At 44.4% G+C, this 122,011-nt stretch overlaps 6 protein-coding genes across 16 annotated transcripts; 3 read left to right on the plus strand and 3 right to left on the minus strand.

Moving 5' to 3' along the window:
* Positions 1–1,988: 1,988 nt before the first annotated feature.
* Positions 1,989–27,334, plus strand: DMTF1 (cyclin D binding myb like transcription factor 1). 5 transcript variants are annotated; one of them, XM_058190316.1, is made up of 17 exons: positions 2,005–2,117; positions 8,883–8,999; positions 10,701–10,823; positions 11,508–11,602; positions 11,880–11,994; positions 12,679–12,755; positions 13,774–13,931; positions 15,764–15,796; positions 16,452–16,561; positions 16,974–17,202; positions 18,143–18,294; positions 19,064–19,279; positions 22,495–22,580; positions 23,238–23,396; positions 24,247–24,621; positions 25,327–25,471; positions 26,437–27,334. In XM_058190316.1, exons 2-17 carry the CDS (start codon positions 8,891–8,893, stop codon positions 26,544–26,546), a joined length of 2,292 nt encoding a protein of 763 aa, XP_058046299.1. In that variant the 5' UTR covers positions 2,005–2,117; positions 8,883–8,890; the 3' UTR covers positions 26,547–27,334. The 5 variants fall into 5 exon arrangements, with proteins under 5 accessions (XP_058046302.1, XP_058046299.1, XP_058046301.1 ...); XM_058190319.1 differs by lacking the exon at positions 8,883–8,999 and having other exon boundaries at positions 1,989–2,117; XM_058190317.1 differs by lacking the exons at positions 2,005–2,117; positions 26,437–27,334 and adding an exon at positions 25,571–25,718 and having other exon boundaries at positions 3,566–8,999.
* Positions 27,180–40,219, minus strand: TMEM243 (transmembrane protein 243). Of its 3 annotated transcripts, XM_058190322.1 has the most exons (5): positions 40,050–40,219; positions 37,672–37,973; positions 31,837–31,887; positions 28,573–28,677; positions 27,180–27,747 (listed from the first exon to the last, which is right to left on the minus strand). In XM_058190322.1, the coding sequence occupies exons 2-5, from the start codon at positions 37,747–37,749 to the stop codon at positions 27,625–27,627; spliced, it is 357 nt and encodes a 118-aa protein (XP_058046305.1). In that variant the 5' UTR covers positions 37,750–37,973; positions 40,050–40,219; the 3' UTR covers positions 27,180–27,624. The 3 variants fall into 3 exon arrangements, with proteins under 3 accessions (XP_058046305.1, XP_058046304.1, XP_058046303.1); XM_058190321.1 differs by lacking the exons at positions 37,672–37,973; positions 40,050–40,219 and adding an exon at positions 35,702–36,947; XM_058190320.1 differs by lacking the exons at positions 37,672–37,973; positions 40,050–40,219 and adding an exon at positions 34,941–35,230.
* A 7,502-nt stretch (positions 40,220–47,721) lies between these two features.
* MEIG1 (meiosis/spermiogenesis associated 1) lies at positions 47,722–55,016 on the minus strand. Of its 2 annotated transcripts, XM_058190324.1 has the most exons (5): positions 54,705–55,016; positions 53,740–53,789; positions 52,832–52,967; positions 51,990–52,155; positions 47,722–48,431 (listed from the first exon to the last, which is right to left on the minus strand). In XM_058190324.1, exons 2-5 carry the CDS (start codon positions 53,744–53,746, stop codon positions 48,303–48,305), a joined length of 438 nt encoding a protein of 145 aa, XP_058046307.1. In that variant the 5' UTR covers positions 53,747–53,789; positions 54,705–55,016; the 3' UTR covers positions 47,722–48,302. The 2 variants fall into 2 exon arrangements, with proteins under 2 accessions (XP_058046307.1, XP_058046308.1); XM_058190325.1 differs by lacking the exon at positions 53,740–53,789 and having other exon boundaries at positions 54,705–55,015.
* A 415-nt stretch (positions 55,017–55,431) lies between these two features.
* Positions 55,432–71,861, plus strand: DCLRE1C (DNA cross-link repair 1C). 2 transcript variants are annotated; one of them, XM_058191434.1, is made up of 14 exons: positions 55,434–55,610; positions 56,430–56,481; positions 57,018–57,102; positions 57,781–57,840; positions 59,133–59,188; positions 59,970–60,071; positions 61,526–61,598; positions 62,349–62,489; positions 64,334–64,435; positions 65,187–65,323; positions 66,473–66,527; positions 67,575–67,663; positions 68,419–68,519; positions 70,680–71,860. In XM_058191434.1, exons 1-14 carry the CDS (start codon positions 55,502–55,504, stop codon positions 71,669–71,671), a joined length of 2,154 nt encoding a protein of 717 aa, XP_058047417.1. In that variant the 5' UTR covers positions 55,434–55,501; the 3' UTR covers positions 71,672–71,860. The 2 variants fall into 2 exon arrangements, with proteins under 2 accessions (XP_058047418.1, XP_058047417.1); XM_058191435.1 differs by lacking the exons at positions 64,334–64,435; positions 65,187–65,323; positions 66,473–66,527 and having other exon boundaries at positions 55,432–55,610; positions 70,680–71,861.
* Positions 71,862–73,398: 1,537 nt separating this feature from the next.
* Positions 73,399–89,493, minus strand: HSPA14 (heat shock protein family A (Hsp70) member 14). 3 transcript variants are annotated; one of them, XM_058191356.1, is made up of 14 exons: positions 88,675–88,925; positions 87,391–87,471; positions 87,217–87,299; positions 86,672–86,720; positions 85,644–85,737; positions 85,452–85,542; positions 84,373–84,477; positions 83,204–83,365; positions 81,231–81,386; positions 80,402–80,504; positions 77,254–77,469; positions 76,205–76,378; positions 74,893–74,923; positions 73,399–73,715 (listed from the first exon to the last, which is right to left on the minus strand). In XM_058191356.1, the coding sequence occupies exons 1-14, from the start codon at positions 88,831–88,833 to the stop codon at positions 73,696–73,698; spliced, it is 1,524 nt and encodes a 507-aa protein (XP_058047339.1). In that variant the 5' UTR covers positions 88,834–88,925; the 3' UTR covers positions 73,399–73,695. The 3 variants fall into 3 exon arrangements, with proteins under 3 accessions (XP_058047339.1, XP_058047338.1, XP_058047340.1); XM_058191355.1 differs by having other exon boundaries at positions 74,856–74,923; positions 88,675–88,922; XM_058191357.1 differs by lacking the exon at positions 88,675–88,925 and adding an exon at positions 89,402–89,493 and having other exon boundaries at positions 73,400–73,715; positions 74,856–74,923.
* Positions 89,494–89,601: 108 nt separating this feature from the next.
* CDNF (cerebral dopamine neurotrophic factor) lies at positions 89,602–96,537 on the plus strand. The gene is made up of 4 exons (XM_058190889.1): positions 89,602–89,794; positions 92,807–92,934; positions 93,318–93,459; positions 95,524–96,537. Exons 1-4 carry the CDS (start codon positions 89,680–89,682, stop codon positions 95,700–95,702), a joined length of 564 nt encoding a protein of 187 aa, XP_058046872.1. The 5' UTR covers positions 89,602–89,679; the 3' UTR covers positions 95,703–96,537.
* Positions 96,538–122,011: the final 25,474 nt, after the last annotated feature.

Here is a 122,011-nt window from a genome sequence, read left to right on the forward strand (position 1 = left end):
ACCAACCTGCCTTCCATTGAGGACCTGTATACTGCACGAATCAAGAAGAGGGCCGTGAAAATATTTGCAGATCCCTCGCATCCTGGACATAAACTGTTTCAACTCCTACCCTCAAAACGACGCTATAGAGCACTGCACACCAGAACAACTAGACACAAGAACAGTTTTTTCCCGAAGGCCATCACTCTGCTAAACAAATAATTCCCTCAACACTGTCAGACTGTTTACTGAATCTGCACTATTAATCGTCTCCTAGTTCCCATCACCAATGTCTTTCCACTTATGACTGTATGACTATAATTGTTGCTGGCAATCCTTATGATTTATATTGATATATTGACCATCAATTGTGTTGTAAATGTTGTACCTTGATGAACGTTTCTTTTCTTTTATGTACACTGAGAGCATCTGCACCATTCTATTCTATTCTATTTGATCAGGGTTAAAAGTAGGGAGGAGTCACATCTGTTTGCCCTTTGTCAAGTTCTGCTGACAAAGATTGATCGATCTACCATCTGGCTCTTGTTTTCCTTATCTACAAGTTGAGCTATGGGAGAAGTTATGTTTTATTTAAAGGGTGATAATCTATTAAAATTGTTTTTGTCTGCTGGAATGAAAGGAAAGGGGTTTTTTTGTCTCCCTCCCGTCTTCTTTATTTCACACCTGCACTTTTTTTCTTTTCTTTTTTGTATTTTCCTGTTTTGTATTATTTTTTGTTTCTAATTCTTAACAAAATGATTGGAAGAAATATGCGGAAGGCTCATCTGCTGTTTGCAGTTTATTAAAATTGTATTTATTTCTTACTTAACTGGGAACAAGATGATTTCATGTAACAGGCTTACTCTGCATAGATTTATAATCCGGAATCTAAACATATACTTTCTCACGATATAAAAGCAGCTCCACCCAAACATTTTGAACGAGTTTAAAATTCTGAGTTCTCTCTAATAAGACGCTCTGCCCGGTTTCAAAAGCGAAGCCAATTTTTAAAAAAAATATATATCAAAAAGTGACACATCCCTTCTCCAAACCAGAGCAGCTTTTTTTCTCCCACCGAGGAGTTTCCTAGCCTGGAGACTTAGTAGGAAAATGGGCAGCTATGCAAATTTAATCATTAAATGATTAAAGGCTGCTTACCAAGCCATGCCTGCCTCCTGGAGACCCCAGGCAGAGCATTATTATTTACTTTTATTCATTAAACATGAAACTCAAGTCAACTGAACATGCAAAAAGGCATCACAAATACCATTGACTGGTGCTAATGGTTGATACGGGTTGCTGCCAGCTTATTATCATTATTATTATTAATATATTGTTGTTGTTGTTGTTAATGTATGCCATCTACAGGGATTTAAATAAAGCGTCCAGGCATGGGTCTTCCTACAGGGGAGAGTCTCCACTGCCTTCTCCCAGGATACTTCTTTCCCCACTTTTCCCCCCTGGTGCCTGGGATCTCCTCGTGGTCTCCCATCCAAGCGCAGAGCAGACAGTACAGACCAGAGAGGGGACGTCCTTAAACGGCCAGGGGTCTCCAACCTTGGTCCCTTTAAGGCTTGTGGACTTCAACTCCCAGAGTCCCTCAGCCAGCAAAGCTGGCTGAGGGAACTCTGGGAGTTGAAGTCCACAAGCCTAAAGGGACCAAGGTTGAGACCCTGCCTTAAACGGCCAGGGGGGGGGGGAAAGCCAGGTTCAAATCCCTTTCAGGCTGAAGCCCACCCTGGGCCCTCTCCTCCACTCCCTTCCTCCCTCCCTCCCTCTCCCAGGAGAGGCTTCTCTGAACAACAACCACATAAGAAAAGGAAGGTTTTGAAAAGTGGGGGGGGGCGGCCATGGGAGCAGGCGAGGCGAGCGGGCGGGAGGGGGGCAGAGGGGAATAGGGAAGAAAGAAAAAAAAAAGTGCGAGAGGGAGCCGCTTCCGGTCCGCTCTGCCCGGGGCTCTCTGTGCCCGCTCCTCCGGCGCCGCCCCTTCCGCTCCGCGGCCTGCGCTGCCTGGGCTGCTGCTGGTGAGGGCGAGGGAGGCGGCGGCGGCGTGGCTGAGGCGGGCGGGCGCGCGCCTCCATCCTGGCATTTCGGAGCCTCCATCCTGGCCTCTCAAGTGCCCGGACCCAAAACAGGAAGTAAGTGCCTGGAAGCGCCCATCGGACGGGAGGGAGGGAGGGGGGAGGGGCCGCGCGGGGAAAGAGAGGCCAGGAATCGGCGAACCCTCCCGGGGAAATATTTCCTCCCCGAATAGATGGAGAGAGAGAGAGAGAGATCCATTCCTCTGCCTCCCCCACCCTCGTGGGCGCCTCTTTCGAACCCGCCTCCCTCCCTCCCTCCCTCGCTTCTCCCCCCGGGGGGGGTCTTTTCCAAAAGGGGCCCCCCCGAGGTCGGACGGACGGGCCTGCGGGAGGCCAGGCAGGGACCCTGGGAGGGGGCTGCCCCAAGCGCCACAGGCGGCCCAGGGGCTCAGAGGCGTCTGGGAGGGTCTGTGTGTGTGTGGGAGGGGTCCTTGGGAGGGGGGGGGTCTCTGAGGCCGCTTCTCCCCCCCCCTTCACTAGAGACCATCAGCAGGGCTAGTCCAGCGTCTCTCTGGGTATCTATGCATGTATGTATGTATGTGTGTGTATGTAGGTCTAAAACTTACAAAAACATGTAGATGTAGATGTATGTACGAAAACAAATATATATATACAGACACAAATTTAGATACTCTGTATATATATATATATGTGTGTATGTCTGTATATGCATATGCCACCTGTTATATAAATTTAGATATTGATATATATATGCAGAGGCAAACACATAGACACAGATATATATAAACCCTAACCTTGACTATCACTAAGTGTTCTATCTTTTTATTCTTGAGGAATGTATTTTATTTTTCTTCACTGAGAACTTATGCCCCAAAGATAAATTCCTTGTGTGTCCAATCACACTTGGCCAATAAAAAATTCTGTTCTATTCTACCTTTTATATTCTATTCATTCCTATTCCATTCTGTATAATCCATGTGTGCGTCTGTAAATCTATACATGCATATGTATATATATGAATTTAGATATGATTATGTGTGTGTCTGTGTTTTTGTACGTGTGTATGCATCTGCAGGTGTTTATGTGTGCATGTGTGTATGTATTTATATGTATGTGTATATTATTATATATATATATGTAGGTCTTTGGTTATTCAGGTTTTCTCCCGCGTAAAATTGGAAGTGTCTTGGCGATGTTTCGACGAAGTCTCATTCGTCATCTTCAGGCTTCAGCTTCGTGCTTCTGGGAGCAATGTGTGACTGCAGCTGTTTCTTCCTTTTTAACTGCTAGTGGGGGTTTGAACTGATTGGGTGGGAGCTTGGCTGTGCTCTGATTGGATGGGGGGTTTTTGTGCTCTGATTGGCTGGGGGTGTGTCCTGTTTGGGTGGGGGCTTACTTGTGCTCAGATTAGTCTGTGTTGCAGGGGGATTTGAGCTGGTGAGCTGCATTGCTGTTGTTTGGCTTCGTGTTTGTGGTCGTACATATATGTATATGTATGTATGTATGTATGTATGTATGTATATGTATGTATATAAATTTTGGTAAATGATAGATATATAGATGACAGATGGATGATATTAAAATTCTCAGGCCTTTGGTGAGGAAAGGCTTCTGGTTTCATTGCCACCTGTTATCTTTAGCTTTGATTTTTTAAAATATTATTTTATATTATTTCTTTGATTGTTCTCAGGTCGCCAGAGCCATTGGGAATTGGGAGGGTCACAAATCTAATAAACTGTTTTTGGTATAAAAGGGGTGTGTGTGTTTGTGTGTATGGGAAATAGAATTCTCTACTGGCCACGTGTGATTGGACACAAAGAATTTGTCTCCGGTGCATAAAATGTAAAATAGTAATTTTACAAACCATACCTACACTTACTTACCTTCCTTCCTTCCTTCCTTCCTTCCTTCCTTCCTTCCTTCCTTCCTTCCTTCCTTCCTTCCTTCCTTCCTTCCTTCCTTCTTTCTTTTTCTCCCACACACTATATAAGATTTCCTGCTATTGCAAAATCTTGGGGTATTGAATTATTGACATATGTGATTTGAGACTAAAAGATGTTCTAATATCATTTAATAGTTTACTTTTTTAGTATAAGTAACCGTTAGCCTCGTTATGCCAGTGGTAGTTTAACATAAATCTGCTCCGGAATTTGATTGTTTCAACATTCGTGTTGAAAGGTTTTGATTTATTATGGTTGCTGGGTGTTCTTGTGTAGGATTTTTCTATTTCATAGAAAGAATATTGGGATCTTGATAAAGAACAATCGACAAGCAAACGGTGACACTGTAAAATGAAAAGTAGATATATGGATATTTTACCACTAATGCTCTGAAATAAAGTCCCTCCATCTTTTCAGTTGGTATGTTTACATAAAGTATGCTACTTGCTTTAATGCTTCGACAAATAAAAACTGTTTCAAAATGTCTATTTTCTTCCACTGTATTTTCAGAAATGTTCTTTAACTTTACACCCGCACAAAATACATAATAATAGTATTTCAAAACATGTTTCAGCTCTCAGATAGATCAACTTTGCTCATCCAAACATGGCTTAGTGCTGAATTTCAAAGGTGCCATCCGCTGCAACAGCTTTTTGTGGGCTCTGAAAACAGATTTATGGAGAAGACTATTTGTCATAGTTTTTTTTATCTTCTGTTACATTTAAATATGTCGGTTGCAATGAGCATTGAAGTTAAGGCCAACCTGCTGGAACTGAGTTATAGGCAAGGGGGTAACTTAACAAGCAATGCAAGACAAAGAAAATCTCATTATCGGAACACTATGGATATTGCAGTGATATACAGGTAGTTCTCCACTTACGACAGTCCATTTAGTGACCATTCAAAGTTACAACGGCACTGAAAAAAGTGACTTATCTGAAAAAAGTGATTTATGACCATTTTTCACACGATCATTGTAGCACCTCCATGGTCACCCGATCAAAATCTTGGCAACTAACTCATATTTACGACGGTTGCAGTCTCCCAGGGGGTCACGTGATCCCCTTTTGTGACCTTCTGACAAGCAAAGTCAGTGGGGAAAGCCAGATTCACTTAACAACCGGGTTACTAATTTATCAACAGCAGTGATTCACTTAACAACTGAGACAAGAAAGGTTGTAAACTGGGGCAAAACTCACTTAACTGCTTCACTTAGCAACACAAATGCTGGGCTCACTTGTGGTCATAAGTCAAGGACTGCAAGACAAGATAACTTCAGTTTGCAAACCAAAACTTGTCTTGGTTTGCAGCTCACATTAAAACCGCGACAGGTCTGACTAACCCTGGAGCAAGAATGCTCTCCATGGGATCAGGCCAAGGAGACGGTTGAGTCAACAGGCAATGGGGATTAGTGGTAAATTTAGAAATTCTACCCCAGAGAGGTGGAAACAATTCTGCTGTGACCAAGGTCCAAGTAGTGATTACTAAACACAATTCAGTCCTCAACAAATTTATTTTATTTAAATTAAAATATTTTGTCCAAAACAAAATTCTTAATAACCAGTCCCTAGGCCTTATCACCAACCTTTGATGTCTTTGGCAACCTGTCAGAGGCTTTTCTTGGCAAAACCTCCACAAAGTTCAAGAAACGCTGACAAGAAGCACGGAAATCAATGTTGCTTTCCTACAAAGAACCCAACGGCTCGTTGCTGCTCTTTTAAGCCTTACGGGAGGGGCCAATCATCTCTTGTTCTTACTTCCGAGTCATCCTTTTTTCTTCAGCTGCTCTTGCCTTCTGGCAGCTCTTTTCATGCATGCACTAGGAACAGGCTCCTCCTGTTCCTCTGCCTCTCTGCGGTCCACCTCTGGAGGCTACAGAGTCCGCGCATCGCTCCCAGATGGCCCTGGCCCCATCTCTGCCTCTGACGCAGGGCCCTCGTCCGGGCCTTCCCCTGACTCCAGGACTGCCCCATGGTCCTCCCCAGCCTCCTCACTGTCCAGCTCCACAGGCTGCTGGTGGACCACAACAAATTCAGTCGCATTCTAAACAGTCGAGAAGGGTCCAATTTGGAAATTAAACCTTCCTGACCTCAGAATAGTTTCAGAATTCCACTACTTCCACACTAGGTTGTGCATCTAGTTTCAAGATCCAAACATCTGCAGGTCAGAATCTTCCGGGACGGCATCTTTTGTACATCCAAGATGTCTTCCTGTATCTCTCGGTGGTTCCACACCATGCAAAGGGCAGAAGAATGACCGGATAACGGAATTGGAAGGGGCCTTTGAGGGCTTCCGGTCCAAGAAAACGCAGCGGTTGGCAGCGTGGCCCAAACAGCCTGTAATGAGCCGTGGTCCTTCTCTCCTCCTGCCCTGAGTTTTGGCCGTCATCTTCACAGGAGCAACGACGGAGCAGGCATTAGCCATGCGCCATAGCTCAGGCTTGGGATGCTCAAGATCGTAGCATAGAGGCAATTTTCCCTCTTCCCCTATAGCTTCCTTTCTCTCTCAGTTGTTTTTTTTTTCCACTTCGTCTTCTCCTTCAGGAAAAGGCACCTGTTTAGGATCGCTCTTTCCAGCCCTCCTTTTTCACACCCCACACCCCCAAAACCATTCACTCGCTGGCCTGCTCTTATTTTTGTCAAAACTGCTGAGCCAGGCACCACCAGGAGCCTGGCGTGTGTCTCCCATGAGGGTTTTCAGGACACACACATTAATCATCTCTCTGGGTGGTTTCCGTTTTTTCGATCATTAAAGAGCTAAATTAAAACTTCTGGGTCTGTTGGGGGACTCCACAGTTTGGCTTATGGTCACGCAATCACACTCTCCCTGCCCGCTGAGAAAGTAACAGTAAAGCTCTTCTGTTCACATTGGCTGTTTCTCAGTTGCACACATCCGTCCGCACTCAGCCATGTCAAGAACGCAACGAATTTGCAGATGTCGCAAGGGCAGGGTAATGGTACGCGGGGATGCGTTTGGAAGAGCGAAGGGAGGCTCGTAGTCTGGATAACCAGCGTGTAAAAGATTTCTCGGGTCACGGAAGGAGAAGAGGCATGGGAAGCATGTCGGAAGGGACCCTCCGTAGCTTTCCGGAGAGAAAAAGGGGAGAGATACTTTCAGTCTTACAAGAGTCCATTAATGTACAATAAAGGTAGACCTGTGCTGCTGATGGTGCTTCGTGTCTGGACTACCCCGCAGGGCTGACATACAGGGAGGATCGCAAAAATAACAGAAGGCCTTAGAACACATTCATCAAGATTCTTGAGGACCTCAACTTGGCGAAACAAAACAATGGGCAGCCACCCACAAGGTGAATCTCAGCAGGATGAATTACAAAGCCTTTGATTTGAGTAATAAAAATCAAAAGTTATAAGATGTAGGGAGGGGAGGGGAAAACCCAGGAGCCATTTTCCAGAATCTGAATGTAGAAGAGGAGGGTAGAGAGCTGTTGAAAGTTGCTCCTGAAGACAAGACCAGAAGAACTTCGCAAGAAAGCAGATTGGTTGAACATCAGGAAAAGATCTTTGATGGTCGGTGAAGATTCTCGGTCATTCAGCGGAGTTGTCTGGAAGTTGAGTCAGCGCATCCGGAATTCTTTCCTTGCGGGTTCAAAACATTTCGCTGCTTTTCCGGGTTCCTTGTTCAACCTGAGCACATGGGTGAGGAGGGTCCCATATATGTCCTCCAGGCAGGGGTGAAATCTACTTACCTTCCTTACCGGTTCAGAAATGCATGCTTCGCTCGCACACACCCTCTGCACATGCACAAAAGCTTTCTGCGCATGCGCAGAGGGTACAAAACACAACATCCGGGTGGGTGGGCGGAGCCTCGCACGAAATTGCTACCGGTTCTCCAAACCACCAGCCAAGATTGCTACCGGATAGGGCGATCCGGTCAAAACTGGGAGCATTTCACCCCTGCCTCCAGGGAGATTTCATTTCTCCCCAAATCTTGTTAGAGTCTTGTTAGGTGAGTAGGCAGAGAGTCCTTGGGATGTTCCAACTCCTAAATCCTTTTTCCTAGGTAGGTCCTTAGGTGTGGCCCCCTTGGTGAACCTGGGAAATGGTCTTGGTCTCCCTGGGGATTGATGAAAAAGCAGCAAAAGAAACTGGGGACATATATAGATATATATGGGGTCCCCCTAACCAACTTCCTCAGACCGAAGGAGCTACTTGGATCAGCAGCGAAACGTTTTCAAGCCAACAAGACAAGAAGTCCAGTTGCCTTGACTCGGCCTCAAGACATTATGCCTTGATGGTAAGAGACCATCAGCAAGGGAACTGAACTGCCTCAGGAAGGTGCTTCAAGGGAGGCGGGAGAGCCCTCCTCTCTCATGGATGCCCTGGGATGGGGAACCAGAGGCTCTCCAGAATCCCAACCAGCCCTGGCATTTCTCTGAGTCTCTCCCTCAACTTCCTCTTCCTTGAAGACTCTGAGTTTCTTCTTGGTAATCATCGTCTTAAGGGACCAGCCAGCGCTCCTTTGGTCTTAGGAGAAGTGTTTGGTTTTGAAGTTACGCGTGAGAAGGTGCAAGAAATAAAAGGCCCCCCATTAACCCAACGAGGAGCAGGTGTTTTCGGTCTGGGTCAATAACATGAACGTTTCACTCGCTGTGCGTGAAGCACTGAGGGACACTTTAATTCTGAGTTAAATAAGTAGGTTGCAGGTTCAAAGTAAGTAACAACCAAGTTCTCGGTGCTCTCTGAGTGTGGTTGTTTTCTTGCAGACGTCTCATTACCTGGACTAGGTAACATCATCAGTGCTAGTAGACAACCTATCTTGGATAATGAAATGTCTGCAGGAGGACAACAACCCTGCTCAGAGGGCACCAAGGACCCCACAGTTCAACCCTGAGCTTCAGATATTCTCCTTTATCGGTAAATGATGGGCACCGCGTGGCTAATCTGGGATTGTTCTCTTGTAGATTTGATTATGACCACAGTTGAAGAGGAATCTGACACAGTGACAGTCGAAACCGTGAATTCCGTGACTCTGACCCAGGATCCTCAAGGCAACCTTATTCTTCACTGCCCTCAGGATGGTATAGAACACCTGTCCTTTGACTGTATGCCTTCTCCCTATTGTTTCAAGTCACAGTCACTCCTCCCACCAAGATCTTGGGCTTAACGGCACAGCCGGGGAGGAGGGGGGGGGGCGGGGGGCTTCGTTTAGTAATGACATTTGGGAGAGACAGTTTTCAGTGTCGCTGGGAATTTTAGTTTCCTGGAGGAATCTCAAGAACGTCCTTTAAAAATATATATATATCAAGGGTCTGCAATGGATGAGTTAAGACTTGCATTTCCTTAAGTCGCCCATTTATCCCACCCCTCAAAATAGACGGTGATCACACTGCTAAAGCATGGTTTTTTTAAAAAGGTAAAGCTTTCCTTGTCCAGTCGTGTCTCTGGGGACTGAAAAAAGGGGTTAAGTTCTGCGACATGGCGCCCATCTCCGTTTCTTGGCCGAAAGAGCCAGCCTTGTCCAAAGACAATTTCGGTGGTCGCATGGCTATGCGCCAAAGGTGCACAAAACACTGTTACCTTCCCACCAAAGTGGTACCTATTAATCCCGCATTTGCATGCTTTTGAACTGCTCAGTGGGTAGGAGCTGGAGCGAGGAACGGGAACTCGCCCTGTCATGGAGTGCTCTGGTCTCGAACCTGGGCTGCCAGCTCTCTCCAGCTGACAAGCTCAGCGCCTTTAACCTCTGAGCCATTGCGCCCATTCAGCCATTGCTGAAGCATGAGGATGCTGCATGACCCAGTCTGGCCATTTCCCTCTAAAAACATTTCTTTCCTTTTTCTTTTTTCTTTTGGTCTCCAGAAGGAGTTTTCCACCACTTTGCTCCTTACATTCCAGTTGTTTGAGACTGGAGTTGGATGTGGGAGGACGCGACCAGATCAATTACACTCAGTTGTAATTAATTGCACAATAGTTTTGATGACTTCTATTGGAATTGCTCAAACCAATGACATTAAAACAACAAGTGGTTCCTTATCATGGTTTGGTTATTGTAGCCATTAAATCTTAAACCATTAGATTTTAATGTGTATGAAAATTGGATGAAAGAAAACTCATTTTAATGATATTGTGGGCAAAGCATTAGAACTGGAAGTTGCACTTTTAAAAAAATATGGAAATTAGGCCGTTCGTTCTTTAGAGGGCATGATTTGGCACCAGAGAGCAGGTCAGGTGTTTTGAACTTTTTCTCCATTAAATGCATTTTTAATTATTATTTTCTTATAAGTTAAGAATCACACCACTAAATGTTAGCTGCTGGTCTCTGGGGATTGAAAAAAAGAGGTAAGGGCATAAATGGTGCGGTGACCTAAAAGTGAAGATGCTCTCCTACCACTCGGAAGATTGAGAGTTCAAACCTAGGTACTGGCAGATAGTTATCTCTCTGGGCGCAAAGAGAAAATATCTGCTGTGAACTCTGATTAGGCATCAGGAAGGGCATCTGGCCAGTAAACGCTAGCTCCCCCACTCCACTCTGAAAGAAAGGGACTAAACTCTTGTTTTCTTCATAACAAGAAAAAAAAAGGATATTACACCTTGGACCAAGAGCTAAAATGTGAATATTTTTCAGGAACTTGAACAAATGACTCCATTTCTCCCTAGGATGAGTGTCAGGCGGCGTCCTTAAACGATCTGCAGTAGGCAGTTGAGCAAGAGATCATGTCAGCTGCGATTCCCTTCTGAGTCTCATGGCTGTCCTTCTCCTTCTCTCCGTGGGCGTTTAGAGGCAGACGAAGTAGACTCGGAAGACAGCACCGAACCTCCCCATAAAAGGCTTTGCTTATCCTCAGAAGATGATGAGAGCATTGAAGGCAACCCTCCGTGCATCTCGGTCGTTGCGCTTCCACGTAAGGGGTCCTTCTGAAGGCTCTGCAGGGGCTGCTAAAGGGAGACCACACGGGGGGACCAGGAGGAGGGCTTGTGGAAATGGGGGGCAAGTCAGTTTTTGTTTGGCTGGTGAAGTGATCCTCTATTCCTTACCCCAGTCTGAAAATGTTCATTTATTCATCCACTCATCCATCCACCTTTCATTCATCCACCCACCCATCCATCCACTCATCCATTCACCATTCATTCATTTATTCATCCATTCATCCGCCATTCATTCATTCATTCATCCATCCATCCACTCATTCATTCATTCCTATATCACTTTAATTATTTTTATAAGCAACTCAAGGCAGCAAACATATCCAACACACATATTCCTCCTCCTCGAGGGCTAGGAGCAACCCTGTCAGGTTCCCTAAAACAACAGCAACCCTGTGAGGTAGGTTGGGCTGAGGGAGTAGGACTGGCCCAAAATCACCCAGCTAGCTTTCATGGCTAAAGCGGGACTAGAACTCCCCGTTTCCTGGTTTCTAGCCAAGTGCCTTCACCATTAGACCAAACTTCCCCTAAAGAAAACAGATGGCAAGACAGGAATAGCAAGGAGAAACATGCTCACCGAGGAGGGTAGCTGCTGTGCACACGTGAGAAAAATATCCACAACAATCGCACCACACAAGCTTAACCCTTGATGTGCTTTCCAGTTTCAGAAAGCGACCAGAGTTTTGAGGTGACCATGACTGCCACCACAGAAGTAGCTGACCATGAGGTTAACGAAGGAACGGTGACTCAGATTCAGGTATATGAAACACTCCTGGAAGTGTCCTGGAGCAGGGGTCTCCAACCTTGGTCCCTTTAAGACTTGTGGACTTCAACTCCCAGAGTCCCTTGAAGTCCACAAGTCTTAAAGGGACCAAGGTTGGAGACCCCTGTCCTGGAGGATATGAAACATCTAAGGTGGCCATCCAGAGTAATGGGTTTATTATTCTGAGGGTTAGAAGTCCACACACCTTGAAGTTGTTGACGTCGAAGGCGCCCTGGTTTAAAGGGTTTTCTCTCCTGTTGACCTCTCCCAGATCCTTCAGAATGAGCAACTGGATGAAATCTCGTCTCTAGCCAACGAAGAAGTCTCTGCCGTCAGTCAGGCCTGGTTTACAACCAAAGAAGACAAGGATTGTCTAACAAACAAAGGCAAGTTTATATTTTCTATTTGTGGAGGGCATCTCTGGGTCGAGGGAGGCCTGCGAGTATTTGGCGCATGACAGAAAAGTACCACATTGTTTTGAGAGGAACCAATTTGTTTTATTAAAATAACATGAGGACAATATTGCTTTTTTAGCGATGGGAGTTAATGAATATTTCATATTATTTTTTAGCATACATCTAAATTGTTATAACTTGGATTGGATTGGATTCCCTGCCATTCCGGCCTTAACATTTATTTATTTTTTTAGTCCAGAAATAATAGAAACTTCATTTCCAATTTGAGGCATTTATTATCAGTGCTAAACGCCAACGATTTTGTACATATGCTATTAAATTTGTTTTGTGTTTGAAAATAGACAAGTTCTTGTTGAATTGGGTGCGGAGATATAAAACTACTTTGCATGACTCGGGAAAGCATTGAAAAAAAAGATACTGTGATTTAATGATAATATCTTATTTACTATGTTTTAAGCCACCCAATAATTGCAATTTCTGTCAGCTTATGCTAAAAAAAATAATGCTGTAGTGGCTACGAACGATTACTAAAATTTATTTGCTGGATTAGGAGTGGATCTAAATAAACCTCCTCCCCTTCTCTGTGCTAATCATTCTCTAAGTTGAACTGCTCGTAGGGCTTCTGTGTGTGACAGCTTCTTCTCCATTTTTAAGGTCATAAGTGGAAACAGGGCATGTGGTCGAAGGAAGAAATTCAGATTTTGATGAGTAACATTGAGCGTTATTTGAAGGTTTGTGTTGCTCTCAATACGCTTCCTAGTTTCAGACGTTGGTCTCTTCCGTCTGATGGGTTTCAGAGTTCTTTATCAGCGGGATTCCATAGAGTTTTTCCATCTCTCTTACAGCCCCCAGTTTCCAGGAAAAACTCCCTTCTGAGTCCCTTTCGCTCCGTACCTGTAGAGACCATGCTCTTCACCTGAGCTTATAAAGCAATAGATCTGGTTAAGCAGCATACAGACTGTTTACTGACCCTTTTAACCGAATCATGAATGGTGCTTTTGTTTAAAGTGTGAGAAAGTCTTAAAGAAAGTCTGACCTTCTCATAGCCTTAAATCAAGGACTCAACAGTTGGCATAAAGCCAGTGAATGTCTTAAATTGGGACATCCTGAACTTCTGACTCTGACCCTGACTGACAATGATTCAACCTTTTCTTAAAAGTGCCCAAGAAGGCCCAATTCATCCCAATTCCTTTATCAGCCTGTCTCCCATAGAGAAGTTCTTACTATAAAGAACTTTTTAGCTGGATTTGTTTATAACAGATTTCATTTTGTAGTTATAAAACAAAGAAGATTAGGGACTCGAACGTCCTCCTTTCGATTTTAAAATCCATTAGAAATAACAGCTCATTTCTTCCATGTTGTTTTCCAGGGAAATGAATTTTGCACTTTTTCCTGGTTGCTAGTTATTTTTCAAAAGGAAAAAAAAACACATCGCTGCCGTCTCAGTTTAACCTCATATTAAACCTGTAGTTATTACAATCATTGTATATCCAGGCAATAGTGTAAGACCTGGGTTGTTCAACCACCGTCTTAAACCTGCAAAATCAAATCCTGGCTTATTTCTTTCCCCCCCCCTCCCATTTGTCAGCACGAGCAGGAAGTGGCTCAGATGGATTAGGGTTTGAATGGCTCTACCTATTTTGGGGAAGAAGGAAAAGAAAGAAAAGTGGGTGGGGGGAGGGGAAGCGACATCAGTTTTAACTTTCTGCCGAGGGAGGGAAACCTAAATTGTCCTCTTCGTGCGACCAGGCCCGTGGAATCAAAGATGCCACCGAGATCATTTTTGAGATGTCAAAAGACGAAAGGAAAGATTTCTACAGGACCATCGCCTGGGGTTTGAACCGGCCTCTCTTTGCGGTTTATAGACGCGTCCTGCGCATGTACGATGACCGGAACCACGTTGGCAAGTATGAACCTTCCTAAGGTTTGACCCGAAGGGGAGGACTGCTTGCTGGGAGCGGCTCCAGGGCCCCAGGTTCTAGGGGGAAGAGTGGAGGACAGGCTTGAAATGTTAGAAAGTCATCAGTGAAGGAACTGACTTAACAGCGGTTCATTTAGTGACCATTCAAAGTTAACAAGGACACTGTGAAAAGCAGTCAGTGGGGAAGCCAGATTCCCACGACAGCTGTGATACTATTAAACCACTCCAGGGGTTCAGCTAACAACTGTGCCAAGAAAGGACGTAAAATGGGGCAAAACCCACTTAACAACTGTCTTGCTTAGCAACAGAATTGTGGGGCTCAATTGTAGTCATAGGTTGAGGACTACCTGCAGGGTGAACTTCAGCCTCCGGAGGAAATCATCGTACTAGAGATAAGGCAAAACATTTGGGAATTGGAGATCTTTTCTTGTGTACCGGAAGATCTGGGAGTTTGATCCAAATTTAACTTCCTCCCATTCCTGGCAAATATCCTGCGTACCAATCCAAGCGAGGTGGAGGAGAGAGGTTCATTGGTGGCGTCTCCACAGGAATCATCATCGTCATCTTTTAATGACCCCATAATCCCTTGTGGGGTGCAATCTGGGCAACTGAACGGAGCTAGCAAGAGTGCTTTACTGGCCGGATGCCCTTCCTGTCACCAGTGTGGAGTTTTGTTCAGTAGATACATTCTCAATATGCCCAGAGAGAGAAATATTTGCCTCTACCTAGGATCAAACTCGGAGCATCCTGATTGTGAGCCGAGAGCTCCACCTCTAGGCCACTGCACCATTCTGGTGTCTCCACAGGGATGACGAGTACTTAATGTGAGGTCAGCCTCAACTCTCCTCCTCGCTCTGCCACTTGGCTTGGGACTCTGACGGAGGGGAATCACACTGGCGGCCATTGATGGATCAACAGCGGATCTCACCCCTCTCCTTCCTCATCCTACTCCCTCCCTCCCCATCTTTTTAGCTAGGAGGGTTTTTTAAATATATATATAAAATTGTGTTTGTAGGATTAGGTTTTGTATAGTTTTATCTTTTAATATTGTCAGCCGCTCAGAGTTATCCATGGGGTAAGATGGGCAACTAATAAGTTTTACAAATAAATAATAAATAAGCATACTTTAAGTAAGATTGTGTTTCTTCTAAAAGAAAACCTCCCAACATGTCATATTCTGAAATTCTGACAACTGTGGCTTGAATGTTGATGGAGATTCTCGGTCATCCAGGCCGCGGTTGTCCCAAAGGTGCTTTTTTCAAGAGGCAACTGGACTTTTTTTTTTTCTTTCTCTGAAGATGTTTTGCTTGTCTGTGCAAATTTGCACTACTCAAAAGTACACTGAGGACACAGATGAACCTCCAAGTGGCCTCCAGAGCTCTCTGGAAGGATGCAAATGACCAGCTGTCTGCAAGGAATATAAATCCTTCCATTCCCCACCATCCAGTCAGAGCTGAAGAAGCTTCTTGGGTGAGAAGCGAAACATCTTCAAAGAAAAACCAAAAAATCCAGTTGCCTCATGATGAAGCACCTTTGGGATATGGCTTGGATGACCACAAGGCGGTGAGGATTCCTAGTTTCATGCTATAGTGACCAGGAGAAAATTACCCCGCTTCCTTTCCTGATGATCCTCATTAAAATCACGATTGCCGACAATGGGAAACTAGCAAATTGTATGCAAGAGAGCGAAGGATTGGAGACCTGGCGACTTCCCTTTTGTCTCAAAGGTCTCCACAAGATAGCGGCCCAAGATGAATTTGTATAATGAGCGTATATTTACAGCTCCATTAAATATGCTGTTCCCATGTTTCCAAACAGGTATACTCCCGAAGAGATTGAAAAACTCAAAGAGTAAGTTTTATTTAAATCAGATTTTGCCAATCGTTCATATCCCATTCTAGAATCTTGGTTTCCTCTTAGATGGACAAGTCAAGACTCATGAATTGACATCCGAGAGAGAAAAGGAACTTCATCAAAATGGACTGTGTGAATTAAAATGTTCTGCATTTGCATAGGGAGGCCTTCCAGCTTTGTTTGGGGCGAATAACTTGGTTAGAAAGTCTTTGTTAATTCTGTGCTCTGTGTCATGCAGAATAACAGAGTTGGAAGGAACCGTGGAGGTCTTCTAGTCCAAGCCCTGATCAAGTAGAAGTTCACGCCCTGTTATAGCCAGCCTTAATGGCCGCAATGGTACAGAGCAGGGGTCTCCAACCATGTTCACTTTAAGACTTGTGGACTTCCAACTCCCAGAGTTCTTCAGCCAGCAAAGTCTTAAAGTGACCAAGGTTGGTGATCCCTGGTACAGAGAGACTAAGATATTCAGAGACCTGACTTGGCTGTATAAATGCCCCAAGAGCTGCATTAATGCATGTCAAGAATACAGCGACAAGCCACCGGCTCTTATATATATTGCAGCTATTCCCAGCCATGCACATTAGCCCCCTGTGCAGTAACTGATCTTCCCAGCCCTGATGATCAAAAGCTAACAGCTTTTCCCTCCCTTTAGATTAAGGATCAAGCACGGCAATGACTGGGCAACGATAGGAGCGGCTCTTGGACGGAGCGCTTCGTCCGTCAAAGACCGATGCCGGCTGATGAAGGACACTTGCAACACAGGTACGGCAAATAAAATACCTGCCAAGGAAACTCCATTTATCCTGGCTTTGCAGGCAGGGCATACACGTCGGCTTCAGGAGAGTAAACCTTCAACGCCAGGCCTTTCCAGTGGCTTTTTCATGGATATATTTATCGAGTCACTGGAAAAGCTTTTGAAAGAGGTGTCTGGCAATGCATGAGGAAAGCGCCCCTCTTCAGGTGCTTCAGTGGTTGGACTCTGCTCACTGCCAGCAATTCGATCCCGACCAGCTCAAGGGTGGCTCAGCCTTCCATCCTTTCATGGTCGGTAAAATGAGGACCCAGGTTGTTGGGGGCCGGAAGCTGACTCTGTAAACCGCTTAGTGAGGGCTGTAAAGTGGCAGATAAGTCTTAAGGGCGATTGCTATTCCTTTTTGGATTGTTTCCAATTCAGGCAAATGGACGGAGAAAGAAGAGAAGAGACTCGCAGAAGTGGTCCACGAATTAACGAGCACCGAGCCGGGGGACATCGTCACACAAGGGGTCTCCTGGGCCGCGGTGGCCGAGCGCGTGGGAACGCGGTCGGAGAAGCAGTGCCGCTCCAAATGGCTCAACTACCTCAACTGGAAGCAGAGCGGAGGCACCGAGTGGACCAAGGAGGACGAAATCAACCTCATTCTCAGGTTTGCACCGCTCGGCTTGGGTCGGAGAGAGAGGCCGCAGGTGTGGTTTCTGCCCAGAGGTCTCCTTTGGAAGCACCCGGGTGCGGGGGAAAGCTCTCCCAGCCACGTCTCCTCTGCTTGAGGCTCCCAGGTGTTTCTTATTTCAGTATTCAGGCTTCACGGCACCGGTAGTCCTTGAATTACGACCACAATTGAGGCCAAAATTCCAGTTGCTAAGTGAGACGTTTGCTAAGTGCCTTCTGCCCCATTTTATGACCTTTTCTGCCATACTTGTTAAGTGAACCACTGCAGTTTTTAAGCTAGGATCACAGTTGTTAAGTGAATCCGGCTTCCCCATTTCTCCACCAGAAAAATTGGGAAAAAGAAAAAAAAGATAGCGGAGGTTGGGAACCGTGAACCAATTGCTAGAAGCCGCCAATGAGAAGCCCTGCCTACATGCAGGAAGTCAATGTATCTATAACACAATTCTATACAAGAATGCCCAATATGGTTATACGAGAAAAAGGGATTATTTAGAAAGACTGAATTTAATAGCAAGGAAACTGTCGATGCAGAAAGTTGTAATATATTACATAATGTTGTTATATGTGTTTTGTATTTTGTAGTTTAATGTTTGATGTATCTGTATGTCGTCTTCTTTCCTTCTTTCTTTTCTTTTTTCATTTTTTGTGTTTTTTTATTATGTTTTTGGTTTTAAAAATGTAAAATACTCAATAAAAACTATTTAAAAAGAGAGAGAGAGAGAGAGAGAAGTCCTGCCTGCCTTCGTTCCAAGAAAGCTGCACAGATTCATCCAGATTGGCTTGAGAGATCAATTAATTTGAAGGCATTATCTGGGTGGTTTTTTTTGTTTTTGTTTTTAAATGAAAAAAAAAATGGATATCCCTGAAGGCTAATATTTGTAAAAGGAACCATTTTTTTCTCCGTGTGATGCTGTCAGAATAGCAGAGCTAGAGGTCGCGGATGAAAACGGCATCAATTGGGATTTGCTGGCTGAAGGCTGGAGCAGCGTCCGCTCACCCCAGTGGCTTCGGAGCAAATGGTGGACCATCAAGAGGCAGATCGCAAACCACAAAGAGGTGTCGTTTCCCGGTAAAGTCACCCCACCCTTTCCCTGCCTTGCTCTCGGGCCAAAGAAGCCAGGATCCACATGGGAAGAGTTCAGTTCTTTATTGCCCGTGCCTGTTTTACAGAAATCTTCCCCCCCCCCTCCCAGTCTGCACCTGGGCCTGACTAGATCAGGCTCAGTGGCTTTCAAATGGGGCTAGACTTTGCCCTCTTGCGCTTACGTAAGAATTCAAGACTATTTCCCCTCTTGACGCCTCCCTCTGACTCCGGCATCTGTCCCCATTTTAAAATTCTCCCACTGAAATCCACACTGAATTGTGTCCCACTCGGTTGAGGGATCGGAACCCAACCTTTCCCCCCAAAAAAGGACTCGTTTCAAACTCAAAGCCACTCTTGGGAACTTGAATCGAGACTTGTAAAATGTGGGAAAGTTGCCGTTGGACAGACCGATCCCAGCCTGGAGAGAAAGACCGCTCTTCCCTCTGGTAACCTGAAGATAACTGAATAAAATAACTGGTGTTTCCCAACCTTGGCAACCAGCGCAGGCTGGGGGGGATTCTGGGAGATGAAATCCGCTCATCCCAAAGTTGTCAAGGTTTGGAAATGCTAAAATAACGGATCAGGTGACGATGTGAGCGCTTCAGTGCGAGACCAGCCTGGGATCTCAGTCATTCTACTTCACTATCAATGAATATGTAAGTTAGGCTGAATTGCTCTTAGTGATTTTTTTCATTACAAATTTGGACTTCGGTTTTCAGTGTCCGACAACCTTGATTGGCTTTTTTGTTCCCAGTTCTCATAAAAGGTCTGAGGCAACTGCACGAAAGCCAAAAAAACGCCCCGGCACACCAACTTCCAGACGCGAAAGCTTTACCTGGGCTGCCAAATTCCCATCCTGGTTCCGGGGTTCAGCACGTCCAGATCCGCGTGGCCCGCTTGGAGGAAAGTTCCATCTGCTCTCCTGCTTCGGTGGCAGCCTTACAGATCCCCCTGCAGATCACCCATGTCTGTAAGTCACCCGCCAACGGCCTCGTCTTCCCTCAACAGCTTTTACTGGGTCCTCCTTGCTGCTTCTTCAGTTGGGGGCTCCTGTTCAGGAGGGGGCAACCCAGGGGTGAAATGCTCCCGGTTCGGACCGGATCACCCAGTCCGGTAGCGATGGCAGCAGGTGGTTCAGAGAACCAGTAGCAAAAATCCCTGCCCCCACCCGCCACCCTGGCTAGCTGAGCTGCGCGATCATCAGAGGTTGTTTTTTTTTTACTTTTAAAAGCATTTTTTCTTCAGCTGAAAAAATGCTTTTAAAAGTAAAAAAAAAAGTCTCTGATGATCTTGCGGCTCAGCTGGGACCGTCAGAGGCTTTTAAAATCATTTTTTCTACAAGCTCTTCGGCCGAAGAGGTTGTAGAAAAAAATGCTTTTAAAAGGCTCCTCTGGTGATCCCAGATGAGTTGACTGATCGTCAGAGGCTTTTTTTCTTTTAAAGGCAAAAAACAATGCTTTTAAAAGAAAAGAAAAGCCTCTGACGATCAGGCAACTCAGCTGGGATCATCAGAGGAGCCTTTTAAAACCATTTTTTTTACGACCTCTTCGGCCAAAGAGGTTGTAGAAAAAATGCTTTTAAAAGTTTTTTTAAAAAAAGTTGGCCACGCCCACCCAGTCACATTATGCCCACCACCCCCAAGCCACATCCACAGAACCGGTAGTAACAAATTTTACATTTCACCCCTGGGCAACCCGGCACTCTTTACAGGGTACAAATATGGCTGGTTTGTCTTGCATGGCGCTGACCGTGGTGGCAGTCCTGTTGATACGGAAAGTTGGATGAGCGTCGTTAATTTTATGAATTGCAAATTCACGAGAGCCAGCCAGGAGTTCGGGTGGGGGAGGGAATGGCTGGTCTTTGGCCGTGGGGGCTCCCTTCGGACAAGGGTCCGTTTTTTTTCAGGCCGATCTACTTTACGGGTTTCCTGGTGGAAGGGAACGGAGGAAATGCAGGCGATACAGCGAGTCCTTCGCTTAGAACAGCTTATTCAGTGACCGTTCAGAGATACAATGGCACTGAAGAAATGTGACTTAGGACCGTTTTCCACACTCAAAACTCTTGCAGCCGGCTTCCCATAGTCACGTGAGCAAAATCCAGATGCCTGGCAGCCGACTCATATTTATGACGGTCACAGTGTCCCATCTTCTGACAGGCAGGCAAAGTCAACGGGGAAACCGAATTCACTTAACAACCATGTTATTAAATGAACAACTGCAGGGATTCCCTTAATAAGTGTGGCAAGAAAGGCCACAAAATGAAGCAAAACTCACTTAAGTGTCTTGCTTAGCGATGGAAATTTTGGGCTCAGTTGTAGCAATAGCCCTTAGACTTCTATACCGCTTCACAGTGCTTTACAGCCCTCTCTAAGTGATTTACAGAGCCAGCCTCTTGCCCCTCAACAATCTGGGTCCCCATTTTATTGACCTCGGAAGGCTGGGTCAACCTTGAGCCAGTGAGATTCGAACTGCCAAACTGCAGGTAGCCAGCAGGCAGCAGAAGTAGCTTGCAGTACTTCACTCTAACCACTGCGCCACCGCTTACGTTGTAGTCGTAAGTTTTGGACTACCTGTAGATAAATCTACCAAATTTTCCTGTTTCCCCATTTATATAATGCTGGGAATACAAACATTCCCCACTTCCATTATCCTTCCTGCATTTTTCTCTCCAGCCGATGTGGTCCAAACATATATTCTTCTGTTAAAAATACTGTGTTGAATCAGCCAGCACCGTGTCTCCAGTTGCGTCTGTGCAAGCTTTTACAGTCTTGCATATTTTATATGGTGGCTTTTCAGATGCCCTGAGCCCCTGGCTGTTGTGACTCGTCCTCCCTCCTCTTCTCAGCCGGGCCCCTCCCGTCTCCAACCGGGCCTGTTATCAGACTCCGAGTCTGATAATGAAGATGAACGGCCTGTCATGCCCCCGGCCCTGGCCCCATGCCCGGAGAGGATTCCAGGAGTGAACGGACAAGCCCGATAAACTTCACTCTTACAGCGTGTGAGCAGGAAGCCAGCCAGGTGCTGGAATTAGTGACAGGAGATCCAGCTGAAGACAATTCAAAGTGGGTGGACCCTCGCTTCCAGAGATCTGAGAGGCGACGCCAGCAGAAGGAGGGGTGGGGCAGGCCTGGATAAATGCTGAGTCATGGAGCCACACCCCACAGCCTATATAAAGGACCTGCTTTTGGCATTCCAACCTTGAGTCAAGCAAAGTCTCATCTAGTTTGCTGATATCGGACCCTATCGCTGAAGTCACAACTTGGACTTCTGCCTGCCCTGATAAACCTCGAAGGCACTTGGCAAGCTGCAGAGGCTTCGTTGCCAAGTTTGCCACAGACTTCCTTGACTCGTTCGTCAGAGTGGGGGGTGGGACATGACACTGGCTCTCTCTCTCTGCAGAGCCATTCTTAGGTCGGCCTCCTTTTGTCCTTCGAATGCAGCTGCCACATGGACGTCAGCATGGGTTGATGATAAACCAGGATTGGGGTTAAGAACCCAGATAGTCCTACCAAGCGGGGATCAGAACGAAACACAAGCCTTGTGATGTTATGGACTGAATCTTTCTGGATCGCCCAGACTGAAAGAAGAGCAAGATTTGAATCAGTGGCACTTACGATCCTGGCAAATGTTTCTTCTTTTTTTAAAAATGCGATTCCATGGGGCGCCATGGCTAAGATTCGTAATATTCCATCTTGTCAAGAAGAATACACCAACACGGAGACGGAAGTTATTCAGAGGGGAGCTTGACTTCACAGAGGCTTTGACCTTTTATTGTGTCATTAATGAATTGATTTCAGCAGACCCTGAAGGTTTATTGAGTGGAGAATGGTGTTGTGCAGAGAAAGAATTGGGGGAAAACCATAGGCGGCACTCAAGATAACTTGGATGTTTCCATTAGCCAAGGCAGACTGCTGGGCCTTCTCTTAGGTGGACTGCAATTTCATTCTTCTTCTGAAGCTAACAAAATCTGGCCCAGGGAGGAACTTGTGATGGGGGGTCTTCCCAGAGACCCGGTTTAAACTCTTCCAAACTTTGGCCAACACTCGCTTCTTATTATACAAAGTTTTTTTCCTTATTCCTGCCTTGACCACCTGGGTGCATGTTCCGTTGCACGTTCTCTTGCAATTAAATATGCTCAGAACTTCTTTACCGATTTGAATCTGTTTTTTTTTTTCCCCTTATGTAGCTTCTGCTGATTCCCCTGCGGCTTCTGTCGACTCCGAAACCATAACGCTAAATAGTGGGACGTTACAGACTTTTGAGATTTTGCCGGCAAGTATTACAGAGTTGACTTGATTAGTCCGAGAGGGTATGCACCAAGAAAATTCCTTGTGTGTCCCATCACACTTGATCAATAAAGAATTCAATTCTACTCTACTCTGCTCTACTCTACTCTGTCCCATCTTATCCAATATTTTATTCTACTCTATTCTGCTCTACTCTACTCTACTCTATCCTGTCTTGTCCCATATTCTATTCTATTCTATCCTATTCTATCCTATTCTATTCTTTCTGTGGTTAAAAGGTTTTAACCGAGAGATTTAAAGCTGTAGTGCAGGGGTCTCCAACCTCATTCACTTGAAGACTTGTGGACTTCAACTCCCAGAATTCCCCAGCCAGCCATGTATGCAGCGTGCATGGCTGGCTGGGGAATTCTAGGAGTTGAAGCCCACAAGTCTTCAAGTGAATGAGGTTGGAGACCCCTGCTCTGGTGCAAAGCAGAACACGTGTCTAACATCAGCATCTCTCAGAATTCCTCCCCCCCAAATCCTCAACTACAGTGGCCCCAAATAGTAGACAGTGGAAATAATCTAGCTTGCTGTACCTTCTTTCGGTTATGGTTTTGTAACTTCTTCTCGGTTTCTCTTTGATGTCACACTTGGAAGGAGCTTCGTTGAGATGGCTTTCTCTTTTCCTCCCTCTTCCTAGTCTTTCCACCTGCAGCCAACTGGAACCCCTGGCACCTACCTGCTCCAGACCAGCTCAAGCCAGGGCCTGCCTCTGACCCTGACCACCAGCCCCACGGTCACCCTGACGGCTGCCGCGGCCCCGGCCTCCCCAGACCAGATCATAGTCCATGCCTTGTCCGTACGTATCGGAACAGTAAGACCCACGGGGTGGGGGGAGGTGGCCTGAAGGTGGGGGGGCTTCAGAGCTCTGGCTGGTGAGTGCGGGAAGCTGTTGACTGACTTTATCAATGCAGGGGATCCTTGGCTTATGACCACAGTTGAGCCCAACGTTTCCGTTGCTAAGTGAGACATTTGTCGAGTGAGTTTTGCCCCATTTTACGACCATTCTTGCCACAGTGAATCACTGCAATTGTTGAGCCAGCGATCTGTTGTGATGTTGGGAAAGAGGGAAGCCAAAAGAAGAGATAGGTAGGTAGGTAGGGTCATCGAAGCAATGGACGTGAATTGGGGCAAACTCTGGGAGAGAGTGGAAGATGGGGGGGAGTGGGGAGCTGGTGTGTTGTGGTCGTTCGGGTCGTAGAGTCAGACCTGACTTGGAGGCTGAACAACAGACACAATTCAGCCAGTGCGTGTGTGTTGCTGTGTGTGCTTTGCCTTTTTTATGTCTATGCATGTTGTTCCTGGCAGGTAAGTAGACACTCAGGTATGACCTGGGCATTAATGGAGGGGTGTGGATTCTCCGAGATCAGCTTCCTATGAAGTGGGCACCCCAAACCCACAAGGAGAAGAAGCTGCATTTGGCCCGCATTTCTTTTTCTCCATTCCTCCTTGGTGAACGGGGGATTGTCTTCCTTTTGGGCAAAGCTGAGAGATCAGGTTTCCACTTTCTCCTACAAATAGCCCTGCTTTGCCCCTTTGTTCTTTAAAAAAATAACTGCCTGGCGCCAAAGAGGATCAAGACAGCCTTGGTCTTTTCTTTGCCACCTTTGCCGAATTCCAAACCGCCCTCGTGTGGCCCTTTCCCGCAGCCCGAGCACCTGCTGAACGCGGGAGAGAACGTCACCGTGCAGTGCCACGCACCCAGCGTCATCATTCGCACCGTGGCAGCCGAAGACATTTCTCCGCCCGCCAGCCAGGCGGAACTGAGCGCCGATTCAGACATGCAGCGTGTCGATTTAGCGGGCACGCCCACCTCCCTGGAAACGGACTCTCTCCCGGAGGACATCCACCCCTCCAAACTCCCAGGAGGAGATCCCTCCGCTTTCAGCGCCGTCGGTTCCTCCAAATTTGGCAGCCGAAGCAGCCCGGAGCTCCTGGGAAGAGCAGGCGTCGACATTCTGAATTCAGATCTCAAGCAGGAAGATAATTGTCCGTCGGATTTGGCCGGCACTTACGTTTCCGAGGTAAGGGGTGGGTGGGAAATAAACCACTCGTAAACCTTCCTGAGCTGAGGTTTATGTGGCCCTAAGCCACAGTTCTCCAAATCTGGCAGAAATGTGAAATGGATTTAAATATTAGGAAAGTGAGAAAATCAAAGCACTCTCGTCTTTAAGTCCTTGATCTCCCCCGTGCACTTAAAAAGGCTTGTCTTGTGTTCCTACCCTAGAAGTTAAGAGTTCTTTGTAGAATTCTTTATCTGGCCAAGCGTGAGCGGACACGCAAGGAATTGGTCTCCGGTGCAGCAGCTCTCAGAGTACGTACAAGCAGCAAAGAGATAAGTCAAAGATCATCAATCCTAGTTAAAAAATCGTAAAGCCTAAAATACAAATGACAGGTGACAAATCATAAAGATCTCAATAGGAGACGGTATTAGGGAAACGAGGACGATGAGAAGGAGACTAGCAATACAGCCCTACTACACGGAGAAGGATCCTTAGGCATCGTAAGGCAATGCTGTGGGAGTCGGGGGTTATTAAGGCATTGACAGCCATCACCCTGTTCAGATTTTCATGCCTGGCCTCCAACACTTCTTGATTCACAGGAATTTTTGTCCGTAGCAGGAAATGCCGCTCAGCTTTTGTTCGGGGTGGTGGGTCTTTCCAAACGGCTTTTTAAAATTCTGTGGAAACGGCTCTGCACAGTTGTTGGTTGTTGTCGTCGTTGTGCAGGACCTGGGTTCTCCCACCGCCGAAGAAGAGGTGGAACCGTCCGCGCTGGACGGAGCCGTCCTCATCGTGCCTTCTCCCCGAGGCTTCATCCAGGCGTCCGAGGATATAGACGGCGAATCAGTGCTGCCTCTGGCCACCTTAACAGGTGAGGCTCCTTCTTTTTATTCTGCATCCTCCCTTGAGCGTTTTTCACAAATAACTCAAGGGCAGGAACGCCTCACAAGACACACCTTCCTCCTCCTAGTTTGCCCACCATTGGGCTCCTTCAGCGTTTAACGCAGCACTTCAGGGAGCTTCAGCGCTTGCTCCACTCCCGCCTGATGCCTGCATCATAGACCAGACTCGGTTCCTTCTGACTTTTCTGTGTCTTTCTGAACTCACTCCAGGTAGTTCTCGACTTAGGACCACAATTGAAATTTGAATTGAATCTTCCAATTGAAATTGAAAAATTTCTGTTGCTAAGCGAGAAATTTGTGAAGAGAGTTTGGTCCCATTTTGTGACCTTTCTCGTCACCTTTATTAAGCGAATCCCTGCACTTTTTAAGTTAGTAACATGGTCGTTAAGTGAATACGAGAGCCCCCTGCTGGCCCACTTTTTCTGCTTGCCGCCACTTGGATGCATCGCCCCGGCCTCCGTTTCGCCTGCAGATGCCTTCCGGCAGGCCTGGGCGATGCATGCGAGTGGCGGCAAGCGACCGCAGAAGAAGGCAAGGCAGGTGTCGGGATGTGCGAGGCCTGGTAAGTAGGGCAGCAGCTCCACACCCCCACCCCCACCCATCCTAGCTTATTTTTTACCAATGTGCTCGCCCCACACTCTGCACCCCAGGATGGGCGGGGTCTTAATTAGGGCTAATTTTGTGGGTGGGGCTTAATTTGACCGCATGCACTCAAAAACGTGACAGGACTTCTTTTCAAGGTGGGTCGTCTTTTTGGAGAAACCTGGCATGCTGAGCAGCCTTCCTCCCCCCCCCCCACGGTTCCCCCTCCTACCTATTTCAGGTGAAGGTTAAAAGAAGCCAGCCTTCAAAAGTGTTACAGGTCGCGCGCGCGTGCGTGCGTGTGTGAGGAGACCACCTGTGTAACCACCTGTTGTATCTTGGCTCTTCCTAGATCCCATCTTGCAACACCACGGAGAGAATTCTCACATCATCGGCTCCTCTTTGGACAGCCCTAATTCTGAAGACTCGAAGGCCATGGAGAACTTGGTCAGCTGCCACTGAGGATCTTCCCAGTCCGTAACTCCTGCGTTGGTCAAAGGCTGACCCAGAGGCCTCTTTGGCTCTCTTCTGATCTCAGACGGAGACCCTCCCGGCTGGCTCCCCTCCAGAGGGTCTGCATTCTTGGGATGGACAGTGAGGGAATCCAAGGCTCCAGGATACGAACCCAGCAGCAAATGAGCGTCTGGAATTGAGGTTACACCGTTTAGAATTTGCACCGGTCCTCCTGTTTCGGGGTAAGACTGTAGTTACCGTGTTGTAACTACCGAGGGAGCAAGAAGGTACGGGAGGAGAAAAGGTTTATTTTTCTAGGGGTTCCAGGCTGTTCAAGCAGCAGAAAAGCCGAATCGAGATCTTCCTTGAAACTGAAGAATCTGTTGCTGGCAACGGATGTCGCGCCCGAATGATCAGACGTAATTCTTTAAATGCTACAATTAGAAACACCCCCCACCCCCCAGTGTAGCATGGAGACTTTCAAGCTGCGCTAAATTGAGGAGTCCGTTTTCAATCCCTGAGGAGACCACCTGGTGTCGATTCAGAAATCAATTCACCTAACAATGAATTTGTAGCTCCACGCGACAAGTCGGTCGCCGTGGGAAGGAGCAGAAATTAACCAGCTTCATGCAAGCGAAACTCTTTTCTGTCATAGTAAACGCCTTTTTATTTATAATGTAGTATAGACATTTGCAGTGCTGCGGGTTTTTTTGTACAGTGTAATAATAAAAAAGGCCTGTTTTTTCCCCCCCTCACAATGAGGGGGGAAAAAGGGTGCGCCACTCTGAAAAACACAAGCGTCGTACAACTGGAATGTTCATTAAGTGCACTAATAGTGATTCTGTGGCTCACCCCATCCCCCCAAAGCAGATGCTCTTGTCGTATTGCACTACTTCGCCTCACTGTCAGGAAGGAAGGAAGGGCCGTTAAAATACACCTCTGTGAAGCATCCTCCAGGTCTTCCTTCCGACCTCTGTGCCGGTGATGCCTTGGCGTGTTTTTGGGGGGAAGCCCTCCTGGTCCTCTGTTCAGAAAGCACGGCCTGAAAAACGCTACCTCCGAGCACCTGGACGCGTTGCCACCTTCGTCATTTCCCCACTTCATGGAAGTAGAGGTTGGCACATATACAAAGCATGATGATCGAGAACAAAATGTAGTAGATGAGGTTCCTAAATTTAGGCTCCAGGTCGCCTTGTCGATACCAATAGATCTGGAAGGGGGAGAAAAAGGGGAACACAATGTTAAAGAGGAGACGGACGCCATCATTGTCTTAAAACAGGGGTCTTCAACTTTGGCAACTAGACTTGTAAACTTCAACTCCCAGAGTTAGGAACTCTGGGAGTTGAAGTCCACAAGTCTTAAAGTGGCCAAGGTTGGAGACCCATCTTAGAAGAACCCTTGACTGCCTCTGGGATAATTCTCCAAGAAGGTGGAGAAGGTTGCAGGGCACCTGAGCTACGTCGTGGTGGGAACTGAACCCAGCAAAGTGGAGGCTTTGCTTCTAAGGAGATGGTGCAGGGCTGTGATTTCAAAGACCCTACCACCACCACCAAAGGGTAGGCCACCTTTTCATCATCCCAATCCTTGAGGGCATCTGCTCTGATGTGTGTCGTTTCCTTGGGTGATGAAGTAGACCAGAGGTCCCACCCTGTGGAATGGCGGCCATGACTGGTTCAGCAGCCCACATTCCTCAAAGAGAGCCTGGCCAAGGGAAAATCCAAAATCTAATTAAAAGCTCAGTTGCAAATAACTCTGCATTTCATCATTTCACCCTGTGGGAAGGAAGGACATTTGGGGCTCTTACCCTACCACTAGACTCAGCGGCCATTGTAAATGTTCGTCTAAAACCGGATTCAGGGCCCATGCTTGCTACCGTAGCTAGTACAAATAATGAAGATATCCTTTGTGGACTTCAATCCTTATTTACTTTGGGCCTTGCAATATTTTTGCAACTCTCCATGGTAGCCATACACTATTGTTCCTCTAATCTGAGTAAGAGCTACTTAATCTTCACAAAAGTAAACACAACACTTACAAGAATGCCAGCCGAAACACAACTCAAGGAGATGCAGAAAGCAAAAAATATATTCACTGGTTTTGGAGGTAGGTGAGGAAAGACGAAAGCGCTGATTAAAGTGACCTGCAGAGAGAGAGAGAGAGAGAAGGGAAGGGAGGAAGGAAGAAGGAAAAGAGGGATAGAGAGAGAGAAAGAAAGAAAAAGAGAACGGAAGTTCAGTGTTATACTCCTAGAAAACAAACTTGTGTGGAATGTAATTATCCTTGAGGGTTTCAATCTAAGGTAAAACTAAATTAGTGAGAATAGAGTTTGATCAAGCTAACATAGCTGGTCTTTACAATTCCAGCTTGAGGAATCGGGGTTGACAGAAGTTCAGCATTTGGCCAGCTAACTGAAACTCAGATGAAGTTGAATGAAAAGAAAGAAATTTCTCGAGTGTCAGTTTTTCAGCGCCTGTTTTCCCAGCCCTGGCAATGGCCCTTCGTGCCTGGATTGCTCGCAGGTTCCCCTCCTTCCACGTAGCTTTTCCTGTGGGGGAGCCTTGACTTCCAGTAAGGCCACAACGGGGACAAAAAAATTCTGTTGCCAGTAAGGAAAGTCAGCCAGTTTTCGGACCCTTTCTGCTGTGGTTAAGCGAATCGTGTGGCCATTAAGTGAACCGGACTTCCCCCTTGATTTTGCCTGAACCCCATGGGGAAGGTTGCCGGTGGGGATCCTTAGAGCAGGGGTCTCCAACCTTGGTCCCTTTAAGACTTGTGGACTTCAACTCCCAGCAAAGCTGGCTGAGGAACTCTGGGAGTTGAAGTCCACAAGTCTTAAAGGGACCGAGGTTGGAGACCCCTGCCTTAGAAGCCTGGGATGCTAGAACCATCCTAAATACATGCTGGTTGCAAAACACCCAAATTTTGACGGGGTGACCCTGGGGACGCTGGAGCAATTTCTACTTTTGGGGACCAATTGTAAGGCACATTTTTCAATACCGCTGTTAACTTCGAATGCTTGCTTAACGAACGGTCATAAGCCAAGGACTATCTGTGGTAAACTCTTGTTCCTTACTAATACAACAGCTAGATAAGTGACGGTCAGTGGACCCCTCAACTCTCCACCTTGAAAGTCTATGGAGACCGTCTGGTTCCTTAGAGAGTGAAGATGTCCACAGCACAATTATCCTGTTGGCCACACAGGAGCTGAGCCCCCTGGATCTTAGGGGTGGGTGGTGGTGTTACATCTAGACCAGAGTTCGTTGCGTTTGACTCCTGAAGGTTTCATGGAGAGATCCCTATCATTCTCTTAGCAGAGGGAGACTGGAATAGTGATGGGGTGGCCTAGAGGTGGAGCTCTCGCCTCACATTAAAGGAGGCTGTGAGTTCGATCCTAGGTAGAGGCAGATATTTCTCTCTCTGGGCACAATGAGAATATCATCTGCTGAACACAACTCCGCATTGGCAACAGGAAGGGCATCCGGCCAGTAAAACAGTCTGCTAGCTCCATTAAATTGCCCACAAGGGATTATGGACCTGTTAAATGAGGAGGAGGATCATTCTCTTGATTTTTCATTTTTTCCTAGAGGACAAAGGAAATGTCTTCCATATTATTCCATATATTATGAAATGTCTTCCATAAAAGACATTTATGGATGTTACTTTTCAGTCTAGCCTACACTTCCAGAAGTCCCTCGTGTAAATATTAAGCCTAGTCTTGCCTTGGTTTCCAAGCTCAGCTCAGCCAGGTGCTCCCACCTGTTGAAGCCGAGGAAAAGGAATTCCAAATTAGAGGACACACCTTTGAGCAGTTCACGGGGGCTTTGAACTGCATTTGTTTGGAATTCCGCAATTTTAAAAGGAAACCTCATTCTCTTAATCCCGCGGGCCGACTCTCTGCAGGTATAATCTTTTCAGTGCTTAAAATAAAGAACGCTAAAAGTTCGGCTGTTACACAAGGCCCTTAAACCCCCTTTCCAGAGGGCGAATGTTAATTGATCTGCATTTTAGCAATGCTTACTTCTGGGGCTTTGTAAAATACAAGGGGAAACTAAAAATTAGCCAGGGCTTGAAACAAGTTACACCTTGAGAAAAATCTCACACCTTCCGAGGTTTAGGTTGGGGAGGGGAAAAAAAAATAACTCAGAGTGAGAAAAACGTGACAGTAAAACAGAATGGAGAACCAAATCATTCATCAAATAATGAAACTTTAGAAGTTTAACGTGGAGACTGGTAACAAAGCATTGCAAACTTAAAAAAAAAACACCTTTTACAGGAGGGCTGGAAAAGTCCACAGACCTGGAGATCTCATTCTGCCTTTCCTGGATTCAGAATTCGGACGGGACAGGGACATTATCCACATTAGAGTCCTTGTCTTACAACAGTTTGTTTAGTGACTGTCCAAAGTTACGATGACACTGAAAAAAAGTGACTGACGGCCGTTTTTCCCATTTAGGACCGAAGGAGCCTCCCCAGGGGTCACGTGATCAAAATTCAGCCGCTTGGCAACCGACTCGTATTTATGACGGTCATGGTGTCCCGGGATCACAGGATTCCCCTTTAGTGACCTTCCAACCAGCAAAGTCAATGGGGGAAGCCAGATTCACTTAACAACCATATTACTAACCTAACAACTGCAGTGATTCACTGAACAAATGCGGCAAGGAAAATCATAAAATGGGGGCAAGACTTACTTAACAGATGTCTCGCATAACAACAGAAATAAATGTTGGGCTCCATTGTGGTCATAAGTGGAGGACTGCCTGTATGTTCCTCATGATGGTGGCAAGAAGCCAGCAGCATATTTTATTTTATTTTTACCACGGAAAGTTAACTCTTCTCTAGCAACTCCGTCTGCAGCAGCCAAATTTGGGAACTTTGATGGCGTGGAGGCCGAGGTGGTGCATTTATTTGTTTTTCAAGCAGGTGTTAAGGTGGGGGCCGCCTTTTACTGGCCTTCCCCAGCCACTCCCTCTAGGAAAGTGCTCTGGTCTGGGTATTCAGCTGCAATACATAAATATTTATAAACAGCAGCTAAGGAAATGGAAGTATCGGCATTGGCAGAAAACAAATGGAAGGTTTTGAAAATAAACAAACAAACAAATGCCAAACTGTCCACATCCTTATAAAAGTTGTTGGAATGGACAGAATGAATATTTCGCTATACCTTGGGAGAAAAAATAATAATTAATGCCTCCTTACTAGCTGCTAGAAGAGAAATCCGATCTGAACCATTTTGGAACCGATTCAAACCTAACCTCCCTGCCCGAATTAATTTTGCAGGGCTAAGCGGGATACTTACTATAAGCAACAAGGAAACTACGATGCCAACGGCAAAATTGATTATTCTGTCCTGAAAGACAAGACAAGAAAAACAACAATAAACAAGGCGTATTCTGCCCAATACAGAATATTGAACCAGTTGCAAAAGAGCAGACAATTGCTGCCAGTTGTGTGACAGGGCAAAATAAATCCCACGCAGGCGTCTAAACCTTAAAAGAGTTTTCAAGATTTCAGCAAAGGAACGCGAGAAAACAATTGGGAGTCAGCCGTGAAGAGGCTCCCGTTGAAGTAAATTTCATCAATAAGAATGACTGTCTCTTCGCAATCAATGCAGCGTCAGGACAGTGAAGGGAGACATTGATTTAAGGGGTGAATGTTCCCCCCACCCACCCACTTTGGGAATGTGTCCTCCATTCAAACGCCACTGTATGTACAGGTAGTCCTTGACTTACAAACAGTTCATTTAGCGACAAAAGTTACAACGGCACGGAAGAAAGTGACTTATGACCATTTTTCCACACTTCACCACCACTGCAGCATCCTCAAGATCATGCAATCAAAATTCAAGTACTTGGCAACTGACTCGTAGTTATGACGGTTGCCGTGTCCCTGAGGGTCACAGGATCCTCTTTTGTGACCTTCTGAGAAAACGAGTCAACGGGGAACCCCCCATTCACTTAACAACCTTGTGACTTACTTAACAACTGCATGGGTTCGCTTAACAACTGTGGCAAGAAAGGTCATGAAATGGGGCAAAACTCACTTAATCAATGTCTCACTTAGTAACAGAAATGCTGGGTTCCATTATGGTCATAAATCGAGGACTACCTGTATTGGGGAAGTCCAACCTCATCCCACGGCCTTCCCCAACTGGATGCCTCTTCAAGTCTTTGAGGCTGGCATTGCCCAAGATCCAGTTGAATTGGGCACGTCTAGTTTCATGAAAAGACGGATTAGAGATGACGTGATAGCAGTCTTCCAATATCTCAGGGGTTGCCCCAAAGAAGAGGGAGTCAAAGCTATTCTTCCAAAGTCCCTGAAGGCAGGACAAGAAGCAATGGGTGGAAACTCATCAAGGAGAGAAGCAATTTAGAACTAAGGAGAAATTTCCTGACAGTGAGGACAATTAACCAATGGAACAACTTGCCACCAGAAGCTGTAAACGCTCCAACACTGGAAGTTTTTAAGAAGAGATTGGACAACCGTTTGTCTGAAATGGGGCTTCCTGCCTGAGTAGGGGGTTGGACTAGAAGACCTCCAAGGTGCCTTCCAGCTGTTATTCTGTTAAGAGTTCTGAATTAATCAAATCTTTAGAGGGGAGTCCTCAAGTTAGAACCATTTCTTTAGCAACCGTTACAACGGAGCTGAAAAAATGAGACTTGCAACCAATTCTGGCTCTTGCAACTTCTGCATCTACTCACTGCAGGACAAATTACTCCCCTCCTCATAAGGGAGGCTGACTTTGAGCTCACGTTTTCTTCCTTAATCAGTTTGACCCAGCTAGTCCTTTGCCCTGGAGTGGTGGCACTTCCAAAGGATGAGTTCCTCAACGTATCTTTTATCTCAGCAAGTCTAGATTAGGAAAGTCTAATGACCACTGAAATCAGGATTAAGAAACAAAATAATAATAATAATAACAACAACAACATCATATTTTCCAGAACAGAGGTGAGGCTTTAAATGCTTAAGAAGGCCCAGTTATGAAGATACTTAGAACTTCCTTTTTTCTCTTCTTTTTTTTATTTCTGCTTCTGTCCCGGATTTTTTTTTTCTTCTGTAGGTTGGGATTCCATATAATTTAGTCCCGTAATCCAATCGTCCCTACATTTCAATACCATCCTTGACTCAGCTGGAGACCTTCCTGATAGGTGCAACTACAGATCCATTAATTCAGAAGACTTAGTCACTCTGACCAAGTCGTCCCAACGTCACGCTGAACAAAAGATTGCCTAATTCTGTTTTTTTTTTCTTTTTTAGAAAAAGGCATTTTGAAAGTCAGAGATTATCCTAACCTATAATTACACCCTCGATTCCACATATATATATATATGGTGGTGTTGACACAACAGATGATTCTCAGCATGTGGCTTGCCCAAAGAGAAATGAAATCTCTCGCAATTTAAAAAGTACCGAAAAATATCAACTAAAAATGTTAAAAGGTACTAAAACTTCAAATTATTAGCTCACGGGTTGTGCACGAGGGGGTCCTTTGTGCTCTCTTGCGCTTGCTGGTTTTGTCGCCGACGTCTCATGACCCAGCTAGGTAACATCATCAGTGCTCGTGTGGAAATGGCAGCGGATACCAAGATACTGACCTCTCTGATCACACATAAAGTGAGCCTGTTGGCTCCATACTGTTAAGATTTACTCAAAGAAATAACCTTTAGAATATCTAACTAGGGTTCAGACCTGGAGTCGGTCTACTGCTCCCTGGGGATAGTTCACACGCAACACACACCCCTGAATGCTTCCAGTCTGAAAAAAGCCTTGCCCCCAACACACGGAAGGCCTCCTCGGTCTCCTAAAACAACCAAGCTGGTTGGGGGGCTTTGAGAAGCCTGTGGTCCAACTTCTTTGGAGGACGTCAACCAGCGGGAGAGAAAGTCTGTGTAGAGCTTGTAAGACCCATTCATGAGAAAATCCATCGCAACGAAGGATAAACGCTTCCTCTCACAAACTCCAAAACACAAAACTATTTATTGCAAACGTCAGATCACGTGAGAGGGAATCACAACGAAGCTGGTTGGTGCGACCAGAAAATAAACCCGCATCTCCATCACCAGGGAAGACCTCAAATCTCCTAAAACAAAAAATGGTGAACCTTTTTTTCCCTCGGGTGCCAAAAGTGGGCACATGCGCGCAATAGCACACGCATGTGCCCACACCCATAATGCAATGCCCCCCCCACACACACACATGCCCTGCCCACATGCGGGCACAATCCCCCCCCACGTGGCCCCACCCCACTGCGCAGGTGTGCATGACACACACAGACACACACACACCATTTTGGGCCTAGCAGGCCTCTCTGAAGCCTCTGGAGGCCAGAAATGGCCCGTTTCTGGACTTCCAGTAGGCCCGTTTTTCGCTCTCCCGGAGCCTCTGCGCGAGCCGTGTACTTACCTGGCATCCAAAAGACTCCTGAGAGGGGAGACTCCCGAGAGGGGCAGGGCAGCATGGGCGTGCGTGTGTGTCTCCCGCGTGCGCGGCAGAGACTCGAAAATCAGCTGGCGGGCGGGAGGCGCCCACGCATGTGCAGTGGAGCCGATCTAGAGCGATGGCTTGCGTGCCCGCAGAAATGGCTCTGTGGCACCCATGCATTACGTTCGCCATCACAGTCCTAAAACATACCAAGGCGGTTGGGGGGGCTTTGAAAACCGTGTGGTCCGACTTCTTTGAAGGACCTCAACTGAGGATAAAAACGTCATCTAGCAAACTCCAAAACACAAAACTATTTATTGCAAACGTCAGATCACGTGAGAGGGAATCACAACGAAGCTGGTTGGTGCGACCAGAAAATAAACCCGCATCTCCATCACCAGGGAAGACCTCAAATCTCCTAAAACAAAAAATGGTGAACCTTTTTTTCCCTCGGGTGCCAAAAGGGGCCACATGCGCGCAATAGCACCCGCATGTGCCCACACCCATAATGCAATGCCCCCCCACACACACACACACATGCCCTGCCCACATGCGGGCACAATCCCCCCCACGTGGCCCCACCCCACTGCGCAGGTGTGCATGACATACACACACACACACACACCATTTTGGGCCTAGCAGGCCTCTCTGAAGCCTCTGGAGGCCAGAAATGGCCCGTTTCTGGACTTCCAGTAGGCCCGTTTTTCGCTCTCCCGGAGCCTCTGCGCGAGCCGTGTACTTACCTGGCATCCAAAAGACTCCCGAGAGGGGAGACTCCCGAGGGGGGCAGGGCAGCATGGGCGTGCGTGTGTGTCTCCCGCATGCACGGCAGAGACTCGAAAATCAGCTGGCGGGCGGGAGGCGCCCACGCATGTGCAGTGGAGCCGATCTAGAGCGATGGCTTGCGTGCCCGCAGAAATGGCTCTGTGGCACCCATGCATTACGTTCGCCATCACAGTCCTAAAACATACCAAGGCGGTTGGGGGGGCTTTGAAAACCGTGTGGTCCGACTTCTTTGAAGGACCTCAACTGAGGATAAAAACGTCATCTAGCAAACTCCAAAACATAAGCTGTTTATTGCACAGCCCATAATCGAGCATGGCAAATTATAAGAAAACTCCACGTAAACTAAAGCCAAGAGTGTCATACTTGAATTTAAGCCAGAGGCTCCTGGCAAAAAAATAATAATAATAATCTTGGAAAGTTTGTTGAAATAATCCGGTTAAACCCAAGGAAATTCCACCCTTAATTCTGTCACAATTAAGATTGTGCAACACAAAGAGCTCTTTATACGAGAGGAGCCCAACGGAGTCAGCCAAGGGGTTTACAGGCTAAAGGCTAAAGGCCTGCCATTGTGCCTGAATTACACAATCACAGAATTGCTCCATCACACTCCAAGAAAGGATAACGCGCACACGTGTCTGCAGTCCCCAGCTGGTGGCGGGGGGCATTAGGGTGAAGGCTCACCCTGAACGCAACCTCTGTCGTCACAAAACGGAGCAGAGGCCGCCGTTTTGAAAAGGGGCGCACAGCCACCCCTGGGTGACCGGAGCCCTCTGCACGATGGAACCAAATGACTTACAACACTTCCTTTAGGGACCGTTCAAAGTTACAACGGCGCTGAAAAAAGTGACTTACGACCGTTTTTCACACTTACAACCGTTGCGGTATCCCCAGGGTCGCGTGATCAAAATTTGGACACTTGGCAAACTGGTTCATATCTATGACGTTGGCCTTGTCTGGGGGGGCAGGAGGGGGAGGGGTCACGTGGTCCCCTCAAGCAAAGTCAAGGCGGAAGCCAGATTCGATTAAGAACCATATTCATGCAATGATTCGCTTAACAACTGTGGCAAGAAAGGTCGTAAAACGGGGCAAAATTTACCCAACAAATATCTCCCTTAGTGACATAAATTTCAGGCTCAATTATGGTCATAACTCGGGGAACACCTGTAGATCCCAGATTGCACGCAGAGCCACGGAGAGCCTAAGGTTCTTTCCTTTCCATCTCACCTCGAGACGCCCAACTCAAGCACCCAACTCGGAGGTGTTTGTAGGCGGAGGAAGAATGACTGGCCGACTTCTCCCAGGAAGCCTTGGCGTCCGAGGTCACATTCGAACCCTGGTCTCTTCTCCAGCGCTGTCTTGTGCCAGCTCTGGAGCCCAGCTGCTCATGCCTGCAGTTCTGCCACCCTCTGGGGCAGAAACCTGCTGTGGGATGGACTTGGAGGGCAAAAGACACATTAAACCAGAGGTGTGAACCTCAAGGCCCGCGGGACAGATGTGGCCCATGGGGTGCTTGCATCCGGCCTGCAGGACCCCCCTGGAAACAGTGAAGGACCGGTCTGTGGTGCGTCTGCCAGCAAAAACCAAGGCGGCCCTCCAGAGCTCCGTTTTCAATGGCAGAGGGTTGCAGGAGGCCGTCGTAGCCGGAAACGGAGCTCGGGAGCCTGTTTTCGCTGGCAGAGCGCTCGGGCCGCCACAGGCACCCCGTGACACGAGTGGGGCTGAGCTGGCCGTGACCCTCCCCAGCCCCTCCCCCCTCGGTCAAACAGAAGCCTGAGGCGGCCCTCAATGAAATGAAGTCCGACAACCCTACATTTGACCTTGGCAACTTTCAGATGGGTGGACTTCAACGGCCAGACTTCCTAGGTGGGGGATTCTGGGAGTTGGGGAAAGCCTGCCTCGGACACCAAGAGAAGCTCTTTCCCGTTACCCTTGGCGACGTCTCTCCAAACAGAGGCCGGTTATCCAAGCCTCTGGTCCCGTATGTTCTGGTCGTGAAGTCCTCCATTCTGTCCCTCTCAAGTCCAGATCGGAAGAGCCGCGCTGGCCTCAAAAGAGAGTCATGCCTTGTTCCCAAGAGGGTTCCTGGAGCCCGGGGGGCAGGCGGGACATCGGGCGGGGCACAGCCGACCTCTAGGAGAAACGCATGTCTTCTGGAGTGCCGGTTGCAGTTCAAGGCCGGCGATCCGGGCCTCTCCTCCAAACCTCAACTTTGCTCCTCATGATCAGCAGCTGAGGAGAGAAAGAACAGAGAGGCACTCAGAAGGGGGACCGGCTCCCATCCCCGGAACTCCCCAGTCGGTTAAGGCGGCTGGTTTGGTCACGGCTGGAGCCGGGGCAGGCCGAGGGAGCTGCCACCCACATCATTCACCCTGGGAAGATTTCCCCTCCCCCTCCGAACCTCACAGCTGTGAGCTGAAGAGGAGGGACCCTTCCAAGGCCAGGAGAGACTGCGGCAGTGGTGAAATTTTTTTACTACTGGTTCTGTGGGCGTGGCTTGGTGGGCGTGGCAGGGGAAGGATACTGCAAAATCCCCATTCCCTCCCCACTCCAGGGGAAGGATACTGCAAAATCTCCATTCCCTCCCCACTCCTGGGGCCAGCCAGAGGTGATATTTGATATTTCTCTGAACTACTCAAAATTTCCACTACTGGTTCTCCAGAACCTGCTTTATTTTACCCCTGGATTGCCGGTCTGGGACCACTGCCTGGATTTCTCTCTCTTTCCTCCCCCCCCCAAATAATTTTACTAAAGGCTTGAATAAAACAATAGAAGATAGGATGCATGGATGGTTGGATGGATGGATGGGAGGGAGGGAGGAAGGGAAGGAGAGGAGAGGAGAGGGGAAGGAAAAGAAGGAAGAAAGGAAGGAAGGAAGGAAGGGGATGAGTAGGAGAAAGGAAACAGGAGGAGAAAAGGAAGGAAGAGAGAAAGAAAGAAAAAGACAGAAAGAAAGAAAGAAAGAGAGAGAGAGAGAGAGAGAGAGAGAGAAAGAAATTTGCCATTCCCTCTACCATTATCCACTGCCCACAAATAGCATGTCAATTTTCAGCTGATGAGAAATTTCCAAACAAGGCATAGTGACATCCTCACCATGGGTTGAAGTTTTAGTATTCTTTCTTCTAAATGCTAAACTTGGGGGGGGGGGCGGCAGTCGGTAATTAACCTCAGTTTGTTTGTTTCTGTGGTGCTTAGCCTGCTATAACTTCCAAGCCGGGAAAAGAAGACGAATCAGTAACCCTGTGTGGGAACGCAGCGGGTCTGTTGGGCAATTCCAGGACGAGCCTCAGAAGTTGCAACAAAGGTGTGATGCTAATCCTACAGATTGCACAGGGCTTCATCCCAGGCTGTTCTGCAGGGAAGGGGATCCGGCACAGGGAACCCCTTAAGCAGGCCGGCATCTGAGCGGTGAGTGGCAAGCCCAAGAAAGGCCTGGTTGCAGAAACCAGGTTACTTTCTGCGCCGAGAAGCTCCCCCCGCCGCCGCCCCGGGGAGTTTAAAGCGCCAAAACCTTCAAAGTGGGGAAAGCGCTTCTGAATTTGCACCAACTGGCACTAAGTGGCATCCTCAGAGAGAGACCAGGGGCTCAAAGAAGACGCCCCTCTTTCTTCCTCCTACCCGACTTGCTTAATGTTGGTTGGATGGCTTCGTTGGTCTCTTGGCTTCCTGCCCTGCCCCCCGCCCCATCCCCCGGCAATGCTTAGCTCCCCTTCCAAGCCCCCATCGCCTCCAGAGAGATTGGGAGATTCCGATTTTATTTCTCAAATCAACCCCCCCCCTCAACTTTCACTCTCCCCCTTCGCTCCTCTTCCTCTCGGGAAACAGCCCGACCAGAGTTGGAAGGGGCCTCGGAGGCCTTCTAGTCCAGCCCCTCTGCTCGGGGAGGATGCCCTGCGGTGCCACTTCGCACAGCCGCTCCTCAAAAGCCTCCAGGGTCGGAGCAGCCACAGCAAGAGCAAGAAGCGCAACCTGAAGGCGGGCAGGAAAAACGAAGCCCCGCAGGACCAAAAAGCCTCCGCGGCTCCCCGCTTTCCAGCGCCGGATCGTCCCCACCTGCAGAAAGTCGCTCCCGGCCGGCCGGCCGCCACCGCCACCACTCCCCGAAAGCCGAACCTGCCCGGGAAACTCGCCTCCGCAACGTTCCGAAAAGGAATCTCGGCGACCCTAACGTTCCAAGGAGGAACCCCGGGGATCCCAACGTTCCAAGGAGGAACCTTGGCGAGGCGAACGTTCCAAAAGGAACCTCGGAGAACACAACGTTCCGAGAAGGAACCCTGGCGCCGCCAACGTTCCAGCGCGCTTCCCCACCTCCTGCAGATGCCGGGCGCGCTCGGAGGCGGCGGCCCATGGAGCGCGGCTGCCGCCCGCTCCTGCTCTCGTCTGGGCTTGCCTTGCGGGCGCCGGCTCCGGCTCTGGCTCTGGCTCTGGGCCGCTGTCGCAAAGTCCCCCGCGCTGCCTCCGCCTCCGCAGCTCCTGCCTTCTTCCCCTGCCTGCCCGCCCGCTCATTGGCCCCGCTGCGCCAATCCCGGAGCAGGGAGCTCGGCACCTGGGCTGCCAACCTGGGATGGCTTCGCCTCCGCCCGGGAGGCGCTCGCTGCTTCGCCGCCGCTTTGGCAACCGGAGCGCCCGGCGGGCCGTTGGCGGTTCCCGGTGGGTCTCCCGAAGCCAGAGGGCAAGGCGGGTTTTCGGGTGAGGGAGCTCGGATTGTTGCCGCTTGGTCGACGAGGCTCGGTGAAGCCTCCAGGTCCGGGAGCAGTCTATCTGTGCGGGCCGGAGAGAGGGAGACTAGGGCCCCCGCGGGGATCCCGAGTAGTTTGCGCTTGGCTTTGGAGTTGGCGCTGCTCTTCCCGAGGCTGCTTCTGTGGGGGATGCGTCGGTCGGACAGTTCCAGAGATACCGGTAGTAGCTACACCACCAGGAGGAGGAGGAGGAGGAGGAGCTCCTGGCCAGAAGGGCTGCATCCATCCCAGCCCCGGTAAGGTGTCCTTTCTGCTGAAGGCCACTGGGGGCTCCTTGGCTTCTCAAGGGTTTGGCGACTGGCATGGTGACAGCAGGAGGGCTACAACCCAGAGACGGATCAGGTGCCTGGCAGCAAAATCCCGAACTGAGTTGGAAGGAAAATCCCAGATCGGGTTCAGTTCCAAGCTGGGAGAAAGAGGCTGGAAGCAACATGGAGGCTGATTGGAAAGGAGGTCCATGTACCAGGGTTGCTGGTTCTGGGGGTCTTTATACCTTCTGGATTCCTATGGGGGTCAAAAGGAGACATGGAGATCCCAGGTGTTGGTCTGGGCTAATCTTGTCAACCTTTTGTTTGCTGCTTATCTGGAGTTTCCTGGAGTTTCTGGCCCCACTTTCTGAATGGGTGACTGAATCTGCCTTTCTAAAAGCCGGCCGCCTCAGTTTCTGCTTGGGGCAAGGAATCGGGGGCTGCTTTCTGCCTCCCTTAAGGTTGCCTTTCTCCCCCCCCCCATTTCTCCTTTAGGGGGAATATTCTATCCTGACTTTTTAATATCCTCCCCCCAAAATATTTCACTCTTCGGGGAGGGGAAGCTTCTCACGCAACCAGTCGCTTGTTTCCTGTTTCACAGTCATCTGGATTTTTGGAGGTCACACAGGGTGTAAATCTATTTTTTTGAATATTTCTGCCGCTTTCTGCAGTGCATATACAGGTAGTCCTTGACTTATAACAGTTTGTTTAGTGACCGTTCAAAGTTAAAATGGCACTGAAAAAAAGTGACTGGGGACCATTTTTCACACTTACAACTGTTGCGGCATCCCCAGGGTCACGTGATCAAATTCTAACCCATGAGACAGGTAGTCCTCAGCTTTTGACCATAACTGAACCTATAATTTTGGTCGTATGTTGCGACACTTGGCAACCGTTTCATATTTATGACGGTTTCAGTGTCCTGGGGATCATGTGATCATTTTTTGCGACCTTCTGACCAGCAGCATCAATGGGGAAGCCAAATTCACTTAACGGCTATGTTACTAATTTAACGGCAGTGATTCAGTTAACAGACATGGCAAAGAAAGTTGTAAAATGGGGCAAAACTCACTTAACATAGTCTGCATAGCCCTGTCGGTGGAACAATTTCTGATTTAGGTCCCGTGTTAGCAACAAAAAATTCACCGTTTTGAAAAGTCGCTGAACTTGGAAACTCCTGGAGAGTTTGAGGGCCCAGATCCTCTTCCCGCCCAACTTCTCGTTGAGGAGAAACTCCTTGTCTTCTGGGCTTCTCAAGTGTTCTTTTCCTTGCGTGGAGAATATCATTCAGCCAAGTTATGGTTTTGAAATCTGACGGAGGGAGGAAGTGCTTTGGGTGCTTTCAGATTGATGGAGCCCCTGGAGAAAGAAACGTGCGGTCTTGGACGGGAAGGAAAACCAAAATATGAAAGGCTTTCCGGCTTCTTCAAATCAATCAAATGAAGAGCTGCGGTGTTTCCTGTGTTTAACCAGCACTTCAGAAAGTCTTGTTTGAGGGCCACTCAAGATTAGATCAAGTAATTGCTTTAAATTGTTAAGATATCTGGCCAGGAAAGAAACCAGTTTGGTAGGGAAAGAAACCAGTTTACGGGAAGTCTTCACTGAGCTCTGGAAAAATAGGAAACCCTTCATTTACCGGATTATAAAACTGCAGAATAAAATCATTTCGTAATAGGAACCTCCGCAGTATTGGTGTCCCGGTAATTCTCGGCATCCTTCTGTCCGTCTGCTACACTCCGACAGTGTAGCACATTTTTAAATCTTAAAAAAAGATTTCTCTTCTTTCCAATCCGATAGAACAGAGGAGAAAACGGATTTGAGGGCAACTTTTCCAAACCTGGCTGTTGTTATGGCAGAGAAGCCAAAAAGAGGGAGGGAGGGAGGGGATTGGAGGCCAACAATGCCGCCATTTCTTCTTTCTAAGCTTCCTTCTCTCCTGGTTGCAGAAAAAAAATGAAGAGAAGTGACCCTTTTGTATCAACACGAACCCTTGATCTGTTTTTGGCTGGCTCAGGAATTCTGGGAATTGAAGTCCGCAGGTCATAAAGGGGAACTATCTGCCCACCCTGGATTAGAGCCTCTTCTAGCACGGATGATGTTACCTAGTTGGGTCATTAAATGTCTGAGAGAAAACCACCCAGCTCAGAAACGCCACCGTTCAACCTGCAAATAATTCTCTTCTCTTGGAACCCTTTGTGGGTGTCAAATGCTTCAGACGTTTGCAGGCAAATGGGAGAAATTTGGCACGTGGGGAAACCTCAACTAAGGACCAACTGTTCTTTCTGTGAGGGCATGCCCCGCCCACTTGCGTCAGATATCCAATGTAGCTGGATGGAAAATAGCTCAAGAAAGTGAGCAAACCTCGGATTAAACAAATGCCAACACACCATATTGGAAAACGTCTAAGAGCAGCTAAAACAGACCGTGACAAGCTAGGATTGATGATATAATCTAGCTGGGTCATGAAAACCACCAAGCTCAGGGAGCACCAAAGACCCCTCATTTCAACCCCGAGCTAAAACTATTCATTTTTTTTGCTTCCATTCCTTAGCAGAAATATGTGGTGCAAGACCCCCCCCCACTCAAATCAGGCAAGATTAGCAGCCCTCACCGAAGCCACTAAAATAAGTTAGACGCCACTTCAATGGCAGGTAAGATTCACAGTAAGATGCAGAGGATCCAGAAGGAATCCAGGTTGATACGTGAATTTAAAACAAGCTCTCTTTGTTCAATCGGCTCTCTCTCAACAGTTCCTAAAGAAAGAAGCCAGTGTATAGAGTCAAGGACAAGCTGTTTCTACCCTGAACCAGCCAATGTTTCTTCCTCCTAACAAGGTGAGCAGGCAGAGGATGTAGCTGGTCTGTAACCAGCTTCATAAATGGCTTGCTTTCTCGCCTCGAAGAAAACCCCTCCATAAAAATCTCAAAGCTGCCTTCAGAGGTTAGCTTTTTGTAGTTAATGTGGGGAAAGGGGAAAATAGTTTATTATTAGTAGTCGTAATTTCATTCACATACATCAAAGGTACACAACAGAAAGCAGAAACAACCACACCCTTCCTTACCACAGTATCTTTGCAAAACAATTCTATTTATATTCACAGAAAAGTTTCCTTTGTACAGCTGCATCTAACCAGCTATTCACCAAAGGAGCTGGAGAATCTTTATGCGATGTGTAAAATAAAAACGAGGAAAAATAAACCAAAATAATTGTCTCCAAAGAGTATTTTCTACATTTTAAGTAACCCAACCCGGGTTCATTTCTAAAGCAGAAAATACAGGAATTAGAAACCACATTTCTAACCGGAGTTTGAATCCTTGAGAGAGAAAAATGGTGTTTCCAAAATAAGCTAGGTTAATGAAATAAAGTAGTTTAAACAGGTTTCCTTTTTCCTCTTAAAGGCCACTCAAATGAGTCTAGAGTGGCAATTTTTAAGTAGTGCCATTGATTTCAACATTATCCACTCTGGAACAAGCTGTTAGGATTTTGCTCTGTATGGATGGAAATGGCGTAACTGTCATGGAACTCCATAAACTGTAGTTTTATGAATTTTCTAAGTAAACCCATTCAAATTCTTCTCCCAGTTAGTGTTCCCAAGATTCCCTGGGGGTGAAGAAACCAGTTTTTGCGTCTCATTTTCTCATCTGAAATGTTCTTTTTGTGAGAATTTACGGTGGCTATGAAATTGATGGGTTTAAAAAAATGGTCTCTACCACTCACAGCCACAGAGCCCAAATCCTTTATTTTCCACTATTTATTGTCATAATTTTAAGTCATATTTTGAGGTGGCCGACATTTTGCTGTGTCTAATGTTGTTTTAGGAAACTCCAGTTGGGGAACATTAGTTGAACGAGTTTTGTAAATACATGGGATTTTAACTCGCATGTGGAAAAATAATTTAAAATCCATATGTAAAGCCAACCATACCTAAACCCAAAATATTAATTCTTTAAAAGAAATATTAAATCCTTCTTGCTCAAATTGTTGCACTGACTTGGTTTAACAAACAAACACCAGGGCCCTCTGTGCCAAGGGTTTATCTTTCTGTACTCAAGATTTTATTCTTAAGATTTTATTTTTATTTACTGATGGATACTCGTGGCAAAACCTGCCAACTCTACTTGGACCTCAAGTCTAGTGACAACCAACCAAATTTCAGGAACGCTCATGAGTCTACCTTTTGAGTAGCTACACAAAAACCACCAACCATACCTGGTTTAATCCTTTTGGGATGTTCTACACACAATTACCTTCGTTTTCCTTTTTTTTTACCCCCCTGAAAGATGCAGGAGGACCCGCAGTTTCCAGAATGCCGGAAGAATTTCAACTCACTGGAAAAGCTGCATCTTCAGGATGGAACTCCAGGTTATGATGATTCCATGGAGAAGCCATGACAGTTAAAAAAGATTTGAAAAGCGAGGAAGTCTCGTCTTTATCTATGGAGATTCTCCATCATCCAGGTCATGGTTGTCCCAGAAGTGGCTTTTTTCAAGAGGCAACTGGACTTTCTGTTTTTTTCTTCTTTTGAAGACATTTCGCTTTTCATCCAAGGAGCTTCTTCAGCCCTCGTCTTTCTCCTTTCGGCGATCACTTTCATTGTCTAGGCCAGCCTTTCCCAACATCTCAACTGAAAACTGGTCACTTAATGACTGTTCAGAGTTACAAGGAACACCTCAGAGTTACTCTTGACCCACTATCAAGGCTCCAATGGCTGAAACTCCCCCCTCCCCCCCCCCACAGCCAACGTAAGTCGTGTGATCACAATTGGTCTGTATTTACAGCCATTTGAACATGACTGCAACCTAAGCTGTTTAAACCGGTCTTTATTGCCGATTTCCAATAAAAAGGCCCTTTGGGTACAGTGGGTTCACTTAACGACTGCTGCAGCATTAATAACTGCATTTACTGACCCCTGCAGTAAAAGTTTTAAAATCAGGTTATCTACTTCATGACCGGCGTGACTTACGCCTGCAATTCTGGGCTCAATTACAGTTGTAAGACGAAAACTACCTGTCTCTGTGGGACTACCGGGATGGGAAAGCCAAGTCATAAGCCCCCCACCCCCAGGAGAAGAATCTGAGAGGAGGCACCTATCCATTCATGAACGAAGGCAAACGTGTATCCCTGAGGAGGGATCCAGACTGGATGCTGCCACAAATCGGCTCTTTCAGTTGGGGCTTTGCTGCTGCCAGCCGGGAAGGAGAAAACGAACACAGTGAAAGGGGGAGCAGGTTAAGAGCCCCCAGCCCCAAATAGAGGGAGGCCGCAGACTTTGACAGGGTCCTCCGTCCCGGCCTTTGCTGGCAGGGGAAAGTCCTGCAAGGGACGTGGAGGCTGCCCCTTCTGGGCAGGCGTAAGAAACTCATTTGGAATTGCCAAAATCTTCTGCAAGAGACGGACAATCCGGATTTGCTCCAAAATGGGGTAAAATGCATGTCTGACCCAGGACCCTTCCAAAGGCACACGCCGACTGACACCACCCTCGCTCCTTCTAAACCCTTCCCCCCCCCCGGCTTCCCTGCGACTGAGCACCCGCAAGGATGAAAGCGCAACGCCAAGCCAATCTGGGTTGAGATGAAGGATGCCAAGTGGGGTTAAGGGCGCCTCAGCCTGTGGGAGACCACGCCAGGGGCTGCAAGGCAGGATTGGAGCATAAAAAGGCAGCAGGGGTCTGTAGAAGCCACTCCCGTTTTATGGCCAAGAAAACCACAAAGACCACACAATTGGAGGAGGGAGCCTTCGCCTTCACTGGACGCCCCTTTGAAGGAATGGCATCCTTTCTCTGGGCGAACTGCCAGCGTTGGTTCCATCAGCCTGGATCTTTTATCAACATCCAGCAAAAGTGGAGCCAGATCCAGGGGTCACTGACCAGGACAAAAGAATAAGGGTTCCAAACTGTCCAAACCCAACAGCCCCACCCACAAAGGCTTCCTACTACTCAGCGTGCGTTTTGGACCAACTGGTTTCAGTTGGAATTATTTTCCTATTACCGCCTTTGGATTGTTAAGGCTGAAATTTCTTGAGTTGTGTGCTTGAGGCGGCCAAAGGACACATCTGCCTGCTCTCCATCCCCATAAAAGCTACGCGCCCGTCTATGTTGTTGTTCTGTTCTTCCAGCACAATGCAGGGTTGCCCCAGAAACCTCCAAACACTTGGAAGTTTGGCTCTGCTGTTTTATTGCTGTGGAATCGTACGTTACATTCGTTTTGTACTTTTTAATCTGATTATCGCTGAGGGAATTGCATTTCCTGCCCAACTCCCGCTGCTAAAGAGGTCACTGCCACCTTTAGCGAAAGCTGGATTTATTGGGCGCCAGAGTTTCATGGAGGCAAACCCCCTCCCTGACCGGTACCCTTCAGACAGACTGTCATGCACCATTCTCATGGAACCTTCTAGCAGATCTGGAAGAAGGTAGAGATTAAGGAAGCTGCTTGTATTAAAGAAGGAGCGTGAGGAATGCCAAACGTGGCCACCAGAAATGGCCTGCTGCCCTGATCCAAAGATCTCTTGCCCACTTGGGTACGTTCCTACCTCCTCTCGGCCCGACGTCTCCTGCCTTCATGATAGGAACAGCGAGGGAGGATTGGGAGGGTGAGGGAAGGGCCAACTTCACCTGTTGTTACTGACATGCCTGGGGGAGAGCAAAAGGAAGTCCAACACCTGGAGCCAGCCAATTCATTCTCCAGGACTTTCCTTTCTTAGTTCAGAGGAGGCCTCGATTTGTTCCCTGGTAAAATGCTGATGGAGAATATGGTCCTCCCATTTATGTATTTAAGGACCAAAGCTTACATTGTAGCATAAATCTCATAAACAGGAACTGTTGTCCTTCAAGGTAAGCAGTTATAAAGGCTCCACTTCAGAGTTTGAGCAAAGGAGACAATACACGTAACATACATGCATTTTCAGGAGAGCAGCTTTTGTCAGAGAGAAATGAATTGTGCATTAAAGACTTCCTAGGTACACACAGCCCTCACAAACACATCTGGTCACATTTGCTGCAGAGCAGCAGATCCTTTCCCTGTAGGGGCTCTGGTGCTCTTTGAACTGTGCACTGATGATGTTACCCAGTTGGGTCATGAAACGTCTGCAAGAAAACCACCCAGCTCAGCAAGCACCAGGGACCCCACAATGTCTTCCTTTTCCTTTTAAAGCATGAAAAGTAGCAATCTAGACTTGGTTATGGCTGAAGCTTCCTTACAAAATTCACCTACTGAAACAGAAGTAAAATGGAACTGGAGAGCCAGGGAGAAACTTCTAACCACTTTACACAGAAAATACATTATATGAAGTAGGTCAATCCAAGACCATAGCACAACGCACACACCTGAAGAAGTCCACTAAGTTCATCTCCAGGTTAACGGATGTACCTTCACAGCCTTCAGAACACCCCCAACTAATAGAAATCTCAAAATCAATTTATTTTTTACATTGCCCATTAGAAATATATTTACTTTTGTTTTTTCACAGAGTGGAGCCACATATAAAATCAGATCAAGTTACTCTTAAGAACTTTTTAATGGGTTCCATTCTATTCAAGACAAAAAAATCATTTCTAAAAACAGTGGATGAGACATAGATCAGTAGCCATACATTTTAACGTTATGGACTTCTTTGTCTTCACATTCTCTTTCCTTATCGTAATAGTAGAAAGTATTGTCCCTCCTCTGAAGCTTCTTCACAAATCCAGTTTCTGGCCACCTTTCCACCTGCATGCAAACAAGAAGGAAAGTGCCCATGTGTTCTTGGAATGGCTGAGCATAGTTATCTATAGGTTCTGCTTGTGAAACTTGAATAAGGGACGGAAAAAAGATTACATACTATATGCCATATATGGGACAAATATATGGGAGGAGACTAGGCATGCTGAGCACAGGATCCCAAACCTGATCCGAAGCTGACAATGCAGATAGGAAGAAATTCAGGAGATTTCACAATCTCCCCTTTTCAACATTCTCTCCAAAAAGAGTTGGTCAGCAGCATTGGGACTAATTCTATTGGTAGGGAATTCTGTGCCTTTTCATTCTGTTCAAACGGTTTGAGTTTTCAAGTTCAGTTCGTTTAAGCACAACTTCTCTTATCCCTTTAGTCTTGTAAAGATTCAAATGACTAAGTATCTTGTGTTGCTCATAGTTTATTGTTTTAATCAATAGCTTCCATTCAGAAAACTTGACCAAACGTCTCAGTAAGCAATACTTTTAATTTTCTTTAACTTTCAATAGTAAATATGAATGTTTTCTGTGCTCCCAAAATACATCTTATCAGAAAGAAAGAAAGAATCACAAAGTTTTGAGGATTCTATCAAATTTAATATCTTTGCAGATTTTGTTGAAGACTAGAACACAAGTTAGTGAAGTTTTCAGTATGGCTGAGAGGGGGCAAAAGGTTTTTTAGAGTAAGCAAACAAAGACCAACTCAGTCCTTTTATGCAGCATTAAAGGACTCCAGTGATTAGGGAAAGAGTTCCCACAGAGGGGCTGTTTTCAGAATGAAATGACCATCAGGGTGAATCCACATTTTCTGAGGCATTATCAGAAAGAGAAAACATTTTCATTCGCTCAGTCTGAAGGAGGTAACACAAACATAATCAATCTCAATAATCAAACATCACCAATCTCTTTCCACTTATGACTGTATGACTATAACTTGTTGCTGGCAATCCTTATGATTTATATTGATATATTGACCATCAATTGTGTTGTAAATGTTGTACCTTGATGAACGTATCTTTTCTTTTATGTACACTGAGAGCGTATGCACCAAGACAAATTCCTTGTGTGTCCAATCACACTTGGCCAATAAAAATTCTATTCTATTCTATTCTATTCTAATCTCGGGGGCCTCCTGACCAGCATCAAAACATCGTCATAATTGCCTCTTTGTAGGGGACTGCCACAGGACCCCTCTGCCAGCAATCTCTTGGCTCAAAGTCAGGTTGCGCTGATGCAGCCAGAGCACACAGGAGATGCAGCTGTAATCCCTAAATGCTCCTTTTTGTTATGTACGCAAGTCCTATTGATTAGTCAAGGGTGGCATAGCCCTCCATTTGTTCTGTCCATAAATGTGTTATTCAGTATTCTTTAAGAAGCCCGGAAAATCTATTTCTCGTGGATCCATTATACATCTGTGTGTTCTTCACAGAACGGCCGAGAACCAAATACTTGTTCCAAGATTTGGGCCTAATTTAGTGGGATTCACGGTGTCTTTGAACAGCTGATGGCCACGCAGCTCTGCCTGCCCACAATACTATATCACCAAGTGCCCCTGAGAGTTGAGAGAGATAAAAAAAACCAGACTTGTTATGAGGTAGGCGGCTGGCTGGGCTTCAGAAGCTCCTCTCCAATAGAGAAGCCTTCTGAATTAGCTTTTTGGATGCCAGCCAATGACTGTTATGTGTCATGCACTTTTTTCTTTTACCCAAGATTAAAAAACAATTTGGGTGGTCAGATGGATGCCTGCAGCCTGAAAATATTTTCTGCCCCTCCCTCCCTCCCTCCGCACATATCGAAGTGTGCTTAGGAAGTGCTTCTCCAAAACTCTCCAGCAACACCATGGCATATTTTCCCCAATTTCAACATTTTTCAATCCCTCGCTGATGGGTGTTTCTACGTAATGGAAATCCCACTTTCCACTCCCTGTTCCCACAAAATTCCTACTCTGAAGATCAGGGGACTAACCCACCTCTTCTCCTCCTTTGCTTCTCTCCTTAGTGACAGAGGGCCAAGAATAAACAAGAGAAAAGCTCTTTTGAAGCCAACATGCCAGGCCCCTGTAGTAACCATGGAGTTAAGATAGGGACTAGAAAGAAACAGCCAGGAATAAGAGTCAGCTCAACCCTTTCTTTCTAGTCCCCAAATGGAAACAAATAATTTCTCACATAGTCATGCACATGAAAGTAACTTACATTATTTTTTTCTGGACCTAATCAAAAGTTTAATGCCCTAAATAGCTTGGATTCCAACTAGACACATGACTGAACCAGCAGAAAAGCATTTGCCATGAGCAAATAAACTGGCTGCAGGGTCATCTAATTCAATATGAACGCAACTGGACATTAAAACCAAATATTTTTGATCGAACGAAAAACATCTTGTGCCATTCCCATGCTATTAAATGTGCTTAGCCAGTTTTCTGATTTTGGTTGATGAATTAAAATCTTTGTGTTTCACCAGCTCTTTTCATTGTGAATTCACTGACAGTGGTTTTAACGGTTTTTATTCAGATTTTGCCTTCTTGGCCATCTCAAAATCCCTCCAAGCTAAAAGACACCAGGTTAATTAAATAACCAGCCATTATCCCTTCTGGTGATTGACAGTAAAAAGGAAAGTGTAGGTAACATAATGCCTAATATATATTGCACTAGTTTTCAGTTGCTTATCAGACACAAATTCAGCTACTATTATTGTTAGCAAAATACCCTGGGAGAGCAAAGGGAAGCACATCACATTTTTAACATTTATATTTTATTGGGTTCTACTTATCTGGATGAAACGTTAATAGATATTGCTGGTCCATGTATGATATGCCATAGGTTAAATAAATAAATAAGCACATCCTGGACTCTACAACTAGCCATGGGTCAAGAGCCATTAGCCCGGCAGATTTCCAGAAGGACAGCAGGACAATAAGTGGAGAGGAAAAAGGACTGAACATTTATTTCCCAGCTATCCCAACCTCATTTAGCTCCAATAACCAGACTGAGGACTACAATCCTGTGTACATGTGAATTGTACAGCATTTGTGAATTTGGATTATTATTATTTTTAAGTCAATTTCTGTGCCCCTTTATAATTTTTTCAAAAAATCAAAGGCAGCTTATTTATGCATACACACAAACACATATTCACAAAATATAAACTAAAACATTAATTTAATACGGAAAACATATTGCAGGGCAGGTAAACGTATGTGAATGATAGCAGCTCTTCAGCAAATGTTAATACATGACCAGTAAATCTTTAAGAGAGGAATGCATTTGAAAGTTTCTCCACCCAAAGATAAATACCGGTGGCTGGGTAAATCCAGCCATCGGTATTTATAATCCATCTTTCATAGTTTGCCATATTGCACCAATTCAGTTACTTGTCATTTACTTGAGAAACCCTCACTGAACAAATTCTCTGATGCTGTTGGATTCTCTACCAACAGCAACAAATCACGGCCAGAGGAAATGATGAAAAAGTATCACAAATCTAAGGAGATTATTGTACGGAATAGTAAATTTTCATCTTTAAAATGCTCAATTCTTAAAATCTATCAAGTCTTACCACATCAACATGCTTTACTTGTTTATATTCATTTTCATCTCTATAGCCAGCTTGCTGAAATCTGTATAGATTTTCAACTTCATCCGACCATGTTTTGGCCCGCTGCATGAATTTTGGCTTGCGATCAATACTGGCTGTTGCCCCGGAAACATCACTGGCTAACTTGCTGATTTTTTTTTTTTAAATTGCAATGATATGCATAAAAAAGAGTAGAAGAAACATCATCAAAGTTTTTATGAAAAGACATTGTAACTAAATGTATGAACATAATTAATTAAAGCCATATCTGTATTATGAACTGCTTTGATACCACCCAAAAGACTTACCAATTTTTTTTGACAAAAAGCAGCTGTACTTTTGAAAAACAGAGTTACTATTGAAAGAAGGAATAAATAATCATGGCTTTAGACCCAGGTTTCCTCTCCTTTGGTTATTCTTTCCAGCCTAAAAATGCATATATTTAGAATATAAATCCTGATTTGTCTCTTTGCTTCCAAAAAGAAAGTAAGGCAGAAGAAAAACTCTTAGAAAGTAGAACCGCCTAGAGTATCCTCATGGCAAGATAGGCAGCAAAGAAGTTTAACAAGTAAATAATAACTACATCTGTAGATCTCCATTTTGCCTTCTCCCATATTTGCTTCTAGTTAGTAGCAGGCTCATTTAACTTGCGGCTTGATACCATGGAATGAATCAATCCTTCCTTCCCTCCCTCCCTCCCTCCTTTTCCCAACCTCTTGAGACATGATAGATTACAATCACTCCCAACGATTTACATCCTCAAATGAACAAAACCTTCTATCAATGGGATGTCACCCTGAAGACCCTGCATGATGGCCACTTACATGTCTTCAGGGCTATCTGCTCCTCTACTGAAGGACGTACCAGGCTTATCTGTCATATGTGCTTCTCCAGAGGAGAAAGATGCACAGGCCATATTCTTACTGTCCATAAACAAAGCTGAACTTTCCATAGGGGCGTCTGCAAAAAACAACAAGCATGATACCAGGAATATAAATAGCAACAGTGCTTAGACTTATCTACTGCTTCATACTGCTTTACAGCCCTCTCTGAGTGGGTTTACAGAGTAAGCCTATTGCCCCCCGACAATCTGGGTCCTCATTTTACTGACCTCAGAAGGCCAGAAGGCTGAGTCAACCTTGAGTGAGTCAGGGTCGAACTGCTGGCAGTGGGCAGACTCATACTGCGTTCTAACCCCTGGATCACAGAGCTCAATAAAAAGGCAGCCTAGCTAAAAAAGACCTTAAAATTATCATGGTTTTGCAGTTTGTACAATATGTTGTTTTTGTCATTCTGTTAAAGAAGAAGATACACAGATAAGTCGTCGACTTACAAGAGTTCGAAGTTAAAAAAAGGTGAAAAAAAGTGACTTATGACCTTATTTTTCACACTTACGACCATTGCAGCATCCCCGTGGTCACATTAAATGCCTGTCATACCATATTTATGATGGTTGCAGCATCCCTCAGATCACGTGAACACCTTTTGGGATCTTCTGACCAGGAAAGTCAATGGGGAAGCCAGATTCACTTAACAACCAGGTTAGTAACTGAACAACTGCAAGGATTCACTTAACCACTATGGCAAGAAAGAAAGGTCGTAAAATGGGGCAAAACTCACATCACAAATGTCTCACTTAGCAACATAAATTTTGGGCTCAACTGTGGTCGTAAGTCGAGGGCTACCTATCCATGGGCTTTGAGTATCAGTTGTGAATAGATATATACTGTACCCTGCATTTTCTGATTTATCAGGAAAATCTGCAATTTGAAGCCAGTTCAGCTAATTAGAGGAGACAAGTCACGTTTAGTAATCAAAATATTAATTTAGGAACAATCTTGAATATAAAAAAATAATCTGAAAAGTTTACATATTCCTTAGCACAGGAGAAAAATGTTCTAGGAAAATACAGTTTATTTTGAACTCTCTTATTTTAATGTAGCAATCCAATAGTTGAAAACTAAAGACAAGTGATAAAAGGAACGTAACAAACACACGGTTAAAAAAAACACATATAAAACAATTTTCTATTGATTAGGAGCCAAAACAGATTCAAGATAGCGATATTTATGAAACGTGAGAAGGAAAGCTCATAAATAGCTCAGCATATTTTTTTTAATTGAATGAGAAAATTGAGGATTTATTAATTATATCATCATTATTATTATTAGTTATCTGTAATTATTAGTTTAGTTACTAGTTGCTTTCTGGTATCCTGAATGTCAAGTGAGATGCCAAATCTTCAAGTGCCCGTTTTTTGATTGAAAATTCAGAAAATATTTTCATATATTTATAAATTCTGTGTTTTTGTAAATTGTAATTTTTTGTAGATTTTTATAATTCTGGGCCGTGTGCAGCTCAGTGTCCCAAATCTCCCTCCCGAGACGCGCACCGTTCGCCCCTCAAAAAGCTTCCCGCCAAAATGTGAACTAACGGCCCAAACACGTGCAGAGCCCTATTCCCGCCCTACCCGCCCAAATCTCGCGATGCTTCGTCCCGGGAGCTGAGTTGCCATCCAAAAGAGGAGGAGCCTTAGTCCCGACCAATCAAAAATGTTGTTTATGAGGGTGGAAAAATAAGAGTAGCTCTTCATTCCCTATTTTCTCTCCATGGCCGGGCTTCTCTCCTCTGACCGGGCCTGCAATGCTTATCCTTCGCCGACAGAAAGCCGGCCTCACCCCGCCGCCCCCGACTTACCTCAGGTGTGCTCTTCCACGCACGCCGACGACACGCCCCTCGCCCGCGGCGGTTACGCGGTTGCTTAGCAACCTACACGATCCGGGGTCCCAGCCAATTGGGGCTGCCGGGGAGGACCAATCAAATTCTACCGGGAGGCGGGCTTTTCGTTTCTTTGGGCCAATCCACGGGTTCTACTCGCCGCTAGCTCCTAAGCATACAATTCCCAGAAGCGCCGGCGAGCACGAGAGACGTGATGGAATTCTGGAAATCGTAGTCCAAAACAATCCGCACTGCCATCGTTTATTGGCTTATGATTGGTATCACCGAGAGGTTCAGACTAGGAAAGCTCCATATAGAAATTGTGTCTTGTACTTTCGCACTTTAGGCTGGGGCAACCTTCCCCTTCTCTATTTTTCAGAGTAAATATAATTTAGTCAGAATAATAAGGAGGACATAGAAGGACAACCACAGCACCCCGCCCCTAAACCATGCCGCACTTAGGACCCTGCAGGTCACAGATTCCCTTCCCCGCCCCCCACCCAGCACATGTGGGCGTTTCTGTGATAGGCTGAGGCGGCGCCAATCACAGAGAAGCCTCACCTGGACGCATGCGCAAATGGGAACTCGGAGGGCGGCTTTTTGATCTTTTTAAGATCAAGGAGACAAAGTAGGCTACGCCCTCCGAGTGCCTATATGCGCATGCGTCCGAGGAAGGCGTCCGTGTGATTGGGCGCCACCTCAGCCAATGAGAGGGCGGCGGGAAGAGCCTGGCGGAAGTGTGAAGCGGAAGAGGAGCCGGTGGCGGCGGCGGCAGCATGAGCAGCTTCGGCGGGGTGATGCGGGAGTATCCCCACCTCTCCATCGACCGCTTCGACCGGGAGAACCTGCGCGCCCGCGCCTATTTCCTCTCCCACTGCCATAAGGGTGAGCGGGGGGGGGGCGTTCTGGCAATAGGGCGGGAAAGGAGAGGGAAAGGAGACCACCAGGAGATCCCAGCGCTGCCTCTTTTGCTCTGGTTCAATCGCTGAGTCGCCTCTGAACACTTGCAGGATGACAAAACGAGCGCATGCAGGTCGTCCTCCACTGACGACCACGATGGAGCCCAAAATTTCTACTGTTAAGCAAGACGTCTTGAGTTTTTCCTGGTTTTATGGCCTTTCTTGCCCCGGTTGTTAAGTGAACCCCCTCGCACATACGTGCTAGTCGTTCCCGACTCTAGGGGGCGGTGCTCATCTCCGTTTCAAAGCCGAAGAGCCAACGCTGTCCGAAGACATCTCCATGATCATGTGGCCAGCATGACTCAACGCCAAAGGCGCACGGAACGCTGTTCCCTTCCCACCAAATGTGGTCCCGATTTTTTCTACTTGCATTTTTACATACTTTGGAAACTGCTAGGTTGGCAGAAGGTGGGACGAGGAACGGGAGCTCCAACCCCATTAGGCGGCACTAGGGATTCGAACTGCTGAACTGCCGACCTTTCGATCGACAAGCTCAGAGTCTTAGCCACTGAGCCACCATGTTCTATACATATACACACACACACACACACACACACACACACACACACACACACACGTTGCTAAAAGACCCAGCAGAGGCTGAACCCTGCTTTTCAGCCTGGGTATCGATATTTTACAAGTGGTGAAAACTTTTTGAACTTGTTGATGTATTTAACGTGATAACTTTTCTAATGATTTGTATGGAGACAATTTTAATTCCTATCACGTTGTTTTGTTTATTCAGATCACATGAAAGGCCTGAGAGCCCCTTCTATGAAAAGACGGCTGGCATGCAGGTAGAGAAACGCTTCTTTTAAATTTTGCTAGAATAACAGACTTTGTAGCATCTTACAGAGGAGCTTCCAAATTGCAATCACCTCTTTTCGAATTTCTTCGAAGAGCGAATTGCAATAGCGTTTCTTTGACTTGCCATCTTTCTTATCTCTATATTTTTCCCCCTTTCTACAAAGGAAGTCATATTAAGTGAAATAAAAAGTAATCAAAGTAGATTCTTGTAGGCCTGCGTTGCAGAATTTGACATACTGTACTTAGCAATTACACACAATTGTCAAACTTCCCTTGTGGAAGATATTGGCTTCCTTGCCTTATGAAATAAATAGTTTGGATAAGAGATCAAAATGCTGGAAGAAGACAGAAATGTCTCTTCATCTATGCAGTTCTGAATTGTTCACCAGCAGGAAATGGAGCTGCTCCCATTGTTGTTTCCTATTATTCTCAATCTTCGCAACTTTTAAGATGTGTGAACTTTAGCTCCCAACACTGAAATATTCATTGTATTGCATGTTTGTTTGTTTTGGTTCTATCTTACAAGCTTGAAACTCCTCCTGTATTGCTCTCCTGTGACAAAAGAATTGCTGCTCTCCAGCCCACGATACACATTCTGGGAAAATTACATTGTGAGTTGCCCATTTCTTGTGCCTGTTTACTACCTATAAACGCTACAATGGCAATAATCAACTCCGGTAATTTATAATATATACCAAAGTGTAAGAATAGTATTGTTAAGTAGTTAAGGCACCAGGCTAGAAAGTGGGAGACTGGGAGTTGTGACCTTGGACCAATCACCAAGAGACTACGAGCTCTAGTCCCGCCTTAGCATGGAAGCTAGCTGGATGACTTGGAACCAGCCTCTTTCAGCCTAACCCACCTAACAGGGTGGTTGTTGGGAAAGCAGGAGAAGGAAGGTGTTTAGAATACATTCGCTGCCCTGAATTATTTGTAAAAATAATAAAGGTGAGTTATAAATAACTCTTTTGTCTTCCGGGTTTTTTGCGCTGAATTTTCTTAAATATAGCATTGGGAATTATATGGCGAGGAACTCAAAGGCATGATTGGGAAAAGATAATTGCAGATAATAAAGATATTAACAAATATAGGAGTGGAACCTTCCTGGCTAATCAGCCACATCCGCTTTGTTCATTCTTTTACCAAACCAGAATGCTGCATTTTCACATTCATGGCATGACACACATATCCGTGTTCCCCCCCTACCTGTTATAAAAATACACTAGGAGTGCCATAAATATATCTCCTTTATTGACGTTGATTTGTCTGTTGTGGTTTCTATGATTTAGGTCACCCTGGAAGTTGAAACACCGACTCAAATTTCTCTAATTGAGGAAACATCAGGCGAGGTGAGATGCTCAGTTGAAACTCAATGCTTTATCTTTTTCATCAAAATATGTGCCTGCATTTAAAGTTTTCTAATGTGAAGCCACCCTCAATTCTTACTGTCTGTGGAGACTCTCAGTCATCCAGGTCATGGTTGTCCCAAAAATGCTTTTCTTAAGAGGCAACTGGACTGTCTGTTTTTTCTTTGAAGATGTTTCGCTTCTGATCCGAGAAGCTTCTTCAGCTCTGACTGGATGGTGGGGAATGGAAAGACTTATACTCCTTGCAGACAGCCGGTCATTTGCATCCTTTTTAGAGGGTCGTTGAGGACACTTGGAAGTTTGTCTGTGCAAATTTGCACTACTCAGATGACCCTGAGGACACAGACAAAAAAATTAAAAGCGCTTTTGGGATCTCAATTCTTACAAACCCCATGGACTGTCGTTTTGGGAGAATTTATTTATTTATTTGTTCTCGAGTTACAACCATAATGCAGCCTGCCCGTGTGACTGACCTATTTAAGCGAACATAGCAGTTGTAAGACAAATACTGCAGTCATTACACAAATCAATGCTTCAGTATAGGCACAATTTTGCTGAAAACCAGAAGTAGCTGCTGGTTTTTTTGCCTAACCCAGGGGTGTCCAAACTTGGCTCCTTGAAGAGTGGTGGACTTCAACTCCCAAAATTCCCCAGCCAGTATGAGCTACAAATATGAGCAAGTTGCTGGCTGGGGAATTCTGGGAGTTGAAGTCCTCCACTCTTCAAGGGGCCAGGTTTGAAAATCGTAAAATGCAAATGACGTGATGCAGGACTGAAAACAGCCACAAATGCAGCCACGTTGTTGAACGCCCAGAAGGGGTGGGATGGAGGTGTGGGGTAACCATTGAAATCCAAGCCTTAAGTCCCCTTTTTTGGGTTGCTCAAAAGGTCGATTGCCAAGCTACCGATCATAAGAAATAATTCCTTTTCTAGCCATTGAAAATCTTAAATGCAAGAGAGGGCAAATCGCTCCTTTGTTGCTTCTTTTGGCTGTTGTAACCATTAGCAGAAGGAATCTATCAAAAAAAACAAACACCACTATTCCGAGGTCACACTATTTTTGTAAAATTTGGAACAATTCTGATAAGAATTAGAAGGGGATGCTTGGAAGATTTTTGACTTCAGATTGTTTTGCATACTCGACAAATGGGCAAATAATTCTAAGCAGGTGCCTCCTGTTAACTGTGGCCAATCATTGGGGACCAGATACTTGTATAAAAATCAATAGTTTTCTATTCTTTCTGTTGAATTTGAAGCTCTTTTTTCCTTTCCAGAAAGAAGATATAGAGGTCACACTTCTGCCAGCCGGTCATTGTCCAGGATCAGTGATGTATGCATTTTGTTCTTCTACCAGACAAGTAACAGCAATGATGGAAATGCGTATTTTATTTTATTTTGCCATAATTTTTTCACATTTCATTTGGATCTAAGTGTAATTAGCCTAATTCATTCCCATTAGGGGAAGGGAGGGTGGGTGGGAAGAAAATGGGAATGAGAAAGGAAGGAAGGAAGGAAAAAGAGAGGGAGGGAAGAAAAGGGAGAGGAGGGGGAAGGAAGGAAAAAGGAAGGGAGGAAAGAAAATAGGAAGGAAGGAAGAAAGAAAGAAAAAAGGGAGGGAGGGAAGAAAATGGGAATGAAAAGGGAGGGGGAAGGAAGGAAAAGAAAGGAGGGAGGGAAGAAAAAGGGAGAGGGAAGAAAATGGGAATGAAAAGGGAGGGGGAAGGAAGGAAAAGAAAGGAGGGAGGGAAGAAAAAGGGAGAAGGAAGAAAATGGGAATGAAAAGGGAGGGGGAAGGAAGGAAAAGAAAGGAGGGAGGGAAGAAAATGGGAATGAAAAGGGAAGGAAGGAAGGAAGGAAGGAAGGAAGGAAGGAAAAGGGGAGGATGGGATTTCTAACAGTGCCTACCAACTTCCCACAAGGAAATACAATGGGGAAGACAGCAGGACCTCAAAAGTTGTCCTGCTCTTACTGCTTTTTTGCCCATCCTTGGTCGTTCTGTTTCTCCGCTTAGGTAAGGAAACATCTCTGAAACAATGACCCAAGAGGGCCTGGGTTGTTTAGCAGCATACAGTATGTGCACGTGAATAATGAAAGAATCCGTTTCCAACCAGGTTTCTCTTCCAAGGGGAAAATGGGACAGTCTTGTACACGGGGGATTTCCGACTCGCCAGAGGAGAAGTGGCCCGAATGGAACTCCTGCATTCAGGAAGCAGGTGAGGCAAGCCCCTGGCTCTCCCTCTTGGACCACCCGTATTAGGCCTATGAAGAAAAGGTGGGTGTTGTGTCCCTGCTCTAGGACCTCGGTAACATTCACAGGGTCAATATAGAGGAATGAGTTCAACTCTTTAGGAATGTCTTGAACTTGGCTGGCGAAAGATGCTTGGAGGATGCTACTTCCCTCCTGTCCTATAATATGAGAAACAAAGCCTCTTAATGCACGCTTGGGTGATCCACCTTTGGGCTTTCTCTGCACTTGCTATTGATTGATTGATTGATTGATTGATTGGCAGAGGAGGAGGTGAATTTTCAAACCTGAGGGATCCATATGCCCCTCCCTGCAAACACAGCCGCGGTATATAATAAGCAAGAGACCCAAGTCATTGGAATTTCATTTTAATGTACACCATTGTGTACACAGAAACCTGACAATAAAGCTGATCTACCTTATCTGGTCTGTTCCAAGAACAAGGGCTCAGTGGCAACTGTCCCTCCCGCTCACCAGCATGCTGGGCTTTGCCACCTGTGGCAGCATGCAGGTGGGAGAAAGGCATGGCAGAATGGACCGTGGGTTTTCCTATCAACTGGGCTTGCTTGCATTTTATGGTAGAATTCTTTCTCAATGGCTTTCCTGGTTCTTGCAAAAAAAAAAAAAATTACTTAATAGAGATCCAGGTCCTTGAACCCGAGTCCATGTGGCTTCCAATTCTCACCTCAGCCGAGAGAAGCTTGAAAATAAATGTCCTGCTTTTCCTTCTTAAGAAATCATTTTGTAAAAGCAAATATAATATTCCAGATCCTGACATCATCATCTCCTTTTAATGGCCCCATAATCCCTTGCGGGGTGGAAGCTGGGCAGTTTAATGGAGCTAGCAGAGCGTTTTAATGGCTGGATGCTCTTCCTGTCACCAATGCGGAGTTTTGTTCAGCAGATAATATTTTCATCGTGCCCAGAGAGAGAAGTATCTGCCTGTACCTAGGATCGAACTCACAGCCTCCTGATTGCGAGACGAGAGCTCCACCTCTAGGCCACTGCACCACTATTCCGGATCCTGACAGAAACCTTATGAATTAACGTATAGCTGACATAATTATGTCAGATACAAGATGGGTACTTCTAGACTTACAACAGTTCGTTTAGCGACCATTCAGAATTACAACAGCACTGGAAAAGTGACTTACGACTGGTCTTCACACTTATAACTGGCATTCCCATGGCCAAAATTCAGATGCATGATCCCAGGGTCATGTGATCACCATTTGCGACCTTCCTAATGTGCAAAGCCAATAGGGGGAAGGACTGTTTGCAGTTCGCTTAACAACCGTGGCAAAAATAGTCATCGGATCTAGCACAACTTCCTTAACTGCCCTGCTTAGCAACAGAAATTCTGGACCCAATTGTGCTCGTAAGTCAAGGACTATTGTACCAATGCTGCCATTCTCTTTTCAGAGTGAAAGACATCCAGAGTGTCTATTTAGACACCACATTCTTTGATCGAAAATATTATCAAATACCAAGCCGGGTAAGTAACATGAGAAGATAACATTCCATTGTTGAATGCTAATGGTTTATAATATGTAAATGAATACATTTCACACACTAGTCATGAAGATAAAAATTTATTTATTTATTATTCACACTTTTTTAATAAGCGTGCCTTGAATGTATGAGCCTTATAAAATAAATTACAGGTACGCATTTCATTGCAACCAACAGGGATAGCTATCTTCCTATTTGTGGTGCAGTTTGGCTTGCAGGCCAAACTGGTTGTGATAATTCCACTTAAAACTCCTGGCAATTCACATATTCGGTTCCATCTATACAAATTAATGATTTGGGCAGCCATCTAGCCAATTTAGACCTTCCCAATGCAGCATAATTAATTCAGGCTTATTCTGTGTTAAATTGCCGAATATTGCAAGCAAGAAGCCTCTGAATTACGATTAGAGCTCAGTTTTGCTTTATTCTAGTTGATGGATCCTTGCATCTTGTCCACACCCCTTATTCCTTATTAATTATTTGGGAATGCCCCAATAGATAATCAGATTGTGTTTGCCTGCTTTAAAAGAGAGCTTTTACTGTCACTTAGTCATCAGGCTCACTTGGAAGGAAATTTTACTTAACATTTGTAGCAAAGTGACTTCATATTGAAAAATGGGCATATGATGCTTATCTGCATTAATTCAAGGTGGGGGTGGAATAAAAGAATTCAACTCGGGTGTCTTGTATCGTTGCATTTGTTAAAACCATTGTATGTACTCTTTCACATCAGGAAGAATGTATGAAAGGGCTGATGGAATTAGTACGAAGCTGGGTGGCCCAGAGTCCTTATCACGTGGTCTGGTTGAACTGCAAAGCAGCTTACGGATATGAGTATTTATTCACAAATCTCAGCGAAGAGCTTGGGATCAAGGTAAGACTGTGTCCCTAGGTTGAGTCTTTTCTAAACGGGAGACGTGTAGACTTCAACTCCCAGAATTCCCAAACCAGCTATGGAGGAAAATCCACAGATCTTAATAGCAATCGCATTTAGACTTATAAACCGCATCGTACTGCTCTACAGCTCTCTCTGAGTGGTTTTACAGAGTCAACAAAATACCCCCAACCATCTGGGTCCTCATTTTACTGACCGTATAAAGATGGAAGGCTGAGTCAACCTTGAGCTGGTCAGGATTGAACTGCTAGGAGTCGGCAGAATCAGCCTGCAATGCTGCATTCTGACCACTGGGCCACCAGGAAGGAGAATGAAAAAGGGAAGAAGGGAGGGAAGAAGGATTAGCAATAGCACTTAAGACTTGTATACCGCTTCACAGGGCTTTAATCAGAGGCAGTCTTGCAACTCACAAGTAGAACAGGAACACAACAGTCCTATTTCAAGATTTTTTACTTAGCAATTGGTTTTACTTCCTAGTTTTTTTTCCCCCTCAAAGTGTTCAAGCTGACAATATTTACCAACAGAAGAAAATATTTGTGGCTCAGGTTTGAACTGTGGGATCTTTGGTGTTCTCTGAGGGTGCTTGTTTTCTTGCAAACCTTTCATTATCCAGAGCTCTAGCAGCCATAACATTCCCTAGCTGGGTAATTAAACATCTGCAAGAAAACAACTAACCTCAGAGAGCACCAAACTTTTGCCTTGCGATGACCGGTTACAGATCAGTCTGGATCAGGCTCACTCGCGTTTCAAAGTAAGATTGCTCGGTTCTTTCATTTTGGTTTGGTTTTTAATCCATGGGATGAAAACAAAGTTATGGCTGATACTGACTACACAGTATGAACAGTAGAGACCTTCAAATTTCTAGGTTCTACCATATCTCACGACCTAAAATGGACAGCTAACATCAAAAACATCAAAAAAGCACAACAAAGAACGTTCTTTCTGCACCAACTCAGAAACATCAAACTGCCCAAGGAGCTGCTGATCCAGTTCTACAGAGGAATTATTGAGTCTGTCATCTGCACCTCTATAACTGTCTGGTTTGGTTCTGCAACCCAACAAGACAGACACAGACTTCAGAGAATAGTTAGAACTGCAGAAAAAATAATGGCTACCAACCTGCCTTCCATTGAGGACTTGTATACTGCACAAGTCAAAAAGAGGCTGTGAAAATATCTACAGATCCCTCACATCCTGGACATAAACTGTTTCAACTCCTACCCTCAAAACGACGCTATAGAGCACTGCACACCAGAACAACTAGACACAAGGGCAGTTTTTCCCCGAACGCCATCACTCTGCTAAACAAATAATTCCCTCAACAGTGTCAAACTATTTACTAAGTCTGCACTACTATTAATCTTCTCATCGTTCCCATTACCCATCTCCTTCCAGTTATGACTGTAACTCTGTTGCTTGTATCCTTACGATTTATTGATTGTTTCCTGATTGCTTATTTGTACCCTATGACTATCATTAAGTGTTGTACCTTATGATTCTTGATGAACATATCTTTTCTTTATGTACTGAGAGCATATGCACCAAGACAAATTCCTTGTGTGTCCAATCACACTTGGCCAATAAAGAATTCTATTCTATTCTATTCTATTCTATTCTATTCTATTCTATTCTATTCTATTCTATTCTATTCTATTCTATTTAATAACCTGCCTTAGAGTTGATTCTATGTTAACATTCTACATTCTCCACCAAGTAGCCAAGAAATTCTCTTCCAATATTTTGTTGAAAAATGATTGCTCGTGTTGCCACTTGTCTCTTTTCTGAGTTGCCTAAAGTACCTTTTTCTGACCCGCCTGGCCTAGGTGCATGTGAACAAGTTGGACATGTTTAAAAACATGCCAGAAATCCTCTACCACATTACCACCAATCGGCGTACCCAGATTCATGCATGTCGCCATCCGAGGGTATGTATCTCTTTTTTTTTTTTTTTAAAAATGAGGGTTGCTTTCCTGCTAATTGACTAAAGCCTTCCCTCTGGTGGAGGGAACACAACGTGAAGATGGTGAAACGAAAACCATGCAGTATAGAATCATTAACAGTGCCTTGAGGCCATTGTTCTAATATCCCCAACGGGACTTTGTTTTTTCTTTGAAGTCGTTTCGCTTCCCATCCAAGGAGCTTCTTCAGAATTTCTTCCGATGAGAAGCGAAATGTTTTCAAAGGAAAAAGAAAAAAAAAGAAAAAACAGAAGTCCAGTTGCCTTTTGGAAAAAGCACTTTTGGGATAACCAGCACCTGGATGTTTATGGAGACAATACAGACTCGTCCCCAACAGTCTCTGTGTGTCTTCAACAGTGAAAAGACACAAGGCAGAAAACATCCTGTGGCCAAATAGGCTCCACCCCCATTTGCACCAATCAGGTGACCCTGAGGACACAGATAAATCTCCAAGTGGCCTCAACAACCCTCTAAAAGGATGCAAAGGACCAGCTTTGTCTGCAAGGAGTATCAATCCTTCCATTCCCCACCATCCAATCAGAGCTGAAGAAGTTTCTTGGATGAGAAGCCAAACGTCTTCAAAGAAAAAAAAACCCAAAGAGTTCAGTTGCCTCTTGCGGGGGGGGGGGGGACACTTTTGGGATAACCAGGACCTGGATGATTGAGAATCTCCGTAGACTTTCAGCCACGATCTGACGAGGTGTTACCTGTCCATTAGGATTACGAAATGTACCGCGGGAACAGACTGCCGTGTGGAATGACTTCCCAGAACGGACATGAGTTGCGTGTTATCAGTGTCAAGCCATCCACCATGTGGTTTGGAGAAAGGACACGGAAAAGCAACGTGATCATGAGGTGAGGGGAGGGAATGTTTTAATTTCCCAAAATTAGCATTCGAAGAGAATATCGGTAGCTCGGGGTTGAACGGTGGGGTCCTTGGTGTTCTCTGAGCTTGGTGGTTTTCTTGCAGGCATTTTGTGACCCAACTAGCGGATATCATCAGTGCTAGAAGGTGCAAACCCCACTCCCTTGTAGCACTGATGATGTTCCCTAGTTGGGTCACAAAATGCCTGCAAGAAAACTACCAAGCTCAGAGAGCACCATGGACCCGCACAAATTAGCAGTTTATCTCTCATTGAAACTTTTAGGGGTTTTTTTCCTAACTACTTTTATAAGGATTATTCTTTTTTAAAAAAATTATTTATAAAACAACACGACAACAAAGGCTTTGAACTTTTGAGCTTCATAGCAATTGGGAAGCATTCGTTTAGCTCTTCTTTTATTATCAGTTAACGTAAGTAAGGTCTAGTTGATGTACCATAATTTTGCTTCATTTCCTTCACTACTCTGGGCTGCAGTTCAGGTGGTTCTAGCGATTTAAACTGATTCAAAGTAAAAAGGTCTTCTGCATTTTTTTTCCTCCTGCCCTTTACAATACACACATAGGTTTTTCCTGGTTTATTTAGGGAGACGACAGAATGTAAATTAGCACTTATTCAAGCGCTACGGTTTAGGAGTTTTAGAGAAAACGAACTAAAAAAATCGCTTGATAAAAGGTTTAAAAGATTCTAAGTGCAGGCAAGTGACGGATATTTTTTATGGTTCATCCTTGCATCTTCTTGTTAAAAGTGCCGGATGATATTCGAGATTAAGCTTGTTAGAAGGCTGTTTTTCATCCAGAATCAAATTCCCTTTACTTCGGAATGTCACAGATTGACTAAGATTCCTTTAGAACAGGGGTGTCCAAACTTTTGAGTTGAAGTCCACAAGCCTTAAAGTTGCCAAGTTTGGACACCCCTTCTTTAGAAGATGGAAGTTCTAGAAGAGCATCTCTTCTAGATGCTCTTCCAGATGTACGTTCAATTATTATGGTCCTCAAGAAGACTCCACGGTTCTTCCGGAAGGAAATGGGACTAAGGAAGGTGGCTGGAAAAACAGCACGTTTTTAATCTTGTTTTGATCGAGAGCAGAGGAAACGAATTTAAACTTATGCCTTGTGTTTAGGGCCGGAATGAGTTCCTACAGAGCCTGCTTCTCATTTCACTCGTCTTATAGCGAGGTACGTAGTTGCACTTTCGTTTTGTTAAATTGCACTCCCCGTACAACACAGTCACAATTGGCAAAGATTTTATTTATTTGTCAGACTCACGAGCGACCCATCTCGCCTTATGAAAAATCATTGTGTGCATGCCTCGAATTACAGGTAGTCCTCGGTTTATGGCCACAATTGAGCCCAACATTTCTGTTGCTAAGTGAGACATTTGTTAAGTGAGCTTTGCCCCATTTACGACCCTTTCTTGCCACAGAAAGCGAATTTATTGAGCGAATCCCTGCAGTTCCTAAGTGAAGAGTTTGGTTGACTTTGCTTGTCAGAAGCTCGCAAAAGGGGATCATGTGACCCTGGGATACAACCGTCGTAACTATGAACCAGGTGCCAAGCATCTGAATTTTGATCATGTGACCATGGGGAGGCCGCAAAGGTCTTAAATGGGAAAGATAGTCACATTTTTCAGCACTGTTTTAACTTTGAACGGTCACTAAACAAACTGTTATAAGTCTTTCTGTACTTCTCAAAGCCGTTGCAAATCATAAATACAAGAAATTAAGGCGAGGCATTAAAGAATAAGAATAGAATAGAATAGAATAGAATTTTTTATTGGCCAAGTGTGATTGCAGACTGCAGACATAAGGAATTTGTCTTGGTGCATACGCTCTCGGTGTACATAAAAGAAAAGATACCTTCAATAAGGTAAGAACACTTAACAATCCTTAATGATAGTCAGAGGGAACAAATAAGCAATCAGGAACCAATCAATATCAATATAAATCGTAAGGATACAAGCAACAAAGTTACAGTCATAAGTGGGAGGAGATAGATGATGAGAACAATGAGAAGACTAATATTAGTGCAGATTTAGTAAATAGTTTGACAGCGTTGAGGGAATTATTTGTTTAGCAGAGTGATGGCGTTCGGGGGAAAACTGTCCTTGTGTCTAGTTGTTCTGGTGTGCGGTGCTCTGTAGCGTCTTTTGAGGATAGGATATTATATTAGTAGGAGATTGATATTATCAATGTGTCCTTTTTTTTTCTCAATCCACCATTCTAGATCCAAGATTTCTTGAGCTACATTTGCCCTGTGAATGTCTACCCCAATGTGATTCCATTGGGGTCAACTCAGGGCAGACTGGAAGAAAAGTACGTGTTCTCTCTTTCTCCCCTCCCCCATAACACAAATAAAGTGTTCAATTTACAACCTGGTCAGCTAGCAACTATTCAAAATTACAACGGACTTACTGGGAAGCTACTCACAACCTAAATTTTGAAGTTCCAACCATGGGTGTCTCTCCCCATTGTTGTGGGATCAGATTTTGGGGGCTCGGCCACCAGGCCACGTTTGTGTCCATTTGCCGTATCTGGCGGTCACTTTATGATGGGTTTTTTTGAAAACAAGTTTTTACTTTATTTTCCGCCAAACTGCACCAACAGCAAAAGGTTGTTTCAGTTTATGACTGCTGTGTTCACTTAATGGCCACTGCAAAAAAAAAAAAAACAGACAGTGCCAAGTCGGTCATGTGATCGATTCGTTTTATGGCCATCACAATTTACAACCAGGCTCCGTAACCGTTGTTAAGTGAAGGGTTACCTGTAATGGAATCCGCATCAAGCCGTCCTTCATTAAACTCCTCCATTGGTTAGTTTTATCAAGAATTGTTCTGATAGGGGCTTGCTGTCTTTTAATGTAAGGGTAGCATTTCTCGAACCAGATGCTGGATTCCAAAATTGAAACATCCGGATGACAATCTAAACTTGATTTTGTTCACTTTTAAATTTCTCTAAAATAAAGTAAAAGACGCCGTGATTCGTTTCCGGTTCAGTATTTCATATTTTTCTCCCCATATAAGATTTTATTAACCACTTTGTAAAGTTGGGCCGTTTTTTCCTCTCCTCAGCCTGAAGCCGTTCTGCAGGAAGTACAGACCAAATAACCAGCCAGCTTATAAACCTCTTGGCCTGCTGAAGAGACCAAGAGCCTTGGAGCTTCTGGACACCAGTAAGTTGCTTCCTTCCCCTTGCCATTTTTTTTTAACAGTTTAGTTATACCCTCTGGAACGAGCTTCCTCTGGGGCTTCGTCAACTCCCCGATCTCAAGTCCTTCCGCCGCGAGCTGAAGACGCTGCTGTTTCGAAGAGCAGGACTAGCTTGAACGTAGTTTTAAATTTGGGATTGTAAAAAAAAAAGGGTTTAAATGAGGTTTTAAATTTGTATTTAAAAGTTAGAGCATCAATTGAATTTAACTATCTATTCTTTTAGCTTTTTTATGTATTATATGTTTTTCTGTTGTTTTTGACTGTGAACCGCCCTGAGTCCTTCGGGAGATGGGCGGTATACAAATATAATAAATAATAATAATAATATATTTTTCCTTAACGTATATAAGTGCTTTACGAACAGTGTATTGTCTGGGTCAATTTGCTTACATAATAGTGTACAATATAATACATTAAACGTAAGACACCCATAATATAGTATTTTTCCAATTTCTAATTTCTACTTCTGTTGATCAACCATTGACAAAATAAGTCCCACGTTTGAAAGCATTCTGTGTCTTCTTTATCTTTTATCTTTAATGTCAACCGATCCCTTTCTGCACAATCTAGTATTTTTTTTTATTACATCTTCTTCCATGGGTGGTTTTCCAGTGCCATCATATACAATCTTTGCTGCTGTTAAGACATGCAATATTAAGTATATATTCCCTTTATCATATTTTTCTGATATTATGCCTAACAGAAATATTTCTGGCTTATAATCTCTGTGTCGCTTTAACATTTTTTCTAACCATGTATGTATTTTCGTCCAGTACTTTTTTGCCTTTGCACATGTCCAGCACATGTGATAAGAGGTGCCTGCTGTTCCCCCTTGTCATTTGATGTGGTCTTTCATCCTGGGCTATTTTAAGATGTGTGAGGTCTGCAAGACCCCAGAATTCCCCAGCCAAAGCTATGTTGGCTAGGGAATTCTGGGAACTGGCATCCACACATTTGAAAAACACTGGTCTTGATGTAATCTCTGGTTAATTTGTCCCAAAGGTGCTTTTTTTCAAGAGGCAACTGGAGTTTCTGCTTTTTCTTTGAAGATGTTTCGCTTCTCATCCAAGAAGCGTCTTAGATGAGAAGCGAAACATCTTCAAAGAAAAAGTAGAAAGTCCAGTTGCCTCTTGAAAAAAAGCACCTTTGGGACAACCAGGATCTGGATGACTGAGAATAGACACTTCGTTAATTTGATTTTTGGCCTCACCTTCAAAGCACCCACCTGGTCCTTCATCTTCCAGGGTTTTTTTCCCTGTGTGATAGGTTTAGGCTGAGATAACAACCGGCCCAAAATCATTGAATGGATTTCAGTAGCAGAGGCTGGATTAGAAACCGGGTCTCCCCAAGACCCACCAATACTTAAGCTACCAACCATTTGATAGCTCATATCCAGGAGAATCCTGAGCTGCTAAATACAGAAAACAGGTCAACTCGAAAATTCCGTCCGTGCAGAAAATCGGCACGCCTGAACGAGGGTTTTTGAGCAACCAAGATGGTTTTCTGCCTGAAAAGGATTGTGTGTGTGTGTGTGTGTACAACTATATATATATGTAGATCTTTGGTTATTCGGGTTTCTGAGGTGTTTTGGTCACACTATAAAAAAGACTATAAAAAAGACACTATAAAAAAGATGTTGAGACTCCAGAAAGAGTGCAGAGAAGAGCAACCAGGATGATGAGGGGACTGGAGGCTAAAACATACAATGAACAGTTGCAGGAACTGGGCATGGCTGGTCTAATGAAGAGAAGGACCAGGGGAGACAGGATAGCAGCCTTCCAATATTTGAGGGGCTGCTACAGAGAGGAGGAAGGGGGTCAAGCTATTCTCCAAAGCACCTGAAGGCCAGACAAGGAATAATGGATGGAAACTGAACAAGGAGAGATTCAACCTAGAAATAAGGAGAATTTTTCTGACAGTGAGAACAATCAACCCATGGAACAGAAATTGCATTTGGAAGTTGTGGGAACTTCATTATGGAGGCTTTCAAGAAGAGACCGGACTGCCATTGGTCAGAAATGGTGTCAAATCTCCTGCTTGGGCCCTGGGGGGGGTGGAGTAGATGACCTACAAGGTCCCTCTCAACTCTGTTAATCTGTAAACGTTTTGTTTCATTTGGACAGATGGTGGTAGTGATGACGACGATCTCTTTGATGCTGGGCTGATTCCCACAAATTCCAAGGTTCCAAAACGACTGCCAGGGATTGGCCCCGGGGAGAGCAAGCCGCTTCCCCCAAATCATGAAGAAGACCACAGTCGTAAGGCGTCTCCGGTGCCTACGTCTTTGCAGGTTGATTTTGTGGAGTGTGAAGAATCGAATGGCGAGGAGGAGGAAGAGGAAGAGGAGGAGGAGGAACAACATGAGAAGGAGACGGCTCTTCCTGGAAGTCCAGTACCAGGGACAGACTTCATTGAAGCGTTGCAGCACCCTGACAATCGTGTGGGTTCAACAAGTCCCGGGAAGCAGAGAGAAGACCAACCGCAGGCTAACTCGGAAGTGCCCAAGTGGGAGAGTTTCTTTCGGCGTCCTTCAGAAGACCCCGAGACCTCTGACCACGAGGGCCACCTGCCTTGCACAGGCTCAACCGAGCCCCCTTCTCCCGGCCCCTCCAACGACGAGGACCTGAGCGACTCAACTCACATCTCTTCTCAGGATTCCTCTCAGTCCACCCACATCTCTGAACAGGGCAGCCAAGGGTGGGACAGCCAAGCCGACACCGTCCTCATTTCCTCCCAGGAGCGAAGGCATTTCAGGGAGTTCAGCCCTTCCAAGGGAAGGCCCGAAAGGACGGCCACCTGCCTACCTCATCTCCCGCCAGGAGAGACAAAAATGGACTCGCCAAACAGCTGGCAAGCTTTCGATCGGGGTGCCTCTTCTGCAAAGCACGTGCCCTTGGAAGGCGGAGGCAGATGTTGGGGCGCAGGAGCAGCTCCCAACCAAACCGAACCGGGAGAGGAGAGCACCAAGGCAGAAGGGAGGCCAGAGGTCCAAACGGTTGACTCTCAGAGCTCTTCGGATTTTGAAGTCCCACCTACTCCCGGGGCCGAGAGTCCCAAACCTCAGCAACTCTGCAGTCTGTACCAAAAGCTGGCAGCTGGAGAAAATCTCCACTGACCGGCAGGGAGAGAGCGGACCCAGAAACCTCTGCCTCCCTAAATAGCTTCAAAATGATGTTTAAAATGTTATGTGTGTGTGTGTGTGTGTGTATATATATATATGTTTTTGTTTTGTAAAAAAGGTAATACAAAATGTTTTTGTATTTTGTACATATAAACTATGTGTGTGTGTATATATGTGTGTATGTATTTCTGTGTATATATATATATATACATGAGCGTGTATATGTATATACATACCGTATTTTTCAGAGTACGACGCACTTCCCCCCCCCCCCAAAAAGAGGGTGGAAATTTGGGTGCATCTTATACACCAGGGGCATAAAATGTCACCTTTTTCATATCATTTACAGTTAACGTCGAAAAGGGGAAAAGGTGCCTGGGCAATCCCTCAATTACAGGGTCTGCCCACTCGGGGATACTGAAAGCCAAGTATATCCGTCCAATGACGAAACGGGCATCGTTTGGGGTTCCAATTCAAGTTCTCGTGATGGTCTCTTTCTTCAGGCAGACCCACTGCGGAGTTGACGTGAAGCATTTGGGCATTCGTTGCAAGAAGGAAAGAAATGGAAGCCCATTTGTGCCATTCCATCCTTCTGTTGTAATAGCATAAACCTCATTTCTGAGTCTTTTTGTGACTTTCCTGCAGAGTTTGGAGCCCAGCAGCCTGTGGCTAGAGACCAACCAATGTTAACTTATTCTTTTAGCAGTCTGCAGTTGGCGAAAGTCAATATTTCATCAAAGTTGTTATAAGTATAGCCCCCAATGGATCTGGAAGTTTAGTTCTACCGGGTCTAATTAGATTGGTTTTAACGTATTTAAATCATCCACAGCTGTTGGCTGTAGCCAACACAGCTGTAGCTTTCGGATCCTGACCTCAGGATAAATCACGAAGGTTCATAAGCCAGCCCTGGCCTCTTGCCTTAACCCCCAAATCACCATGCTTAAGGCCTTTTCGGCCAGAGTTCCTTGATCTGCAAGCAGGGCCCGCTGTTCTATTGGCACACAATGGGTCCCGTTGTCCAGTATTCTTAGGTTGTGGCTCGTAAGAACAGCTCTCTGGTTCCCTTCCCTGAGAAGATGAGGTGCCTGAAGAACGTCACCATGGTTTTCCCACGTTTTCCCTCTGCTTGACTAACGGACCAGGTGATCGTTCTGCCTGTGATAGGTGGAATCTCTCTGGGTTTTTCTTCTGCAGCTTCTAGCACACGCTCCCAAATTTTGTTTCTCCTGACTTGAAATCACCTCACCGGACTGGCGTCAAAACTTCTCTGCCAGCCAACGTTCTCTGTCAGTCACAACGGAAAATTCTTGCCAAATTCTTTTCTACAACGCGCCTATGTTCATAAAAGAGGTCATTTGTTAATATATCTTCTGTTTTGTTGTCTGTTTACAGTTCTGGGTTTTTTGTTTCCATACCTTTCCTAAGGAAGGCTCATGTCCTATTGTTGTATTAAAGTCAGACTGAACAAGCTCCTAGGATTATACCTATATAAAAGGGATGGATGATTAAGCTTATTATGGAAGGGATTATTATGCTTATGAATAACCTTTTAACACACCGTACCAAGGGCTTAATCATGCAAAAGCCAAACATCACCCCCCATGTGTGTGTGTGTGTTGTATCACTTCAGCCCATCCTCGTGACTCCAGGTCACTTGGGACACAGAGTTTCTAGGTAGCCGTTTTCAGGTGCCAACGAAGGCCACCTGCTAAAAAAGCTTTTATGATGACTATAAAAACATAGGGTTTTATTATTCACAAGTAACAGAATAGAGTCTCCAGTGTACACAGGTTCGCAGCCTTTAAGGGTTTTGTAGGCAGGGGTCCTTCTTCTCCCTTAAACCTTTTACAGTTCATCGTGGAGATGCCCAGCTGTGACCGGTTGCCTCTGAAGAATGAAACCTTTCGCTCGTCTTAAAAGCCGGGCATGAAAATATTTCCTGTAGCTGAGAAAATGGGCCTAGGTGGCCACTTCCACGGTGACGGCTTCGGATTTCCCAGTGTCTTCGTCTGTGCAGGTTACATGTAATGATCCGTCCCTGAGAAAAGAAAAAAATTAGCCTTTATTCCTAAACATTTAGATCAGGGATGTCCCAATTCTGGCCACTTCAAGGCCTGTGGACTTCAATTCCCAGAATTCCCTAGCCGCCAATGCATTAATGGAATGTTCTATGTTGACCCCCACACAAATCCTGTCGCCAAGATCTAAATCGGGGCTGTCCGATTCTTGGCACTTTGGATGTCAACTCCCAGAATTCCCCAGCAATGCACCGTTGGCTGGGGAATTCTGGGAGTTTAAGTCCACAGGTCTCAAAAGTAGCCAACCACCTCTGATTTAGGGGTTAGGCACAAAAATGACGTGTGGATCAGCATAAAATGTTTATTGAACTCTGAGGTCCCAGAAATTGGTGCGAGAGGGATTAAAGCACGGGTCTCGAACCTTGGTCCCTTTAAGACTTGTGGACTTCAACTCCCAGAGTCCCTCAGCCAGCAAAGCTGGCTGAGGAACTTTGGGAGTTGAAGTCCACAAGTCTTAAAGGGACCAAGGTTGGAGACTCCTGGATTAAAGGACACTGATGTTCTATATCTCGCTTTTATATATATATGTTAATTCAGGAAGGGCTTTGTTCTTACTCATTCCTTGGCTTGTAGCTTACGAGCAACAGCCTCCTAAGCAACTGTTCTTCCATGTAAAGATGCTGCAGCTGAAAGCAGGCCCACCACAGGTAGTTCTCCAGTTACAACAAGCCATTTAATGACGGTTCCCAGTCAAAAACAGCCATAAAATAAAAGCTTCATGGCCCCTGAAACACTTCTGGGCTGTTGTGCAATATGGCACAGTCCTCCCCACCCACTCCCCACCCCTGTCTCTCAACCCCATTTCAGGTGCTGGCCAACCTGTTAGTATTTACAAGTGGTTGCCATGTGCCCCTGAGATCAGGTTCTACTCTGGGTATCCCTCCTGCCTTTCCACATTTCATACTCAAAACGTGAGGAAGTGAACTTTGAACAGGAAAATTAGAACTGCCCCACAAACGTCCTTTCCGGTGTCTTTAATATATATTTAGAATCTGGTTATCTTCCTCCACAAAATATGTCAATATGAAAATTATCATATTGTATAGTCCATAAGCACTCGTGGTTCTGACCCAAAGAATTCAGATTTTTGTTTTCAGTACCTCTTCATTGTAAGGATAGTTAATATATGATGCAGACCTTCTTTGACGTCTAAATCCTGGAGTACAATCTGATTAAAAAAAACAAAAAACACCACAAATATATAATTCAGCTGCAACGAAGTTTTGAAATCACCGTTAAGGGAAATATTCTAAGGATGCGGTTTGCTTTAATCCTCTACTTGGACTAAATGATAAAGTACATTAATTCTTTTCACAGAGATTTAAGATCAACGTAACACCGCTCCTGCGCAGACTGCACTGGCTACCTGTGGCCTTCCGAGTGCACTTTAAGTTGTTGGTTATGACCTTCAAAACGCTCCATGGCTTAGGGCCTGGGTACTTACGGGACCGCCTGCTGTTACCACATGCCTCCCACCGACCCGTACGCTCTCACAGAGAGGGACTTCTCAGGGTGCCGTCCGCCAAACAATGTCGGCTGGCGGCCCCCAGGGGAAGGGCCTTCTCTGTGGGGGCTCCCACACTTTGGAACGAGCTTCCCCCAGGCTTACGTCAAATACCTGACCTTCGGACTTTCCGCCGCGAACTGAAGACACACCTTTTTATTCGCGCGGGGCTGGCCTAAATTTTAAATTATATAAATTTTATCGATTTTAAATTTTCTACTAATTTTAAATGGGGTTTGGTTTTATAAATTTTAAAGTTCTAGGCTAATTATAATAAGTTTTTTAACTTGCATTTTAAATTGTATACTGTGGTGTTTGTATTTTATTGTTGCCTGTACACCGCCCTGAGTCCTTCGGGAGAAGGGCGGTATAAAAATCAAATAAATAATAATAATAATAATAATAATAATAATAATAATAATAATAATAATAATAATAATAATAATAATAATAATAATAATAATAATGATGGAACGTAAGCATCCCATGCTGGAAAATTCCACTTTTTTTTTTTAACTTGGGAGATTTGGGAAATTAAAAGAATAAAATTTTATCAGGAAAGTATGGGATGCATAGCAAACCTTAAAAAAAATCTAAATTCCTAAAAAACCCAAAGCAGGCTGAAATGTAAATTAATTTAAAGGAACCAAGCATGACTTTTCCGCGTGTATAGAATAGTTTTGAAAAGCTCCTATTTCCTGAGCAAATTTTTTGGTCATTCTAAATTGTGTCTTTTAAACCAGATTCTGGTTCATAGATCTCAGGTTTCTAGCAAAAAAATAAATAAATATCCAAACATGAAGCTTGCCCATTTCTGACAGACTTCATCAAAAAACAAATATTCATAGCCTGTAATGTCAAAAGGAGCTTCACCCAAAACAAGCATTTCCTTCTGACCAGATACAAAATTGGGCTGTAAAAATTAACAGGCTTTTCTTTCTCTACCTGTGCAAATCTGTCATCTTCTTTTACTGGGCCTTTTTCCAGAGACTCGTACAATTCCAGACAGACGGAGGAAATTTCTCCCGGGGCCTCCAGAGTGTGTTGCCTTCGAGCTGGCAAAGGAGTCCCTGACGGGAATACCACCAAGAATTTGTCAGTCCCCGACTGGTCCAATGCCTGAGAAAAAAAATAAAAAGTCTTGCAGAAGTTTTACTCATTACGGGTGAACCGTCTCCAACAGGCGCAGGAGGAGGGGTAGCAACCCGGCTAACCTTGGCCAAATCTTTCTACATTGGAAAAATCATTGAACAGTTACAAGATTCTAGAAGGCGACAGTGGCCGAATTCTGTATTTCTGCCAATTTCAGCATCTCCGAGGTTGTCAGGAACTGAACAACACTAGTTTACTCAATTTTATTTAATGATTAAAAAAAGAAGTAAAATAGTATTTGTGACACAATGATTTGAGATTGTGCCCTTGTTCCTTGGAGGAAACTGACTCAATTAACACATCCCACCTTCGTCTTCCCTCTTATCCAAATTGGCACAAAAAGTGAAGTGACACCTCCTTTGTCCATCTGTCGCAAGACAGCCGATGCCAATCTGGTTCTCTGCTTCCCAGCAGTCGCTTCAGAGACGACCACCGTGCAAGCAGCTGAATACACCTTAATCCCACTATCCTTTATTACAACGCTGCTTAGTTTTAACTGTGTTATAATGCTGCCTATCTTTTTATCCTAACGGTTTTTGAACAGTTATTTAATTTTGATCAGTGAGTGGCGTGGTGGCCTAGAGGTGAAAACGCTCGCCTCACGATCGGGAGGCTTAGTTCAATCCTAGGTAGCGGCAGATATTTCTCTCTCTGGGCGCAAAGGGAAAATATCTGCTGTGCACTCCGCAGAGGCGTCAGGAAGGGCATCTGGCCAGTAAACGCTCAGCTTCATCCAGTCACCCTGACTCTACCCCGAATTAAGGGATTCACAGGGTTGTTAAAAGTTTTTGGTCAGCAAGTTAGGGATGTCCCATTCGCAGGCATCTCTGTAACCATCTTACCTTGACTAATATGTCCTTGGCAGAACATTCAATGGACAACATGTCATCGTCCGAAAAAATCTGCTCTCTTCCAAGCAAGATTCCTGCTTCTATGGCCGCTCCAATGGGGATGACCTCATCGGGAGGGATGGAGTTTAGCAAGTCAACATTAGGGAAAAGTTCTCTGATCATTTGTTGTAGTTTTGGAATACGGGCTGATCCGCCACACAGAACCACCTAGAAGACAAAGTGAAGGACACAAACGTTAAGTGGGAATGAGTTCTTAGACAAATAGAGCCTGTTTGGTCTAGTGATAAAAGCACCAGGCTAGAAACTAGGAGGCCGGGAGTTCTAGTCCTGTCTGTCCTGCACAAGGCCAGCTGGAGGAACCTTGGGCCAGTCACATTTTTTCAACCCTAGGAAGCAAGCAATGGCAAACCGGAATGGGACAACTTGCTGCAGCCAACTCACTACGGGATAATTCGTCACAGGACAATTCAATAATTCAAAATAACTTTTAAAAATATATTTTATTTTTTGTCATTCATATTTTCATTCTGTCCCTCCTTTGGCATTCTTTCTTAAGTGAGTATATTCCACCATTTCTTTGATATTGGCATAAGTCTTGTCCCGCGGCGAGTTGGCCATGGCAAGGTATCTTTGCAGTCAGGAGGCCATGACGAATTGGCTTACTTTGCTGCCATCTAGTGTTTGTCTAGATTTCTGCAATGCTGATACTATCGTGCAGCCATAAACGTAAGTAGCCCATTTGCCAAGATATAAATAAATAAGGTTAACTGATGATGTAATTAGCAGCATCAAAGGAAAACAAAACAATCACTCCCCTTGTGAATCATGCTGGGTTTCATCTGGACAATTGTTCAAGTTATTGTATGAACGTTTTACTCAATATTCTAATGTTCCTCGTTCTACAGGTAGCCCTCAACTTATGGCCATTTGTTCAACAACCGTTCAAAGTTACGACGGGGCTGAAAAAAAGTGACTTAACCACCGGTCCTCACACCGATGCACCTTCCCCGTGACTACGTGATCAAAATCCAGTGTGACAACCGGCATGAATATACAACCGCTGCAGCCGGTTAGAGCAGGGGTCTCCAACCTTGGTCCCTTTAAGACTTGTGGACTTCAACTCCCAGAGTCCCTCAGCCAGCAAAGCAGGCTGAGGAACTCTGGGAGTTGAAGTCCACAAGTCTTAAAGGAACCAAGGTTGAGACCTACTAAACAAAGCTGGCTGAGGAACTCTGGGAGTTGAAGTCCACAAGTCTTAAAGGAACCAAGGTTGGAGACCCCTGCCCTAGAGCAAAGCTGGCTGAGGAACTCTGAGAGTTGAAGTCCACAAGTCTTAAAGGGACCAAGGTTGGAGACCCCTGCCCTAGAGCAAAGCTGGCTAAGGAACTCTGGGAGTTGAAGTCCACAAGTCTTAAAGGGACCAAGGTTGGAGACCCCTGCCCTAGAGCAAAGCTGGCTGAGGAACTCTGGGAGTTGAAGTCCACAAGTCTTAAAGGGACCAAGGTTGGAGACCCCTGCCCTAGAGCAAAGCTGGCTGAGGAACTCTGGGAGTTGAAGTCCACAAGTCTTAAAGGGACCAAGGTTGGAGACCCCTGCCCTAGAGCAAAGCTGGCTGAGGAACTCTGGGAGTTGAAGTCCACAAGTCTTAAAGGGACCAAGGTTGGAGACCCCTGCCCTAGAGCAAAGCTGGCTGAGGAACTCTGGGAGTTGAAGTCCACAAGTCTTAAAGGGACCAAGGTTGGAGACCCCTGCCCTAGAGCAAAGCTGGCTGAGGAACTCTGGGAGTTGAAGTCCACAAGTCTTAAAGGGACCAAGGTTGGAGACCCCTGCCCTAGAGCAAAGCTGGCTGAGGAACTCTGGGAGTTGAAGTCCACAAGTCTTAAAGGGACCAAGGTTGGAGACCCCTGCCCTAGAGCAAAGCTGGCTGAGGAACTCTGGGAGTTGAAGTCCACAAGTCTTAAAGGGACCAAGGTTGGAGACCCCTGCCCTAGAGCAAAGCTGGCTGAGGAACTCTGGGAGTTGAAGTCCACAAGTCTTAAAGGGACCAAGGTTGGAGACCCCTGCCCTAGAGCAAAGCTGGCTGAGGAACTCTGGGAGTTGAAGTCCACAAGTCTTAAAGGGACCAAGGTTGAGACCCCTGCCCTAGAGCAAAGCTGGCTGAGGAACTCTGGGAGTTGAAGTCCACAAGTCTTAAAGGGACCAAGGTTGAGACCCCTGCCCTAGAGCAAAGCTGGCTGAGGAACTCTGGGAGTTGAAGTCCACAAGTCTTAAAGGGACCAAGGTTGGAGACCCCTGCCCTAGAGCAAAGCTGGCTGAGGAACTCTGGGAGTTGAAGTCCACAAGTCTTAAAGGAACCAAGGTTGGAGACCCCTGCCCTAGAGCAAAGCTGGCTGAGGAACTCTGGGAGTTGAAGTCCACAAGTCTTAAAGGGACCAAGGTTGGAGACCCCTGCCCTAGAGCAAAGCTGGCTGAGGAACTCTGGGAGTTGAAGTCCACAAGTCTTAAAGGGACCAAGGTTGGAGACCCCTGCCCTAGAGCAAAGCTGGCTGAGGAACTCTGGGAGTTGAAGTCCACAAGTCTTAAAGGAACCAAGGTTGGAGACCCCTGGGTTAGAGGGTTGCCATCTGTGGCCTTTTCTGGGCTTCTGACAAGCGAAGGGATTGGGGGGAGCTGGATTCGCTTAACGAATATGGGATTCACTTAATAACTGAAGCAAACAGGCCCCCCCCCCAAAAAAAATCGGGAGTGACTCACTTAATGACAGGTCCCAGTCCCAATTGTGGTCATAATCGAGGACTGCCTGTAATGACATTCACAGGTTCACCAGGACAAAACCCTGTATCTGCCTCTCATTTCAAGACTGTACGTTTTATAGTCATGTATGCACAACATGGATTGAACTCTGCAAACTCTGTCCTTGTTCTAACATCTGTTCACAATTTAAAAAAGCTGAGTGGAATCAATTCTGGAACAAGTGTTATGTCTAAAAGCTTTTTTTGCCTTTGAAATTAAATTCTAGTTTATATTAAGCCAGGATTCCTCATTACATCTACGCCAAGAACACCCCCACTTCCCTAAACCCGTCGAATCCTAGCAATCAAACGAGGGGGGGGGGAAATGAATAAAAGGACACCCTTACCTTGCTAATGTCATCCGTCCCGAGTCCGACTTGTTCCAATAATTTCTTGATTGCTTCAATGCATTTAACAAAAAGTGCAGAACAAATAAGTTCAAATCTGGCCCTGTTGTGTAAGAAAAAATAAAAATGTTATTAGTCTGTTGACCTTGCACGCTTTCTTTTCACGCTGTGGTGGAATGTAGTCTGGATTCCCAGGAGGAGGGGAGCTCCTTCCCGGAGGGGAAGACAGAGGCAGCCAAGTGTGGAATGTCTGGTGGGCAAGAAGAGGGAGAAGATGGCTCCTCTCTCGCAATTCACAGAGTGTATCTATAGTTAATTGTCTTAGTCTGGCAAGATTCTGTCTGTAGGAGGACAACAACAAAGAAACTGCTCAGAAATAACTCCACATGTCATCCTTGGGACCCAAGACATGCGTATTATTTCTTGTTTATTTTATCTTAACTGCTAAGTGTTCTTTCAAGGTTCAGCAGTCTAGAAATGTCTAGAAATTAATAATGTGAACCATCTGCAGAGGATAAGTTATCATGTGCTCACTTGCTGCAGGACCTACCATTGAAAAATAGGAATATGCAAACTGTTTTAAATTTTTGAAGAGCTTTGACTTTCAAAGACATATATTCTGTATTCTGAGCTCAATACAGCCTTTCCTGACAATTCACCAAATGCCCAAACAGCCGTTTCCAGCTCAAAACATAAACGAGGGGATTGGAAGGGCCTGCTTTGCATGTTTACAAGCTTCAAATTGAAGGAGTTTTTACAGGAGGTGCCGGTTGATAAGCTCCCTCGATGAAAATATAAAGAAAAGAGGCTTGAAAATATTGACGCTTACCTGGAAACGTTGCAGTCAAAATCCATCCCATCGTAGAGAGAATCAACAAAACAATTTGCGGTTCCCAGGGTTGACAAGGAATGTTTTGCCACTTCGGCACTGTTCATTAACTTCATCATGGCCCTGGGATTTCCTCTCACATCGTTTCTATAACATCTGGGGATTGTTTATAAAAAAAATTCAGCTATTAATCACAACAAAACGTACAGTTAAGCTAGCCACCGTTTATCCTGAATGTTTGAAGGAGATGGGCAGTCCAGAAACGCAAAACAATAATAAAATAAAAAATAAAATGTTATTTGGTTCCAATTGTTCCCTACTGTTCCATATAAACCAATCAAATAGGATTCTGATATTAAAAGCTAAATAAGTATATTTGTGTAGGTTCCTCAAGACATACAAAGCAAGCCAAACATTAAGGATTGAAAAATTTCAAATTATCTCTAACTGTGCTCCTTAGACCAGGCAACTTTAAGCCTGGAGGACTTCAACTACCAGAATACCCCAGCCAGCAAAGCTGGTTGGGGAATTCTGGGAGTTGGTCCACCAGGCTTAAAGTTGCCAAGGTTGGGACCTCTGCCTTAGACAGATAGTTTAATAGAGATAGTTAACAAAGCTATAAAATACCTTTAGTATTCTCAGGGAGAAGCACGTAACAAATGACAGGCTCTTTCAAAAGTCTAAAATGGAATAAAATGGTCTTTCATTCTATCCTGCTGAGACCATTAAACTTATTTTTTAGCTGATCTGAATGACAACAACAGATGTCCGATGTGGCCAGGTTTGCTGATAATGGTTCAGTGTATAAAAACTTTATTGAATTTATGTCCCACCTTCCATTCAGGAGTTCAAGATGGCATATATCGTATCATGAATGGTTTCAGAATTGGGTATGTCTAGTCTAGTGAAAAGGAGGACTAGGGGTGACATGAGAACAATATTCCGGTATTTGAGGGGCTGCCACGAAGAGGAGGGTGTCGATCTATTTTTCAAAGTACCCGAGGGCAGGACAAGAAACAACGGGTGGAAACTCATCAAGGAGAGAAGCAACCTGGAATTAAGGAGAAACTTCCTAACAGTGAGGACAATTAATCAGTAGAACTTGCCTCCAGAAGTTGTAAATGCGCCATCAATAGAAATTTTTAGGAAGAGATTGGAGAACTATTTTTTTGAAATGATACAGGGTCTCCTGTTATAGCAGACGATTGGACTAGAAGACCTCTGAGGTCCCTTCCAACTCTGCTACTGTGTTGTTATATATACAGTAATGGCCAAAATTGTGGAAACCTTTTGGGAAAAGTATATTTTTGAGGTTTGATGGCAAATAACAACACTTTTTGGGGGGAGTTTCAAGATAATCCTATTCCACTGCTGGAATGCCCCGGGAATAGCCCAGACCTTAACCCCATGGAAAATCTATGGAGCTGACTAAAACAGAAGCGACCCAGCAATAAAACCCAGTTAATAGAAGCAATCCTTCAATCTTGGTTTCACATTATAACAGCTGCAGAACTAAAACTAAGGTTCACTCAATGGAAAGACGTTGTAAGGCCGTCATTCATGCTAAAGGTTACCCAACTAAGCATTAACTGACATGGGGATAATTTTTGTATATCTCATTTTTTCTACGTGTTTCACTTTTCTTTATAGTGTAACTGCTATTCTAATAGCAAATCCTTCATAAAAGTTATTGCATTACATTCTTGATTAAATTATCTTTCCGTTGATAAATAATTTTATGGTACTACTCCCCAAAAAAGTGGTGTTATTGGCTAGTTTTAGAAAGTCCACTTTTCCCAAAAGGTTTCCACAATTTTGGCCACTCCTGTAGCATCCTCTCTCCTAGGTTGAGCCGAGGACATCACCAGCGATCTTGCATAGCCGAGGGCAGACTGCAATCCCGGTTTCCACATTCCCAGCCCAACACGGTCAACTGCTACACCAAACATTGCTCTAGATTTTAGAGCATTTACCTCCGAAATTCCGAAGCCAAGTGTTGCGCCAACGCTTCGGTGAAACAGGTGCCACCCACGCTGTCATCGGTGGTGGCGGAAAGCACGCGATAGAGTCCGCTGTTGACCTCTACGACCGAGATGGAAAGCGAAGCGCCTCCAAGTTTATATACCAGCACGTTGCTTCCGTTTGCAAAACATAAATTAAAAATCATTTTTTCCCCTCAAAGTCTTAACAGAACAGGAATAGAATAGAATAGAATAGAATAGAATAGAATAGAATAGAATAGAATAGAATAGAATAGAATAGAATAGAATGCAGAGTAGGGTAGGGTAGGGTAGGGTAGGGTAGGGTAGGGTAGAGTAGAGTAGAGTAGAGTAGAGTAGAATAGAATAGAATAGAATAGAATAGAATAGAATAGAATAGAATAGAATAGAATAGAATAGAATAGAATAGAATAGAATAGAATAGAATAGAATAGAATAGAATTCTTGATTGGCCAAGTGTGATTGGACACACAAGGAATTTGTCTTGGTGCATACGCTCTCAGTGTACATAAAAGAAAAGATACCTTCATCAAGAATCATAAGGTACAACACTTAGACAGTCATAGGGTACAAATAAGCAATCAAATCATATTAGGAAACAGTCAATATAAATCGTGAGGATACAAGCAACAGGTTACAGTCATACAGTCCTTAGTGGAAGGAGACGGGTGATAGGAACGATGAGGAGATTAATAGTAACAGCATAGAGTCCTCGACTTACTACCACAATTGAGCCCAAAATTTCTTTTGCTAAGCGAGACAGCTGTTAAGTGAGTTTTGCCCCATTTTACGAACTTTCTTGCCACACCAGTTAAGCGAATCACTGCAGTTGTTAAATTAGTAACACGGCTGTTAAGTGAATCTTGGTTTCCCCATGGACTTTGCTGGTCAGAAGGTCGCAAAGGGAGATCACGTGACCCCAGGACACTGCAACCGTCAGTTGCCAAGAGTCTGAATTTTGATCACGTGACCATAAGGATGCTGCAGTGCTGGCAAGGGTGAATAAATGAAATGAATTTATTTCATCTATTTGCAACAGAGAGGGTTGAAATAAATACAGAGGAAAAAAAGGTTATTCTTTTAAAGACTTATATGAGTGTAAAAACTGCCACAATCCCCGTAGCTGAGAAACCCTTAATCACCTTTTTCCGCTGGGGGAATCTTGTCCGATTCCGTAAGCAAGCAGAGCAGCCGATGGTTCGTGAATTAGTCGAAGAACATTAAGCCCAGCAGCTTTAGCAGCTTCTCTGTAACACACATGACCCCAGAAATCAGTAGTTCGATAGAACCACAGCAGCCTTTTTCCCCATTAAAAACCCCAGGACGGTTCTTGTATATTATCCTAGGTAAATCTAAACCAGTGAACCCCATTCTGGTCAACTTCTAGATGTATAAATGTCATCTTCAAAATTACTGGGTGAGCGGAGTGGTTCTGTACATTTAATAAAACAAAAAATTGATAAAACTTCCAGAATTTTACAACTGGGGGTTTAAGAGTTCATGGAGTTTCAAGTTACTGAGGTTGGAAAACTATTTTTGAACCATTCCACATATAAGTTGTCTTAGTATATCACCCATGCTGCAGTAATATGCAATTAAGGGGACTATTTTATTTCGTTAAGTTACATCAATTTGTAACAGAAAAAGAGGGGGTAGCAGGAAGTTAGTACTTATATTCACTTCTGCATCAAATTCAGGACATTTCAAGTTTGCATCTACTTCCGATATATTTGTATTTCAGTAATGTGATAACCACTATGATAGCAGCAGTATTTAAACGCTAAATACAGAGAGGAGTTGTTTTAGCAATAGATGAAAATGTGAATTGGTGTTTTAATGGAGTTTCAGTATTTGAAAGCGATAGCCCAGCATACATTCTAAAACAGTTTTTGTGTGAGTGTCTTTCTTAGAAAAAACATATCCTAGAGAAAAAGGAGGAACAGGGTAGCTTGTACTGGTAAAACTGGTAAAAGATAGCTGAAATTTCTTCGTTTGGCCAGTTTTTTCCCACGAAAAAATTCAAGATGATCTGTCACTGTTTATTTGTGACTTTTCTCTTCCCAAAGATGCAAACAAGGACAGCAGAGAAACCAAAGGGTGACCTTTCGTCTGGCTGATGAGCTGTGGTTTCAAAAGGAGGCCTGATCTAGGCAAAAGGCTCTGCCCAGAGGACCTGACCTCAATTCACTCCAGAATCTGTACTCAGGGGAACCGCACTCACCCAAGAACTTTTTTCTGCGTCTCTCCAAAATCGAACGGCACGGTAATCACGGTGTCATTCACATCCGAACCCAATGCGAATTGAGCCGTTTCTAGAGAAACATATAACAACAGATGGTAATCGGTAAAAGCTAGTTTGTTTCCCAGAACTTAGCATTTCCCCCCCCCCACCACCACAACCTGAATACCCTACCTTTCATCTTCCTGAAGATTAACTTTGCAACCTCTTCTGGAGAAACAAATTTGCCCTCTATTTCGTAAGTAAGTTTTCCGTTCTTTTCGGTGACCTACGGACAAATCAACACCAAGTATTCCTCAGGTTAGCTGAACTAGGAGAGGTTTTCAGTGCACGCACTCCACCCCCCCCCTTTTGCTTAAGAAAACATTCACAGCATTTCTGATCCACGCACAATGCCAGTTAGTTTATATTAAAAAGAAATTAAGAAGTCATTTTACAGGGGCCTTTCTAAGCCAGCACGTCTGAATGTTGTTGGCTACATGGCTAGGGATTGAGGAGACTGAAGTCCAGGTGGTGGTTGAATAGCTGGACCACAGCAAGCATGTGGAAAAAAAAGATCTACAAATATCACTATTCCCACAAAACAAAAAACGAAGCATCCTTCTGACAATTTTGCAACTTAATCTCAGTGCATTATATATTTTTTTTGGGTAGCATCTCATTGATCTAAGAATGTTGTACAGCAATAGCTAAATATTTCCTGATCATTGGACCAATTAATCCGTGGAATGGCTTGTCTGCAGAAATTGTGGATACTCCAAACTGGAAGTTTTTTTTAAAAAGATTGGATAACAATCCATCTGAAAGGGTGTAGGAAGGGGTTCCTGCCTGAGCAGGGGGTTGACTAGAAGACCTTCAAGGTCCCTGCCAACTCTGTTATTCTGTTATTTAACATCTGCATTTTAGGGAAGCTTAAAATTATTTCCATTCTATCAAACTTCCAAATTTTAGAAATGAGGTTTGTTTTGTTTAACTTTGTTCTTTTGATGTGCTAGTTCACTAGCCCTTACTCTTTTTTTCCTGGAACATCAATCACATATCCTGAAGAACTGAAGAAGCTTCTTGCATGAGAAGTGAAACGTCTTCAAGGAAAAAACTCAAAAAAGTCCAGTTGCCTTTTGGAAAAAAAAAGCATCTTTGGGATACAAATTCATAAATTTTCTGTATAGGAAAAAAAAATGGCAAAGTATGCCCTCACTTACTGAACATTTACTTTCTGCAATGTATTTTTCCGCTTGTGGGTCTCCAGAGCTGAGAAAACAAGCAAAATTTAAAAATATTAAAACTTAAAACAAGCAAAGAAAAAATAGTCCATTATTTGTTTTCATTGTATGGGAGTCAAGTTTCATGAATCCAACTTTCATTCCTGGTTTAAGCAGTCTAATTTCTGTACATTTTTAAATAATGGGGAAGAAAACAAACAGACGAAAAAACCAAATTAACCTCAGCTACTTTCTTAAACCACAGCGCTGGGAGTTGAGTTTACAAGCATGGCCAAAACAGACCAGTCAATAATCCCCTTTTAAAACAGGGGTCTCCAACCTTGGCAACTTTAAGCCTGGAGGACTTCAACTCCCAGAATTCCCAGCCAGCTTTGCTGGCTGGGGTATTCTGGGAGTTGAAGTCCTCCAGGCTTAAAGTTGCCAAGGTTGGAGACCCCTGTTTTAAAAGGTAACAATTTATTCAGATGCACACTAATGGAGTATACAGTAAGCTTTAAGAGGATATTTTATGGCATAATTCATACCTTCTTCCAAGAATCTGTTTCACTTTCACTACGGTATTTGAGAGATTTCTGACCCGGTTTTGTTTCGCTGCCAGACCAACGATCTAAGAAAAGCATTTAAGAGGGTATGTTTTTTTTAAGGAAAAAAGGTTACATAACTTTGGCTGGAAGTATTTAACAAAAAAGTAAATTTACCTCTTCCTTTTCAGAAAAAGCAACAACAGCAGGAGTTACTCGATCCCCAGCATCATTAGCCACAACATCTGCACGGCCATCCTACAATACACAAGCACACTTATTAAGATTTACGTTTAATCAAGGTCCTTACGTTTTGTAAACTTAAAAAGAAAAGCTCAGTGGTAGATCCAAGTTTTATTATTATTATTATTTTAGAAAAAGAAGGTATAAGGCCACAAATTTAGATCGCTGTTCAAAGAGATACCATGACTGATTTTCTTTACTTCAGTAAGGGGGAAAAAATAAAGAGAAATCCTTACAAACTAACCTGATTCAAATTTAATAAATCAATTTTACAATTCAATCAGTACTTATAAGACCCTACAAGTACCTGAAATAAACTCAATGAGTTCAGATACAGCATCCAATATTCACTATTTGTGGATCGTAACAAACTATAGTTCATGTTAACTCTTAAAGAGGCTGTTTTGTAACAAATTGATTATGTTTCCTAATATTGAGAAATCAATCCTTTTTCCTAATATTGGCCCAATTTTATTTCTAACTCCATCAGATAAGCCGTCTTTGAGGTACTGAAGGGTGAAAGGAAAGCAGCTCCCTCCCACCTAAAAACTTTCCAGGCTCATTAAAACCCCACAGTAGAGACCTTCAAATTTCTAGGTTCTACCATATCGCAAGATCTAAAATGGACAGCTAACATCAAAAACATCATCAAAAAAGGACAACAAAGAATGCTCTTTCTGCGCCAACTCAGTAAGCTCAAACTGCCCAAGGAGCTGCTGATCCAATTCTACAGAGGAATTATTGAGTCTGTCATTTGCACCTCTATAACTGTCTGGTTCGGTTCTGCAACCCAACAAGAAAAACACAGACTTCAGAGGATAATTAGAACTGCAGAAAAAATAATGGCTACCAACCTGCCTTCCATTGAGGACCTGTATACTGCACGAATCAAGAAGAGGGCCGTGAAAATATCTACAGACCCCTCACATCCAGGGCATAAACTGTTTCAACTCCTACCCTCAAAACGACGCTACAGAGCACTGCACACCAGAACAATAGACACAAGAACAGTTTTTTCCCCCAATGCCATCACTCTGCTAAACAAAGAATTCCCTCAACACTGTCAAACTATTAGTCTTCTCATCGTTCCTATCACCCATCTGCTCCCACTTATGACTATGACTGTAACTTTGTTGCTTGTATCCTTGCGATTTATATTGATATTGATTGGTTCCTGATTGCTTATTTGTTCCCTGTGACTATCATTAAGTGTTGTACCTTTTGATTCTTGATGAAGGTATCTTTTCTTTTTATGTACTCTGAGAGCATCTGCACCAAAGACAAATTCCTGGTGTGTCCAATCACACTTGGCCAATAACTCAGCTCTACCTCTATCTCTGCCCTTCCCGAAAGAAGCTGACTCGCATTACAAACCATCTCCCAGGGACAGACAGTTTATGAGTTGCCACTTTATGGCTTTTCTGCTTTTGATTTAAAAAAAAAATATTATAAGGAAGAGTTGCAAAAATGGGAGCAATTCACCCAAAGTGGTGCAAATTAACCCCCCCCAAAAAAAAACACAATTGCAAAAAACTTTTTTAAAAAAACCCAAAATTTTTTGCAACCTCCCCCAAAACTTTTGCTTTAGACCTCCTAAGTCTAATTCAAGCCCCCAGCCAGGGCTTCAAAAGGCAACCTCCCCCTCCCTTTGCAAAAAAAAAAACCCTCCTTGGAAGGAGAAAGCTAGCATCTCAGCCTCCTTGTTGCAAATGAGGCCCCCTCCTCCATTGACTCTGATGCAGGAGAGCCATGGACCCCCCAGAGAAAGACCTCCCTCTCCTGCCCCTCGTGTAGAAAGCTAGCATCTCAGGGTCTCTCCACTCCCAGGACCCTCCTTTTTCTTCCAAGGCAGCTTTTATCCCCGTTTCCTCCCTTTTTAGGGACAAAACGACCCCTCCCCAGTAAAACCCGGGGCCCCCCCCGCCACCCAGAGCCCCCTCCTCGCCTTATAAACGGCCGCGCAGGCGCAGCTGCTCCCCAAGTGGATGCCGATCGCCGCCATCTTTGCCGCCCTCGCCTACCCACAATGCACCGGGAGCGCCGCCCCATTATCATCCTCTTCATCTCCGCCTCTTCTGTTGTCCCAGGCGCCGCGTAACCAATCAAAAAAAAAGGCACGCGTGACGTCACTAAACCTAGCAACCGGGGCAGATTTTCGCTCAGCTGGCCCCGGGCAGCTGCTGGTTTGTCTCTTGCAAAGAATTGCAATTCTTTTTTGCAAGCATGGCGCGTCCCGGGCCGTTGCACGGTTGCATTTTAGCAACCCTGCTGGTGGCGGCGCTCTTTTTAAGCCCCGGGGCTAAGGGGGCGCCTTCTGCCACCGAAGCTCGGTGCGAAGGTGAGGAAGGGTTACACAGGCGCCTCTGTGTGTGTGTGTGTGTGTTGCAACCCGCGTGCAAAATGAGCTCCCTTTCTGCTGCTATAATTAGCCCGTTGTGAATTCCAGCACGGCTTGCTTGCATGCACCTTCGGAGATTCTGAGCTGGAAGACCGGCCGTTTTTGCAAACTGCCTGGAGTTGTGGACTTTTGCATATATTTTTATTTTTTTAAAAAAATTAACCTCCCCCACGAAAATCCTCTGCCTGTGTTTCCTTGCACGGTTGCAAATACCGACTCACCTTTGCAGATGTGCTAAGCAGGGTTTTTCAACCTGGGTTACCTTTTAAAGACTTCAACTCTAGAATTGTGGACTTCAAGTTCAGCAGAGCTGGCTGGGGAATTCTGGGAGTTGAAATCCACAAGTCTTAAAAGTTGCCAAGGTTGAGACACCCCTGTTCTAGGCAGATAAAAGAGATAGAGAGCGACTTACGAACATTTTTTCACACTTATGAGTGCAGCAACCTCCTGGTCACGTGATCAAAATCCAGACCCTTGGCACCGGACTCGTATTTATGGCGGTCACAACCTCCAAGGGTCACGTGATCCCCTTTTGTGACCTTCTGACCAGCAAAGTCAGTGGGGAAGCCAGATTGACTTAGAACAGTCTAACAACAGCCCTGATTCGCTTAACAACTCTGGCAAGAAAGGTCATAAAATGGGGCAAAGCTCATTTATCTGTATTGCTTAGCAGCAGAAATTTTGAGCCTAACAAGAGTACAGCTGATGAAAATACTACTTCAACTTTAGTTCGGAAAAACATCAAGTTAGCTCACCTTGCTAAGCAGGTAAACCGAGGTGACCCCCAAGGGCATTTAACTGGGCATCCTCAACAGAAATTAAGGGATATATTATTATTATTATTATTATTATTATTATTATTATTATTATTATTATTATTATTATTATTATTATTATTTAATTTTTATACCGCCCTTCTCCGGAAGGACTCAGGGCGGTTAACAGCCAGATAAAATACAATACAATAAAATCACTATTAAAAAACTTATTCAATATGGCCAATAAAATTAAATTATAAAATACATATTATAAAATAAAACCCTATTTAAAATCCAATTTAAAACCCCTTTTTATGCCAGTCCTGCTCGGAAGAATAGATACGTCTTCAGCTCACGGCGAAAGGTCTGGAGGTCAGGAAGTTGTCGAAGTCCTGGGGGAAGCTCATTCCAGAGGGTAGGTGCCCCCACAGAGAAGGCTCTCCCCCTGGGGGTCGCCAGCCGACACTGTTTGGCTGACGGCACCCTAAGGAGACCCTCTCTATGGGAGCGTACCGGTCGGTGGGAGGCATGTGGTAACAGAAGGCGGTCCCGAAGATATCCCGGTCCTATGCCATGGAGCGCTTTAAAGGTGGTAACCAGCACCTTGAAGTGCACCCGGAAGACCACAGGCAGCCAGTGCAGCCTGCGCAGGATCGGTGTTATATAAGTGGTCTCCCTGTTGCATCCTGAACTTCAGTGTACATTTGTGTTTCCTGTAGGTGGCATAAAGCCATCGTAACGTTACCAGATTAAGGACAGGCAGTCTTGCTCTGAAAATTATTATCACGTGTAGGAAAAGTCCTGTTCTTTATCAGGAGTCATGGAGCTGCTGGTTTTGATTACAGCAAGAATACCCCCAAACAGCCATGTCTCCAAATGTATATCTTTTGTTTTAAATTGTTTGGAATGCGGGATCAGATTTCAGCCTCTGATGGCAGGAAATTCAAATGTCTAAGTATCTAAAATTATCTATCTTGATCTCACTTTGTGGGATGGGTGAATGACAAATATAACTATATATCCGAGCAAGATACTCTCCTTGATCAAGGAGAGACGCAACCTGGAATTAAGGAGAAACTTCCTAACAGTGAGAACAATTAACCAGTGGAACAGCTTGCCTCCAGAAATTGTGGATGCTCTGGAGGATTTTAAGAAGAGACTGGACAGCCACTTATCTTCAGCAGGTGGCTGGACTAGAAGATCTCCAAGGTCCCTTCCAGCTCTATTCTATTCTATTCAAGTCAACAGGACACCAATGCACCTAAAGATGGTTTTGTCAAAAGGCAACTAGACTTTCTTGGTTTTTCCTTGAAGTCATTTCGCTTCTCATCCAGGAAGCTTCTTCAATTCTGAGTTCAGTTCAGTTAGAACTGAAGAAGCTTCTTGGAAGAGAAGCGAAACGTCTTCCAAGGAAAAAACTTAACAAAGTCCAGTTGCCTTTTGAAAAAGCACCTTTGGGACAATGGTGACCTGGAGGATGGAGTATCTACATGGACATAGGTCCCAAATGCACTTCTGGCTGTATAATATTTGAATAAAGGTAGACCTTGACTTACAACAGTTAGTGACAGTTCAAAGTTAAAACGGCACTGAAAAAAGTGACTTATGACTGTTTTTCACATTCAGTGACCACTGTAGCATCCCCGTGGAAATGTGATTTACATTCAGATGCTTGGCAATTGACTCACATTTATGACGGTTGCAGTGTCCCAGGGTGATGTGATCCTCTTTTGCGACCTCAATGGAGAAGTCCAATTCACTTAACAACCATGTTACTAACTTAGCAGCTGCAGTGATTCACTTAACAACTGTGGCAAGAGAGGTCGTAAAACAGGGCAGAACTCACATAACAAATGTGGGGGAATGGCCTACAAATACAGGAGTTTATGCTTACAGATACAATAAAACTGCAAGCATATGATTATGTCTTTTCTATATTTAGACACTGAAAATTCAAGGAAGGAAGGAAGGGAAGGGAAGGGAGGGAGGAAGGAAGGAAGGAGACAAGGGAGAGAAGAAGGAAGAAATTTAAACCTAAAATGAGTTTTGAATTTTATTTGCATTTGTTTTCATTTTATGAAATACTAATGAATTCTACCCTTCAGGTTGGGAGGTTTTGGTGACCCATTTGTTTAACTTAACATATTTTGTGCATTATGTATGTTTACTTTTTCACTTCTTGTTCTTTTTACAGTGTGTCAAGATTTTTTGGAAAGATTCTACAGTTCTTTGAAAGCAAAACATTCTGATTTCTCCATGGCTTCTATAGAAGAGGAATTAATTAAGGCCTGCATGAACGCAAAAGGCAAAGAACACCGCTTGGTATGACCTTCTCTCTTCTTCTTCCCACCAGCTCAGTTTAGATAAAAATGTGCCTCCTTCAAATCCGTTTTGACCTCTGATAAATTCACCCACACGGCTGTGCTGTTTTCTTTCACAACACTACAGAACCGATTTGCAATTTCTTTCTTCCAGTGTGCGTGTGGGTTTTTTACACACTTTTGACTGGACTTACACTCCCGGTTCTTCCGGTTTTCCTCAGTTCTCCCCTATCCAACTACTAATGAGACCTATCATCGTGTAGCTTCTAAGTCCTTGAGATAATTTTGTTCAAAGACTTCCAGCTATGAAAACTTAGGGAAGAGAACAAGGGTGCCCTGCTTGGTCCCTAACCATTCATTTCGCCTTTGTGTTATTTTTCGTAGTGCTATTACCTTGGGGCCACCGAAGACGCAGCTACCAAGATCCTCACTGAAGTCAGTCGTCCAATGAGCGGTCATATTCCTGTGACCAAAATCTGCGAGAAACTGAAGAAAGTCGATATTCAGATTTGTGAACTCAAACACGGTATGGATGAAGTCAACAAATATAGGCCGGTTAAGCCTGTGACTAAGAACCTTCCAGCTCTTGGCACAGTATTTACAACTCGTTTACTCCTCGTGGAAAGGCATTGAGTCCGTGTGTGAGAGAGAGCGATGGAAAGAGAGACAGAGAGAGGGAGAAAGAGGAAGAGAGAGAGAAAGAGTGATGGAAAGAGAGAGGGAGGGAGGGAGAAAGAGGGGAAGAGAAAGATGGAAAGAGAGAGAAAAGAGACAGATGGAAAGGGAGAGAGAGAGAAGAGGAAGGGAGGGAGAGAGGGAGAAAGAGAAAGAGATGGAAAGAGAGAGAGGAAGAGAGAGAGAAAAGAGAGATGGAAAGAGGGAGAGAGAGAGAAGTGAGAGGGGGAGAAAAGAGAGAAAGAGAAGGAGAGGGAGAGAGAGAGAGAGGAAAAAAAAGAAAGACGGAGGGAGGGAGAGAGAGAGAGAGAGAAGGTAGTGGTTCTACTTATTGTATTAGCAAAATTCTAAACATCTGTACACAGGCCTGTGTCCAAATAGCATCCGTGCCCACATACTCGCATCCAGAAATATAAACCTAAAGGAACTTTAAGAAGGGAATGCAAGACTGCTTGAGTTGATCTAAAGTTTTCCACAGGGTTTGGCATTTCTCATTAAGAGGAGTAACCCAACTGCGTTCAGAAAAGAAAAATGAGAACAATTGGTGAGGCTGTGTGTGTGTGTGTAGAGTTGTGTTATTAATTATTTCCATATTAGGAGGCACCACATCACTTGAGGCTTTCTGCATTCAAAACCTAGAAATGGAATGAGCCAAGGAGAAACATTTGGGAAGTTGTGAGCTAGTGCAGGGGCCTCCAACCTTGGCAACTTTAAGCCTAGTGGACTTTAACTCCCAGAATTCCACAGCCAGCTTTGCTTTCCTTAGTTCTAGGTTGCTTCTCTCCTCGATGAGTTTCCATCTGTTGCTTCTTGTCCTGCCTTCAGGTGCTTTGGAGAATAGCTTGACTCCCTTTTCTTTGGGGCAGCCCCTGAGATATTGGAAGATTGCTATCATGTCTCCCCTAGTTCTTCTTTTCATTAAACTAGACATACCGAATTCCTGCAACCGTTCTTCACATGTTCTAGCCTCCAGTCCCCTAATCATCCTGATTGCTCTTCTCTGTACTCTTTCTAGAGTATCTGCATCTTTTTTGTCTGGTCTTCTGGTTCTTTGGGTTGACCCTCTCTTCTTTGTGGCAGACCCTCAAATATTGTACCTTGATGAACGTATCTTTTCTTTTATGTACACTGAGAGCATATGCACCAAGACAAATTCCTTGTGTGTCCAATCACACTTGGCCAATAAAATTTTATTCTATTCTAAATCCTATTCTATTCTATTGGAAGACTGCTATCATGTTGCCCCTTTTCATTCCAGTAGATCCGTGATGGCGAACCTATGGCATGCGTGCCACCTGTGGCATATGTAGCCATATCGGTGGGCACGCAAGCTCAGTTCCAGCATGTATGCGCATGCCGGCCAGCTGATTTTCGGGCCTTCTGGGCCCATCAGAAGTAGGGAAACAGGCTATTTCCTGCCTGTGGAGGGCCTTGGGATGGGGGAAGGGCCGTGTTTTGCTGTCCCCAGCCTCCAGAGCCTTTCTGGGAATCTGGGGAGGGCAAAAACGGGCCTTCCTGTCCCACCAGAAGTTGGCAAATGGGCCATTTTCGGCCTCTGGAGGGCCTCCTGAGGGGTGGGGAAGGCCGTTTCCCTCTCCACAGGCTCATAGAGAGGCTCCGGAGCCTGGGGAGAGCAAAAAACGGGCCTACCGTGCCATCGTGTGGGGAGAGTGGGGGTGTCGCGTGCACATGCGCGGGGGCAGGGTGCATGGAATTATGGGTGTGGGCACACTTGCGCATGACCCCACCCCCACCCCCGCTCCTGGCACGCAACGGCAAAAAGTTTAGCAGCCACTGCACTAGACATACCCAATTCCTGCAACCGTCCTTCATACCTTTTAGGGTCATCCTAGCAAATTGGTTTGGTGTATGTACGTATTTGTAGATATCTGACTGGTCCTGTCTGCCTTTACAGAAAGACAAGTTGATTTAACTTCGATAGATCTCTCCAAGATGAGGGTGGCTGAGCTGAAGAAGATCCTGGATAGCTGGGGAGAAGTTTGCAGAGCTTGTGCAGAAAAAACGGACTTTGTGAACCTGATTAAGGAGGTTGCTCCCAAGCATACGGCTCCTCCTGCTAAAACTGACCTTTGATGGGTGCCGCTTCCCCTGAGTGCTTTCCACACTCAGCCTTAAGCCTGACGTCACAATTGCCTTTCATTCACCAGGACACCTTCTGAAGAAACGTAGGAAATTACTACTAGAACTCCATGGATCTCAAGGACTTCTGCAGCCCAGCAGAAGGAGAGGAAGAAATCCAGTCAATGGACATAAAAAAAATTTCTCAGTCATAAAAGCACAGAAAAATAGTAGAATCTTTTGCAATTGGATTAATGGACCCAGGGTTGAAGGACAATAAAAAGACGGCTGCAGGCGGGGAGCTCAAAATAAGAAATGCTTTCTCCAGATTTCAATCCTTGCCTCCACTTTGACCAGGTGATCTCTCTGGATCTCGGTTAAGGTGGTCCTCGATTGGTCAAGCTCCCTATTTATTTTCTCCACCCATCCCTGCCAGGAAATATTGATCTTGGGGTGTGTGTGTGTGTGTGTGTGTGTGTGATCAAAATCAGCTAGAAGTCGGAGGGCACATTACAACGCAAACCCTCCTGGCTTTTGTGCAGCTGTTGACATCACATGTGTGTTTGAAGAGGGCAGAGCTTGCATGGTGTCACTCCATCTACTAGCTGGTCAAGGTTGTACCTTCCCCTGCAGGTGCCCCTGCCAGAAAAACAAATGCCACCTGCTTGGCCTTCCATGGGAATGTCGTTTGTGTACCGGAGACAAAGCAGCAATCACCAGCGCGTAAGAGTCCCTTGGTCTGGAAGGGGAAACTTGGCAGAATCCTTATCAATTTCTCCGTTTCAAAGAAAGGGAAGGAGGGGGAGAGAGAGATGATACAGATGAAAAATAGATACATGATGGATGGATGGATGGATGGATGGATGGATGGATGGATGGATGGATGGAATGGATGGATGGATGGATGGAATGGATGGATGGAATGGATGGATGGGTGGAATGGATGGATGGAGAGAGAGAGGGAGGGAGGGAGGGATGGATGGATGGATGGATGATAGATGGATAGATTGATACAGATAGATGATGGATGGATGGATAGAGATAGATCATAGATAGTTAGATGATAGATAGATATAGATGTAGATGTAGATATAGATAGATAGATACAGATAGATGATGGATGGATGGATGGATGGATGATAGGCAGATAAAGAGAGAAATAGAGATTAGAGAGATGAGAGATAGGCAGATAGATTAGACACACACACACACACATAAAGATACATACACACACATATAGGGAGAGAGATGATAGAGAAATAGAGATGATAGAAGATGGTTGGATAGATAGACAAACAGATAGATAGATAGGCAGATGATAGGCAGATAAAGAGAGAAATAGAGAGAGAGATAGGCAGAGAGATTAGATACACACACACACACACACACATGGGGAGATGTGATAGAGAAATAGAGATGATAGAGGATAGATAGAAGATAGATAGACAAACAGATAGATAGGCAGATGATAGGCAGATAAAGAGAGAAATAGAGAGAGAGATAGGCAGAGAGATTAGATACACACACACACATGGGGAGATGTGATAGAGAAATATAGATGATAGAGGATAGATAGAAGATAGGTAGACAGACAGACAGATGAGAGAGATGATAGGCAGAGAGAAAGAGAGAGAGGGAGATATATGAAAGAGATGATAGGGTAGGCAGATAGACAGACAGACAGATGTGTGTGGGGGAGGGGGGGAGATGGCCAACATTTCACCTTTCAACTGCTGACTCTGTCAAAAGAGGAAGAAAGCCGGGATCCAGCCTTCTGGGCCGGCAGCCAAGCTGCTCCCTATGAAACAGCCATTGAAGGCAAAAGGCAGGGAGGGGATTGTGAATTTCTTCAGATCTTTGTCACTGAACGTCATCCAACTTTCCCAACTCTATGAAATCAGGTTCAAAAGGGGATTTTTTTTTATTTAATGAGTGCTGTGGATTTACCAGCCAATGAAAGAAAAAGTAGGATTAACATTTGCAAATACATCGCAAGAAGAAACTTGGGTCAAAGTGGGTTGGTTGATGTATTTGGATTTACTAATGTTGCTTTAAAGGCTTGAATAAATTTTCTGGGTGCTTTTTGTATTCTTCAGTTGTTCAAATGGAAATGGAAATATTAAAATGTCAGTGTCCCCGAGAAAAATAGCCTCTGCAGAGAGTCATTTTTCAACTCTCTGACAATCCGGGGGAAGTAACAATGGCTAACTTTATTTGCTGTACCCCAAAGTCAGAGATGATTAACCTGTGCTTCATGAAAAGTTCATCGTTCTCCAAGAGACAGAAAGCGGTTTCAAAATCATTCGGAAGTTGTGGAAGATAATGCTAAAATCCATCCTGGAGAACCTCAATCTAAGAAGCTCAGTTTGTGATTTGCCAATGGGTGAGAAAACCTGGGTGCGCCTCCAGTTTTGTCGGGAGTTGAGTAGGTCATGAAAACGGAACAAAGAACCTCCATCAAAAGAAGGTGACGTCCATCCAGGTTGCAATAAATTTGTCATGGGGCGTGTTGTGGGCCTTCAGAAGAAACAGAGCAACGAGACGCTATTGTCGTGTTGTCCAAGATAAGACGCACTGAGGCTCTCACATCTCAAGCTGCCTTTGTTTGTTTGTTTGTTTCTGCCAATCCAGCCACGTAACTTGAGACTGAGTAAGCCATACCTGCTCAGGTAGCATCTGTTCGGCTGTGGATTGTAACCTGAGCTTGCTGGCGAGATGATGGCCCTTTTCTGAAAGTTCCTCATTTGGAGCCCGATAACAATGCAGTGAAGAGTCTGCCTCTACTTCTGAATCTTTTTCCTTGGTCCTGATGCTTCTTCTACCCAAGGAAGCCATGACGCACCTGCCATTGAATTCTGTGACTCTCCATCCGCCATTTCCAACGCAATGAAATATACTGGATCTCATGTCAAGGAAGAGTTATGGTGGACACCTCATCAGCTGCCTCGGATTCTTCCTTCTAGAGCCATTTTAGGATCGCCGAGCCCATGAGAAGAATGCCAGTCTTGTTATGGGATAAACTCTGCAATCTCCCGGCATTTGTGATGCATCCGTTTCCTTGTTCGACATTGCTCAGCTGCTTCGGCAGTGTGACAGAAAGCACACCTGTCGATCAAAGTCAGCCCACCTGCCTAACCCCTGAAGAGCAACAAAAGCTGGAGCCAGAGGTTGCCATCTGTGGGCAGCCGCTGCCTTCAAGGTGTACCCTGAGGCGCCACAAAGATGCAGCTAGAGAAGATGTCTTCAGCCCCAACCATTGTGCAGAGGGGGACAACACTGCAAATTGCAATTCCAGCAGACATGCCGGGGTCCCATCCGTGGCTGTTATGCCTCTGGATTCAGCTCTGTTTCCTGATGAAACCTTGGGACGTGACACAACTGCGGTTCTTACACAAATCCCAAGACCATCCATCATCAAAGTGCCAAAGGTAAGTACATCTTATCTTTAACCAGCCAAGGCGTACAGTTCCTGTCAGGTAGCTCACACTGAGTGTTGCCAGGCAAATTCTGACCTTTGATACACCTCGTACGACCTGCCTCGTTTTCTTAGGGACTGAACAAAAACGGAACAGATGGGTAGAAATGAAATTCTATCTCTTCAACTAAATAGCCCCAGGGGCTGATTTTTTTAAAAATTTGAAACACCATCAGCGTCCTACCTGTCAATGACTACTTCAGCTTCAACCACAACAATATAAGAGCAAATAATAGATACAAACTCAAGGTAAACCGGTCCAAACTCAATTGCAGAAAATATGACTTCAGTAACAGAGTGGTCAATGCCTGGAATGCACTACCTAACTCTGTCGTTTCTTCCCCAAACCCCCAAAACTTTAAGCTTAAACTGTCTACTGTTGACCTCACCCCATTCCTAAGAGGTCTGTGAGGGGCGTGCATAAGCGCACCTACATGCCTACCATTCCTGTCCTAATATTTCTTTTTTTACTTACTCTTTTCATGTATCCAAATTATGTTTATACTTTTACCTGTTATCTTATATATGATTGAGAAATAAATAAATAAAATCATCGCCTCCAGAAAAAAAGAAAACATAATTTGGCTTTAAAAAATGTAAGTCAGTCCTCAATTATGGAGGATAAACAGTGCTGTGATACTCCAATGAATACCAACATGGACCACCTGTGTAAACAAAAATACTATAAATGCTTCTGTATCAAAGCCATAGTTTATTAATATGATTTTTTGATGACATCATTACATAAACATAGACAAAAGACAATTGCTAGGAATAAATTCATCCCATGTTCCTTCACTATGTTGTAGGAGAAGCCGAGTCTTCTAAGACCAAGAAAAGCTTTTGATATAGGATGGCTATATGATGCGTTCCTGCAGATCCTTGACCAGGCAAATTTAAAGCAGATTTTGCCAAGAAAAAATTACAAAGCTATAGCACCATAAAAGGAATGGTTGCTTCTTGGTTATACTCAGATGAGGTGGAAAATGCAAGCAAGATATTACATTACAAATGTCTGAATTTTCTATGGAGATTCTTAGTCATCTAACTCATGGCTGTCCCAAAGATACTTTTTCAAAAGGCAACTGGACTTTCTTTGTTTTTCCTTGAAGGCGTTTCGCTTCTGATCTAAGAAGCTTCTTCAGTTCCTCAGTTCAGAACTGAAGAAGCTTCTTGGATTGGAAGCAAAACGTCTTCAAGGAAAAACAAAGAAAGGCTAATTGCCTTTTGAAAAAGCACCTTTGAGACAAGTGTATGAATTGTTTATCGTGGAGAAAATTAATTCTCATGAGTTTAGATTTCATTTCTTTTGTGTTGTTCAACTTGGCTTCTACTTTTCCTGCTAAACAGCTGTCCTTGGCTTTTTAAAAAAGCAAAACAAAAAAGAATGGATATTTCAGATAATCATCTTCAATGAAATTAAGTTCATGGAGAAGAAGAATATCCACAGGGTGTGCTTATAAAAGTCAATATAAGAATCCCATCAAGGCCATCAAAGCTCCACATCACTAATGGAAAAACATAATTTGACCCAGTCATGCATTAGTTTTAAAGATCTCTGGAAAAGAAATGGACAAAACAGATATTTATAGAAAAAAGTAGTTTTCTCCCCTTGTTGATTCAGTTAGCAGTATGAATGGAGAAGAATTTATTTAGTTCATATCCCAAAATGGTTTATCTATTTTCCATTTTTCAATCCAAGTAATTTAATCGTCATTTGAAATTCACTAGTTTTTTGAATTTTGCAATTAAAAAATCCCCAATAAGAAGAAAGTCCCCTAATTTCTATCAATATAAATATTTGCATGTCCGTGTATATCCTAAATATATATAAAATGAATACAGATATTTAAAAATATATTTTTAAAAAAATAATCTGAAAATGCCTGCAAAAACTATGTGATCAGGCAAAATTGCAAATAAAAATAAAATAAAATAAAATAAATAAAATGAAAATAAAAATGCACCAATGAGGCAAATTTGTTCTAAACCCATACCTTTTTAAAAATTCTCAAACTGAACTTTTACATATTTGCAAAAATTGGAAACTCCTTATTTTTAGGTTTTAAATTACAGCCTGGATACCAGCTAAACCAGTAAATCTGCATTCATGATGTTTAATATTGCAAACGATGTCTGAATGAGATTTTTATCAATCTAGAACAAGAAGAATAATCCTCATAGCTGCCTCTTGAATTATCTAATAAGCAAGAACATTAAGTGGCGTTTTAATAATGTCAGCAAATTAATAGTGTTTTTCCCTTCAGCATTTCCATTCTGCACGCTCATCCTCATGAATATATTCCACTGTATTTCCATTAATGTTACAGGCATTTCATTCTCAGTTTTTCAGTGATCTTAACACTCTATTGTGCAAACTAACTTCACTCTGGGGAAGAATGTGGTGTGAACAGATGCTCTGAAAATCTTGTCCAGATATTTGGTCCGTGGTGGTACATTCATATTTGTGTGCACGCAGTCATGTCGAGTGATACAACTGCCCAGAGAAGAACACCAAAATATTATTGAACTCTGATTTTTCTTCATGCAATGCAGACTTCCCACTCGGTTCTGTGTTATGCTAAGAATTCTTATTATCTGCATGCATTAAATATTCCCTTTGCCAATTAGACACTAATGTGGTACTGATTTTATGTGCATATTAAACGAACTTCAGGAAACGCTTGAAACCCCACACAAATGAAATCCCAAAGGAGAAGCTGTTTCCTCTTTAAAGAGCTGGGGGAGGGGGAGGAAGGGAAAAAACATGTAACTCTAACCTTGCAAAATCTTATTTGTTTGGACTTTAAGCATCGTATCATTTCAGGAAGCCAGCCAACTGTGTTTGCAAGAGAAGGGATTCTAAAAATTGAATATACTACGGACACAACCACACATTCCTTCTTTTTAACCTGTGTCCGTAATGACATCAAAGTGCACAGGGTTGTGATCAGATAGTTGTGATCTCACCTTCTTGATTTCTTCTTCTTCTTTTTTTTAATCCTCTCCCTGCTAAACTGGAGGCAGTGGTGGGTTTCGACGGGTGTTATCACTGGTTCGCTTCATGCGTGCGCTTTGTGTGTGCAGTGTATTTCGGAACAGCTGAGATATGGCAATCCGCTCTGCTGCGCCTTTCAGCTGGGCTAAAAACAACCGAACATAAGCTATATATAATGCAGGGGTGGGCGGGAGGGCCAAGCTAGAGAACCGGTTCGCTCTCAGCTCACCATTGCCACTACCGGTTCCTCCGAACCGGGCTGAACCACTAGGAACCCACCACTGACTGGAGGATAGATCCCACAACAAATAGAAAGGAGATCGGCGAATAGGGAACGAATTCAAAAGATCATCGGAAGAGCCAAGCACCGCTTTCTATCTTAAGCTGACAACATTGTTTTTCCCTCTTCTGCGTTTCCCTTTTTCTGTTAATGCACAATTGATCGATGTTCAGTTTTGTTTGCTTCACTGTTGAAATGGACATTAACGCTCGGCTACTGTGCCTGGCAAGAGATCAATTACAGGTAGTCCTCGACTTACGACTACAACTGAGAGCCCAAAATTTCTGTTTCTAAGCGAGATGTTTGTTAAGTGAGTTTTGCCCCATTTTAAGACCTTTCCTGCCATGGTTGTTAAGTGAATCACTCCAGTTCTTAAGTTAGTAGCCTGGTTGTTAAGTGAATCTGTCTTCCCCATCGACTTTCCTTGCCAGACGGTCACAAAAGGGGATCACGTGACCCCGGGGGACACTGCAAACCGTCATAAATATGAATCAGTGCCAAACATCTGACTTTTAGTCATGTGACCATGGGGAGGCTGTAACGGTTGTATATGCGAGAAACGATCTCTTTTTTTCACTGCTGTAACTTTGAACAGTCATTAAATGAACTGTGAAATGGAACATAACAGAAGCCTTTTAATACTGATGGACCGAGATGATGCAATAATAATAATAATAACAACAACAACAACAACAACAACAACAACAACTTTCTATTATTGTGGCACATGAAAAGTGCCTTCTTTAAACTGACCTAATTTTCTGGGCCAATTGTGCTTATTCCTCAACATCTTTTTCCAACAGCCAAATATATATATATATATTTTTTAAAAGAGGCAAAACCTTAGAAAGCATCTTGAGAGCAGGAATGGAAGCCATTCCACTCTCTCCTTTCCAGGCCTGTGTCTGCGGTAGGTCGAATTCTGCTGCTCGACCGAATATTTAAACTGGATGAGGTTGGTTGAAATTTGGGAAAACACCAAGACTCCCAGTGTTTGCTACTCTGGAAATTCTTAATTGGGAGGATGGGGAGAAGCACAAAACACAATTAAAAATTGGCACGTTGGGAGGCAGATTACATTTAATGCATTCTGGGGGAATTTAAGGGCTAGCGCTAACCAAAGATCACATTTTCTTCTCAATTTTCATTGCCAAGAAATAACAGAATTGCCCTAATACATTACTATTAAGAAGTAACAATAATTTAAAGCCTGAAACTCTGGGGAGCTTTGTCAATATAAGCTCCTTTCCCATCATTTTCTCCCCAGTTCATGCATCTTTCATTAGTCTGTTCTCAAAGGAGCTCCCTCTACAATTCATTTCAAAGGGGCCCAAAGTCTACCTTTAAGGGGGTAACAAGGCAATTACCCACATCTTCCAGCTGATTATTTCCACGGGGGACACATTCTCAAAAGATGTAGGATTGCAAAGAAATCCATTTTTATACCTGTCATGATGGAAGTCCTTGGAGCGATACCTAAAGGACTTCCTCGATATCTAGAAATATTGAATTGATCCAGCAAGAACAATCATAATTCTACAAAAAAAAAACCCCTCCACTTGGAGCTGCCTATATTCTTAGATGCTACCTTAATCATTCTTAGATCCTTGATTCGGACTCGAATTATTAAATTCCCACCAGTCTTAGACTGTCTGATCCATTAGTGGGATTAAAATCCCGTCGGTACCAGTTCGCTCATGGGCGGGCGTGCCTGTGTGCGCATGTGACACTTCTGCACATGCGCAGAGACATCCGGGCGGGTGGGCGGAGCCTCCCGCCGCTGCCTCTACCAGTTCGCCTGAACTGGAGCGAACCGGTAGCAGCCCACCACTGGTTTGACCAAGCTGCGTGTGTGAAGACTGAGGGTGACTTTCAGAAAACGTCCACGGGATTTTCTTGGCTGCGAGATTCAAATAGTTTCTTGTTGCCGTGTTGTGCAGTTTTGTTCCTTGATTTTGTTGTTGTTGTTTACTCCCCAGTCTACCCTCCAGTCATACAATCTTCAGGCTGTCTCCTATCAAAATATTAACCAAGTCTGGTCCGCATTACTGTTCTCTCCCACATCAATTGTTGCTGGGAATAAAGATGACGATTTACCCAAATATTATTTACTTAGGAGATAGGCAACTTGTTCAAGGCGGTGTCGTATTGTCTCTGCGGGAAGATAGGGGTCGGTTGGCGATAACCTCTGATCCTCTGTTATCCACTTTCCTTGAATACTGAGTTTGGTGGAATGCAAAAGTGTCTTTCCTAATGTTTGTTAGTTCGATAGTGGCCACCCTTATGGGAGAAGACCCAGCCAGGATCCATTTCCTAGTCACTTCCAAGCTAGTTCTGTGCAAATGGTCTCAGTCATTCTCTGTCTCATATAATATATGTGGGCATATGCACAGTTCGTTTATTTATTTTGTCATGTTTATGTAGTGTATATTGGAGGTGGTGACTCTTTGAGAGCTGTATGCAATGAAATTTCATTTTAATGTATGCCAATCAGTATACATTCAAAGTGACAATAAAGTTATTCTATCATCTATCTATCTATCATCTATCTATCTATCAATCTATCATGCATTATCCCTCTATCTTCTATCATCCATCCATCCATCCATCCATCCATCCTATTCTATTCTATCATCTCTATCATCTATTTGTATCATATATGTCTATCTACTTATCTATCCATCCATCTATCTAACAATCTATCCATCTAACATCTAAAACCTGTCTGCCTGTCTATTTATCACTGTAGTTTTTAAACTGTATTTTTGGGCTGCCGATTGGTCCTCTTCTCCTATTGGATTTGTTTTTACATCTGATAGAATACTTTCCCATCCCTAAGCCAGACTGGTTGTTTTAAAGAAAAAAATTGTGATACACATCACCGTAATGGATTTCCTTTACTTCTGTTACTTGAACATAGCAGTTAAGCCAGGAGTGTTTTAATGCTTTATAAACAAGCTGGAGGCATCTGCCTATTGTTCCTTGAGTAAAATAATAGAGAATGCCTGGATTAATGTAAGAATAGAATTATTCTTTCCTGGTTCTAATTGTTCTGGCTCAACCACAGGATTTCCTTCCTTACAAGCAATTACAGAAGATCTGCTTCCTTTCCATCTCTTTTTAACATTTCAAGAACCATTGGAATAGTTGCATTTTCTCAGCATTCTGCAGAAATGCCTTTTCCCCCCCCCCCTTTCTTGTTCCAGATTTAACCCATTAGTTCTGCAAGTTTTCAGGATTGTTTAGTTTGAACCAGACAAAATTCATTCAGGTACACGCAACGAAATTTCACTGTGATGTGTGCTGATTGGGGTACATTCAAAGTGACAATAAAGTTATTATTCCTATTCCAAAGCTTGAAGTAGGATGATGCTAAACAGAATAACAGAGTAACAGAGCTGGAAGGGACCTTGGAGGTCTTCTAGTCCAACCCCCTGCTCAAGCAGGAGACCCTACTCCATTTCAGACAAATGGTTATCTAATCTCTTCTTAAAACCTTCCAGTGTTGGAGCACTCACAACTTCTGCAGGCAAGTCGTTCCACTGATTAATTGTTCTCACTGTCAGGAAATTTCTCCTTAGTTCTAGGTTGCTTCTCTCCTTCATTAGTTTCCATCTGTGGTTTCATGAACTATTCTCCCCAATATATAAAATAATTTTCCAATTCATTTATGGGAGTTTTAAATTAAATTTAAATTTGTGGTAGCCTTTTTTGAAAAATACTTTTAAAAATAAATAAATGCCTTTAAAAAAAGATAACAAGGCATCTCCTTTTGTCTCTTAATCAGTCATAATAAAGGAAATTGCATATCCACCAACTGTACCAAAAGAAACTACAGATAATACTATTTTTCCCCTCATTTTACTTTCCTACTTCTCCTGCTTTCGTCATCCTTGCTTCTGAGCTCAACATCCTGGATCCTTTTCACAAAAAAGAACGAATAGTTTGAACAATTGAACTTTCTTCCTTCAGTGCACTGGGTAACGTGATCCAGAGTCCAGTTACAGAAAAAGGCTGCAATCAGGAAGTGTGAAACTGTGCAGGTAAATTGGAGTCCATTTGGTCCATGCATGGAAGTAGATGGGATCATTGAACTTCGCCCATATTTGCATCTTTATCTAAGAGCCTTTCCCTTTCTCCTTGTGGAGTAGGAAATATCAAGGAGCTATTTTTAAATTAGATTAGATTCACAGAGTTGGAAGGGACTTTGTAGGTCATCTAGTCCAACCCCCCACCCAAACAGGAGACCCTACACCATTTCTGACGTATGGCAGTCCAGCCTCTTCTTGAAAGCCTCCAGTGATGAAGCTCCCACAACTTCCGAAGGTAACTTCTGTTCCATGGGTTGATTGTTCTCCCTGTCAGAAAATTTCTCCTTATTTCCAATTTGAATCTCTCCTTGATCAGTTTCCATCCATCATTCCTTGTCTGGCCTTCGGGTGCCTTGGAAAAGAGCTTGACCCCCTCCTCCTCTCTGGGGCAGCCCCTCAGATATTGGAAGACTGCTATCCTGTCTCCCCTGATCCTTCTCTTCACTAGACTAGCCATGAGGTTCTCCTCATGAACCCCACAATTGGAAGATTCCCTAACAAATAGTTCTCCGTGTTCATGATTAACCAGGATATGGTGAAGTTTGGCTCCAACCTCTTTCCCTGTGTGATAACCACAGATTGTTTCAGTGCTGAAAAAGATTCGAAAGATGGTGTATAGCTAGTGTGACCGTTGTGCTACGGCTATGTATTAAGCGAGGTCCTACGGCCTTATCTTTACCAGTGAGGGACTGGCCCAAAGTCACCCAGCTGGCTCTCTTGCCTAAGGTGGGCTATGCTGTCCCCAGTTCGGGTCTTAGCCTGGTGCCAAAGCCAATGATGGACGCCAGACACGAGGGGCAGGTTTTATTGGAGTCCTCCAAGGAAAAGGGCTCCTGGCCAAAATGCCAAGAACTAAGAACAAAGGATTAAGAAAGCTTTATCATCATCTAATAAACATCTATATCTATCTATATCTATATCTATATCATCTAATAAACATTTTAGTAATAATTCTACAATTTGTTCTATTGGTCTCTAGCTGTCCCTATTCCTAAGCTAATGAATGCCCCAGGAGTTATCTAATATACATTTTATTGGCTGCGGGCCATCTGTATTCCTATTTTTTGATGAGGCCTGCAAGTTGTTTAACTCTTGTTACTTTTATCAGCTTTCTAACTATCCAGAATTGTTACAAGATTTACACCCATGCATATTTCCTGTAGATAAGCATTCTTGGTTCTTGCCAGACAGACTCCACAATGAGAGACTTCCTGATTGACTTTCAAGTGTGTATTATGACCTGGCTTTATTTTAGCAGACAGCCCAACAGCTAGAACTCACAGTCTCCTGGTTTCTAGCCAGGTGCCTTCACCGCTAGTCCAAACTGGTTCTTCTCCATGTGAAACTGAGCTGGTTTCCCACCCACCCACCCAACATTTCATCCATCCTGTTTCAGAGGGAGGAAAGGAAAGAGAAGTGGCGGCTTATATCTTTTGATTCGTAGAACGAGGAGACGTTGTGAGGGCACAATGTGCCACTTATTCTGTCACAGTGTGTGGTCCGAAAGAGGAAGCCCACCCTCCCTTCCACATCCCGTCATTACGGGCATTTTGCTAGCATGTAATAAGCCGCAATCAGGGCCTCCGTGTGTAGAAATTACATTAAAGATGATCGGCTGTAATCTTCCTGCACGCTACAGTCAGTCCTTTAATTAAAGGGAAGCCATTGATATACGAAAGAATTAATTCCTCCAATACAACAGAGACCTCATCAAAGGCTGGCCTCATTTGGACAAATTAGAGAGTAAAGATTTTTTGAAGTTCTGTGCACTGCATGAAGGTGGAATCAATGCAGGGAAGTTATTGGAAAGATGCTCCATTAAGGGGAGGAGGGTCTCATTCCTGACTTGACATTCATTCCAAGGGTATTTTAAAAAAGGTCATCAAAACATCAGTTTGAGCATTTTGGCCACTTTCCAATTTTGAAAAGACCTACAGAACCTGCCTACAGATCAGGGCAGTGGTGGGATTCAAGTAATTTAACAACCGGTTCTCTGCCCTAATAATTTCTTTCAACAATCAGTTTGCCAAACTGCTCAGAAAGTTAACAACCGGTTCTCCCAAAGTGATGCGAACCGGCTGAATCCCACCACTGGATCAGGGGTCTCCAAACTTGGCAACTTTAAGACTTGTGCACTTCAACTCCCAGAATTCCTCAGCCAGCAAAGCTGAGGAATTCTGGGAGTTGAGGTGCACAAGTCTTAAAGCTGCCAGGTTTGGACACCTCTCTATAGATTCTTCTGGTTGACACGTCATTGCTACATAGCAGTCACAGAAATAATGCTATCTTTATAAAGATGGTGTTTCCTTAGTAGTCCTTTACTTAAGATTGGTGGCTTAGTGGACGTTTAAACTTACGACGGGCCTCCTCAGAGCTGTTTGCAACCCACTTCTGAAGTTTCAAAGGCTGGACCCCCCCCCAAGGTCACACGACGTGACATTGGATGTTCAGTAACCAGCCTGTCTTTTTATGCCTGTTTGCAGCATCCATTGGTCCTGGGTCCATGATTTATGATTTTTTTTTGCTGAAAACTATTCAACACCACCGTCAGTGCAACTACCCTTCAAAAAGACCTTGACTATGTGTCAGATTGGTCTAACAAGTGGCAACTTCAAATCTCAACCAACAAACGCTCTGTCTTGCACATTGGCAAAAAAAAATCAAAACATAAAATACAAATTAGATGGACATGACCTTGTAGATGACCCTCACTCAGTTAAGGACCTTGGAATACTCATTTCTAAAGCTCTAAGTGCCAGAGCCCATTGTAACAACATTGCCAAAAAGGCATTAAGAGTTGTTAACCTAATCTTGCATAGCTTCTTCTCTGGTAATATTGTATTACTAACTAGAGCGTACAAAACATTTGCTAGACCAATTCTCGAATAGAGCTCATCTGTCTGGAACCTGCACTGCATATCAGACATAAATACAATCGAGAAATGATTCTTTGACAAAATGACAAAATTAGTAGACCAGAGGAATGCTGTTGATATAATTTACTTGGACTTCAGTAAAGCATTTGATAAAGTAGACCATAACCTACTACTAGATAAAGTAGAAAAATGTGGGTTAGACAGCACCACCACCAGATGGATTCGTAACTGGCTGACCAACCGCACTCAACGTGTAGTCCTCAACGGAACTACATCCACATGGAGGGAAGTATGCAGTGGAGTACCCCAAGGCTCTGTTTTAGGCCCAGTACTCTTCAACATCTTCATCAATGACTTGGACGAGGGGATAGATGGGGAACTCATCAAATTTGCAGATGACACCAAGCTGGCAGGAATAGCCAACACTCCAGAAGATAGGCTCAAGTTACAGAAAGATCTTGACAGACTTGAACATTGGGCGCTATCTAACAAAATGAAATTCAACAGTGAAAAAGTAAGGTTCTACATTTAGGCCAAAAACAAAATGCACCAGTACCGTATATGTGGTACCTTGCTCAATAGTAGTACCTGTGAGAGGGATCTTGGAGTCCTAGTGGATAACCATTTAGATATGAGCCAGCAGTGCAGCAGCTGTTAAAAAGCCAACACAGTTCTGGGCTGCATAAACAGAGGGATAGAATCAAGATCACGTGAAGTGTTAGTACCACTTTATAATGCCTTGGTAAGGCCACACTTGGAATATTGCATCCAGTTTTGGTCACCACGATGTAAAAAGATGTTGAGACTCTAGAAAGAGTGCAGAGAAGAGCAACAAAGATGATTAGGGACTGGAGGCTAAAACATATGAAGAACGGTTGCAGGAACTGGGTATGTCTAGTTTAATAAAAAGAAGGACTAGGGGAGACATGATAGCAGTGTTCCAATATCTCAGGGGCTGCCACAGAGAAGTGGGAGTTGGGCTGTTCTCCAGAGCACCTGAGGGTAGAACAAGAAGCAATGGGTGGAAACTGATCAAGGAAAGAAGCAACTTAGAACTAAGGAGAAATTTCCTGACAGTTAGAACAATTAATAAGTGGAACGACTTGCCTGCAGAAGTTGTGAATGCTCCAACACTGGAAATTTTTAAGAAAATGTTGGATAACCATCTGACTGAGATGGTGTAGGGTTTCCTGCCTGGGCAGGGGGTTGGACTAGAAGGCCTCCAAGGTCCCTTCCAACTCTGATGTTATGAGAGAGTCCAGAGATATTTTACGAGAAGAGTCCTCCATTCCCCTGCTCGCAATAAGATACCTTATTTATTTATTTTATTTATTTATTTTATTTTATTAGATTTTTATACCGCCCTTCTCCCGAAGGACTCAGGGCGGTGTACAGCCGAAATAAAATACAGAGTATATACAATTAAAAGAAATTAAAAGAAACTATTAATAAATGGCCGATAATTTAAAAATTTACAAATATTTAAAATCTCTAAAACCCCAATTTAAAATCAACTATTTATGCCAGTCCTGCTTGAGTGAATAAGTATGTTTTTAGCTCACGACGAAAGGTCCGAAGATCAGGCACTTGACATAAGCCAGGGAGGAGTTCGTTCCAGACCGTCGGTGCTCCCACAGAGAAGGCCCTACCCCTGGGAGCCGCCAGCCGACATTGTTTGGCGGACGGCACCCTGAGAAGGCCCTCTCTGTGAGAGCGTACGGGTCGATGGGAGGCATACGGTAACAGCAGGCGGTCTCGTAAGTACCCGGGTCCTAAGCCATGGAGCGCTTTAAAGGTGGTAACCAGGATCTTGAAGCGCACCCGAAAGACCACAGGAAGCCAGTGCAAACTACGGAGCAGTGGTGTTACGGGTGCACCTCAAGGGCAGCCCCATGTAGAGAGCATTGCAATAATCCAGCCGAGACGTAACCAGAGCGTGAGTGACCATGCATAAGGCATCCCGGTCAAGGAAGGGACGCAACTGGCGAACCAAGCGGACTTGGTAAAAAGCCCTCCTGGTGACGGCCGCCAGGTATTCCTCAAAGGACAGCCGGCCATCCAGGAGGACGCCCAAGTTGCGGACCACCTCCTTTGGGGCCACTAACTCGCCTCACCAGTCAGCTGCGGGTGCAGCTGACTGTACCGGGGTGCCGGAATCCACAGCCACTCCGTCTTGGAGGGATTGAGCTTGAGTCTGTTTCTCCCCATCCAGACCCGTACGGCTTCCAGGCACCGGGACAGCACTTCGACCGCTTCGTTGGGGTGGTCCGGGGTGGAAAAGTACAGCTGAGTGTCATCAGCGTACAGATGATAACTCACCCCGAAACCACTGATGACCTCGCCCAGCGGCTTCATGTAGATGTTGAACAGGGTAGGCGAGAGAATCGACCCCTGAGGTACCCCACAAGTGAGGCCCCTCGAGGACGACCTCTGCCCCCCTGTCAACACCGACTGCGACCGGTCAGAGAGATAGGAGGAGAACCACCGATAAACGGTGCCTCCCACTCCCAATCCCTCCAACCGGCGCAGCAGGATACCATGGTCGATGGTATCAAAAGCCGCTGAAAGATCTAATAGGACCAAGGCAGAGGAACAACCCCTGTCCCTGGCCCTCCAGAGGTCATCCACCAACGCGACCAAAGCCGTCTCCGTGCTGTAACCGGGTCGGAAGCCGGACTGGAACGGGTCTAGATAGACAGCTTCCTCCAGGTGCCGGGGAAGCTGCCATGCAACCACACTCTCTACAACCTTCGCTAAAAAGCGAAGGTTGGAGACTGGACGATAATTTCCCAAAATAGCTGGGTCCAGGGAAGGCTTCTTCAGGAGAGGTCTCACCACCGCCTCCTTCAAGGCGGTGGGGAAAACCCCTTCAGCCAAAGAAGCATTTATAATCCCCTGGAACCAGCCTCGTGTCACTTCCTGAGCAGCCAGTACTAACCAGGAAGGACACGGGTCCAGTAAACACGTAGTCGCATGCAACCTCCCCAGCAACCTGTCCACGTCCTCGGGAGCCACAGAATCAAACTCATCCCACATAACCTCAATAAGACGAGTCTCTGTCACCTCGGCTGAATCATCGCAATCATGGTCCAAGCCATCTTGAAGCTGAACGATTTTATCGTATAGATAACCGTTAAACTCCTCGGCTCGACCCTGCAGGGGGTCATCCCGCCCCTCTTGTTGAAGGAGGGAACGGGTCACCCGAAACAGGGCGGCTGGGCGGTTATCTGCCGACGCAATGAGGGTGGAAACGAGAACGCCGCCTCCCTCATTGCCACTCGGTAGGTCCTGGTAAAGGACCTCACTAGTGTCCGATCAGCCTCGGACCTGCTGGACCTCCAAACACTCTCTAGGCATCTTCTCCGGCGTTTCATCTCTCTCAGCTCCCCGGAGAACCAGGGAGCCAATTGAGATCTACGCCGGGTCAGAGGCCGCAAAGGCACGACACGGTCCAAAGCCCCAGCCGCGGCCCGATCCCAAGCCGCAACCAGTTCTTCAGTCGTGCCGTGGGTAAGATCCTCAGGAAACGGCCCAAGCTCCGTCAGAAACCTCTCCGGGTCCATCAGGCGCCTGGGACGGAACCAACGCATCGGCTCCGTCTCCCTGCGGTGGTGAGCAGCGGTTCGAAAGTCTAGGCGAAGGAGAAAATGATCTGACCATGACAATGGTTCTTTCACTATATCTCCTAATTCCAGATCATTAACCCACTGACCAGAGATAAAAATCAAGTCTAGCGTGCCTCCCCCGATGTGTGTAGGGCCATCAGTTACTTGAATCAGGTCCAAGGCCGTCATGGAGGCCTGGAACTCCTGAACCACTGTTGATGACAAGCCGGCCGATGGCAAGTTGAAATCTCCCAAGACCAAAAATCTGGGGATCTCAACCGCCACGCCAGCAAGCACCTCCAGTAGCTCAGGTAGGGCTGTAGTCACGCAGCAAGGAGCCAGGTACGTAATCAACAACCCCATCTGATTACGATGGCCCCACTTCACAAGGAGGGATTCACAGCCAGCTATCTGAGGAACACTATTATGCCACTAGACTCCAAATTTTGGGCTTAGACAGCTTAGAACTATGCCGACTTTGGTCTGACCTAAGCATAGTACATAAAATTATCTGCCACAATGTCCTACTGTCAATGACTACTTCAGCTTCAACCACAACAATACGCGAGCAAATAATAGATACAAACTCAAGGTAAACCACTCTAAACTTGATTGCAGAAAATGTGACTTCAGTAACAGAGTGGTCAATGCCTGGAATGCACTACCTGACTCTGTGGTTTCTTCCCCAAACTTCCCAAACTTTAAGCTTAAACTGTCTACTGTTGACCTCACCCCATTCCTAAGAGGTCTGTTCTGTAAGGGGCGTGCATAAGTGCACCAGTGTGCCTACCTTCCCTGTCCTAATATTCCTTTTTTACTTACTCTTTTCATGTATCCAAATTATGTTTATACTTTTACCTGTTATCTTATATATGATTGACAAATAAATAAATAAATAAATAAAAATAAAGTAAAAACCAACATTTATTTCTGGTTTTGGGTAAAAAAAAATGGCACATCGCAAACAATAGATTCACTTAATGACCATGGCATTCTCTTAACAATCATGGCATTCACTTTAGGACTATTATGTTTACTTAAACCACCACCACAAAAAAAAAGGTTCAAAAAATCAGTCGGTCAGGTGAATAATCGTTTTAAGACCGTCCCAGACCATGACTATAAATGGACAGGCTTCATTACAATTGTAAGTTGAGGAATACCTGTCTCAGCCAAATTCTGAATATACCTATTCATGCAGAGAGACACATGCATGAATGAACATAAATCCATCCAGAGGCTGGGGGGAAAACAGAATTTTTGTTTTATAACATTGGTATCACAAGGAGGATAATCTCCCAGCAGAGGATGAAAGAGTTGATAGACAGCATTATTTGCCTGATACGATTACTTTCACTAATGAAAACTTCCACTAATGAAAGCTCCCAAGGTTCACATAAGTTCACAACGAATGTCTTTTTTTTTTCCTCCCCCAATTGACTTTGCCAAAATATATTGTCAGGATAATCCATACAGAGTCCTGTTAGACTGAACAGCCAGCTAAAAGCAATGCAAAGTATTATCTGGAAGAAAAGCAGAAAGAGAGATGAACAAAAAACGTGATTCTTGAGAGAAAAATATTGAAGAACGATAAAATCAGAGTTCCGGGCTTAACACGAGAATTCTAATCTAATATTTTTATTATTATTAGCTGTTTTCCTCCCTAGTTGGTGCTGAACGTCTGGAAACACATTGTATAATGATTTATGTAAACGGCACACATTTCCTTCCTTATTCTTCACACACCGCATTGCCTTCCTAAACAAATGAACGTTATCGTTACTTGAACAATTACTTTCCTTCTGTTGCTTTCCTTATTTTTAGTATCATTCCGATTCATGACCCAGGATGATTTAAAGAACATTGCATAATCTCTGGCTCCATCATGAAATAACATCATGATATACTTGGATTCGTTTCAAGAGGATTTCAACAGAATTAACTTTCTCTCAGGAACAGGATTTCAATTACAGATTTTTGGGAGCATTTCCTCGCAATTGAGCTCGCTAGCAGACGTGCAACAAGATCTGCCCTTGTCGTAGAAGAATTATATTTCTATGTAGGACCTCACTAGACCCTAGGTTGGACATGGACATTGTTGTGGTCCGCCAGGAGCCTGCAGACCTGGCAGCGGAGTTAGACAGTGAGGAGGCTGTGGAGGACGATGGGCCAGTCCTGGAGTCAAGGGAAGGCCCGGATGGGGCCAGGGCCATCTGGGGGCGATGCACGGACTCCGGAGCGTCCAGAGGTGGACAGCAGAGAGGCAGAGGAACAGGAGGCGCATGAATAAAGCTTCCAGAAGGCAAGAGCTGCTGAAGCAAAAAGGACTTGGGAGTAAGGCCAGAAGACGATTGGCCACTCCCATAATCCTTAAAAGAACAGCAACGAGCCATTGGGTTCTTTGTGGAAAAGCAACGTTGATTCCATTGCTTCTTGTCAGCATCTCTTGAACTTTGTGGGTTTTTTTGCCAAGAAAAGCCTTTGGCAGGTTGCTAAAGACAACAAAGGTTGGTGATAAGGCCGAAGGACTGTTTATGAAGAATTTGTTTTGGACTAAGCTGAGAATGAATTCATTCTCAGCTGTTTTAATAAAATAAGTTTGTTCAGGACTAATTGTGTTTGGCAATCACTACTTGGGCCTCGGTCACAACAGACATCATGGGATAGAGTTGAATGATCTTTTATCACGTATTCCTTTCAGCCTCGTATGAGATGGAGCCACACAAGTCTCATGCTTAGACTGTTGGGTAGATCCTTCAAGGTCAACCCTTCAAAGCAATTCTGGAACAAGAAACAGTAAGGAAGGATTTGAAGAGGGCTGTATAAGAAGCAGAAGAAGCAGAAAGCGGCAAGAGAGGACATAGACAGTTGTTGGCTGCTGCTGCTGGTTTCTTGAGTACTGCTGATTGGGTCTGATTGGAGCAAGGCTCTAGTTCAGAGATGTCCTCCAACCTTGGCAGTTTTAAGACCTGTGGACTTCCCCAGCCAATTCTCCAGATGAATTCTGAGAGCTGTCAAGTCTGCAAGGCTCAAAATTGCCCAGGGTGGATATCCCCTTGAACTTGAGGGGCTGCCACAGAGAGGAGGAGGGGGTCAACCTATTTTCCAAAGCCCCTGAAGGCCAGACAAGGAATAATGGATGGAAACTGACCAAGGAGAGAAGCAACCTAGAAATAAGGACAAATTTTCTGACAGTGAGAACAATCAACCCATGGAACAGAAGTTGCCTTCAGAAGTTGTGGGAGTTTCATCACTGGAGGCTTTCAAGAAGAGACTGGACTGCCATCTGTCAGAAATAGTGTAGGTTCTCCTGCTTGGACTAGGGGGTTGGACTAGATGACCTACAAGGTCCTCCGTTATTCTATCCTATTCTATTCCCTACTCTACTTGAAGCAGCTGAAGAGATCATATAAGAAACCTTACATCCAGTGATGGGATTCAAGTAATTTAACAACCGGTTCTCTGCCCTAATGATTTCTTCCAACAACCAGTTTGCCAAACTGCTCAGAAAGTTAACAACCGGTTCTCCAGAAGTGGTGCGAACTGGCTGAATCCCACCACTGCTTACATCCATACTGGACATTGTTGGATATTCAGAACTGGATAAAACAACATCTTGTGGAAAATCAGTGCATTTTTTGGGGGGGGGGCTGGGTTTAACCGGTCTTCTACTCCAATACATCGTGCTGTAATATTGATAAATGAAGAAATGGTTTTCTGCCATTTTTCCTTTAAATCTTCATGCCTTCAAAATGTACTGAGCACATACTTCAGCTTCCTTCCTGCCAGCCCTCCACATGTTGAATATGTCCCAATCTGGCTTTATCTTTTTCTTCCTTTTTGCAAAGATTTTCTCCTGCCAGAGGAACTGTGACTTTTTCCTGGACTGATGTGGAGATAATGTCTCTGTTTATTTGACCCATATGCAGTTAGTGTCAAAAAAAATAATGAATCCTGCTTCCTTTAGCTTCAGCTTGTCTCTTGGTGGGTTTTGTGTGTGTGTGTGTGTGTATATACAATCAATGAAGAAATAGTTTACTATTGACTTATATGGGGATTTTTTAAAAAAAAAACATATTTTCCAATCTACAATTTTGAGGATCCTGTACAAGGATCAACAGCTCCAAGCCTGTTTCGTTTTTTAAAGTCCAGCCAAGTATAGCCAAGGGCTACCACCCTCTTTTGATTTTAATCCAAATCAAATAAGTTTAGAAGGTTTTTTGGAAATTCAGTGCCTTTCTTATTGTCCTGTCATTTCAGCAAAAAAAAATCTGATAAGCACCTTTTTTAAAAAAAATAAAATTGCACGCTCAAACACTTGCAATCACAACACTAGCTGGCGTCATGGAAAAGACGTTTAATTATTCCTGTGAATTGATCATCATAATCACCTTCCCATGATTTCTTTTTCTAAGCAGCAAATAAAAAATGTTATTGATCGGAAAAGAGCTGAGTTAGCTAGCTCTTGATAATAAAGCCCATCAGAGCTAAAGACAATTAAAGACTGAACAATAATTTATTTGCTTTTTTGTTGTTGTTCAGCCTTTAAAAAGTCTTCTGTGAGTATAAACTGTTGGGTGATCCCAATCCAGCAGCTTCAAATTGGTTAGGAAAACAAAAACCACTTTCGGCTCAGAGGAATTGATCTAGCTGGTCTATCCAAAGGGCTGCATCTCTAAAAGAACAAACAGGACCTTATAAAACCAAATGGACAAGGGTGCTCTTCACTTGTGCATCTATTTTCTTTTAATAGAGGAAGTAGGAAGGACTACCAGGGATTCTCAACTTACAGCCATTCATTTAGTGACGGTTTGAAGTTACAACAGCACCGAAAAAAGTGATCGTTTTTCACAGTGCCCACCGTTGCACCATCCCTATGATCACGTGATCCAAATTCAGATGATTGGCAGCTGACTCCTATTTATGACCTGTGTCCCAGGGTCACGTGATCCTCTTTTGCGTCCTTCTGACAAGCAAAGTCACTGGGGAAGATTTACTTAACAAAACCACATTTTTTACCAGGGTAACCTAGTCCAGTGGTCCGCGAGAAAATTTTGGTGGTTCGTAGAAAAATTATTTGCCTTTTTATATTGCACTAAATACTATTTATCTTTTTTTTAAAAAATCATATTACTGGTCCGCAGGATTTAAAATTATGAATTTAGTGGTCCCTGTGATCTGAAAGATTGGTGATCCTGACCTAGTCTATCCAAATATTAGAAGGAGCATCACTGCCGATTTCACCTTTCAGCCGCAATCCAGCAGCCCATTTTTGTGTTAAATTTATATTTACCTACAAAGAAATAAAGGAAGATTAGTATAGACCTATTTCGAGCTTTTAGTTCTTATCAGCTAGCCATAACCTTCTGGGATTTGAACCTGGACTGCTTGCCTATTAGGTAGATGTATTAACCTCTAAGCCGTGGGCTCTCCTCACTTTGTCAGCTGTACCAGGGGAAAGATTGTTTTTTTAATCAGGGCAACCTGGTCAACCCAGTTATGGGAGAGAGCACAACTGTTTCCACTTTCCCCTTTCAGCATCAGTCCAGGAGCCTTCGCAAGCAGCCGCTTTCACGACAAAGTATTTTTATGCTAAATTTATATTTACTGACAAAGAAATAAAGGGAGAGTAGTATAGATCTATTTCAAGCTATTTTAGTCTCCTCAATTAGCCATACCCCTCTGGGATTAAATATCAATTTAACACTTAACAAAACCATGTTACTAACTTAACAGTTTCAGGGATTTAACTTACCAGTAATCATTGCGGCAAAGCTCACTTAACAAATGTCTCACTTAGCAACAGAAATTTGGAGTTCAGTTGTGGTCATAATTCGAGGACTGCCTGTACTGGTTATATCCTCTCAAAGTAAAACTTCGAGGAAAGAGATCTCAGGAACTGGGACCCATTTCAAGCGAAGGAGACAACCTCTGGCTTGCATTTTCCGAAGTCGCTCTTTGCTGGGTCTGGTTCTCTTCGTGAATTCCAGCCCTCCCTGCCTATAACCAGCCCCAGGCTGGAGGCATCTTCCCTTTGTGGAGGTTCAAAAATCGGAAAAATGTGGCTTGGGTTTCGATTGTGTTGGGAATACTTTGCAGATGGGATAGGAGGAGAGGCTGGCATCTCCCTTCTTGACAGGAGTCGAACCGGCTGCCTGCAGAAAAGGAACAGACGGAAAATGGGCTTGGGATATTTTTAGGGGGGAAACTATAATGCAAAACACAAAGAAAATGTTTTTTGAAAAAGGAAAAAAAACCATTCAAAAACCACTCGCAGCCACTAACAATAAGGAATATGGCGATGTCAATGCGTTAAACAAACAAGAGGAAAGTGTTATGTCTGCATTGATGCAGCCACGATATTTACGGCTGCTTTTTTTAAAAGGCATTTTTATGGGCAAATAGGTAGCAACGACTTCTTGAATCTCACCTTCCTCTCTCTTTCTCCTTCTTATGCAATGTGATTGGCTAAAACATCAACATTTTGGGGTTACCTCTCTAGTAGAAGACAAGTTAATTCAACGTACCTGTTGAATTAACTTGGACCTGTTGAATTAACTTGGTTGACTAATTAATTCAACATGCCTGTTGAATTAACTTGGGCCTATTGAATTAAGTTGGTTGACTGGTTAATTCAACATACCTGTTGAATTAACTTGGGCCTATTGAATTAACTTGGTTGACTAGTTAATTCAGCATGCCTGTAACTTCCAGCTGGTTAGTTTAGTTTGTACTTTGTTTTTCATGTAAATGTATTATCTGGGGAGTTTGGAAACGTAGATATCCTGGAAAAGCATTGTGTTAACTGATGCAGGAGCAAACTTATTAACTCATTTCTGGGCAGGTTTATTTGTGTTTGACAAGGATAAAAGATATTCACAGCGTTGTAAAAGTCAGAACTCAATAAGTATCTTTCAAGTGACTGACAAGTTGGGAGATGAACTGCATCCATCTTGAAAAATACTCCACTAATGAAGAATCCAGGCAGAAGTGCTACATATAGAAATGCCGTACTGTATTTCTTAGAGCAGTTTTGTGAGTTCGTGTTTGCTTTTTTTCTGGCCAAGAACCACAAAAAGACAACAGTCTCTGGGTAGAGTATCAAAATATCAGTAGAAAATAACCTCTCTATATCGTTGGGCCTGAAGCAATATTCCAAGAAGCAGGAATTTCCATGCCACAATCTGTTCTAATCTAATCCACCCCAAATTTATTTCCGTTCCAGGCAGAGACATCATTTCTAAAACTCGGATTAAATGTCACAATTATCTAAGCTTTTTTTTTCTTCTGGGAATCCGATCTGCCAGGATTCCTTCTGAATAGTCAGAAAAGAAAAGTCCTTTAAACGACTTCAAATGATACCTGGGAGGAAATAGCTGTTAATTGGACATCCAGCTGTGTTGTAGTTCTCGACTAACAACCACAATTGACCCCAAAAGTTGTGTTGCTAAGTGAGACATTTGTTAAGTGAATTTTGCCACCTTTTGCAACCTTTCTCTCCACATTTGTTAAGAGAATCACTGCTGTTGTTAACAACAATGGTTGTTAAGTGATCCTAACTTCTCCATCAACTTTGCGTATCAGAAGATCACAAAAGGGCATCACGTAACCCCCTGGGACACTGTGACCGCCATAAGTATGAGTCAGTTGCCAAGTGTTTAAATTTTGTCCAAGTGACCGTGGGGATGCTGCAACGGTCATAAGTGTGAAAAACGGTCATAAGTCACTTTTTTCAGTGTTGTAACTTTGAGCCGTCACTGAATGAACTGTTGTGAGTGGAGAACTACCTGTAGTAGTTTCTACCACATATAAAACTCCTGAAGTGCTTAACCAGAGGGCCAATTTTGTCTCATCTCATCCTGTATTTTGTTTCCAGCTGTGGCTATTGAGATGCCAGTGGGAAGGCTGCAATTGGCTGAGAATAATACTGACCCATTTGATTCCTAAAAAAAGATACCACACACGTCTATGGAGAGTCTCACGACACAAGGCAGGAACATCCTGCAGAAAGCACAGCTCCACAACACCGGTCCTTTCAGTAGTCCCAAGAAGGCTCCACCCCCATTTGCACCGTTCAAGTGACCCTGAGGACCTCTAAGTGGCCCCAGGGACTCTCTGAAAGGATGCAAATGACCAGTTCTGTTTGCAAGGAGTATCAATCCTTCCATCTTCCACCATCCAGTCATAAACTTCCAAGTAGCCTCAAGGGCTCTCTAAAAAGATGCAAATGACCAGTTCTGTTTGCAAGATAAATCCTTCCCTTCCCCACCGTCCTGTCAGAGCTGAAGAAGCTTCTTGGATGAGAAGCGAAAAGTCTTCAAAGGAAAACCAGAAAGTCCAGTTGCCGCTTGCAAAAGATAGCACCTCTTCAGATTGATACATGTTCTTAAAAGACATACACTAGTGGGGCCTAGAGGTGGAGCTCTCACCTCACAAACAGGAGGCTGTGAGTTCGATCCTAGGTAGAGGCAGATATTTCTCTCTCTGGGCACAATGAGAATATATGTGTCAGGGTTCCAAGGAACACCCCCAACGAAATAAAGCTCTGAGGCTTGAGGTTCCTCAAAGTTCCAATTTATTAGAGATGTCATGTTGGCACAGCTGGGAAAACCCAAAACTGAAAGTTTCCAGGTTTTCCACACCCAGTTGACAGTTCACAGCCCTGCCCCCACACCCACAAGTTCATCACATTGTCCAATCAACTCTTCACACTCAGTTGGACACACTCTTCAGGCAGTCTCCATCAGAGGCAGGCAAAAGTCCTTGAATACGGAATGTTGTTATGACTAACTTTTTACTGCTCCAACAACAACCCCCTCCCAACTTCCCCAGCTAAAATATGTGGCAGTTAAGAAGCAAAAAAAAAAAATTGCCTTCCAAAACTGACAATATGTGCTAAACAAAACTCCACATTTGTGACAGGAAGGGCATCCGGCCATTAAAACACTCTGCTAGCTCCATTCAGTTGCCCAGGTTCGACCCCGCAAGGGATTACGGGG

Source organism: Ahaetulla prasina, chromosome 7 (genome assembly GCF_028640845.1).
Source record: "Ahaetulla prasina isolate Xishuangbanna chromosome 7, ASM2864084v1, whole genome shotgun sequence".
NCBI lineage: Eukaryota > Metazoa > Chordata > Lepidosauria > Squamata > Colubridae > Ahaetulla > Ahaetulla prasina.

Excerpts from the sequence above, each read along its gene's own strand:
- DMTF1 (XM_058190315.1), top strand. The coding sequence starts at position 8,840 with ATGATGGGCACCGCGTGGCTAATCTGGGATTGTTCTCTTGTAGATTTG. Across the intron at positions 11,995-12,678 it reads GGATTGTCTAACAAACAAAG|GTCATAAGTGGAAACAGGGC; the intron begins GCAAGTTTATAT and ends TCCATTTTTAAG. Across the intron at positions 22,581-23,237 it reads AGACTTTTGAGATTTTGCCG|TCTTTCCACCTGCAGCCAAC; the intron begins GCAAGTATTACA and ends CCCTCTTCCTAG.
- TMEM243 (XM_058190321.1), bottom strand. The coding sequence starts at position 35,911 with ATGGCGAACGTAATGCATGGGTGCCACAGAGCCATTTCTGCGGGCACG. Across the intron at positions 31,888-35,701 it reads GGGAGTCTTTTGGATGCCAG|GACAGAATAATCAATTTTGC; the intron begins GTAAGTACACGG and ends CTTGTCTTTCAG. Across the intron at positions 28,678-31,836 it reads TAGTTTCCTTGTTGCTTATA|GTCACTTTAATCAGCGCTTT; the intron begins GTAAGTATCCCG and ends CTCTCTCTGCAG.
- MEIG1 (XM_058190324.1), bottom strand. Across the intron at positions 52,156-52,831 it reads GCAGATAGCCCTGAAGACAT|CAAGTTAGCCAGTGATGTTT; the intron begins GTAAGTGGCCAT and ends AAAAAAAATCAG. Across the intron at positions 48,432-51,989 it reads AAGTAAAGCATGTTGATGTG|GTGGAAAGGTGGCCAGAAAC; the intron begins GTAAGACTTGAT and ends GTTTGCATGCAG.
- DCLRE1C (XM_058191434.1), top strand. The coding sequence starts at position 55,502 with ATGAGCAGCTTCGGCGGGGTGATGCGGGAGTATCCCCACCTCTCCATC. Across the intron at positions 55,611-56,429 it reads CCTCTCCCACTGCCATAAGG|ATCACATGAAAGGCCTGAGA; the intron begins GTGAGCGGGGGG and ends TTGTTTATTCAG. Across the intron at positions 61,599-62,348 it reads ATTATCAAATACCAAGCCGG|GAAGAATGTATGAAAGGGCT; the intron begins GTAAGTAACATG and ends CTTTCACATCAG.
- HSPA14 (XM_058191355.1), bottom strand. The coding sequence starts at position 88,833 with ATGGTTTGTAATGCGAGTCAGCTTCTTTCGGGAAGGGCAGAGATAGAG. Across the intron at positions 87,300-87,390 it reads CTTTTTCTGAAAAGGAAGAG|ATCGTTGGTCTGGCAGCGAA; the intron begins GTAAATTTACTT and ends TGCTTTTCTTAG. Across the intron at positions 85,738-86,671 it reads TTGCAGAAAGTAAATGTTCA|GTCACCGAAAAGAACGGAAA; the intron begins GTAAGTGAGGGC and ends ATTTGTCCGTAG.
- CDNF (XM_058190889.1), top strand. The coding sequence starts at position 89,680 with ATGGCGCGTCCCGGGCCGTTGCACGGTTGCATTTTAGCAACCCTGCTG. Across the intron at positions 92,935-93,317 it reads AAGGCAAAGAACACCGCTTG|TGCTATTACCTTGGGGCCAC; the intron begins GTATGACCTTCT and ends TATTTTTCGTAG. Across the intron at positions 93,460-95,523 it reads GATTTGTGAACTCAAACACG|AAAGACAAGTTGATTTAACT; the intron begins GTATGGATGAAG and ends CTGCCTTTACAG.